Source organism: Corapipo altera, unplaced genomic scaffold (assembly GCF_003945725.1).
Source record: "Corapipo altera isolate COAL_440 unplaced genomic scaffold, ASM394572v1 48b, whole genome shotgun sequence".
Classification (NCBI taxonomy): Eukaryota; Metazoa; Chordata; class Aves; order Passeriformes; family Pipridae; genus Corapipo; species Corapipo altera.
In genome coordinates, this window is record NW_020884884.1 from 12,771,272 (window position 1) to 12,915,450 (window position 144,179).

General features: G+C 40.0%; 3 protein-coding genes across 3 annotated transcripts in view; 1 reads left to right on the forward strand and 2 right to left on the reverse strand.

Annotated features, from left to right (window-relative positions):
- The first annotated feature begins 23,696 nt into the window (after positions 1-23,696).
- SAYSD1 (SAYSVFN motif domain containing 1) lies at positions 23,697-25,080 on the forward strand. Its single transcript, XM_027641741.1, has 2 exons — positions 23,697-23,964; positions 24,043-25,080. The coding sequence occupies exons 1-2, from the start codon at positions 23,806-23,808 to the stop codon at positions 24,334-24,336; spliced, it is 453 nt and encodes a 150-aa protein (XP_027497542.1). The 5' UTR covers positions 23,697-23,805; the 3' UTR covers positions 24,337-25,080.
- Positions 25,081-29,309: 4,229 nt separating this feature from the next.
- Positions 29,310-118,013, reverse strand: GLP1R (glucagon like peptide 1 receptor). The gene is made up of 13 exons (XM_027641597.1): positions 117,912-118,013; positions 89,095-89,191; positions 87,729-87,839; positions 60,878-60,987; positions 58,177-58,283; positions 54,590-54,743; positions 52,983-53,142; positions 45,265-45,325; positions 41,157-41,226; positions 40,378-40,466; positions 36,086-36,224; positions 35,160-35,201; positions 29,310-30,142 (listed from the first exon to the last, which is right to left on the reverse strand). The coding sequence occupies exons 1-13, from the start codon at positions 117,981-117,983 to the stop codon at positions 29,975-29,977; spliced, it is 1,380 nt and encodes a 459-aa protein (XP_027497398.1). The 5' UTR covers positions 117,984-118,013; the 3' UTR covers positions 29,310-29,974.
- Positions 118,014-128,845: 10,832 nt separating this feature from the next.
- DNAH8 (dynein axonemal heavy chain 8) overlaps positions 128,846-144,179 on the reverse strand; it is a 130,326-nt gene continuing 114,992 nt past the window's right edge. The window contains 9 exon segments of the mRNA XM_027641248.1: positions 128,846-129,349; positions 129,826-129,947; positions 133,269-133,458; positions 133,552-133,704; positions 134,227-134,383; positions 138,904-139,064; positions 139,436-139,537; positions 140,639-140,755; positions 142,799-142,954. Of these exon segments, the coding sequence (XP_027497049.1) occupies positions 129,062-129,349; positions 129,826-129,947; positions 133,269-133,458; positions 133,552-133,704; positions 134,227-134,383; positions 138,904-139,064; positions 139,436-139,537; positions 140,639-140,755; positions 142,799-142,954 (1,446 nt within the window). The 3' untranslated portion in view covers positions 128,846-129,061.

The window sequence follows — 144,179 nt, forward strand, 5'->3', positions numbered from 1 at the left end:
TTGTGCACAGAATCCAGCAAGGCTATAATCACCATTAAAGAGGGTGGTTGTTTTATGTTTAGTTTGGGTTTCACTGTTTTAGGGCAGACGGGAAAAATATTTATGTTTTTTTAATTTTTTAAGGACAGGAATAATCTTTTCTGTTTACATCTGTGGAGGGAGCACAGCCAAGTCCATGCAGTGACTGGGACTCCTGTACCACAGTACACAACTATTTCTCACCTTACTTTTCTCATCTCCCATCACACTGACCAGTGGATAAGCAGGTTTTCAACTGATTGAGTAAGATGTCTAAATAGTTAGGAAGCATTGCAGTAGAAAGAAACTGTTTTTCTTCTGAGCTGCAGAAATCTAGTTCCCCCACGTCTTGCACCCTACATCCCAACTTTCTGCCAGCGAAAATAGATGAATATAATAAATTTTAAAAACCTCTCCAGAATTAACAGTTACATCTTTTCTGAGGCCTCCACCGGTAGCTTTTTTCTCTTTCACTGTTTCCTGCATTTCTGCTCCCTACATACTCACTCTCATCTTCCTCTAAGCCTCCACATGGGCAGAAGGTGGTGTGTGCGATGCCTCGTTCTGAGCAGTGTCCTCCCTGACCCGACTCAGCAGGGAGCTGCAGATTCCCTCCTCAATCAATCCATGCCTCAAATGTGGCTAAAACTGCCTGTCATATTTGGAAACCATTAGGAAATGCAAAGCTGGACAGAGGTACAGCACTACTGTATAAAGCCATTTAGTTAGCAAAGTACCCTAAGAAGGCTGGATTTCCGGTTGTAGTGTATACATATGCATTCCTACCCAGATCATATAACATTAGCTCTGAAGATGTGCTGTTACATGCATTCTGCAAATAGATAATTGGAGGGGGAGAGGAAGGATGGAGAGGGATTTTGTATCATCTCATGGCAGGTAACAGTGTCATACCACACCTGGGTGCTGCTGACTTTGTTACTCACACAAGTGCTAATGAAATATTTTGTGGTTAAGAAAAAAAAAAAGAGCTGGGAAACCCAGTATCCAAAGAGTTTCAAAACTTTATTGTATGTGCCAAATATTTCCAGCTGTTATTGCCTTCCACTTATTTCCCACAGCATCTTGGCCTGGGTTTGCTAGTGATCTTTCTTCGTTGATGGCATGAGATGTTAGCTGAGCCAATGTTTATGCTGCTCAGAAATATATTCCTCAAGCCTTACTTCATTAATGATTTTAAAGCTTGTTAACCTGTTTATCTTCAAAGGATGGAAGCTTTTAATGCTAAATAAAGTGGACAGCATTTATGAAGATTTTGATAGTGAGTACAATTGAATATCAGACTCCAGTCTGTGTTGTAAACTAGGAGCCATCATGCATAGTTCAGTTGCTTCTCACTAAGAGAAGGGAGATTAGACTGTATACATGGCTGTCTGAAGCAGCATTACATCTGCTCCCTCCAACTCACTGAGAGTTTTTAATGTACAGCTTCTTCAAAAGAAAACAGTTGCTAAGATATTCGAGAGCAGAAAATTTGGGAATGGTTTGCTATAGCTTCTGTGATCATCCATGGATTGCCTTGTGGCATAGCCTAATCTTGTGAGTGGTTTAATTTCATTAAATCTAGATCAACAAGGGATATCTTGGATATTGTGGGATCAGCTGCTTTCTATCATGAGACTTTAGAAAGTCCTCTATGTAAAGCAGTTGCGAAATCTGTTTAAATTTTCGTATATATCAGCCCTACTGTGTCTTCTGAAAGAGCTGATGTCGAGCTACTAAAGTTACTCAAAACCACAGTCTGGTTGATTGACTGCTTTTTTTTGTTGTTTTGGCTTTCAAGCATTCATTAGAATGGAAGGAAATTTTTGCTTTCATTTTCCACCATTCATATTGATGCTTCTTGCATTTTCTATTTCTTTTTTTTTGGTGACAAAAACATCCTACTTGGTTGTTAATTGTTGTAAACATTTACCTAGCACTCTGCAGCTGCTAATGAATTATTGTCTCTAATTCTGGGTAATTATTACCTGTATTTTAGAGCTCAGGCGTGCTGATGAGACATACTTAAAGCTTTAAAGTGTGTCAGTAGTGTAGATGAGGATTTAATTTGAGAACCTTACTGTGACTCACTGTAGTTAATGTGCTAGCAGTGTCAGTCTGTGGGTTTGTATATGAGCTGGGATTTGCAGTATTACAGAGATTACATCTTTCTTATTGTTCTAAAGCATTTCTTTCAGGTTGTATTCATTTTCCTTTGAGAAGAGGGTATTTTTGAAAGCTTGCTTCTGTGAAACTGAAAGGTTAGGTTTATTGGAAAGGAAGTTTCATTTACAGCTAAAGCAAACCATTAACTGTTTCAGTATCAGCTAGATTCCAAAAGGTGAAAATCCTCTCTTCTTCTCCCACTGATGGAGCAGAGAGAGACAACCTGTTCTCTTTTCCACTTGCCTGTCTGCAGGGACCTCCAAAACCAAGTTGTTTTGCTCAACCTCAGAGGTGCTCCCCTGTCTTGCACGACAGAGCTACAGGAAGCACAGCCAGGAGGAATCCCGCATCCCACCCTGTGTGTGATTAAGCAGCCTTAGAGTGAATGGACTAGGGGCTGACCAGCACAGGCAAATTCTGCCCTAAAGGTCTCTTTGAACTTCAACTCATGAAGGTATCACCCTGCTTTTTCTGGGAAGATGAGAAAAACACCCTTCCCATTATTCTATCCATGACAGAATCTTTCCACAAAGAAGGGAGAGAGAAGCTGTCCCTTTCTTTATTACCAGCAGCTCACAGCAGGTAGAACAGAGTATAAGGCACCACTAATAGCGCTGGTGCAACAGAAGGAGCAACCTATGGGGGTATAAAGTTCTTATATTTCATATTTGCATTCAACGGCTGTGTTTCTGTTATTTAAGCTTCCATACTACTGGGTCTACACTCACAGCCTAGACTGTACCACTTAAGTACGCATGACTGTGGCTATGGTTTGGCTTGGCTCTTTCCCCACCCTCAAATAACTTTATATTGCTTCATTCTCTCCTTCAGAATTCAAGGTAGAACAAAAAAATTGCTGAAATAGATACACAGGGTGGAGAGAGGGAAAAAATTTGCCAATCACACATTACTTGTTCCTCCCTTTTTCCCTCATCCCTATTTCCAGATGTGGCAAAATGAAACTTAGGGCTCAAAAATGTAGAGGTCGGGATTTATAGCGGAACACCTCGTTTAAAGACTATTTATTTGAGTGAAGTAACAATGCCAACTAGTGGTCAGATCGTTCATAGAGAAGACGCTTGGTATTCTAGCAAAGAAAAAAATGAATCAAAATACAGGCAAATCACAGTAGTTCTTGTGAGAATCTCACTAGGCATCTACGGAAAAGACTAATTATTTATTTTGTTTAATAGGGCATTTCAATTAGTAACATAACAAGTGCATCATTTGATTAATTATGTGCTGTCCTTGGACCATGAATTAATACACTGATATGCTTTTCTTTTTTTCCAGAATTAATTCATTCCACTTGTAATCCGATTGCCTGTGCTAAAGGTTCCAAAACCAAAGAAAAGAGTATATATTGCCTCCATCTTGTTTCACAATAGTATCTGGGTTCTTCTTTCCTAGAATATGGACGTCCATTTGGGCTTGAATAATCCACTCTGGCTTCTGTTTGAAAGTCCGTGGTTATTCTAATAACAGGGGATAATCTTCCAACATCACTAAAGGCTTTTTTACTTCCCCTCTTCAGTCTTAGTTTTAAATGTAAATCAACATATCAAAGTTCATGAAGTGCTGTTCCACAAGTTGCTCTTTTTTTTTTTCTCAAGGATTCCTTTTGCATCAAGATAGCTAGATTTTTGGATACATGTGTAAATATCACTGCCTATAATCTGGATGCTAATATCTGAATTAATTATCATCTTTATGGTTTAAAGAGGTAAAACTGTAAAGCAGCTATCTGGATTTCTTTTTCTTTTAGGTTTATGGGCCAGTTGGTTGCCTGTTTTTTCCCCTTTCAGAACTATGTCCTTCCCATAGTGTTCACCTAGCCCTCAATTTTTTAGAAAACTCACGGGCTGATTAACAAGGTGATTTCACTAGATGACGCAGGGAAAGGTACCAATCAGGAAAAAACTCTCTGAGTTCTACAGACTGCTTAAAATTACAGTATCTTTTTAATCTGCATCAGCTAGATATTTTCAGATTCTGCAGTATGTATGTGCTGTGTCTTCAGAACCTACATCCTGCAAATCTCTTGATGTGTCTGATGTTGGAGTGCCCTATTCTTTTAGTATTAAACTATGGGAGACATTCCTTGGAGTTTCTCCTAGAAATTGGCCTGACTACCCACCTATCTGACTTTTGAAAACTAGATTTGCATGTGTTATCAGGTATTTGTAATTATGAATTTTGCATTCATAATAATTTTGAACATCCCTATGCCATTCATCATGCTTTATGGCTTCTTCAAATAATCGTGACCATATATATTCTGTGAAGTCAGTTAGTTTGTGTATGCCTCCTATTTCTTACAAATACAAGAGTCATCTGTGTTTTATCGTATCCAAAGGCAAGCCTGATTCACAGTGTTTAGTGAACTTTCGATCAATTCCTTGATTTCATGTCTTTTGCTATGATGCTGAGATTAGAAGTTCTGATTCACTTTGAGCTGCACAAAAATGCATGTCACACTTAAAGGAAACATTTTGGGGTCTAGTTTTGATTTGTGCTAAAGCTCCAAATCCTTCTTTCCCTTCTGGCAGGCATCTCTATGTGCTGTCCTCTTTCACCAGGGAATAACAAAGATAGAAAGCCCTCTTCTTCCTGCAGCATCAGGAGTTGAAGCCTGCTGCGTCTGTGAAGCTGTCCAGTGACTACTTGTGGCACTGTTGAGTGTCAGATTTGTATGAGCATCCTTGTCCAATGTGGTCCTTCAGCTCTGCTTTCACCTCCCTGACAGACAAATACTGATCTTTGATGTCCTGTGTTTCAGAGCATCATATACTTCAAGGCAATTCTGAAGTTTCCCATGTGTTTTGGAGAAATGTGGACATGCATCCCATTCTCTGGCTTCTCTGCATCGCTACAGGGTTTCTGGGTTTTCCAGTCACTCTTCTGACTCCAGACCACAGGGTCTTGATTTTTCTCCTCCTACCTTGTTTGTTCAGTGCTGGTAAACCTAAAGAGCACACTTACAGCAGCCACAGTTTGTTCACTTATTTTTTTAATCTGTGTCTACTTTGAAGATCATTTACTAACAACCTTCACAGAAACAGCTTTCTACCATTACTGCTGAATTTGAATTTGAATGTTGCTAGTTGCTCAGCTATCTCAGAGCTCATTTTTTGCTTTTTCTCCACTTGTCTCTAAACTCCATGGTTTGCATATTGCTTTTATTCTCCACTTCAATTTTATTATTTTATTTAATTTTAGCTCAGAGACATCAAATGCTGGCTGAATTTCTGGGTATATGTATTTCCTGCTTTCTTGCCCTTTGTAGCCTGAAGGCAGTCTAAGTTCATTATTAAACTACAGGCGAGATGGGAAAAGAGAACTGTTTGTTCCATGAACTCAGCAGCATTAACCATTAACTATGTCTCTGTTAATCTATTTTTAATGAAGCAATAAGTGGAAAACTAAGAGCATCCATCTCTCACCTGTATTAATATACGGCTTTTATGGAGGTTGGAAGCTAGAAAAGGGAGAGAGAAAGTTACTACCATTGTTTTATGTCATCTTTTCCACTCTACTCCTGGAGAAAGGATTCCAGAATTTATTTCCCCCACCTCAGTTTTTGTCTCTTTCTTTCTCCCCTCTTCCCTGACCTTGCATTCCAGCAACTTTTGAAAGAAGAGGGAATAGAAAGATGAAGCAGTGTTTAATCCACCATTCTGCTCCCCATTGCGGCCCTTCCTCTTCCCTTCCTGGCAGAAGAATGCTGCTTTCTTGCTTTTGGGGTTTCTCAGTTGCTAGGAATTCAAAATATTTGTGGCTTTTTAAAAAATAATTTTGGAAATTGCGTCAGTGTTGAGGCCCTGGGGCTGAAAATGCCAAGGGTTACCTCAGTGGAATACTTGGCAGCCCAGCATGGCACTGTGTGATAGGAGATGAACCTGGGGCAAGAGGAGACAAACACTAAGGTTAGAAGGCCCCCAGCTGTTTCTGAGTCTCAGACAGGCAGAGGAGCAGTGCCCTGATTGCAGAGAGTTGGCTGCTGAACTGAGCATTTGTCCTTCACAAGAAGCAGCCCATACACAGATCTTGGTGGCAGAGAGAAACCAGAGACTAAATGGAGAGGTGAGCAAGTAAGGATCAGAAACTTTTGACTGGTAGGAAGAAATGGGTTCCTGAAGACAGACCAAAGTCGAGGGAGACCCAACTAGCCTTACCCTGTCATGCTTCCTACTTTCAAGCCTGCTGTTTGCCACAGGAGTCTGGGCAAATGCAATTACTCTTTTTCTCCCACCCTGTACAAAACTGTCCTACCTGGTGGATTCAGAAATGAATGATGAACAAAGCCAGGAAACAAGGAGGCTTGTAGTAGTCTGTGGACAAAGAGCTCCTCAGTGTAAAGTTAGTGGAAAAAACCAGAGGAGACATCTCTCCCTCATACTGGCAAACATGCAATTCTGTGGAGTAATACACAAACCAAGGGAATCCTGCCATCTCTAGGGAAGGCTTAAGATGTTAAAATTCCCGTTTTCTTTGGCATGTGAGGAAATATTGTTTGTTGTTTTAAAATGAATATTTGAGTAATGCCAGTAGAAGAATTTACAAATGTCATGTACAGTAATGAGGAGGTAGTGTCTGTGCAAGTGACATCTATGAGAAAGAATCTGGAATGTTCAGATATGTCCCATTTGCTGTAAACATATAAGTTTTTTAGTGTAATGCGCTTTACAATATATTGATCATTTGGCTGTTTTGATTCTTCTTCAGAATTTGGATGTCTGTTGTCAGTAGAAATGACCCTTCTTCAATGAAGAGGCCCTTCGTTTCTTAAGGAAAGAATTTTACATTTTCAAGAAATTCTGCTCAAGTAGAAGGGAAGCTTTTTTTTTTTTCACTTTTTTCCTATGCCCAGTTTCCTTACTAACAGCTACACTGTAGTCAGTGCAATGGTCCGACTACTTTGCTCCTCAGCACTGCCTGGTATTCAGAGAAAGTTCATCTAAATCTGCACAGGATTAGTCACTTTCAGTGTGAAAGAATGTTCAAGAATATACTCATAAATATTGCTCAGTACCATTTTGCAACAATACACATGAAGGAATTCTCCAGTTGCCATTATTATATCCTACAACTAGCACTAGGCTGCTGCAGTGCAGTTGTTCATACATAGCTCTGGGGAAATTTTTATGGCCTGTGTTGCAAACTTCTCAAAATCCAAACCAGAAATTTCCCCTGTTGGTTCAGTTAGGTCCCCCATGGTTTGCCTTGCGCTGTGTCCAAAGGTTTGGGGGGACCAGGGCTCCATTTTCTTCCGTTCAGAGATGGAGCTCAAACGTGATGCACATAGGACAGCTTGGATTGTGCTTCTCCAGATGCCTTGGAGAACACAAGTGTAATACAGACTTGAGGGCAGACTGCTCTGACTTCTACCTTTCCAGGGATTTTCTTACGGGAATGCTGACCTGGCTAATTGTTTTGTGCTCTGCTTCTTCCTCTAGGCAAATTCCCTTCTCCACTCTACTCCTGTGATGAATTAGGGACAGATACCTCGACTGCAGAGACTTCGGTTGATAAATATGACTATCCTACATCCTTTTCCTCACCTTGCTATTGTCTTTTGAAAACTATTTTGTTCTTGTTGCCATCTGGTAAGTCCAGACCGAACTTTTGAAATCCTGGAAAAAGGAGGAACTCTGATTCTTTCCTGCAAGGGGAAGACTTTATCCTGCAAGGGGAAGACTTTATCTTGCAAGGGGAAGACTTTAGCTGATCACCAACATCCAGGGAAAGAGGATGGAATATTACCAAAGCTGAGCAGGCAGAACTAAAAAACCACAATAAATTTGGTGATCTGAGGCAAGGTGGGAAAGGAGTTGCAGATAAGGGGGAGTGTGTGTATGGGGTGAGGGTGAGCTAGAGGAGAATTTGAGGGCAGGATAGAGGATTGGGGGTGAAGGGAGGAATAAGAAGATGGTGATAAGAGGCTCCAGGGTGGCTTGCGGGATCAGGACTAAGAATTTGAAACAGGAGAGGGTTTAATGAGGAGATGCTCTTGAAATGGAGAGGCAGAGGGCACTGTGGTTGACTTTTGGGACATTTGAGAAAATGGGAAGTGGGGTATTTGAAGCAGGAGTGGTGCAAAGGGATTTGGGATTGGAGGAAAGCTGGAAGGAAAGGGGGTGATGAGGACAAAGGAAGGAGTTGTAGAGTGAACACAGGTTATTTGAACTCTTAGTGGGTCACTGCAGTACAGGGAGCTGAGGAATATGACATCTGGGTCAGAAGAAGGATAGGCTAGGAGCATGATCAAGGCCACAGAGACCTCTAGCTCAGGAGGGACTGTGATTAAAATAGGGACAATTCTTGTCCCTATTCATCTACCCTTCTCACTTGGACATCTTAAAGCTGGACTCAGGCACAAAAGACTTCCAAACCTGCTTCTTTGCCTCTCCTCTCTGCTCCAGACCAGCGAAACCCTCCTGTCATCATGGCCTTCTCTCCTGCCACAGAGGTGGCACACCAAGCAATGCAGCAGAAACTCAAACTCACAGAGTTCAAAGTTCTTGGTGTTTCCAGTTCCCTGTGAGGGGAATGTTTGACCTGAGGCTGACTTAGTCTTTTAAGCAAACTTGAGCTTTGAATACATGTTCAGACATGCAGAGCATAGTTCAGAATTACAACCACGATTAAGGTTTTTTTGTTTCTAAATATAAACTAAGGGTAGTGGGAGATAAGAATAACTTCATCCAGGTTTCTGTACATTCCCACATTGTTTGACATTACTGCAGGTGCAACACTACATCAAAATCCATTACACTTCTATTTTCAGATTAAAACTTTTTATTAACAAAGTCTGAGTTTTAACGAGTCTGTTAAATGAATTCTACAGAAATTACTGAACACCATGCGAAATGCAATAATTGCAAACAGCCTACTAATTTATCATCAGATAATGTAAAAAAGTATCATCATGGCTTTGCAAAACCTATTAATTTATGATAATTCTTTTAAAATATTATATACATGTTACAACCAGAAACAAGCACTGTGCATTGTTTTAAATGAATCTGTATTCTTCTTCAGTGGGATGATTTGTTAAAAATATTTACTAAAAACTGGATAGGAAGACACATCAGTGTATATGCATGCCATGGCAAGTTGTTTTTCTCTTGTCTGGAGACTAGACAGTTCCCTTGTAGGCTGTACCTACAGACATTGCTGTGACTGTATCCTTAGGCCAGTTTTAATTTTTCTGTTTGTTTCAATATATTTCTTGTTTCAACACTGGAAATTTTAAATAGATAAATTGTAAAAGTAGAGAAATAAATTGAACAAAACATGAAATCTTTTATTTGAGAAGCTTAGCACTTGACTGTAAGCAAACAGCTGTGGAGTTGTTGATGTTGTACAAAGAGGAATACAAACTCCTGTGCAAAGTCTTGGTGAAAAAGTTACTATGTGACCTCAGCAAAGTACATCTGCAGGTAAAATAATATAAAAAATATTGCAAAATTTCTTTCCCAGGGCACAGAGCGTAAAAAACAAAGGTTTGCCTTCAGGTGCAGTCACCAGACATAGAGTAAGAAACAGCAGCCTGACGTTCAGGCTGTTGATTTTATAACATTTTCCAACAAACTGTTAAGGTTTATTTATCTATCCTCTTGACCTTGAGCGCTTGCTCTAACTGGTGCTTGGTTATATAAAATGGCATCCAGGGCTTAAAAATATTGAAGCTGGTATTGTGCTCATAACTATGACATAAAATTCAACTTCCTAAACAACTCAGGCAAGACACTACTTGTTTGTTTGTTTTAGAGGAAAAAGCAAAACCATGAATGGTATGTTGATTCAAATGGAGAATTTATCTAATGAAGTATTGAATGAAAATAAGGAAAACCAAACAACTTCACCTGTAGATGAATTTCAAGACTAATTTGTCCCTCTTCAAGGAATGTCTACTGAGGACATTCAGGCTCATGTTTTGTACTAAATTAATTCCCTGCACTAAGCCCAGTATCACTTAGGATAACAGAGTACTAACTAATCTTCTATGCCCTTTTATAGAATCTTTTAATTCCAGATCTTTGTGTTAGTGTAGCAACCTTTTGTGTTTCCAGTATCCCACAGCAAGCTGTTGCTAGAAGCCAGAACAAGAGACTGAAGCTCTTGATCCAGCTCTGTGATACTGCAAAATTACTGAATGATTATATGCAGGTATATACCCGAATGCATATTGTTCCACTTACCTTCCAAATATTTGAAAAACAACCAAGCTCAGGTTTGCAGGTAGGTGAATGCTCAAAGTCAGGACCCTGAGAGCCCCAGAAAAACACTCACTGGCTTCACAGGTTCTAATCCTCTGAGAAACACTAATCTGGAGCTTTTGGGATAGTGGATATGAGTGAAAACCTGCATCACTAAGGTAATAACTATGCTCTAGTGAGAGATGTGGATTGGGAAATACCTTCACTTCTTTTTATATTTCTATTTTTAAGTTTTTGCAAAATTCCACATAGAAAAACTTAAACTTTTGTTGCCAAATTCTGTCCCAATATGCACAAACATGACCTTTTGAAGGTGGGCTATGGACTTCACTGAATATTGAAGAGAATTGCATAGGCTTGGAGTGGGAAAGAAAAGTAACTATCAGGGACTTCAAGAAATTTATTACCAAGTCAGAAATACCTGATGAGAAAGAAATGGTCAGTTATCTCATGGTTGGGATGTGGAATAGATAAAGACACAGTAAAAAATATAAATCAGCAGGATCAACACAATATCACACAGCCAAAGAAATAGCAAAATGCTGGATAAAGGTTAACAAAACCAGAAATGTCAGGAAGGCAACAAAAGATGTGACAAAAAAGGGTTGAAGATTGTGAAGTCAAAGTAGGACATTTATAATCATGTCAGGAACAAAAGGTCTGTTAGAGAATGCTTTAGCCAAGGGGAAGTTGTTCATGGATGTGCTAGATAGTGCTGGGAAACAGACAAGTTTCTTCACCTCAGCATGCAGCAGGAAGAAAGGGGAGAAACCTGCCAGAACCAAAAAGGCCGTTTTGTAGATCAAAAAATTGAAGATTCCCGAACACTATGTCTGCCCACTGCAACTGACAGAAGAATACAGTGGTTCAACAGAGAGGTCCCAGGGTGGCTGGCATCCTCTCTTACTTCCCCAAAAAAGGCAAAGATGGGAAGCAGCAACAGGAGGACTGGCAAGAGCCAACTGCAATATCTGTATTGTCCCACTATATTGGTCAGGGCAGCCCTTTCTTCCCTGTCTCCATGCATCATACATGGTATGTATGAGTTTTGGTGGGTTTTTTTTGTTTTGTTTTGTTCTGCTTTGGTTTTGGTTTTTTAAATTTTTTTTTTTTATGTGAGTGTGTGTATGTAAAGCCTTTGGATTTAATTTTAGTCCTGCTTCTGCTTGTTCTCCTTATGGCCTCTCCTTTGTTTAGGATGTTTACTTGCTCTTACTAATGCAGCACAATGTGCTCAAAAAATGCTGAATGTTATGCTCAGACCCACCATCCCCATTTGTCTGGGTTCTGTGCTTACCCAAAAGCTCTGGGGCTCAAATAAACCAGGTGATATTGCATTTATAAATAAAACTCTGCATGACTAACTCATGTATCTGATGGCAGAAAATAAGGTGACACTTGAGGTTGCAAAGCTCACAGTCACAAAAGAACAAGGTTAATGAAATTGCATAGGCCAAGACAGTTTATTGCTACTGCCGCTCCTGGACTGTCATCCATGAAGAACATAATAACAGAATACTTCATTTAACCATGGGATAGGCAAGGTTCGGGCATGCAAAAAGGGAACTTGGTTTTTTTTCTGCTTGCATGCTAACCCTAGTTTGGAGAAAGCGCTGTTAGGTACCAGTACAGAGCAAACAGTCATTAAATGAGCAGGGGATGCTGCGCCCACTAAACCCTTCTTGCTGGCAGGAGGTAAAGTAAAGGTATTAAAGCTTCCATTAGCTTGCATATGTACAGCATGAGATTCTGGTCACAGGACTCCCTGACCCTGAAGTCTGCTAAATCTGTAAGATACTTAATTGCTTGACTTACTGAAAATGTCCACTTTATTTCATAACAGCTGGTCTAACTTTAGGTTCTGATTATTAACTCTTTGGCAAGCAAGGCCAAGTGGACTCCTATTATGCTTTATGAATATCTTTTCCCTGGAAATTAGATCAAGATCCCTCAAGTCTTGCAATCTAAAGTGCTGCTCTTTGACATTTGTTTGGCAATTGAGAAGGGCAGGATTCAAAACAGCATCCTAGAGGTGAAAGGCTACATATCCTGTTAGTGGGAAAAATCATCTATAAAAGCAATGGTATTTGTCAAGGAGCTAGAGAAGATATGACATCAGGAAAAGCCTTTGTGAAGTCTACCATAGTAACAGAAATGTATTCACCTTGATTTAAAGCATTCTTTTTACAGTGAAATCTAAAAATGGAGCAAGACTGGGTTATAACTTAAATGCAGGAACTGTGACAAATAACGATTTATATGAGGAAATGGAAGTGCCACAGGGATTGGGTTCCAATGCAAACTTGTCTTGTGAAAAGGATATGAAGTTAAGCAATGGTCAAATAAACCATGGTTCTGTTTTCAATATTACTTAAAAAAATAGTGACAAAAAGAAAAGCACAAGTACAGGACTGTCTGGCATTGAAGAAAGGCTAGCTTATGATTACTATACCAAAGAAATTGCTGAATAGTTTATCCCTGTGAAAGTATTTCTTCTAGGATGTTGTTAAGATAATGAAAAAATCTGGATTATTGATTACCTTGCCTCTGAATCAAACCTGCAGGAATGTGGGAATAAAAAGCTAATATAACTAATCCTGTTTTACATGGGACATTTTCCAAATTTTTTGCTCTTGAACCAATTAACTTTTAATAAAAAGTTACTGGTTTTGTTCTGTTTCTTTTTTTTTCCTTGCTCTGCTTTTCTCTTGCAGAACAATAAGACCTCAACTAAACTGCAGTCTGGTGAGGATTTCTCCAAAGAAATCTGAACTGTTGCAGCCTAAACAGAGGACCTGGAGAAGAGAAACAAACGTCATCTTTCCCAGTGCTACTTGGTTGGTAACAAACGACTACACAGGCATTTTGTCACCCTTTCTGTTAGGCTCCAGCAGTAGCTGGGAAGTTGTATGTGCACAAGAGGTCAAGCAGTTTGCTGAGTTTGCCTTTTTTACTCTGAAATCATGGCCCTCCTGCTTCATTGAACAAAGATGGTCAGGAGTTCCTGGAGCAATTTTCCAAATAAAAGATGCTTTTTTTGGCCAAATGTATTGCAAGAATGTTTCAGTAGAAGATGTTTCCTGTAGTGTGGTAATTCAGATTAACATGCTGGGAGAGACCTGCAAAGAAGTAGAGGCTGGGTAGACACAGACTGCATGACTGTGTCCCATGAGGTGACCTAGAGGTCACAGTCTCTGGTAAAGCCGCCCATTGAAATCAAGGCTTGCCTTAAGTCAAGCAGGGCTGGGATTTGAATGAGAGATTTTTCTTGGTTTATTTTCTTTCCTTCCCCATGTAAATGTTCTAATTATTTCAAGGAATTTCTTTTGCTCTTTTTTTTCCACCAAAAATAATGTCATCTTCCATTTAAAAAATATTCAGTGTGTCCCTATATGGAAAAGTAAAACTTCTACAAGATCAGATGCTTCATATATTTTTACTAAGCTCTAGTGCTAGCCACGTTACTGATGTGGAGCAGAAGGAGATCCATGTTTGTGTCTTCAGGCTTCCACCTGAATCTTTATCCAAACAAATAGCTTAGTTAATTTATTAATTGTAGGTAATTTTAAATGAAGCAATAATGTCATCAGCATGACATGAAGTACCTTTGCCTTGTTCCCCTCCTTGACCTCTAGTGCTTTACCCAGGGATGGCCTTATTGTATGTAGCATATCGTGATGAAATGAGCAGAACATGGAAACCTCCATGCGTGTATGGAGGAACACCAATGCACCGGAACATTCCTTTGCAGGTTTTGGGTGTGCTTTCAAGGAGAAAATTCCCAAGAATTCCCTACTTATTATTTTGTAGTTCTGAAAGAGCAAAACATTTGCGGCAACTTGCCTACCTCACATCTACCCGAAATTTGAGAAGCATTCACTCTTTATCAAGCTCACAGTTTAGGATACATACAATTGAAGTTCCTCAGAGTTTTCCCCCACCTGCCCACCCCCAGCAGCGGCCTGACTCCAGGTCTGCCCTGCAGATATCTGGGGAGAAGGATGCAGCCACCCGGGCAGAGAAGAGCCCTGCAAACCCTTCCTTTCCCAACAACGTCTTTTTGCTACCACCTAGTGGACGTAAACAGGTGTGAAAAAAAGACTTGTAGAGAGGTGGATGTCAGTAACAGGAGAAGAACGTGGAGAACTGTGTACAGAAATTTCACCTGACTTCGATTTGCTTTTCCTGGGCCCTGACCCTGCTGCTGTTGCTCTCAGTCCATGGCACAGCTTAAACAGGCCAAGACAGAGCTATGCCATGCTCTCATCTGAGATCTGCCTGCCATGATGCTACAGCTCCTTCATTTGGTGCTCCTCAGTGCCAGATGCTTGCTTTTGCTTACCTGCTTTGGGATGATGCATGCTGTAAAACTGACTGAGACTGCTACAGGGTCCCCTGCACTGTTTATACTGAAGAAGACCACAGCAGTCTTCTAACCCAGTACTGGGTTTCATCAAGACATCAAAGGAGCCTTTGCTGAATGCCCTAGACAATGATTTGAGTGCCTCATAGCAGATGTCAGTCAATAATAGCAAAACACCCCAGCAACTTATCTGAAGGCCATAGAATTGCATGTCAAGAAACCTGATTTACATGCTGTGAAAGGTGGCCTTGGCCTAAAGAGAAAACCACCTATCAAACAGAGATAATACTTTTGTCTTAGACTGCAGGTATACACCAAAACTGTAAGTACAACAAAGCATTAACAGAAAGTTATAATTAAGCACCTAAGCATTGTTAGGTGGAAGTGGCCTTGGAAGCCTTACAGCCCTGCTAAATGCTGAGGAGGGGACGGAAGGACCAAGGCTGTGACAGGCAAATATGGATTTCATTTTTCTACAGTCAGCAAAGACTGGAGAACAAGAAAACACAGGAAAACAGGAAAGGGAATCAACTTGTGAAGTGAGGCTGAGGTGACAAAAGGGCAACCAAAGAGAGACCCAAATTGTGATAGGTCTGGAGATACGGCAAAAGCTCTTTTGGCTATATAGTAAATATAACTGTAGAGCAGATGCCATTTTGTTCAATCTCCTAGGATTTTTTTCCCAGAAATAAACATAGACACTGAATTGAGCCAACCACTTAGCATCGGTCCAGAACCTTCCATGAGGAAAACTGGGCCACATGCTTGCTAATGTATGGTATGCAGTGCTAGTGATTTTTATGTACCAGCTGATGGCCACTGAGAACCTAGTCAGTTCTGTCCTATTGATTTCCCATTGGTTTTGTTGTTTAACTGCATGCTAACATATCCGGGCAATAACATGAAGCAAAAGCAGTGCTGAGATAATTATGTGTTTGTTCTCTCTTAGTAAAAAGTCTATTATTTCATGTACATTACCTGCACTTACTTTGCATTTCTCTCCTGAAAATCACTTTTGTTCAAGAACACGAATGAGTACTAATACACAATGTTTTAAAATCACTGCCAGCAGAACAACTTCTTATAAGGAATACAGAAGAATCTTTCCTAGCACTTCAATTTAAAATGTTGATATTGAGCATTTAAAAAAAGAAACAAAGAGGACAGAATACTACATTTCCTCTCAAAAGAAATAGCAGTAGTTGGAAAACCTGAAATTGAACTCTGAAATCCAGTTAATGAGACAGACACTACATATACAGCAAGACTTCATCCATTTTTGGCTTAATACCTCACATGAAGTTTCTAAAGTAAAGGATTTTCTTGGTATTGAACCAGAGCTCCATTTTCAGCATCCCAGGGTCTGGAGACACAGATGCTTTTGTGGAAATCACAATATTATAAATCCAATATATTTCACTCTGTTCATGCATGTGAGGGAATTAAAAGCAACTTGAGATCTATCAGATCAGGTCTACAGCAAGTCCACTTCCATAAATACATAAATAAAGCCTCTGTGATTTTACATTTATTTTAGAACTTCTATAAACCAGAACCACAAACATATGACCATCACAGAAGGGAAGCAGGAATTAGAGACAGAGGGAGTATATATGCATCGAATATAATGCAAATTGTACTTCAGCCCCCAGTTCTGGAAGTAAATCACTTCAGGCTTCTGTAGTCAGTCCCCAATTATGTCTGTGGGAGCTTAGTGTCAGAATCACCTGCGTCTGCATCAGGGAAAAGGGAGATGTAATCTCAACTGGTATTGTGCAACTTTCCCATGTTAGCCGTATGAATTACAGAAGTGAAGATTAAACCTGTCTGGTTCTCCATCAGAGGGTGGGATTTAGAAAACATACGTTGAAATTCAGTGTACATGTGATGAAAAACATGTTTATTGAAAGAAAAGGTATATTTCGAAGAGTGAGTGTTACCTTACATAAGCAGAAGACAGATTTAAAATTTCAGGGTTTTTTTAGATCTCAAAAGACAAACTAAACTGAATTGTGGAACATAACAGTAATTTACAAAAGAGTAAAATAGAAATAAATCACAAGGCCGTCACAGTCTTCGTAACATGAAATAAAAATTATGAACCAAAGATTCCGTCAGCTTTTTTCCCAGGCAAGATAAAACTGGTGACATTAACACAGAAATCTTTAAGGTAATCATCTAAAATGACAGCAGAGGGCGCTATCATTTCTCCTTCGGTTCACGGTGTCATGAGGGAATTCGCAGCTTTCTTACCCCTTGTGTTGCTACGCTAAACAAAATCTCAAAAAAAGTCCCAACAAATCTTGAAATTCGGTGGAAGTTTTCCAGAAGGGAGTTAGAGACCACAAATGGAGGAGGAAAATATAGACCCGTATGTCTTTAAGGCCAGAACTCAACTTCAAAACGTGAAGGCTGTGCCACAAGCACTTAGGTTGTATAAAACAAAAATGAAGAGATTTTTGCTGTTGTCTATTTATGTTTTCTCTAGAAGCATAAATGTCAGACTTTTTAATCTGTAAATATTTCTCTCTCATGATTTCATAACTTATCTGCTACATATTGTTTTCCTTGCTGGACTGCTCAAACAGAAATTTTAGGATAATATTACTAAATGTTTGCAATGTCCTGCCTATGACAGCCACTTAGTCATCCTTTGGAAGAGCTGACCAAAGAACGTATTGCATCCTTTCCTGCTCCCTGAGATAAACAAATGGTCTATAAACGGTCCTCAGTCTTTTCTGCCATCTGAAATCTGTACTTGACCAGTACATACAAAGCATGGTTTTCTTGAACTTGTTTTCCCTCCCCCCTTTCTTTCATAGCTTGATTGCTCAAAGCATGGCCTATGAGGTCCCAGTCAAGTGAAATACTGAAACTCTGGTCAAGTTTGACTGAAGAGAGAATCCTGGCAGGAGGTTACATGCTGAACTTGCTGCAATGCTGAGTGTCCCTCAGGATCAGCACAAAAATGCTAAAACATTTCTAAACCCACCAGAGCCAAGATGAACCCTCTGCATTCTCTTATTTCAGCCAGACCCAGATCTGAACTTTACTTGTCATAAATTTAGAGACTCATCTGCATGCCAGGTTGTCTTTACAATCCAGCACATAAGAAGATAATCTTGTTTAGATCCCCCTAGTGTAATTTATGTTATTTTAAAATGCATAAAGTACAAGATTTGTGAGGTATGCTTACAGTACAATAAATAGAATAAGTTGTAAGATTTTATTGTTGTGCAGTTTATTTTTAAGGGAAGTAATGCAAAGCTACTTTGCTTCAGGAGATGTCATCCCAACCCCAGTGTAGTCCCGGCAAAGTTTTCACTGACTTCGGTGGAGTCAGGTTTTCACATTGCAGGGTCTCATCACTTCAGAAAAACTGAGAATCTAGCTTGGTGCCTGTTTCTTTCAGACCCACTGGAGTGTCTCTGGCCTCACCTCTGTTGTTTTCACATCAATTCCCCTTGTTTTTCTCTCCTACCTGTGTATTCATCCAGTCCCACCTTACCGGCTTTACTGCTGAGATGTTATATCTTGATCGCTAATGAGAGGCAGCTGTTGCTGAGTCTCTGCTTGATATGGTGTTTGATATGTGTTTTTTCTGGGCTCACAGTCAGACTCAAGCCATGGAAATAACTTCAAGACAAAGTGGCAGCTAGTAGAAGACAGGATTTTCCACTTTTTGAGGATGTCAGAGGTAGGTTTCTGCATTATGCACTGTATTTTGGAGTACTGAATAGATTTTTTTGCAAGTCAGGGTTGGCAATGTGTTTAAATTGAAGAGTTATTAACCTGTTTCAATAGGCCAAGTTGCCTTTTACTAGGTTTCAGCTGTTAGCAAATGCTGTCTTTCTGCAAGTCTTTTGTAGATTCAAGACTTTCTAATATCTTGCTTTTCTTTTCTCATACTGCTTTATATAAGCTTTTCTTCCAGATCTTTGTTCCATTTATTAAAACAAATCTTGACATGAAAAATACTCTGTCTATGAACTATTAAATGTAACTTAAAAAAGCAAGGAACTCTGATTACTAAAGAGTTCTGTACCACCACTGCACCTTTTACTCTGGTTGTACCCTTTTGGATTCCTGTGTTTTCTTTACAATCATGAGGACAAATTTCTTGGTAGTTTCTTAATTCATCATTTGGAGGGTAAAATCCAAAATAGCACGTAATTACCTAGAGCAAGGCTGAAATTTAATTAGACCCTTACACACTGATCAGTTGCAGTCTGGACTGTGACTTGATCCAAAATGCCAATTATTAGATGTAAGATAATAGAGCAGGTGCAGCCAACTAAACAGGGGTGAGGGACTTGGACAATCCAAGACAGCCATGCACAAAATCTTTGCCCTGGGGATTAGACACTCTTTATTCAGAAAGCTTTCTTGGGTGCTTCTGTGTCTACAGAAGTGGTGTCATATTAAGTGAGCAGAGCACCCTCATGTCCTATTTTCTATAAAATTAATTTGTGATTCTCAAACCACTCATCCCTAGGGATGGTAAATTGTTCTGGTACATGGCTGAGATATCTGATAGCTCTGGATTCAAGTCAGAGCATTAAAAAATAATCATCAGTTCCATTAGAAAATGAATGAGTGCTTGGGGAACTTTGTAGCTGTGGTGATGCCCCTACTTTGTACGATGTATCACAGTTTGACCATTTCCCCACTGAACACTGGATTTTTCACAGCTGATTCTGATGATGCCCCAGCCTGGACTCATTGCATTGGTGGAACATAAAGCTTTTTGCTCCTGCCTTCCTCCCAGGGTTCACAAACCCATAAAAATTCCTTCCAAAACTGAAAGATGAATTTAGGGATTAAGTTCATTTTTCACTTGTGTGAAAAATTTTTCACTTTTGTGTGCCATCCACTAACTTTCATTGGTGGACCCCTACACAACCTTTGTGTATTACTGAAGGCAGTTTAGAGCTCAAAGCTTCTGGTGCAATGATGATCAGCTACTTGCGCTATCCTGTAGCAGAGTTTGGAACAAAGTACTTGGTATATCATATGTTTAAATACCTATTTGGAAAAGAGTCTTCCTAGGTCATGCTGAAAGGCTCATTCTCTTGGTGGACTGCCTAGTTTATTCCTATTTTTGAAAGCATTAGGGAAGGCTTTAGTCCTAACCTTTAGCTGTGATCTGACTGAGCAGTTTCACTTCCAGTGGTAAACATCATAAATATTCCAAAATCTAGCACAGGTGTTGGGCCTAAGAGGTGATTATGATAAGGAGAAATTGTCAAAAAGAGTAAACAGATAATATTTTCATACAATGCAACAGCTTGTCAGAACTAATAGTTTGGACTTCTGTCCTTACATGAAGATACACATATTCAACTATTTTGTTTTAGGTAAGCTAATTTCTTTCATGTAGAGCCAAGGAGGAATAGGAATGCCATGTCTCCCTCATTCATAATTTGTTCTTTTCCTCAAATGGAAGTTTCCTATGAAATGATAAGGAACAGTTCAAAATTGTGACAGAAACATTAATAACTCTACACTGCCCAATTTTAAATGTGTTTAAATATAGAGCATTTCAGTATATAAAGCAGGAACATAAGTGTTAGCATCTCAGAAACTTTTAGTATGCACTGCTGAATATACAAACGTATGTTTCAAAACCACACAGACATGAAAACTTGCAATTCTAAACTAGTTCAATAAAAAGAATAAAATAAAATATTTCTTTCTGTCTAATGGCAAAATACCCCGATGCTGCTATTTTACAAAGGAAAATTAATGACCGTTTTTTAAAAAGGAAGCAGCTCTTCTCTGTAGTTTAGAACTGATTAGTAAATGGATATGCAGGAAGCTCTTTGCAGAATTAGACAAATATGAGTCTGTGCACTTCAATTTATTTTATACATGTTCTGCAAGACCTCAACAACTAGAGCTAATGCTCCCTCAGCTCCATTGAACTAATTAAGCTAGGTCATTATATTAATAATGGGTTGCCCTTCTGTCTGCATTTATGACACTTAGCAAGTCAGTGCTAGAGTGAATGCTTATCTCAAGAAGGAGAGAGCTCCTGAATTAGATAATTCCATCAAGATAATTAATGTGACTTGATTACTGAAAAATCTAGCATACACAAACAGGTATCTGCAGTCGTAGGATGCAATCAACAACACTCCAAAATACTGAGCAAGGCCCTGAGCCTGTACTATTGAATAAAGAGGTGGCTGACACTAAGACATGGTGACAGGCTGCTGATGTGGTACATGCAAAGGGTGCCACAGGATCTGAATGTTGCTATCAATGCTTAGGTTAACTCAGCTGAATTGATATTTTGCTACAAACAGCTCTAATGCTATTTGTCATATAAAAATACCTCATTGAATTAGTTTCAGTTCTCTTCTTTAAGAGGCATGGAAGAGCAAAGATACTTGATAACTAGTTAAGAAAAACTCTGCAGTCACCGCCCCAAAAATATAAAATCGACTGCACTTTGGGTATGGCTTTGACAGCTTTCTTGTTTTGCCAATTCTTTCAGCAGGTACTTTACCTCCTTCAGTTCACTTGCTGATAGAGTGCCATAGACAAAGTTCCTAATGGCTTGGAACATTAGTCCCTTAGCTGGTGATAATTGGCTGAGAGTAGAATGCAATAATTCTTCTGTATCATAAATACTAAAATATAATGAAAAGTTCATAGCTGGGATAAGGGAAAAGGTTTCAAAATTCCTCAAGTGGAAATTTATAAAGAGCAAAGGTTTTCTTCTAGGCAGAGAGAAATACACGTGAGCTTTTATGTAGTACGATCTATTACAAAACAAATGAAAAAAAAATCCTAAGTTTTTTAAGTGATCTTAAATGCTGCCTCCTAAAAGTTGATAGGTAGTTTCAGGATTTTTGTTATCAAGAATGCAGGTTTAGAGATTTATCAATTAATCATTGGCTGCACCAAAGGGGAGAACCCGTTGGCTCAGTCTCAGACCTACAGACTCACTATATTCAATTTGTTTCTCTCATAAATAGTGAGAAAGACATGAAGTGATTCAAGTCCCACAGAAGTGTTCTTCAGCCTCTCCATGTCCCCTCTGCACTCCCAATCACAGGCTGAGGATCCAAAGATTAGGACTGGTGAACTGCCAAGGATCTTTGTAGGCACTGGAGTAGGAAACAAATTGTCCATATGGTTTGTTAAACAAACAAACAAAACTATCTATTCAATTAAGCTGTTTGTTTAAAACAAGATATATTGAAGTAATTTAAGACTTTATGAGTACAAATTTGTACAGGTATTTGTCTGCAGTGAAACCCTCATTTACAGTTGAGGATAGTGGAGTGCTCTTAGGCCTCAAAGGCCTGATTCATGGCACTATTCTATGTGTTTCCTAACAATACATGGCAATATAGGTAGCTCAACATAGCCATAAAATAGCTATTTGGATGCATAATAGCAAATACATAGTAAAACCAGAAAATTTTGAATTAAATTTAACAGCATGGGAATCACTGGGTGCAGCTTGCAAAGGAGGTATTAAGCTCAGGTACTAGTGTGACTAATCATGTACACAGAACAAGGAGCTATTCCAATGAACAGTAGAACAAGAGGAAGAAAAAAAAATCAAATTAAAATGATGCCCTGTGCAGGCTATCTTAAAACATTTTTGACTGTTATTTCAAAATCAAATTTCCACAAATAAAGAGAAAAATGTTATTCATTGCAGCACTTTTTGTAAAGTCAGAAGGTTAAAAGAAAATAATTTTGTAACCAAGCATAAAATAGGCATTTGAAAAATGATTTAGCTGGGAAAAAACACAATTTTTTCCACATTAAGATAACTTAAGAACACCCAAATTGATTTTTATTAGACTTCTCATAATCACTTCTGAGCTGACACATGCATGAGACATTCAGCCCCAAAGGTCACTTCTGAGAAGGCTATAAGTAACTGGAAACAGCACTGCAGGATGAAATGATGTCTCACTGCTGACTATTACTGCTGGAGAGTGATAAATATTTTACTCCTGAGGCTAGGAGACAGATCCTGTAAATAAATTTTCATTTCTCGGCAGTGCTGATAGCCAAAATGTGATGTGATAGAGCTGGTTTTCCCAATCTTAGTTTTTTATTTAAAGAGAGGTGAGATGGATGCTGGCAAGGCCTATGGGCCTATGTTGGAGGGAGCTCACCACACGCTTTTCTCCATGGCCAGCAGCGGGTGGCACACGGCGAGCCCTGGTTCCTCACATGGTGAGTGGCCATGGCCATGGCGGTGCTCTCCTTCTCCTTCTCCTCCTCCTCCTCCTCCACACTGCCCCAGCCTGGGCTGCTCAACACTCTTCTAAAACGTCGGCTCAAATGCCCGATGCAAATGTTGCTGGTCAGCCTGGCTGTGAACACTTCATTCACCTTCCCCAGGATTTGGTCTCCCCACACTTTATTGTCTCCTTCCCCTCTTCATTTTGGTGCCAACACTGGTCACTAAGGTTGTTGAGCCTGGAGGAGGCTCAGGGGAGACCTTATCACTGTCTGCAACTCCTTGAACGGAAGTTGTAGCCAGATGGGAGTAGGCCTCTTCTCCGAGGCAATTAGTGAAAAGGACAAGAGGACACAGTCCCAAGCTATGCCAGAGGAGGTTCAGATTGGACATTAGAAGGAATTTGTTCACAAAAAAAGGTGATCAGATATTGGAATGGACTGCCCAGGAAGGTGGTGGAGTCACTGTCCCTGGAGGTGCTTAAGGAAAGACTGGACATGGCACTTAGTGCCATGGTTTAATTGACATGGTGGTGTTCCGTCATGGGTTGGACTCGAGGTCTCTTCCAACCTGATAGATTCTGATTCTGTGAAAACAAAACACAAGAGGAGGCCTCTGGTGAACTACAGCTTTTCACCAGAGCCGGTTGGCCGGCTCTGCTATCCACACAGGGCAGCGACGCGAGCACCAGCTCGCTGCTTGTGGCTGCCTGTGGCTCCCTACAGTAGGGAATCCAGCTCTTCCCCTTCTCCGTTTTTTTCTGTTTCCACCGGCCCCGCCTCCTCACGGAGCCGTCACGGCCCTGGCGCAGGCGCGGCTCGGCCATGTCGGCGGCCGTGGAGCGGCGCCTGGCCGAGTTTCGCGCCGCCCGCGGTAGCGCTGCGGCCGCTCCGCGTCCCACGGACCCGCCGGGAGTGTCCGCGGCTCCGGAGCCCGCCGAGGGACCGCGGGCCGCAGTGGGCCCGGGCGGCGGCGCCGCTCAGGTGAGCGCCGAGGCGGGCGGGTCGGGGATGCGGCGGCCCGTCGGTGCCTGACGCCGCGTCTCGCTGCCGCTTCCGCAGGTGCATCCCGCCCCGGCGCCGGCGGCTCCGGTGTGGGCGCGCCCGCTGCTGCTGAAGGTGCTTCTCTGGGCCGTGCTGCTGGCGCTGTTCGCGGAGCTGGAGCTGGGGCTGCCCTACTTCGTCCTCTCCTTGCTCTACTGGATGTACGCCGGCACCCGCGGCCCCGCCGAGCGGCGGCCCGGCGAGCTCAGCGCCTACTCCGTGTTCAACCCCGGCTGCGCCGCCATCGCCGGCACGCTGACGGCCGAGCAGCTGGAGCGGGAGCTGCACTACCGGCCCGCCGCGGGCAGGTAGCGGAGGCCCGGCGGGGACAGCCGCTGTGCTGGGCCGGCCCCGCCGCCGCTGCCGTCCCAAGGAACCGAGGAAGGGCCGACGGGGGAGGAGACGGGGGTTGTTTCTATGCAAAACGCCTTCTTGAGCCTTACTGCTGGCCCCGAGTCCCCCGGTGCCGTCCGGTCCCGAATAAAGCCGTAGCAAAGCCCGCGCTCTGGTCTGGTTTCCTGGGCGCCGGGCAGCTGTTGCGGCCGCTGTCGGGCGGCCCCGAGAGGCACTGCCTTATCACAGCTGCGGCTGCCAGCGTGTCAGCTGGTGCATTTCAGCTCCATAGGAGTTTTGCCGCAGCTTTGACTACACCTTCACTAGAATGGTCCAACTGCTGCTCTTCCCAGTACTGGCTGGAAGCCTCTTTCTGAAGAAAAGACCTGAAGAAGTGCTATCCATTTATCTAAAACACACTGCTGTTTCAGTTTGCACTCGTGTCTTTGATCTAACACAAACATCTGAAGCAAAGTCTGTTTGCTTCATATTAGTTCTCATAATTTGTAACATAAGCAAAAAAAATACTTATGCCTGGCAGGTGTACTTGTATGATCCACCACTATTTTTAATATACAGATCATTGCATTAAACCAGATCTGCCCAGCAAAGTGGTAGAGTCACCATCCCTGGAAGTGTTCAGAAAACAGGGGGATGTGGCACTTGAGAACATGTTTTAGTGGTGATTGTTCTGGTGGTGCTAGGTAGACAGTCGCACTTGATCTTAAAGGTCTTTTCCAACCTTAACGATTATGTGATTCAATGAAATCATTAAGTCATAGCGAAGAGCAGCTGCTAGAACTTGTGCCTCTAAGGACAAAGTTGAGAAAAAAACCCACAAATTGGTCCTTCAAATCCTGCTTTGTTATGCCTTGTCTAATTTAACTGTTAAACACAGTGTTCAGGCTTGAGTTACCCCAAGTTTTATCATTGGTTGTGGAAACAAAAGGAAGTGGTGTTTTGAATTTAACTGGACTGGAAAGAGATTAATAGATTAAAGCATACATAATATGTTAACACTGTTAAGCATCACTCAGTAGTTAAACATCTCTCAGTAGCTCTCCACAGCACTCTCACAGCTTCTTAGGCTTTTGTATAATTTCCAAATGCCGCTATTTAAAGCCAACCCTAGAATTTTGTGATTTGCACATAATCAACCATCCTCTGGTAAAAATCCCTCAGAGTTCTCACTATTATTGCACATTCCTCTTGACTGTACAAATCACAGAAGCACAGAGTATGGTGAGTTGGAAGGGACCCATAAGGATCACAGAGTCCAACTCCTGGCCCTGCACAGGACCATTCCCAAGAGTCACACCATGTCCCTGAAAGTATCATCCAAACACTTGAACTCTGTCAGGCTTGATGCTGTGACCACTTCCTTGGGGAGCCTGTTCCAGTGCCTAACCACCCTCTGGGTGAAAAACCTTATATCCAACCTACACCTCCCCTGACACAACTTCAGGCCCTTCCCTCGGGTCCTGTCACTGGTCACCACAGAAGAGATCAGTGTCTGCCCCTCCTCTTCCCCTCATGAGGAAGTTGTGAACTGCAATGGTGTCTCCTCAGTCTCTTCTCCAGGCTGAACAGACCAAGTGCCCTCAGCCACTCCTCACATGGATTCCCCTCAAGGTCCTTCACCATCTTCACTGCCTTCCTTTGGACGCTGTCTAATAGCTTAATATCTTTCTTATACTGTGGTGCCCAAAACTGCACACAGTATTCAAGGTGAGGCTGCTTCAGTGCAGAGCAGAGTGGGACAATCCCCTCCTCCCTTGACTGGCTGGCGATGCTTTGCCTGATGCTTCCCAGGACGTTTGGCCCTCCTGGCAGCCAAGGTGCTGCTGACTCATATTCAACTTGCCATGAACCAGGACCCCCAGGTTCCTTTCCATGGCACTGTTTTCCAGCATCTCATTCCCCAGTCTGTACGTACATCCGAGGTTGCCCCATCCCAGGTGCAGAATCTGGCACTTCCCTTTGTTAAACTTCATACAGTTGGTGATTGCCCAGTCCTCTAATTTGTCAAGGCCTCTCTGCAGGGCCTCCTTGCCTTCAAGTGAGTCAACAGCTCCTCCCATTTTGTGACATCTGCAAAATTGCTTAATGTCCCTTCCAGTCCTGTGTCCAAGTCATTTATGAAGAGGCTGAAGAGGACAGGGCCTAAGATGGAGCCCTGCAGAACCCCGCTAGTGATGATGCATTTTGGTTTTGATTAACATAGGCTCTGCAGGTTCAAAGGCCTCTTTGTAGTGGTCACAGAGTAGCAAATATAAATATTTGTTTCCTCAGAAGAACCATGAACTGTGAACCTGTCCATTCTTAAAAACTATTCTAATTATAGGTCAAGAAGTAGTCAGATGATACTCAAAACACCTGTAAACAATGGAATTTTGTGAGTTGAAACTTTATTCACAATGATAAAAATAAACATCAGCATAGTGTTTATGGGGAATTGATAATCTGACATCCTGTACAGTTCGATTCTGTGGGTGTTTTTTAAAACAAGGAAATACATGCAAATAAATATTAAATATAAGGTAAGATTCGGGAAATTATAAAACTTCATAGCAGCAATGCTGGAAATAAAGTTTTCACTTGCTATAAACTCTAGCTGCATTATGTCCAGATGGATTTATAGACTCTTGTATTTAATGCTTCATGAAACAAGTTACCACAATAAGTGAGCAATGCTGGAAGGCACAAGAAATAAAAACCGACACAGTTCATCTGTTCCAGTGCTTTGTGTTGGTTCGCCTATTTCATGCTACCCAAATAAATGTACATTACACGTTTTGAAATAGAGATGACATGAATAACAAAGGCTTGTAAAAGGTTTTACTGAAGTAGATAAAGAATGATGGAGAAATTGGCATTGAGGCCTTGCACTGTCTCTAAATACATGAATACTGTAATTCTGCTTTAGTGGTAATAACTTTCACTGAGTTATTCTTAGAGGGGATTTAAAAAAGTTTGAAGAAGTGAGAGCTTAATCAGAGAGGAAAAAAAATTCCTCCACAACCCTCTGCTTGGCTAAGACCTCACTTTGTTACCTAATTTTTCTCTTGTATTCTAACAAGGCAAAAGTTACCAAGGTAAGTTTGACATCTGGTGCTGGAGCTATTCTTGTGGGCCCAAAGCCCTCACTTCTCAAATGACTAGGAGGGACAAGAAGAGCCTACTAACTCAAAAGCATGTCAAGCTGTTGAAAGAACCTTGTGACAGCAACTAAGTACAGGTTTGTTACCACACATGGAAATGCTCTCTATTCCTATGACTTGCATCTTTCATTTGTTACATACATGTTTTTTCCCAGCACAGTAGTGACTTAAAACACTTCTGTAACTTCCTGTTGTCATAACAAAATTATCATCTTGCTAACAGCTGCGCAAGCAGCAGAAACTTTTTTTCCCAGGTTTGCACGCAACTAAGCAGGGCCCTGGAAAACTAGTATCCACTCTTGAATATTAATGAGTGAAATTATTCCCTCCAGAGTGCATTATCCTACAGCTGCAAATTTCATCTGTCATCACGCTGCCTTTTCACCTACCAGTGACTATCATTTTTTTCCTGTTCAAAGCACATCAGAGTACATGGTAGATAGAAATATCAAGCATACTCTCTACGTATAGGAAGCTAATTAATTATATTTTAGGACAGCAGTTAACATCTGCATGTGGTAGTCAAGTATTGTATTGACGGTCACACAACACAGAAGCTAGTTATTAAATTTACAGAAGAACCTGAGGTGCTTCATTCCAAAGTTAGCTCTGCAACTGATGTTAGGGAGGGAAGGCCTGGGAATGGCCTACATAGAAGCCAGCATGCTAAACATATATAAGCCAGCCTGAGAACTGTGGTGGATTTCTACAAACGTGTCTCACTTTCTCCCTGGAGCTCTATTACAAGTATTATAGCAGAAGAAGGTAACACATCCTCTCTTAATTCAATTCAAACCTGTTGATTGCAAAACTAATCCACACTGTTGGCAATTCGGATTCTAATACAATGATTAAATAATACCATGGAAAGCAATCTAGCTTCAGGCAGGAAAGATGCTGAATTACATCCCAAAATATCCAGTCCATTTTCTTGGTAATGGGGGCTGTGAGTGCAAGTGCAAAGAGACTTGAAAATTGGAGGGCGGTAGTGGTGGTGGTGTGTTATTTCTGCTCAGTATTTCTTAACTGCTATGCCATGCAAGTTACTTACTAAAAAGTCTCTGAACAGGGAGATGGAGATTCTCAGGACTAGTCTTTGGCATTTGGCCTCTTTGTTGTAAAGGGAGCCCGAGTAACAGCTGAGTAAAGATATGTAAAGCTTGCTATTGAGTGATGCAATGGATTACATCCTGCTTGTAAAGGTACCTCTGTTTTTCCCCAGCAACTCTTGTAAACATCAGGGAGGGAAACACTGTGCAGTGCAAATACAGTCACTGCACAAGCCCTCACTGTTTTAAACTCACAAAAGCTCGTGTAGTTCAGGATAGTGGGTTTGGGGATTTTTTTTTTGGAATCCCACTCATGGGAAGCAGGCAGATTCTGGAGGAGGATGGCAGCCCACCTGAGCGGGAGCTCTCCTTGGTCCTGAACCTGTGCCCTATGCAAGGGCTGCCTTCCTGCCCTCAAGTGCGGGTACCTCGTCTCTGGAGAAAAGGACCAAGGCTGAAGGAGAAACCAAAGTGAGCCCACAATGCCAACTAGTGAATCTTTTCAATACCATGAGATGTGTTAAGACCAGCAGTGGCCACTAGCTGACTTCTGTGTGCTTGCACCCACACGAAACAGAGTAAAGCTTAGACAGAAAACATTCTCTCGAAGCAGAAGTCATTATCCCATCTATAATGGAAGGGCTGTGCATTTAGGGGACACTTCCATCCAAGTCAACAGAGATAATGTGTACCTAATTCTGTAATTCTAGCAGATGAGGCCCCTAACAGATACTGAGTTTGGTTCTTTTTTTTTTTTTTTTTTTTTTTGCAAGTGAAGCTTAAAAAGAGCATTCAGAAGTGTTCAAGTGTTCACCAAACTACCTGCTGTAAATTGATAAACCTTCAGGATGCTGTCCTTCACCTACACAGAAAAAAAGATTAGCACATTTTCAACTTTAACTTTGGGAAACTCCTACTACAAAACTGGTTCTTCCCTAAAACATGAGTTGTGTCTCACTAAATTTTTTTTTTCTATAAATGGTGACCTTATCCTGTCCCCATAAAAGTCTAAATGTATTTTTTGGCAATAATCATATTCTGTATCCTTGTAATTTAATCAGTCAATCACTCAGCTCGCCCACTCAACAGTAATAAGCCATTGACCCTGTGGTTTCAGACTGGATCAATGCTGTGCTTAAGTTTTGGACACCTGGAGGCCTTGTGTGCAAATAGGAGGAAACTCTTTTAACTTACTTTAGACGTGATCAATTTTTCCTCTGATGTGTTGATTACATTAGCAGATTGCTTTCGCTAGAAACCTTTGTCCAACAGCCTGCAGGCAATGAGCAGCATATGCTTAAGTTTCTTGCTGGAGATGGCATACTTAAGCCACTTGCTTGGGTATTTAAGGGTTTTCAGGAATATCATACAGTTCATTGTTCTCAGTCTGATTCACCTGCAGAAATCTCAGCTGAATGTGGCCTGACAAGTGGCAGCATAGACACTACTGCCTACCGTGCCTCCGCTACTGATGCTGTTGGCTGGACATTTCAGAGGTTTCATACTGCTGTCTCTCTGGACATACAAATGTTCTAATCTCCAGCGCTCCCAGCTTTTACGAAACTCCATCTGAACCTAACAGAAGCAAAGAAGAAAACAAAAGGAATTAATGTAAAGCTAATCCGCTCTTTAAATGACTCCATTTGCATAAGAAAAGAGCAAGGGAAAAAAGAGAAAAAAAAAAAGATACCACACTGCTGAGAAAAGCTAAAACCTGCAATATTATTGCTTCAAATTATCCAATTATCTTGTTAGTCCATTGTAGGGTATTTCACATTTGAAATAATGACATTCCTGTTTACTTGTAGAAATAAAGCTCTTTTATGCACCAGAAAATCTTAGCTTCATTATTTTACTCTAAATTGTATTCACCTGCAATACTGATTGTACTCTGTGCCCTACCGATACTAACAATTAAGCTGATTTTGCTTATCAGCCATGAAATGTCTGAAAAGATTGGCTTTGTGCTTAATACTGTCACCACAGGTATTCTTAAGAGTTCTGTTCTAACTTCTGGTTTGATTTAAACATTATTATGTCCTAGATTATTTTTGTTCTTTGAATATTTATGTAAGTTTTTTTATTCCATACAAAAATGAAGATTTATTCAGAATTCAAAACAACAATTAAGCAGGTTAAAGACTGTACTTGCTCCCCCTGTTCAAACAGCAATTCCAATATCTTTTTCCAGATACTAACTCTTTTTTAAAGCTACAAAATATACTGATCTAGTTGCAGGTTCTGGGTTGAACTGTGTAACCTCCGTACTCATTTGGAAGCTTATCCAGGGTCTTTTCACTGCTACACAAGACCAGAATTTAGATCTCCCAGTTCCATAGGCAAAGTTCTTGCCACTTGACCAAAGTAAGAACCTCCATTAGCTTTTAACACATAAGGCAGAGGACAGAAAATTGAACACTCAGTACTCTAGATAGGAAGGCAGGAATGCAACTACAGTAATCAATTCATTATGGCATGTACTTCAGCCTGGAAATAAGTTCACTGTAGGTGGGTCACTCAAGTAAGCCTTCTCTGGAGAGATGCTTTTTGTTTCCTTTTAGGGTCTGGTACTGACCACCAAGAAACTAAACAGGTTGATAGCAGTTTCAGCATAGACTTGTCATCATTCCTGGGCTGCTGAAACCTTCATACTCTGAAGGAAACTTCCTAGGGAACCAGCTGCTGTATGTCTGTCTCCTCTGCTTGTTCCCTGTGAAATACTGAATCTGGGAGGCAGCCCTAAAAAAAGAAGCAAAGCCTTATGTAACTAATTGTCTTTCCTTGTTGGGTACCTCTAGCAGTGCTTATCAGCTCTGGGCTACAGCCCTTGTATTGAATATTGTCCCAATGGGAACCAGCCGCATCTCTGTGTTTCTGACAATAGAATCTGTCCCTCCAGTATCACAACCAAATGGGTCAGAAGAAAAGATGCTAAGACGGAAGCTTGCGTTGTACCATGGTAACGGGGAGTTGTTGTGTTAAAAGGTGCACAAAGACACCAGAGAAAGACAGTGTGTCTGGGATAGCTTGGCATTGAAGAATGAGGGAGAATGGCCAGATAAAGACAGAAATGCAGGAACCATACTGTCTGCAGAAGAATTGGCCATATTACCACCCCTTGGCATCTTTTGTGGGCATGGAAAACAACAAGCAGCACTGGGAAAAAGCTGTTGTAGAGATTTACAGGCAAACCCTGAACAAAAGCATGAATGTACTGACTGACAGAATAAGTCAATGAGCAATAGAAATAGGTACCTTCAAGTCAGTCAAAGGGAGGACATAACAGGCTATAGCTATGATACAAATAGCCTGCAAGATTGAGATAAAGTGAATGGAAGACTGGAATAAAAGACTGTAGGAAAGGATTTATCTTAGGAATGGATCTGTATGACAGAATATAAATTTTCTTTCAAAAGGTTAGGAAAAGGATAGGAAGCAGCTCTGCTGTCTGTGCTGAATTGAGCTTTTGCCTAGATGGCTGTGAATGTATAACCAAGAGAACAGCTTAAGATTTATTTTGCAAAGAGGCAGTTCTCTAGCACAGAAGTAGACCTACAGATCTTTCAGCAAAATAATTATCCTAGTAACTTCCATGTGTCAATAAGATTCCACAGAAATAAGCTCCACAGGGAAAAGGAAACCAAGAACAAACCTCCCGTGATATGCTGATTTTGTCTGGGTAGGGTTAATTTTCTTCATAGTAGCTGGTATGGGGCTGTGTTTTGGATTTGTGCTGAAAACAGTGTTGATAATACAGAGATGCTTTTTTTATTGCCGAGAAATGCTTACACAGTGCCAAGGCATTTTCTGCTTCTCATCCCACCCTGAGATCGAGTAGGCTGGGCATGCACAAGAAGTTGGGAGGACACCTGCCTGACAATGGGAATTAGTCAATGAATTCCATGTTTTGCTTTGCGTGCACAACTTTTGCTTTACCCATTAAACTGTCTTTATCTCAACCCATGAGTTTTCTCACTTTTACTCTTTCAATTCTCTTCCCCATCCCACCAAGGGGGAGTTAGCGAGTGGCTGCGTGGGCTTAGTTGCCAGGGTTAAACCATGACACATGAGAAAGGGGAAGAAGAAAAATGTTTACGTAGCGTATTTTGAAAGGGAAGAGGTAGGAGACTTTGAAAAAAGATGGTGATGGAGGGTTAAAGTGGAGAAGACTTCTCATAGAGACCAGCTGATTGAGTTTAATGCAGCTAATGGGGAAAGATGTTGAGAGTGTGGCAATGAATGTGGAATCTGATTACAAAATAGTTAAATTCTGGCAAAGAAAAAAATCTCAACAAACCACAGTGAAAGGAGAGTAGGTCTGAAATGGGATGGAATGGAGCTGATGGAAGTTTAATGAGTTTTCTATATGAAGAATGAAAAGAAATTACAAGAAAAAGGGAGAATTGGGCAGTAATTCAAGAGTCCTGGCATCAGGATTCTTTAAAGTAGACGAGAGTGAAGTGTACTTCCATAGTGACAGGAAAGAGGCAAAAAGGAGAACCAAGACTACAGAGAATTAAACCTGAACCATCTTAAACTAACTGTTGGAAAAAGGCAGCATCTCTGTGGTTTAAAATATTTCTTATAGAAAGCAGTATTAACTGCAGAAAAACTGGTCATATTAACCCCAGCTCATTTTGCAAAGAACAACGGTGTTAACAGGCAATCTCATGAGACCCTGCTGTTGGCTTCAGAACAAGTTCAGAGAAAATCCAGAATCTTTCAGGTGAAGTAAGACTTAAATATGAACATATTCTAGTGTTTTTTCAGAAGTAGATACTAGAAAAGGATAACAATAGCACTTCTAGCTAAATTTCTACTCTCGATCTGGGCACTAGGACTTGCAAAGATCTTTCATTCTGTATAGTTAAGGAAAAAGAAAAGGAGTCAATGAGTCACGGACAAAAATAAAATATAGACCACATTGCAAACAAGGATATTCTTTGGACACATATAGTGTGTCAGAAGACAAACAGTTTCTCATTTAGTTTAGGAAAAAATTTCTCATATAGAAAAAAAGTAGAAGAGACTTTATTTAATCAAACTCTTTACATGGATTTATTTTATGGATGCTGATGACTGGGCTTGACAAAATCCTACTCCCTTTTTTTAACAAGAGCTGGAACAAGCAGAATAATTCATCCTAGATTGTCTGTCAGTGAAGCTGAGCACGCTGTGGTTAGATTTTATGAACTATATTACAAAGGCAAGAGAATTATAGTAATAAGAGATTTGAAGGATCTCTTAGAAACATAGATAGGCTATTACACAGTAAGCCCCCTAAAATGAAACAAGCCTACCTGTTTCAGGTTTATAATAGAGTCTGGGTTATGATGTAACTTTGCCCTCATATCATGTGAAGGAAATTACTGGACATTACTCAGGAGAGGCCTGGCTGCAGCTGCACAGGGGATGTATGAGCAAATGCCAAAGTGAATCAAAAGAAATACAGGATGCACCATCAGACAGTGCTGCATTTCACGATTAAAGTACACCTGTAAAGCTGTACAAGGAATTTGAAACAAACATTCTCTAATTAATATTTGAATAAAGCCTGCTGCTACCTACCTTTGAGTTTCACAAGCAGTACAACTAACAGATTTACTTAAACAAAATCTTACTCACAAGCTACAAAAGTAAACATTCTCCTGCAAGGCTTAGTTCAGGATGCCTGCTGCTTTTCTATTGACTCCAGCTTGGCCATAATGACACAAGTAGCACATTTTTCCACCAATTCCAATTCCTTGATGAGGCCTGTCTCTCAATAGGTGACCTTGAATTACGATGTCATGGTTAAAAGTAGATTTAGTGCGAGTGTAAAACACATTAATGCGCATTTAATTTAATAATGTACTGCCAAATTGGAAGTGTTTGTTTTCCTTGAAAATCTGGCTGCTGAATGAATGAATGAATGCATGATAATAATCAGTTAGAAGGTAACATGAGGAATTCCTGCAATATGGAAACAGAATTATACCCTTTCACCCAACAAGGCTGGGATTCAGCAGAATCCACAGGAGATGTTATTTGCAATCAATTACTCAAAACCAAAGATACATTTCTTCTGGGCCTGTGGGAGAGCTCACCACTTTGTGAAGTTCAGTTTCTTAATGAGAGAGTGATTATGTCTTCAAGAGCTGGGCCACAGGGAAACCAAATGAAACCACACTATACCAGCAATAGCCATGAGGATTCTCCAGCTTCAACAGTCAGTTGAGTTGAGTTCACAGAATAAAAAGGGCTCCACTCCCACATTCACCAAAACAAGCAAAAAAGAAGCACCATGAGACAGATTAAGAAGAGCAGCTATAATTCTTAAAAAAAGATTCCAGCAGTACAAACTGTACAATTGTGAGCAAGACAATTTGTGAGATTCCACATCTACAAATAGTGACCCTAAATTATACTGCCTGAATTCCTTCCAACAACATTTGTCTCTTGAGTTATCCTGCGCAGCTGTGCAGGGAAGGATCTGTAAAAAAAAGTGAAATTTCTGAAAAAGGACAATTTAGCAGTTCAAGACCATTTTCAATTTCCTTTTCCTACAGTGTATGCTGATAAGGCAAATTGGAACAAATGATGTCTCTCTTACCTCATTATTGATGAAACAGTAAAGAATTGCAACCATCAGCCCCTGAAACCAACAAAAACCAGAAGAATAGTCAGCAGAGCAGTTTCCTTGCTTTGTCAAACAAAACTGCAGAGGTCTGTCTAGAGGCTCCACACTGGCATGTCCATGATAAGACTGAAAGGTGGAGACAGTCTTTGGCAGAGCTCTCATGGCAGAGGAGAGGTTTGACCAAACTATATCTCAAAACACATGATCTTAGGAAAAATGAGTTACTGTTTTCTTCAACCTGTTATTTTTGTTAAATGATTCCTTTCCCCTTCTTTTTCCTTACCCGGTTTCAAGTCATAAACACTTCATAAGTGAGCAATTCACAGTTGTCTTAAATACATCTCTGTGCTTGATAAACAGGGGATTAGTGAGTGTGCAGGGAAACTAAAGGAATAATTAATGATTTCTTTAAGGAGACTCTTTCAAAATAGCCTTTACCTAAGGCAACAGTTAAATAAAAGTCACAATAAGCCTACATCCTCTTCACATGCAGTTACAGCTGTAGACCTCTCACAGCACAGATTTTCCAAGGAGTATCAAAAACACTGGAGAAAGCACAAAATTTGCTTTCAGCAATGCCATTATACAATCACATGAAATCACAGACACTTTTGTTATTTCCTTGAGGTGAACCACAGGAAGTAAATATTAACCTATAGACAGGCATACCAGTTTACTGCAGTAAATTTAAGACACTGAAAATAAGAGTATGTGACACTAACATCTAAGCTGGCTATTAAAACCTAGTCCTTATACTTTCACTGTCATAATCCTGTAACATTCAGTGCTAAACTAACAAATATAAGGAACAGGGAACATGCAGTGAACTAGAGAGAAAGCAGGTCCCCAAATAGCAGCTAAAAAGTATCTTATGCACATGTGCACACTGTGAGTGCTACCTGGAATGAAGCAAAGGAGAGTTCAGTAAAAAGCTTCACAAAGCGCAGCATCCCTCTGGCATGCTCATCCGTAATAAAGGCAAAGATGACCTCATGGGTCCCCAGTAGTGGGATCAGAGTCAACGTAGACTTGGCCAGCCTAAGACCAACAAAGAAAGAAAAAAACACAGTGCCACTGAATAGATCATTGTTGATCCAAATGATCACTGAGAGTCACTGTTTCTGCATTCTGCTTCTGACACACTGTCAGCTTTGGTAAGCCACTGTACCACTTTGTGATGCAAAGTCCTCCACCAGAGGCAGCAGGAAAAAAAGAAATCCTCAAAATAACCTTAGTAAGTTTCCATATGATTTAACCGCCCCTACCCCTTCACTGCAAACCATTTCTTGGTGAGAGCTACTCTCTGTATCCAGCTGTATTTAACCTGGAAAATCTTCCAAACTCAGAAGGAGGCCATGTGCTTTCTTGTACCTGTGATGTCTTCCTGCGTATCTTTTTCTCCACCTGTAATTCGGGAAAGATGACTAAAACCTACTTTGTTGATGGCCTGAAAGAAATAATCTATCAAGAATTCGAATATTTTAAAAGTATTTTGGCAAAGGGAGGCGTGCTTGCTATTCCACCCTGTGATGTGTTAAATCTTCATTGTTAACTATCTGTAACTGTGGAACACTTTGTCAAAGCAATTAAGCTGTGTTAAAGTGAGTGATGGCTCCATGATTTAAACAGCAAGTTCAAAGACACAGCTAGCAAAGGAAAGAAGACAAACCAAACTGGAATAAAACATTTTTCACATGTGAGAGAGTACTGCTCAAGAAATATAAACACAAGAAAAAATTCAAAAGAATGATCTTTAACTCTCTTTTGATAGATAACACCCAACAGGATAATGAAAGATGCCTTAGCATCACATGGGAGCTTCCTGGGCCACAGAACATATCAAGATCTCACAACAACTCAGTAGATAAGAAATCACTCATCTAGCAGGGCTGTTAGTACTTAGCAGATCTTGTGTGCCTGTGGGCTACTGGCTGCTATTCTGATTCATGTAATCATTCAGGTTGGAAGGAACCTCTGGAAGTCTCTTGTTGAACTCCAGTTCACAGCAGGTTACTCCAGGCTGTGTCCAGCAAAGTTCTGAATATCATCAAGGTCCTCCACACCCCCTTTGGGCCTCTCTTCCAGTATCAGATCACTCTGACTGTGAATTTATTTTCACCTGAGCTGCAATTGGAATTTCTCTTGCTATAACTTGTGACCTCTGCCCTTGTCCTTTCACTGTGACCCTCTGAAAATACTCCAGCTCCATTTTCTGTATAACCCACACTAGCTGAAGACTGCACTTAAATCATTGCTTACTCTTCTGTTCTGTGGACTGAATAAACCCATTTTGCAGCACCTCCTCCTGTGTCACCTGGTCCAGCCCCTGAACTGGTTTGGTGCAAAATTGATGCAAGACCCATGAGGCTGGAGGCAAGGGACACATTGCCTTTCTTATACTGGGAAGCCTCAAGGTGGACACCAGAAGCAGTCTCATAAGTGCTGAATGGAGGGGATCAGTCACTTCCCTTGACCTTCTGGCTCTGCCCTTGGTTGTGCAGCCCAGTGTGCAGTCACCCTACACTGCCACAAGGGCACACTGCTGAACCACATTCAACCTATTTTCCTCCAGCCTCCCTGGGTCTTCTGTAAAGCAGTGTTCTCCTCAGTAAGTGTGCATCCTGTACTGCTGCATGAGGTTATCACAAAGCAAGTGCAAGGTTCCTGCCAGCCCACCCACTGGCCTGCCAATGTCCCTGATACACAAGGACCAAAGGAGGATGAATCAAAGCAGCTATTGAAATTAAACAGGTTTACACATATAGATAAGCAGAAATGTAGCTCTTAGTAGACCCAGGCACACCACTGCTTTGGGGGATAGGCAGCCTGTTTAAACAAGCAGCTTACCAGCAAGCCTTGCAATGAAGGCTGTGCTCCACCATCACCTGCCTGAGATAGAGAAGTGGGAGCCTGAAGCTGAATTGGCCCTGGGTAAAAATAAGGAGTTGTGTAGGTGTACAGCAATTTCCTTGCTTATTTAATCAAAGTTAATTGCTCTAGATGGGATACCCAGAGAGTTCTGCCTTAAACAGGAAGCCATGCAAAGTCCTATGAAAAGGATTCCTGGGTAAGCAAAATCCCCCTGAGCAAGGGGAGAAGTTCCTCCACTACTCCAGTCCTTCTGTAGAGAAAACAGGTTTGCTGCCATACTGAACAGTGAGCTTGCTGTGGGCAAGTGGGCAACAGGAGAGAGCTGAGAGACAGACTGGCCTGAAAGCAAAACATTTTTCTCCTTTCTATACATATCAAAACTAGTGACCTTCTAGGGCACCTAGACTAGTCCTTGTTTAAAATAACCCATTCCAGCACAGCAGTTCTGTCTTTCCTCTGCCCAACATCTCTTCCAGTGATTGAGTGGAAGAGAAGGGGGAAAAGAAGTCTGATACAGGAATCTCTGATTACTGCTCTTGTTATCATCAGAGGCACACTGAACTCTTTTCAGTAAAAGACTTCTCCAAAACTTCTACTTACAACCACCGACCTCCAGACAGGCCACCAAATCTAGAGTCTTCAAGAATGAAGAAGAAGGCTCTGTTGCTGGATAAATTCCTTCCTGATAAAACCCTTCTGTTCGCACAGAAGATTTTTGAACACGTAAAATGAAGACATGTATGAACATGCACCTCTGAGATGATGGCTCACCTGCATCAAACCTTCCTGCCACTCGCACAAGTCATGAGGGCAAAGGCTTTCTCCCTTGACAGGGTAAATTTACAGTCAGACTTTTAAATGGATTCAAGCCACAAGGACTGGAAAATCCCCCCCTTACATCACCACAAATTTTATCCTGGCAAATAAAACCCACATATATTCAAATAAAAAAAAAAAAAGAAAAAAAAGGAGGCTTGAAAACAAAGCTCATTAAAACAAGTCGTTTTCTCTGCTTTGAGTTCTAAAGATGCATTAGGATTTCTAAAATTTCATGTGAGGTCAAGCAGGTAGGTAACATACAAAGCAACTCTATACTGTGATGAGAATGTACCAAAATACATGCTTTGTCTAGCTTAGACGGCTGCAGCACTGAAATACCCAATTTCAAAGTCACTAAGTCCAGCACCAGTAGCAGTCCAGCTGCCACAGCATGTAGCTCCACACTGGAAAATTCAATAGCTAAGCTGTTATTCCTACATTGTTTTTCAGACTGCAATACAAAAGTATTCTTCAAGATGCAGAAATGAAGGATGCAACCATGAATCTTAGCAAGGTGATTAAATAACAGGAAGAATAGAGACACAGATAGGGTGAAGCTTGAAAAACAAAAACATTTCTGTGATAACCCTAACATTTCTCTTGAAACATCTCATGCATTCAAGATTGAAAGTTTGTCCCAATAACAACTGGCATGAAGAACAAGGAGCAAAACTCAAAATGACCCATCTTACCTTTCTCAAAGTGAAACCTTTTATTTCCAGCACTCTTTTTTTATTTTTTTTTCAAAATTGAATAGGATAGGATATTTTCTTTGGGAGAAACCTACAATGACCAAGTAGTCCAAATGTCTAACTACTTCAGGGCTGTTCAAAATGTAAAGCATGTTACTAAGGGCATTGTGCAAATGCCCCTTAAACAGTGACAGTCATGTATATCGACCACCTCTCTAGGAAGCCTGTTCCAGTGTTTGACCACCCTTGCTGTAAGGAAATGCTTCCTAATGTCCAGTTTATACCTCCCCTGGTGCAGCTTCAAACCATTCTTATACATCCTATCACTGGATACCAGGGAGAAGAGCTCAGTTCCACCCTCTCCACATTCCCTCCTCAGGGAGCTGTAGAGACCAATGACAAGTCAAAAGTTCTCAGCCACTCCGTACAGGACATTCCTACCAACCCTTGCACCAGTTTTGTTGCCCTTCTCTGGACACTTTCGATGACTTTAAAATCTAGTACTTGCATGTGCTGCATGTATTTTAAAAATATCTGTTTAATTAACATTCATCCAGTCTAATGGAAGACTGTAAAGTGACAGACATCAAGCCTTTGTTTATCTGTAACACAAGTATAATACCTGCCCTGGCTTCACTGAGGCTTTTCTGGGGACTGACTAAGCAGCTATACCAATGTGTGACACCACATCTGTGCATTACTCAAGGGCTGTGATTTTTAACCCTTTGTCAATCCAGTCATGTCGTGTACCTTCTTGTCTACTTCTATTTTGATGGGCATGGAAAGTGCCAGACCACCATAAGACATACCTGCATTTTATGTCAGTTTTGCACATCAAATTAGCCTGTAGTTTGGAGATGATGATGCATATAACTCTGATAAAGATGAGGAAATTTACCTGGAGAAATGAAAGAAGGATTTATATTGTCGTCATCATCATCATCACCATCAATAAACACGTACTCAAGAAAGCTGGTTTGTGTATGCACACATAGGTCTCTGCATTCTGCTACTCTGCAGCTGCAGAATTTGCTACGTAACTCAACTCCTTGCTAAGGAGTTGTGCTCTAAATGCATATTATGAATGCACAAGTCGTCTTTGAAAACACAGGCGCTTCATTAAACAAAGCAGGGAAGCCTACCTACTCTCTGGGAAGTGAGACACTATGAAAATGTGACACAGTATTGTGGCTGCAGAACATGGCATTTCTACACAATACCACACATTTGTGGCTCTTTTGCAGTCCAGTACCTAAAATACTGTCTCCACCCTCCCTGTACTACCTGCCATAGCTTTCTGTTCACTGGGGAATTAACCGGATTGCTGCAGCATGCTGTTTTGTTATCATTTCCTGCCACTACAACATGACAGCATGTGGCCAAATTAAACAAACAAAAGGCTAGTCTGGAATTCCAGTGATAGAAACCAATTTGGTTTCATAAAATCACATTTCTGAATGAAAATGACAATAGCCTCAAAGGTTATTAGCCTTTGGACATGCACAAGGGCCATGTGTGCATCTTTGTACTATGTCATGTCCTGTTCTCATAGAAATCTGCCAGCTCGCAGCATATGCTTCATACTCACCCCAATGGCAATGAGAATGGGCAGTCTGATGATCAACCAGTAATTCATGTTATAGTTTCTAGTCCAGCAACTAGGAAGATGACAAAAAGGAGACAAGAAGGAAAAGTTTCAGTACATTACTAAAATCTCCTGCTTTTCATTCTGTCACAGCAATGCAGATGGAAAACAATATTAAGGACTAGATACTAGGAAAGTACATCATGCTGACATGGAAACAGAGGCAATTGCTTCTCAGAAACACTGAATGCTTTGTACTATTGAAGCTATCATAAACCAACTGGATACTACTCACTGGCCTTTCTTGCCCACTAATGGCTAGCTCTCCTCCACAATTTGCTATAAATTATCATCCATTAATCGTGAAGATTTATTCCATTAAAACCAAGGTCAAATTTGTCATGTGGCTGAAAGGAGAAGCGGGAGGAGGGGGGTCTGTTTGAGTCAGATCTTTCCTATGTGGTTCCTAGCCTCCTCTTTCTGCACTACTTTTATTTGTCCTTATTTTCATAAAGGACCTACTAATTTCAGCCCAGAGAAAGCAACTGAGGCAGCAAACTCCAGTTCATTCAGTGCATATGCACAGTGTTTCTGGCCCAAAGGGAGTTTTAAAAATTATAAACAAGTAAAATCAAAGATGGGAGTAATAGTTCCTAACTTTTTGTTGACCTGAGCCCTCTGCCAAGTAAGCAGCATGCTGCAGGCAATATAATCCTTAATTTCTCCCATGAGTCTCATTTTAGCTTTTTAAATTCCTGTCTCCTTGTGCAATATTGGAGAACAATGACAAGAAAAGTGATGCCTGACAGCCACAGTTCGGGATTGCTGGTTTGAAGTGAACCTTACTTGGAGGGGTTTGTACATCTAGTCCTTTTTGGTTCTGCTCTGGCCACAGCCAGCGACCACCACCAACTGTCTGATGGGCCATGTCTGTGCACAATGGTGGCCCAGGTGCTAGGGCAGTGCTCACTTGTTTCTGCAATGACAGCATTCCTGCCATATGGCTCAGCATTACTCAAAAGCAACAGTCACCAGTAAAGTAAGCAAGTTTCTGAGCTACACAGGCTGTGAAACACAAACTAGAAAACAGCACTACAGAAAACATAGGTTCCTTCACAAAACAAGTTTCTCTTCCTCTCCAAGCTTCATCTCTCATCAAAAGATACATATGCAAAATTTTCCTTAAGATTTCTTAACAGACCTAGGAAACTTCAGCTTGGGTGATGGTGGTGGAGATGAAACCCTCCCAGCCTTGAAGTGGGACAGTCTAAGTGGAAAGCAAAAAGAGCAAACCATGCAGTATGTGGGAGCAATCCATGCTACAACCACATGGCCACATGTGCCCACAGACTAGAGAGGAAAGCGTACCAGCTTGGCTGTGGCAATTCCACATTCCCTTGCAGGTAATGCAAGTCCGAGAAGGTCCCAGGATTTCATTTTTCTTTCCATTTCAGTTTAACGCGTATAACAAGTGTATTATTGCCACCACCAGCTCTACAACCTACAGCTCAATCGTATTTTAGATATTGGAGAAAACAGGTGTACAGACTGTGTGCAGTCAGCATACCTGAGCTGGAATCTGAGTAACAGAAGAACTTAATTGGTACGTGTGACTGGGAGCCAGCTTCATGGAGCCTTTGAAATTAATTTTATTTGAACCCCTCAAAACCGATGGGATAACAGGCATGGCTGAGAGTGGAGTTCTACTTTTCTCACTAGCTGCAATAGATGCAAAGGCAATTTAAAAATTTCTTTATAATAACATACACCGAGAAACAATTCTTTACATTAACTTTGCTACATTTCTGTGTGTGTTAATTTGCTTCCTGTGGCACACAGCAGTTTTAGCTAATTTTAAATTTAAACAAATGTGTGCAACAAAAATACCACTACAGGTCAATTAAAGTGTCATGGCTATTAAAGTGTCCAGAAAATAAAATTGGTATATCTGTACATGATTTCTTGCCCATTTGTGCTTTTCTGTGATTTTCACACTGATAAATACACCAACATCTATTGTGTTTGGGATCTATCCCTGCAGTTTGCTCAGCACCACTCAGAAGATGCTTGGCAACTAATAGCCTCAGAGCCACGAGTGGAGAATTTGTCCAGTGAAACAAATGCTACTGGGAAGCTTCTGCCTTTGCTTACCAATCCTGTATTCTTTCTCTAAAAGTGAAAACACTAAATTTTTACCTTGAAGAGCTAGAGCTGAATGGCTCCATTTTTAAAAAAGGATTGTAGGCTGGCTGTTTTCCTCCCATACTTTATTGCAGACAGGAACAAAAATGTGTAAGTATCAGCTTTTTAGGGACGGTCTAATAACAGCAGCTTGCTTTTAAATTTACTTCTAAACTAGATAAAGTATTTTTCAGTAGCTCACTTTTAAAACACAATTGCTTTCTAAAGGAGCTTATACCTGCACAAGTAAGGAAAGAAGAAGCCAGTGTGCAAGTAAGTCTTGCAGGCTCTGGTCCTTCATTCAAATGGCTACGTTCACAGGACTGCCTCAAACTCACAGCCCTGACCACATTTACTTCCAGTTATTCTTCATAGCCAGGGAAATAGTTAAATCACAAATGAAATTTACAGCCCGCTGCACATCCACAGCGACAGAGCTATGGCAAACAGCATGAAGGATATCCCTGGCTGCTCCAACAGCCCAAGGCACAGAAATCTTGCCTTTCAGAGCAGCTGCTGCACATGGTTATTTATCGCTGTATTTTACAAATATTTAGACAAGATTTAGAAAATTCAATAAGGTGCAAGATTGCCCCTTTTAAGGTCCGCTGAGGGCAGTGAGTGACAGTTTTCCCTAATAGAAAACATAAATCAGCTCTGAGCACCGCATAATGTAGGAGGCTCAGTATGGGCACTTTGAATACATTTTCTACATCAATGGGAAGATATGTCCATGGAATGCTGCCTGCTCAGAGACTGCATGGTCTCTATACCTATTCTGATAATTTCAATAAAACTTGCAATATATCAGTACAGCCACAATCTTGCCACAGAATATTGTCAAGTCAACCTTGAAAAGGAAAGTCAGAAAATCCTAGCATTGCTTAAGCCAGAAAAAGCAGCTTTGACTGAACTGGTTCAGAACTAAAAAAAGCGCTGGTTCTTAATACTAACAAACACCACAAAAATGTCTGACTACATTGAATTTTCACATTGCAGCATCCCTCCAGTAAGGATTATGTCTGGGGGAAAAAAGAAAAAAAAAGAGGAAAAAAAAGAAAAATAAGGGGGGAAAAAAAGAGACCTTCTACAAAAGTTTGTCTGGGTAGTTTGGAAACTAAGTAAGAATAAAACTCATTAAATAGTAAATTTATAACAGAAATTAAATACCATACGCTTATTTATTTCATCACAAAGAAAGCTACCCAAATACTTCCAGGCAGCCACTGCCACTAAAAAGAGGAAGCCACTTTCCTCCCTTTTATTTAATTTTTTATTTTTAAAAACCCCAACAAATTGCCTACAATGCGATTTGGTACAGAAAGCATATACAAAGGTAGTTTTTTCAGAACAGCCACTATGGTAAAAACAGATGAAAAGTATTTTGTGTTTTACAGCAGTCTTGTGCATGACATAGTTGACTTCAGCAAGACTAACGTAAGCTGACAGAGAATGTGCATTTGTTTTAAGAATATCTAAGTAATGGAAGCTTAAACAAGAGCAGGCAATCACATCTCTGCTGCTAGGCATAAGCTAACCACTACAAATCGCAGGCAGAATCCTGTGGGAGGTTGTTGCCTCCCTCTGAAGCATAACTGTAAAGGCTACTGCCAAAGGCACAGCATCAGGAGTGGTCTTGGTTGGTAGGATGACTTCTACTGTTGATATTGTAACTACAGAAAAACAAAACATACCTTTCCTTGACCTGCAAAAGGATAGATTCATTCAGACATGCAGAAAATTTTGATCAGAAAAAAACATATGCTCCTTTCTGAAATGTTATGCAAGACCTTCAGACAAAACAGAAGCAATTATGTGAGGTTTCAGCACATTGCCAAAGCAAACCACACCGAACAGAAAGCAAACAATGACCTGCTGGTGCACACATACAGCACAAATGAGATAGCTAGAAAAATCAGAACAAACAAACCCTTCATCTTCATAAAGGTACTTGACAGTTCCCCAGAGGATAACAAACAGCATCGGCACACCTGGGAAGAGAGAAGACAAGGTTGACACTGACATTGAGACTGGGAAAAGCAGAGAGGAGGACAACCCACCCCTCCACATACAAACACCATAATGACGAGCAACATAATTAACTGGTGGCAGGGTTGCAGCTCCTATCCAGCACAGATGGCCATCAACAGTGGGAGGAGGCATTTAACTTACAAGTAACTAATAGATATAACTCATTTTTTCCTGGGCTCCTACCTAGTTCCCAACAGGCATGAAAAATGGAAAACAGAAATGCCCCCATACTTGGCATATACCGCTTCTTCCATGCAACATTTTACGGAGGGGCCAAGGGAATTAAATTTTTGGAAGCTCTACTAGTCTCTGTACTCACATGAGAGAGGAGTGTGCTCTGACCCTGACCTTTGCCTCCAAATTTCTGCCTGTGGGTCACCTACCCTTCATTCAGGCAGCACCAAGCTCAGGCTGTCAATTTGCGTTGGGGCTGGAGCACACCCAGCCCATATTCCCCCAATGGCAGGAGTGTGGGCACACCTAGCAAGTGTGCTCAGGCCTCCCCCACAGAGAAGTCCCACGTTTGGGCTGCAATACTGGCATGGACTTGAGTGGCTGCAGCAAATACAGCAGATGCACCTTGCTTTGAGAAGAGGCTTGGTCCTACCCTTACCTCTGACAGTGCATGTGCCACAGTTGGTCAATTTATCTGGGGTGTAAAGGGAAGAGAGACAAGCCAAACAAACTCACAGACATTACCTGCTTTATAGTGTCAAAGGCTCTCAATTTCTTTCATTTATGAAATGCCTATGTCATGAAAAATAATTTGACAGTGCATCTACCAACCAATACTCAGTACACAGAATGCCAAAAAAAGCACACAGGGAAGGAAAGCAGGTTAAGACTTAAAGAGCAGGATGAGGAATTTCTGCCTAGGGATGGATCAAGATGGACTAATTTCACCGAGTACCTCCTTGGTAAGTATTTGATGATGCATGTACATTATATAGAAAGGGCAACTCATTGTACTTAAAAACACTGGGGTAGAGCCGTAAGCGCTGTACAGGGCAAATACACAGTTCCTGGCAACAAAAGCCACATAGAAATTGATCATCTCCTGCAGTCTGAATATCTCAAGCAGTTTTCTGTAGTGGGTATTATCAGTAAAAAAACTTCTCTCTTGTACTGCAGACTGTTTCTGTTATCAGAACAGCTAAATACTACCAACACAGAAGAACAATATTCTCCTTAATCAGTTAAAAAAAAAAGAGAGAGAATAAAGAACAGCAAGAAAAAAAATTACCAATAATTAGAATAACAGCAAAGATAGTGAATTGAGTAGAGATTATTTGGGCAAGTGGTTGAACACGTTCCATGAATGTACCTGATACTGAGAATACACAATATTTTGGGAGCAAACTTTCTAAGAATTCTATGCTACTTTCACAGTGACATAAGGAGACTAAGAACAGGCTCGTTGCAAATCAGCTCCAAACCAAATGATCTTGTGATTCATAGAAACAAATTATAGATTGAATTATTCCTTTCTTGACTTTGTTGAGAATTAAGACATTTTAATATAGAAGTTACAGGATAAGATACAAACACTGAGAGCACAAGGGCTGTATGTCAGTGGATATATCATTTGACATATCAAGTGATAACAATAATGATTTGTGGATATCTCCATCTTCTGGATATCCCCTGACACCTACCAAATTCACAAAACCTTTCCTTGAGAAATGGGTGGCTCTGAAAACCATCTAGGACACACTCTCAGAAGATGGGAATGCATCCAGTTTTCCAAAGTCCTCGTGAAGATCTAAAGAGGAGAACTGCCTCGAGAACATTCCCTTACTCACTTTAAGCCTGTAGAAGTCTTTCATAACAGCAAAAGGGCAAGTCTAAAGCATCTCTGCAATAGTTGTAGTATGCAAGGAGCACTGAGACTCTACAAAGATTAATTAACAATTTTGACACCTAATTACCCTGCATTAACTGTCACAAGTGCAAATATTATTCTGGTTACATCACGCAGTCAAGATAATTCTGTCTGGTTTGAGCAGGCAGTGGAAGTAAACTGCATACAACTCTTTGAATAAATACTACAGATGACTATATTTCATTAACAGAATCAGTGGTGTATTCCACTGGGCTCTCAACATGCAGGTCTTTTGGGGCATTTGAGTTTCAGTCCTACATTTCTTTCTCTTGCTGCTGCTATTCAAAGAATATCAGATACCCGAGAAAAAACTGCACTCATTTATAGGATGCACTTTTTCAAGATATAGGCTGAACTCTTTCTGGTTTTGCTTTTTATCACACAGAAAGCTCTGAGATTGATCGTTTCCTAGATTAACTGACCATAGAAAGGTCTCTGAATTCTGGAAATGGTAATGTCTACTTTTTTCTGTACTGCATCATTGCTGAAGATGCCAGAAATTACAAAAGCCTGCTCATAATAGCTTCTGCAATGTTAATTCTTGCAGGCTGATAGCTGACCCAAAATCTTTGAACACTACACGGTGATTATGAAATCTGTCAAGTGTACTAGGAAATAAGCCTGCTGACAGTTCAGCTAATAAAGTTCGACTTCAAATGACTGGGCATCTGAATTATAGGCTGCAATAATAATATATATTATGGATGATGAGAAAGTAATGGAACTGCCAAATCAACACCTTAACACCCTACTGCACAAATAAGCAGCACAACTTTCCTAGTTTCACTCTAGCTTATATATTCTACACCTGGTCAGGTGTCTGCATAGTAAGAAAAAAAGTTGGAAAACTAAGCATGTTCCGCTATGACAAAAGGATGGGGTAGGTAAGAAAAGAAAATTGTAAGAAAATCTGCACAGGTTGACATTTTCAGAATGCTCCACTGTCCTGAATGAGCAGAGTGGCAAGAAACTCGTGGAGCTGCTAATGGAAGTTGCTATGTCCTGATCACAGCATGTAGTAATCAGTCTCTTCATTTAATGGGTCTAAGATATTTTGGTAACCGAATAGAAAAGCTCAGCTTTGTTCTGGAATGCACAAAGTCCCAGTTACCATGAAAGGTGTCACCAGGTGGTGCTATTCCATACCATCTTCTTTCCCTTACCTCCACGTGCAAGCAAGTTTCCATTCTTACAGACACACTGTATTTTTGGCTTTGCCTTGTACCCACTTTCCGTAAAGGCAATTTCAGGGAAGATATATGAGGAGCAAGAGAGGCTCCCCTCATCCTCATGTGCTGAGTAGAAATTCTTCCTGAAGTGAATTTGTAGGACCAGAGCACTGCCATCCTGCTGAGACCCTTAAATGAGGACATATTCTGAATATAGCATTTTAGAACTGTATTCAGTATTTCAGCTGTAAACTGACATCACTGGTTTCCATGTGTGATAAGTTCAACCTCCAAACAATAAAGCACACAAAACAGAAGGACACTCCTGCTGTCAGAACAATTTCAGTCCTCTTTCTCTCAGAAAGCATCTAGGGTGCTCTGACTTGATCAGCTGCTTTATGTATGAATGCATGAACAATGTGATGAGGAACTGAAAGAATTGATAAATACATATGAGTAGATGTAGAAAGAGTAAAAGCGCTGAAGATGTGAGAAGAAAAGATGAAACATTTTTTATTTCTAAGAAAGGAAAAGAACGAAAGACTTCAATCTAGAAGATAAAGAGTGAAGAGAATTAAAAGGAACTCCTGACATGCATTTCCTACCAAGATCAGTCTGGATACCAAACCTACTTTCACATCCTTGTCTGAAACACCATTTTCTTTTGAAAACAGAAGAGAAGTGGTCAGTGCAATGAATGCATGCTGTTGCTACAGTGAGTTCATACTGGGCTTCTGAAGGAAGGTTTCTTACTGCCTCTGTTCCAGTCAGATCTCCCTTGCAATGAGGATGTAGATTTTGATGCCCCAGCCAGGCTTCCTGCTTTTGATAACTTCATTCCCTAAAGTATTCTTCCTTAGAGCAAGTTTGGATTGCCAAGGCTTGAAAGGAAATAGATTATTTATTTTTTATGGCAATTTCCCTGCTGCAAGAGCAGCTGGGTGTAAAATTGCCATAGAAGCTCAGAGAATATTTAGCTTTTCATTAACATTTTCTTCTTAGCCTTTAGTGCTGAAAATGGTCTCCTGTTGTTCTTCCTGCTGGATGTCACACAGAGTCACCGTGTGATATTTCTGTTGTTCCCCATTCTTCCCTCCTTGCTATTCCTAAATGTGAACAGGTCCTTTTCCCACTAAAAGCTTCTGATACAGCAGTGTTATAGTATAAACTGCTCTTCTCCAGAGACTACTGTTAGTTTGAAGTCAATGTCAGGCTCAGCAGCTCTTCACTTGGGCTCAGATGCGATGAACGCCATGTTGGTGTCCTGGACACTCTGATTCAGAGCATTCTGCACATCCCAGCAAAGAATAATTACTCATTTGAACTGATAATAAATGGACTACTGCCTAATAACTGACTTAAGAACTTACCTGAAATGATCATATAGCAAAAACGTATTTGGGATATCTTGGAACAACTGGTCTACTGTGGACTGATGGTGTACATCAGATAGAGAATGGAAAGAGAATCTAAGTCATAGGCTCGCCAAGCTGGTGAAGAGGACTTTAAAGTTGCTGGGGAAGGGGATCCTCAATCCATCCGACTCCCACCGACTGGATGCCAGTGCCAGCAATAGATAATGCCAGGCCCAGAGCCTGAAGGAATCAGAGGTTAGCAGGAAAGTACCTGAAGAGCAGCATGAAGGAATATCAGCCACTCCTGACATCAACTCCAAGTCATCAGGGACACAACTAAAATGCCTCTATGCAAACACACATAGCATGAGGCACAAACAGGAGGAATTAGAGATGTGTGCACACCTGCAGGGCTATGATCTTACTGGCATCACAGAGCCATGGTGGGATGGCTCCTGACTGGAGTGTTGGAACAGAATGACACAAGCTCCTAAGGCAGACCAGGCAGGGCAGACCAGGAGGGCATGTTGCCATCTATGTCAGTGAGAGCTGGAGTGTATGGAGCTCCACCAGGGGATGGATAAGGACCTGACTGAGATATTTCGGGTCAGGATGAAAGCGAGGGCATGGGCAGGTGACATAATGGGGGTCTGCTGCCAGCCACCAACCAGGAAGTCCAAGCAGATGAAGCCCTCTATAGACAGACAGGAGCAGCCTCACATTCTCAAGCCCTTCAACCACCCCCATATCTGTTGGACGGACAACATACTAGGGCATAAGCAATCCAGGAGGTTCCTGGCATGTGTTGATGATAATTTCCTTCTCCAAGTGACAAAGGAGCCAATGAGGAAAGGTGCCATGCTGGACATTGTTCTCACCAACAAGGAAGAGCTGGTGGGAAATGTGAAGCTGAAGGGCAGTCTTGGCTTCAGTGACCATAAAATGCGGGATTCAAGATCCTCAGGGAAGTGAGGAGGGTGCACATCAAGCCCAGTACCCTGTACTTCAGAGAAGAGATTTTGGTATGGTCTGAGAGTGATCACAAACTTCAGTTATAATTAGAAGAAATAACAACATGAAGTGACTAACACCCACTGTGTTTTTGAACAATACACACATGAGATTTGTATACATAAATATTCACCAAATGATGAATAATGAACAAGTTAAAAAATTACCCTGTAAGAGGACAATTCATTAATGGGAAGAAGGGTCAGGGTATCAAATCAGCTCTGACAATCAAATATTTATTTTTTTGTTCCAGCTTTATTTTTATAATTGATAAACTACTTCAAAGAGAAGGACATACAGCTCAAACAGGAATCTACTGTCTCTCTGAAGCCTCAGCATGAGTCTATCATGCTGCTAAAAAAAAAATTAAATAAAAGTCTTCTGAGCAATGCATACAGCCAAAAGTCACCCAGTGAGGGACTTGAGCACCCAAAAAATGTAATCATCAGTGAAGAAGCAGAAAGAGGGGGAAAAATCTTCATCTCTTTCCCTTGGTTAGAGATGAAACTGTTATCTAGTATAACTAATTTGGGAGCACTGAAACAGCAGATGCTTCTGCATTTGAAGGTGGAGAATCATTGGCAAGGTTTGTACATGCAGACACATCTGGAATAGCAAGAAATTGTACAGATGAGGATTGAATGGCACAGACAGACCTTTCTAGGAAGCTTGGATGAAGCCCATATATCTATCCAGTGCCAAGTTCTGACATTGCCGCTCATTTCCACAAACTCATCCAGAAATTCAATATACAGTAGCAGAACTGCCATTGTAAAGGAAGAACAAAACCAAAATAACATCTTCTGTTTCTGCCTTCTGCTTTTGCAGGAGACAAACTCTAAACAGAAGTGATTCAGACCAAAACCAGCCTATCTCTTTCTTATAAAACACCACAATCCCCTCGGGATTTGACTAGATATAATTTTGTTCTAATTTCTTTTCCATTTCCTTTCATGACCTCAGTCAGTGCTTCGGGATAGCTCCCCCCACCTTTTTTTTAATTAAGTTGAGGGTATGATTAAAACATACATAGTTCAAATGTTATACAAATTGGTGTTACTTTTGCTGCATGCCCTATACAAAAGAATATGGAAGATACAGAAATTCAACTAAAACTCTCCAACAGGAGACTCCTATTATTCGCATTTATTTATTCCCATCAATATGCCAGAAAGCCTTTGCTCCTCATATATCACTGTTCAGCAAAATTGGGTAATTCACAATAAGCCATTTATATGCATTTTACTAGGGAATTAATTTGTTAAAATATTCACAGTTGAAATCCATGGAGAGAAAAGAAGAGTCAAAGCAATTTAAATGTTCAAACTAGCATCTGTGAAAGCACTTGCAGTATTTACTTGGATTTACTCTCAGTTTTCCAAAAGTGGCCTGATTCCACCAAAAGGGAAGGGTAGAGAAGAGGAAGGGAGAAAATGCAATAAAAATCCATAAAAGATCATTCCAAAAATAGGATGAATCCTGAACTTTAATGTATTTTCAGGTGAACTGGACAGTGAAAGAATCAAAGCATTAGCATTTCTACACAAGGTGGCCCTTGCTCAACCAACTGATTTCAAGGTATCACAATTCTTGATTTCAAGCACACACATGCCCATGGCACATATGCCCTAACCGTTTTTTTTTCCCCAACAATCCCTATTAGACCTGCTCTGCCCACTTAATCACCCTGAAAATTCATGGTTAGCAGCTCCTTGTTCATTGGTCCCTTTGCATCCAACTGCTCACACTGCCACCATTTCTCTACTGCTATCCTCACCCAGATGCAAGGCATCATTGCTCTTTTGCTCCACAAGTAGTTAACACATCTGTAAATGCAATGGAAAACTTCAAGGAGATGAAGCAGGGCAGGTGAGAAAAGTTCACACCTGTATGGAACCACTGACATGTAATTTGTACTGGGAAGCTGATGACTTGCAGGAAAAGTACCATGTGCCTGCCACTGGTCTGTGGAGTTTCTGTGATGTCACACAGCCCCTGCGTTCTGAACCCACAGCTTCTACTCCATTAGCATCCAGGAGCTGTGACAGCCCAGCACTCTCCAGCTCAAACAAGGTAAGGGACTGGGAACAAAACGGGAATGCAGAGTGTAGGACTTGAACTGGGCAGCACTAGGGTAGACACACAATTTTTCCTGTTATACCATGTGCCAGTGCAGCCACAAACAGAAAAATCAACTTACCCCAGCCAATGCAGAGATAAAGCCGAAAAATCCTTTGCTCAGAGAAGACCGAAAGTACGAGCAGCGTGTAAAGGTACATGCCTTCCACCAGCAACCAGTAGTAGTTTGCAGCCACACAATACTGCATCATCACAAAGACCAAACGGCAGCTGAGTGATTCCTGTGAGGGAAGAAAGCATAGCCCAAGGGGCCAAGAATAAAAGGATACTAACACGAATGACTGGTTCTCTCTCCTACTCTTGTACCTCAAAAAAATGCCTGCTAAACTAATCACATTTGAGTACTGAAGGGACAGAAGCCGGTTCTATATGCAGCAGACAGATGCTTTTAACAACATTCCTCCTTTAAAAAATAAAAAGTACACATTCTGCATTTAGAATAATAAGCAATAGACTGTATGTCAATAAGCAATAGATTACAGCTTGAAAAGTATGACACAAAAATGAAAAGAACAAGTGGAAGGTACTATATCAAATGCTGTCAGTGAATCTTTACATTTCCCCAGATACTCTAATCTGCAGCTGAGAATTTCTCTATTAAAGAGCAAACAGTGGATGCCATAATGTTGACTATTTTCCAAAGCAAAGATTTTTAACAGAATAGCAATATTGCCCAGTGCACCACATTTAAGAGCAAAATCTCTCATAGTTGGCAAATTACAGAGGTGGTCAGCAGGGCTTTACATAAGTATGAAACCTGATTACTTAATTAATATATCCATCAGAGCTGATGAAACCACTATTTGAATAAGTGTCTGTAAAAGAATAAAGCCTAGGCTTTTTGGAAGAGGAAATGACTGACAATCCTATATGAACATTTCCAAACCATTTAAGATGTGTATTACAATGTCATTTTCTGGCAACTGATACACTGCAGATGAGAAAAAAAATCAACTATCATATGAAATTCACTATATGGTATTAGCGCTTAAGCCTTAGGCAGTGTCAGAAAAGAATGGGTACTAAGGATGCATCAGAAGACTTACCCTTTACAACCCCAACCCTGTATAGCAGCAGTAAATGCTGTACCCATGTTTTAGAACCAGAAGAGCTATACAGATAATAAAAATACCTTTCTTTGAGGATTCAAGTACATTTTGTATTCCAAATCCAAATGGGGAAAGGGACACTTTCATCGTATTTACAAAAGAGCTGTATATCCTCTCCCAAGAGTTAGAAGTACTTAATTATCCTGTTCCTCCAAAGCTTTTCTAAATACTTTCAAATTTGCATTTTAATCAGATGCTTCCTTTTTTTCCTGTCATCAAGAGATTAAAGATCTCTAAGAACAACCAACTAATTTGGTCATTACACAAGGCGGACAGTCCTATCACAAAAGGTGCTGGCTTATGGAAATGAAAGCCCTCCTGTCACTGCTAGAAAGAAACGAACCTGCAGCATGGGAAGAAGATATGGGCATTTGTACATATACATATATATACACATAAAGCAATGTCTTTGTGTTTCCTCTGTCCATTGGGGGCAAAGTTCTCACAGGTAGAGAAACATGCCACACCATCAACTAAAGAATTAAATTACCTGATCTCATGCAGACACACACAGTGATGACTTCAATATCCTAAGAACCACCACAGTGTCTGACCTTACCTGGAAGGCAATAAGTCCTTCCCACTGGTGCTCTTGTGTGGCTGTGCTGTACATCCACTTCACCACTGAATCTTTAATGAAAACAGATATAGCTCGGAGGATGAAAGAGGTGAAGAGGTTCAGGTGAATGTAATTCCTCGTGCAATGCAGATGTCTGTGAAAAAAACAAACTAGTCATGATCCACTACCTATGTAAAAGCTGCAACATCACACATAGGACTGAGAGAGGGAATAATAAGCCCTGTAGGGAATCAGAAGGTACCAGAGGAAATCCTATAACTTGAGAATCGCTGTAGGGATTTCAAACTGTCTTTGAAAAGAAATCACTACCAAGGAAAAGACATTCAAAACTTCAAGCCTAAGACTGAATATTTGGGAAAAGAAAGGAGACCAGTGTGTTAAGGAAAAAAAATTTAAAAGATTAAATAGTGTAAAAATTAAGTCATTTTCAGAAGACATATCTGAAAGGACTGAAAAAGTCAAGTTGCACATAATGCTGAAGCTAATTGCTTTGAATTGACCCCAGTGTCACTGCACAGGTTTACTTTGGCAAAGCTCAGGAACTGGTGCGGTGCAGCTTCTGGCTGTGCTCAAACCCACAATGAAAAAACATTCACCTGTAAATTACCACTTTGACAACAAAAGAAAAATCTGCATTCAAATTGCCTCCTGGGGGAATTGTAAATATTCTCGGTAAAAGTAAAAGGAACAGACTTTTCATCTCTGCATTCAGAATGGAAAACAAACAAACAAACAAAAAAACAAAGAAAAAAATCCTCTTGAATTTCAGCAGCCAGCTGCAAAGACAATAAAACTGCTACTTGTCAAAAAAGAGCATGTTAAGGGATAGCAAAAGAAACTGCAGTCATGTAAATGGCATTCAACTGCAGAGTGCTGCCAATGTTTTACCAGCCTTATCCACAAACACTTCCAGCTCTGCAAGGGTACACACTTTGCCCCGAAGTTATACTGGGTAAGACTCTTTTTAAATGCTAAAAGATAGAGGTAACATATAGTAATCAGCAATTATTCCAGCAAGAGTTTCAGCGAACTTACACTTTAAATGTCTGTTTTTTACTGCTTTATAAATTTTGGTAGAAAAATTGACTTGGTCTAAAAGTAAGAGATTTTGCACTGAAGAAGAAGAGCTATTTTTTTCATAGTTCTAATGAAATATTTTAATCACTTTTAAATCACAGCTTCGTTCAAAACTTACCTATTATTAATATTTATTTTCCTTTAACTCAAAATTCATTTGTTTCTACCCTTCAGAACTGCTACACATTTCAATTTGATTGAAAAAATTATGTAAAATAGGCAATTGAAGAAAATAGGTTGCAAATAGTTACTGAGTATTTCTGCTACAGGCAAAGCAAATTATTCAAATTGTTTCAGTCATAAAGTTATGGGCCTAATTCAGCTTATACCACTGAAATTACAGATTTTTCTTCCATTTCTTTCGGAAGATGCAAAATAGGACTCGAGAGAGATAGTTTCCTCTGCTGTATCATCATTAAAGACAATTATGAAGGTTATTTTGTAGTCTAAGAACTTAAAAAGGCCCATCAACGTTCAGGTGTGACTGAATTAGATTTCAATCCGCATTTGTTGAGGCTGCACAGCTCCAGGGAGAGGCCACAGGAGGAGATTCCAGTCAGAATAATTCACATAGGAGCAAGTCTCATGTATTTCATGTGATCCAGGACCAAGTTGTCTCCTGATAGACAATTTAGAAAGGAAAGCACAAAATGGATTGATGGCATAGTATTAACAAGACTCTTGGCCCCTTTAACATCTCTGGAACCTCATTTTCAGAACAAGAATCACACACTCCTGTACACTTCTCCAGTCCCTGCTTCACAGCTGAAGGAAAAATTGATAAAGCATCACCCCACAAAAGTGAGGACATCAAAATTCCCTCTCTCCTACCAGTCCTTGGTGACAAACTTGCTCTTTGCTCCCTGCCAGAAAACATGCGCATCCTTTCTTCCTTCCTTCAAAAAGTATATGGTTGTGGTCTGTGACCTTTACATTTGGGGTGCTAAGATTACTCAAAAAGTGTCATTGATAGGTGAAATGAGAAGAAAACACTTATCCTGGGAGACATTTGGAGACTTGAAGACCATCTGGTGTTTTGTCAGATGGGTCCCAAAGTTGCACAGGTAGAACACGTACAATTCATAATTATCACATGGCATTCACAGAAGGTGAGCATGTCTCTCTGCACTTCTGCAGTCATTTTAAAACTTCTTTGAGATTGCTTGCCTATGGTTCTCCACTGCAAGGAGGATGGCAGTGGAGATATTGCTAAAAGGATACATTGCTAAAAGGTGTGATACAATGTTAGAAGGTTTGCATCATTTTAGTTTTGGAAATTAGAAGTTAAAAGGTGTGACTGACCTTTTTAAATACATAAGGGGTATAAACACATAGGAGGGAGGAAAGGAAAGGGAGTGCCTTCGTAAAAGTGGAGTGCAGGCTCCAGAGCAAATGATCAATAACTGGAAATGGTAATTCTTTAGTCAGAAAAAAAAGTTTCTTAAGGATCGGAGCACTGAAGGTTCCTGAACTGATTTCAAATAAGAGTAGCAGGAGACGGAAAACTCTACTTTTTAGGAGAGGCAGCCTCATCAGTACATAAGATGGGTGACGGGACCTGGCTATATACAGCAGCAAGGAGCAGGGTTTTGTGGCAGAGGGACTTCATTCCCACAACAGGGCAGGATCACAAGTTTGTGTTTTCTAAATACCAGTCTCCTATGCTCAGCATCCCCAAACCACAGGACAGTCTGGCTGGAATCAAGATGTCTCTTGCATTTACAGAGGAAAAAAAGAGATCTCTCTTGGAGTCCAAAGTTGTGTTTTGGTTCGTTTGGGTTTTTTTTCTTTATTTTTTTAACCAAACATACACAGTGTATCTTTGGTATGTGCAACCAAGAGTCTCTCAATGCACTCCATGGAATTTGTAGGTGCAAACCTGGATGAACTCAATACATAAATACAGCCAGGTGACAGCAGTTTATTTCACATAAACTTTTCAAGTTTCAAAATGAGGTTCTCTTTTATACTGCAAAAGAATTTCTAAAAGTTCTCCAAAAACAAAAATTGTTTAAAAAATCCCTGTCTGCACACCTTGCATGTGAGGGCTGGGAAATAGGCCAAACTGAGATTTATGCTGTGTGTAACTCCAAGTAAGACAAGACGAAAATTTCTCTCCTAAATGTCTTTGTCCATCTCAGACTTGTGCCTCATCTACAAGGTGACACCACAAAGGAATGCTGGCATCTCTTTCTTTTACCACCTCTTCCAGTGGAAATTTCATTGAAATAAAAATTGTCACAAAAAAATATTCCAATTGACAAAAAGTATATGTTCCACATATTCATACAGGAAACTGCAAAAATGTGGCAATTTTACTTGCATTTTGAGAAGAAATTATTTTTGGAAGGAACACAGAAGTGACAAAAGATAAAGAAATGATGAGGAAGGAAAGAAAAAATAATCAAAAATTTCTGTCAAAGTCTGACACGTTCATACAGAAAAACATAAAACCTTTACTCCACTCTCTTCAAAGCTTCGCCAGTTACCTGAATCCAAGAAGAATGGCAGTTGCTATTACAAGGGCAGAGAAGGAAAGAGCATATCCAATGGTGTATATGATGGACAAATTCAGGAGCTGTTCTTCTGGTGCATCCTGAGAGCATATAAACGAGAAAAGAAAAACAAGAAAGGGGAGGGGGAAAAGACAGAGCTCGTGGGCTTCAGTTCTTTTCTCCCAGTTGCTTTCTAACTTTTCTTAATGATAACCAGAAATCATTCTCCTACTTTTAAGTTTAAATGCACATATCAAATCAGTCTTCCACTTTCCATATGCTCTAAAGAAATAAAAATTTAATCTTAATTCCTCAGCTGTTCCCAGGTGTTCACTCTAACAGTTGGGTTTTGCAGCTAGGCTAGAAAAATAGATAATGTGACATTATTTCATAATAAAGCTGGAGAGGCGTGAATTACCACACAAGCAAGTCTTAAAATAAGTGGCAAGAAGCACAGACACAACTCAGTCCTGCAGTAAAAACAGTAAAGCTGATTTTTTCAGACTTGAACACTTCAAGCAAGTCTCCTTACTGCGGTAACAAGCAGGGTCCTTTTGGTTACATCAATATTCAGAAATAAAACAAACCAGATTCCGTTTGTTGATGTTGAGGCAAAGCATGACTGGCATTCACACAGTCAAACTTTTTTTCTGCCCCCAAATAGTCTCTCTTCTGCCTCAACTATGCAAACTCCTGGTAACAAACCACAGCCCAACAGCATCTCATGACCTCGGTGTCACAGCACTGCTTGGGATGGAGTGACCCTGGTGTGGACCAGAGCAGTGGGGATTCTTGTACCACCTGCAGTCCTGAGCACGGATTCTCTTCAGATTCACTGCTGAAGACATGATAACTGGGACCCTTGTTTGAAAATTCTGGCCAAAATGCTTACAGAAGTTCTTGAAAAGGTACAGGCAGGTCTGAATTATAACAGAGGCTTATTGCTCAACCTGTGAGGTACATTCATATTCACTTCTCTGGTTCATTTCTATGTGTGTATCTTTGTCTAAATAGACTCAGGTATTTTACTTCCCTTCTTCAAGCTGTTAATTCTGCAACTGACTCATGAGACCTGTGCTGTACAAAGGAATATATTCCTTGCACTTCAGAAATTAAGTATAGTTATTCAGATGTACTTTGCACAGCCAGGAGGATTTAAGGTGAACAGGCTGTTCCTCAGGGATTTGCTAGGTTAATGCTTTAAAGGGAATGATGTGAGAGCTAGCTTATGAAAAGAAAAATCTCTTCGGTATCAAAGCTTAGGAAAACTACTGAAACCCAACAGTTTAAAACACCTACACAGATCAAAATTACATTGCACACATAGAGAAAACAATGTTATTTTATAAAGATTCACTCACATCCCCTCTAGAATTTGTTTAAGTAACAACCGTAACATAACACATAGCAAACTTATAAAAAACAAGCTCTTGTTCTTATGTGCCAGATGCATAAAACAAAGTTATTAGGGGGCTCTATATACATTAGCTGGGAAATGAAACATGGCTGTTCACATTTCAGGGAGTGACACTATGTACACAGGGTTTCAGAATCCAGATCATTTCAAGGAAATCTGGGGGCAGGTGCCAAATGACTAAGTGTTACCATTAGGTATCTCGCTCCTTAGCATGTTCCTACACAGCTCTAGAAGAAACCATAATGGCAAAGAAGGAAAAGTCAAATGACTAAGCTTACAGGTTACTTTATGAAAGTGCACTCTGCTGGGATTCCCCAGAAGATGAAAGGGACAAGGAATAAGGCTGCAAATTAGAGGAAAAGGTTAAATTTTACAAAATTGGAGAACAGAAACTATCTCTACTTCCATCTCCTCCTACTCTGCAGCCATTATTCCCTCTGAAGAATGAGGCACTGAGCAATGGGAACTACAGAGGGCAGAGATCCCACAGCACTTGGGACTTTCATGAACTTGAACTGTTTAGACTAGATAATGTACTAGTGCCTAGTACTCTGGGATAGAGAGAGTGCACTCAGTTTCTGTGAGGAAAAGCATCGCCCTTGGAGATTCACAGTAGTAGTGGTATCACGTGTCATGGGAATGCACACAGTGTGCTAGCTGACGCCAATGGCTGTCAAAAATCCTCTGGAAATCCCTATGCTCTCCTTCATTTGGTGCCAGGTGTCTCAGCTCCCTGCAGAGTATAAAGCACTAGGGCAAGAAAATAACACCAACAAGCCTAATTCCATCGCCCACAGAAAATTAAGGTAAAAAGACAAAAAAAAAAAAAAGGCAGGGACTGCCCCCTGCCCAAAGGTGAAAAGCAAATATTCTTCAGTTCAGTTCATCTTAATCACTTTAATAGCTGTTAACAAGACAGAGAGAGCAAGTGGTCACTATTACAATGACGTGACAATGGGAAAAAAAGAAAAGAATAACATTAGGTCACTCCTGCGGGTGGGGTGAGCTGCAGTTGAGCTCTTGTGCTGCACCACAGCTGGGATGATCTGATTCACTTCTCTTGGCTCTCTCATATACACTTAAACCTACTCTAGTATATGCTCCGTGTTCCCTTTGTTGAAGGGGAGAGACCTGACATCTCTTACCATCAGGCTCACTGAAGCGAGACAGGAAAGATTACTTTGACCGGACAAAACCGCATGGGCACCAAAGACTATTATCCTCCTCTCTTCTGCTTTGCCCTAAACAACAGCATCAAGAGGGGTGAAAAACTCTTACCTGGTCAGAGGACTCACATTCAGACAGGTTCCTCCAGGGCAGGGTTGAATTCTCCTTCAGCAGCCATGTCCCCTCCAAGGTGCAGAACCGGTACACCTGCCCATGCAGCACTGCCAGGAGAAAACGAGCCACAGGGTTAACGGGAGGAGAGCCTGCTTCATTGAGGGGCAAGGCACACAGAGCACTTTGAGCCTCCATAAAACCCTCCTTCCTCACCTATCACTCTCCTGGATGGAGGGGGAAGCTGCAGCATGGCAGAGGTAGAGCTTCACCCACTCCCTGCCTGCGGCTGACACTCTGCTACTTGTCCTTGGAGAGGCTTGGAAGGATACGCGGCCACCAAGGGATCAGATGGCACATGCTCCAGGACAACTGCTGACCATTCAGCAGCAACAATAGCCTGAAATAGTTGCCATTATCTTTGTGTGAATTTCACAACATCCATAATTTCCAGCTCGCTGAAATGTTAGATTTTGAGACACACAAATTCTGGGAAAGTTAAGCCTCAGCTACAAAATCCACATGGAAAAGAAGGTGTACAAAGACTAAATGTGCTTTTTCTTTTCCGAGAGAATACAGACTCAGAGAAACCCCAGAAGAGATATGCTAACACAGGCTTTCCAACATGTAAATGCTTATACAGACATCTGTGCTACAAAATGAAGCCATAAATCTTTGCCTAAACTACCCATGTGCTCTTTTTATTCCTTCTGTCTACGTGTCTGAATAACGAAATCAACAATAAATTAAACACCTTTCTGAAGCAGTTAGTTGCTCGATCTTGTAAAAGTAGGTATGTTGAAATGGCTCATAATACAATTACATCAGATTGAAGCACCAAAATAAAAGTGCAAAGGAAAAGGAGCACTCAGCCATAGCATATGAAAACAAATCCCCTCTCTAGTGTATGGAGAATTGGGGAAGTCTAACAACTTTTACAGCTGTATACATAAGCAATGTAGAGTTGTCCTTATACAGTATATATACAGTATATAGAGTTGTACAGTAATAGTGTCAGATGCTTTGCAAAGAAAGTTTCTTACTAATCACATTTCTGACCCAGTACACAGACCTATTCTGTATTACAAAGCTACCCCTCAAAAAGCTGAGTCAATCCTTCAACCAGGATTAGCATATACCTAATGTTTGGAAATATACAATGTTTTGAGGTAGAAGCTCAGTTAGGAGGATTCAGTCCTACAAGTGCATCCAAAGTGCTTCTCAATTACAGCTTTCTCTCAAACCCATCCTTGCCTGCTGCAACCTCATCCTGTTGTCAGCTCCCTCATTACTGCAAAATAGAACTTGTTAGAATTTGGCATTTCTGTTCAATAGGAAAATTTTAAAACTTATTTGAAATTGTAACAATCCAGTAGGCTCTTTGCATATTAGTTGGCAACTGGTAATCTGTTTGATAACTGTCAGCAGCAGACTTGCATTAGGTACTCTAAGTTAACAGTGATGCTTGAAAAAACAATATAGACATTAATATTCTAATAAGCCATTTTTAATGAGTATGCTAACTGGTGACTGATAATGGTTCTGGTAGGCATAGCCTATTTGCCTTTGTAATTAGTATACAGAATATACCAGCGCGAAATAATATAAAGTTGATATAAAAATTAACTTATGATCGATGAAGTTTTTTTCTTACTATTAAGGATATCTATTTGTGTATGTTTACATAAAACCAGAAAGAGATATTCGGTAACCACCTGCAACACATACCTTCACAGAAACTAACTGCTATGAACATTTTTCATCTGCTCTCATTATCTACTGCCAGTGACAACCACTTCCTTAGGCTAGGATATTGCTACAATGTTGCTCACAGGTAATGAAAACAGCCTCTTCAGGTACACCAACAATAAAAGAAAGACTAGGAAAATGTGGGTCCTCTCAGGAAGGATATGGGTGACCTGGCAACCCAGGACATGGAGAAGGCTGTGAGGTATTTAACAAATTTTTTGCCAGTCTTCCCCAGCAAGTGTTCCAGCCACATCTTCCTCTCAGTCTCCTCCTCTCCACATTTAACAGACCAAGTGACCTCAGCCACTTCTCATACAGCTTCCCCTCAAGGCCCTTCACCATCTTCATTGCCCTCCTTTGGATGTTCTCTAACAGCTTAATGTCTTCTTTACTTTGTGGTGCCCAAAACTGCACGCAATACTCAAGGTGAGGCTGCCCCAGTGCAGAGCAGAGCAGGACAATCCCCTCCCTCAACCAGCTGGCGATGCTTTGCCTGATGCCCCCCAGGACATGGTTGGCCCTCCTGGCTGCCAGGGCACTGCTGACTCATATTCAACTTGCCACCGACCAGGACTCCCAGGTTCCTTTCTGTGGCACTGCTTTCCAGCATCTCATTCCTCAGGCTGCCCGTACATCCAGGGTTGCCCCATCCCAAGGGCACTTCCCCTTGTTGAACTTCATATGGTTGGTGATTGCCCAGTCCTCTGATTTGTAGAGGTCACTCTGCAGGGCCTCCCTGCAGGGGAGTCAACAGCTCCTCCAGTTTTGTATTGTCTGCAGACTTGTTTAGTGTCCCTTCCAATCCTGTGTCCAAGTCATTTATGAGGATATTGAAGAGCACAGGGCCTAAGATGGAGCCCGCAGAACCCCACTAGTGACAGGTCGCCAGTTTGATGTCATTATCATCCTCCGTGCTTGACCCGTAAGCCAATTGCTCACCTACCACATGGTGTGTTTATCCAGCTCTGTGCTGGTCATTTTATCCAGAAGGATCCTGTGAGAGACAGTATCAAAAGCTTTACTGAAATCCATCTCCTGGCTTCCCTTGATCAGCTAGGTGAGTTACCTTGTCATGAAAGGAAATCAGGTTTGATAAGCAGGACTTTCCTCTCAGGAAGCCGTGCTGGCTGTGACCAATGACTGCATTGTCTTTCAGATGTTCTTCAGTACTTCTCAGAATAACCTTCTCCATAATTTTACGAGGCACTGAAGTGAGACTGACAGGCCTGTAGTTTCCAGGGTCCTCCTTTTTGCCCTTCTTGAAAATCAAGACAACGTTTGCCAGCTTCCAGTTAGCTGGGATCTCTCCAGAATCCCAAGACCGCTCAAAAATTATCAAGAGGCTGTGCAACGACATCAGCTAGCTCTTTGAGGATTCTTGGATGAATCCCATCATGGCCCACACTTTTGCAGGGATCCAGCTGGAGCAGCAGATCCTGCACAATTTCAGGGTTGACTGGGTATTGGTAGCTTTCGCAGTCATGGTCCAACAGCTCAGGGCATTGAGACCCTCTCGGTCTTGGTCCATAATCCGTGTTGAAGATAGAGGCAAAGAAAGTGTTAAACATCTCTGCCTTATTTCTGCCCCTGGCTGGGAGGTGACCATCCTCATCCTGTAACAGGCTGACAATATTTCTATACTGCCTGTTGCCATTAATGTATTTGAAAAACATCTTTTTATTGTCCCCCACATTTCTGCCCAGCTTCAACTCCAGTTGAGTTTTAGCTGCGTGAGTTCTCTCCCTACAATGGCAAGCAGCATCTCTGAATTCTTCCCGTCACTTGACCTTGCTTCCACTGGGCATACACCTTCCTTCTTTGCCTTATTTCCAAGAGAAGATTCCTGGTAGCCAAGCTGGCCTTCTGCCTCACCTGCTTGACTTCTGATACTTGGGCATTGCCTGCTTCTGTGCCCTTAGGAGGTGATGTTGGAAAAGTGACCATCACTGCTGGACCCCAGCACCTGCAAAAATTTTCCCTGGGGACCTTGCTTACTAATTCCCTGAGCAGCCTGAAGTCTGCTCTCCTCACATCCAGAATTAAGGTTTTGCTGGTACTTCTCCTGTCAACAGAGATTTTAACCACTTTGTGGTTGCTGTGGCCAAGACAGCCACCAATCTCCACTTCGCTCACGAGATCCACTCTGTTTGACAAGCAAGAGATCAAGGAGAGCATCTTTCCAAGTCCCTTAGTCCCTTAGGACCCATTCCATAAAATTGGCTCCAGGTTTTTTAGGAATCTTCTGGCCTGGGTTTTACCAGCTGTGTGGTGCTCCCAGTTAATTTCTGGCAAGTTGAAGTCCCCTATAAGGACAAGGGCAGTTGATTTTGAAGTGTCTCTTAGTTCCTCAATGAATAATTCACTGGCATCATCAACCTGGCTAGGAGGTCTATAGTAGACCCCTGCAATGACATCCACATTATTTGTTTGTCCCTTGATTCTTATCTAGAGGCTCTCAACTGTGCCATAGCCAACTGTGAGCTCCATACATTCTAACATTTCTATTACACGCAGTGCCATTCCTTCACCTCTTCTGCCCTGCCTATCCCTCCTGAAGGGCCTGTAACTGTCCAGTCAGGCACTCCAGTCACAGGTTTCATCCCACCAGATTTCACTTATGCCAATGATATCAAATCTCTGGGACTGGGTCAAAGCTTCTAACTCTTCTTGTTTGTTCCTCATGCTGTGTGCATTGGTGTAGAAACATTTCAGGAGTGGTAGACTGTAGCCAACATCTCGTGAAGCAGATTGAGGGACTGAGTTAGTGCTCGTTTCCTCAAACTCTGGCACACCCTCCCAGTGTTCATCATTGGCAAGCCTAGTTTTGTCCCTTTCATCCTTATAAGCCAAATTTAAAGCTCTGTCAACAAGCCCTGCTAGCTCCTGTGCTAGAATACTTTTTCCCATGTGACATAGGTGCATCCCCTAGGTGTAGTAGACCAGGTGTTAAGTGGATCATCCCATAGTCAAAAAACCCAAAAGTTTTCCCATTACGCCAACCTCAGAACCACTCATTGACCTGATAGACCTGCCTATTTCTACCAATCTTTGTTACTGGAAGAATTGAGGAAATATCTACTTGTGTTCCCAATCCCTCTACCAATTATCCCAGGGCCCTGAAGTCTCTTTTGGTTGTCCTCAGACTTCACTTTGTTGTTTCATTGCTGCCAGTTTGAAAAACCAACAGCAGATAGTAATCAGAGTGCCTGACTAGACTGGAGAGTTTTCCAGTAATGTTCCTTACCCAAGCTCTTGGGAGACGGTTTTTGGAGGTCCCACTATCCCAGAAGGACCTTTGTTCACCTCATCAGTTGTCTGGCCTTCTAGTTCCAGAGCCTCATACCTGTTGTAGAAGATGCCAATCCTACCCGTCAAATTCTGAGCAGGAAGAGGAACCTTCCTCCTGTTACATGCTGTGACCTGCTTCCAGACTTCATCTTTAACAGACTCTTGACTAACATGCCTTTTATTAATTACCCTGCAGGGTCCTGAGTCCATCTGCTTCTCCACTACAATGGAGGACTGAGACTCCCAAGAGTCCTGAGGCTGTAATGCCTCTAAAAATAACCTGCCTATCTCTTGCTTGTTCGCTCAAATACTGTGTAGCCTGTTCACTTCTTCCTGTAGCTCCTTACCATGGTGACACAGCTTCAAGAGACTGACAAGATACATCTGCGGGTCCTGAGGGAAGTGGACAAGGAAGTCGCTAAGCCACTACTCACCATATTTGAGAAGTCCAGTGAAGCTCCCACTGACTGGAAAAGGTGAATATAACCCCCATTTTTTAAAAGGGAAATAAGAAAGACCCAGGGAATTACAGACTGGTCAGTCTCACTTCAGTGTCTGGCAAGATCATGGAGCAGATCCTCCTGGAAACTATGCTAAGGCACATGGAAAATAAGGAGATGACTGGTGACAGCCAATATGGCTTCACTAAGGGTGAATCACAACTCACAAATTTGGTGGCCTCCTACAATGGTGTCACAGCATTGGTGGATGAGGGAAGGGCAACAGACATCATCTACTTGGACTTGTGCAAAGCATTTCACACTCTCCTGCACAACATCCTTGTCTTTCAACTGGAGAGATGTGGATTTGATGGACGGACCACTTGGTGGATAAAAAACTGGCTGGATGGTCACACTCGAAGAGTTGTGGTGAACTGCTCAAAGTCCAAGTGGAAAGCAGTGCAGAGTGACAGTCCTCAGTAGTCAGTATTGGGACCAGCACTGTTTAATGTCTTTGTCAGCAACACAAACAGTGGGATCGAGTGCACCCTCAGCAAGTTTGCTGACAACACCGAGCTGTGTGGTGTTGTCAACCTGCTGGAGGAAAGGGATGCCATCCAGAGGAACATTGACAGGCTTGAGAGGTGGGCCTGTGTGAACACTATAAAGTTCAACAAGGCCAAGTGCAAGGTCCTGTGCACAGGACAATCCCAAGCACAGGTAGAGGTTGGGTAGAGAATGGAAGAAAAAGAATTTGGAGGTGGTGGTTGATGAGAAGTTCAACATGACCCAGCAATGTGCTCTTGCAGCCCAGAAAGCCACCCCTGTCCTGGGCTGCATCAAAAGCAGTGTGGCCAGCAGGTGGAGAGAGGTGATTCTGCCTCTCTACTCCACTCTTGTGAGACTCCACCCAGAGTTCTGCCTCCTGCTCTGAGGCCCCCAAAACAAGAAAGATTTTGGAACAAGTCCAGAGGAGGGCCACTAAGTTAATCAGAGGGCTGGAGCAACCCTCCTGTGAAGACAGGTTGAGAAAGCTGGAGCCATTAAGTCTGCAGAAGAACAGGCTCTGGGGAAACCCTATAGCATGTTACAGTACATAAAGGGGGCTTCAAGAGAGCTGGGAAGGGACTTTTCACAAGAGCATGTAGTGATCGGACAAGGGGGAATGGGCTTAAGCTGAAGGAGGGTAGGCTTAGATTAGATATTGGAAAGAAATTCTTTACTACAAAGGTGGTGGGGAACTCAAACAGGTGCAGAGAGGTTGAGGATGCCACCTCCCTGGAAAAGTTCATGACCAGGCTAAATGGGGCTTTGAGGAACCTAGTCTAGTGGAAGGTGTCCCAGCCCAGGACAGGAGGGTTGGAATTAGATCATCTTTAAGGTCCCTTCCAACCTGACCACTCTGTGCTTCTTCTATGACAATATTACGGATCTCACACCTGATGGAGGGTAGCATAAGTTTTTCACCCCTCAGGATTAGTGGACAGCATATTGAAGTAAGCCATTCAAAACACCTATGCAAAAGCAGCCTTAGGAATTGGGAATCAGTAAATATTATATATTTGAAGCCAATGAAGGTGAAATCCTGGAGGTTTAAGTCCAGAGGATCACAGGACTCAGTCTGACTGACATTGTTTCTTCGAATAATCTTATCTTGTAATATATGGTTACAGCTTATACAATCTCACACAAAAAGAAGTTCCACTATATTTCTGGAAAAAAAAGGAAAGAAAAATAATTGCTAAAGGAGAATTAATTAAAAAACAACCAAACGAACAAAAAAACCCAAATCCCAACATTATTTCACATTCTCTGAAACACTTTGTGAATTCCACCCTGTCAGTATTTTCTAGTGGCAAGGTCTAATTCAGATGAATGCTTAGCCTCAGTGTATTTATTTTATCTTCAAATCACCATGATGTATTTTAATTCTCTATTACTTAAAAAGAAATGTTATCAATAAAAAAGAGGAAAATCTATTGTATGCTGAAGCTTGGCATATATTAGAGAATCAAAGTGTTTACAATAGACGAAACATGAAATTTGCCATCAGACAGAAAGACAAGGCCATCTATTTAAAAATGAAGAAAAAAAATAACGTAATGCTATTACACTGGACAGGAACATTCCTGCCACATCTACAAGTCACAAATACTTTTATGGACTTCTGGGTAGCCGCATGCTGGCTGTGTCAGGTTACCATAGCCTCACTGCTTGCCAAAACTGATCAGCGCAGGACTCAAAGGAACTGAAAGACTAACTGTGCTGCCTGTACCCAGAAAGAGCCTTAAGAAGTAAAAAAATTAATCAAACCAAAAATCAAAATAGAAGAGACTGCATATGAGAATGTGAGAGTGTATACATCTGGTCTAAGGAATAATTTATTAGCCGAAATGCTTATGAGATAGAAAAGTTAAAAAATGTTGACAGGTACTTTAAGGCAGCATTGAGATTCCGGTTGATAAATACAGAGATGCTTATGAAAGATTTGAGAGATTGCACAAACCAGGACATGAAAAGAGCACAGGGCTGATGCCCTGCAGGCAGCAAGTTACTCTCAGAAATCTGAAAACAAGTTTCACCGTTGTGGAAATAAATTATATTCAACCATACATCAAACACCACAGTACCCACATAACATCACTGTGTGGAGCCATGAACAGACCAGTAATGGATATACACCACACACACAAAACCCCTGATCCCCTGCAGCTGGGCACACCCAGTCCCAGCACCACGTAGGACCTGTGAGGCAAACCCAGTCCAGGATCAAACATCTTTGAACATTGTGTGATCAGTTGTAGAAGTCCCCCAGAAGACACTGCCCAGTGCCACAGTCCCAAGAGTCCCAAATTTCACACAGCATGATATATATATATATATATATATATATATAAAGATGGATGAGATCTTCAATGTCCTAAAACAGATAAATGGAGATGGTATATCTACACATTCTGTCTTTGCTATGGGTTTGATCCACAGCTCACCAGGAACCTCATTTCCTTCAGCTTTCACATGATGCCATTGCTGAAAAAAATTCAGTTACTAATACACACAGAGGCAAACTAACAATGACATGCTTGGAGGTGGCCTGTGAGCCAAGATAGAAGGAAGGCACGCACATGGCTTCCTCTGCAACTGCTAAGCAATTTCAGCTTCTTGCTTGCAGGTGGTTTAGTCAGAGGTGATTCACATTTGTCCATGCCTGAATCCTTCACAGTGACTCAGGCCCTCTTACCTTTAATGCAGTGAAAATACCAAGCATACAACAATCGGCTTCTGTTCTAGTAGATCAGCATGATGAACAAACTTTTCTGAAGGTTTGAGTGGTTCCTGCCTCCTCGCTATCCTGCAATACCATTTTCCTGTCTTGTAATGTTTTTTGTTACCATAAAGTCAATGTTTCCAATCATTCTATTGCATTCTAGAATTGGCTATCATCCCCTGCAAACAAACAAATATATCTACAGCTGGTGCACAGGGAATCCAATTTTATTTAACCTTTAAGTTAAATGCACTCACAAACTTGCACAACCTTTGGAACAGCAGCTTAATGAGACCAGTTTATTTGAACAGTGTCAATCACACATCTCATTAGAATTACGTTAAAACATGGACTGATGCCCAAAACTCAGACTCTGTAAGCTGACAAAAGATAGAGTTAGCACTGGTGTTAATAATATCTATCTAGTGAACTTGTAAATCAAATTAAATCAAATCTTATAAGTATTTGAATACTTTTACATATGGAGAACATGGGGAAGAGGCTCACAAACATTTATTTATTAGTCTCTTTTTGCTAGAAATAAAACCAAACTGAGTGACTTCTGTTTAAAACAGCCAACCTGATCTGCATTTAACAACATCAGGGTGTCAAGGTCAGTGTGAGATTACTCACCCAACTGTTCCTGAGGATAAACTGGAACATTATTCATTGTAAAAATAAATTACAGCATGTCCTAGCCAATCAATTCTATTCAGGCAGAGAGATGAGAGAATGAGAAGAACAAGAGACTGCGGTTTTGTCTGTCTACTCTGTGTCAAGTACTCTGTTAATATCCATTCTCTATTTCCAGCAGGGGAATTGTTTTGGAAAAGGTAACAATTTTCTCCATAAAACAAGGACCTCTGCAGCATGAGAGCATCACAACAGTCTTCAATGCAGACTGGTTTGTTCCTGAAATAAGCAACCTGCCCTTTGATGGGGACAACAATTTATCAGAATTTAGGAGGTTGTGCCCCCATCAGCAGCCTTTGTTCAGCTATCACTTGGTGTGACTTGGGCAATGCTCTCCTGAAAGGAATGACTCTTGGCTGTAAAAGCTGCTGCTAACTGTCACTCAGTCCCAACCCTGGTGCTGCTTACTGCAAAGACATCCTAAACCCAGGACTCATGCAGCTGAAAACACAACAGTAGGGAGCAGCCTGATCCTGAAGCCTCCAGGAAGTCAGAGGAGCCCCAGCCCGCAGTACTGCCCAATAATCACATTTAACAAAATGCTCCTTTGTGCTGGGCTCACTGCCCAAAATTATATTACCTCAACAGGTAGTTTAACTATAGGTACTTAATTTAGTACTCCTGTCCACTATTTCTCTTCCCTCGTAGTCTGTTAGTCATTTCAACTCCTTTTCTTTATTAATGACAAGAAAAAAGCCTGTGCTTGCTTAGCTGGATCTTCCCTTGCACTGTGTAAAGGTATCTGTTAGGTCTGTGTAAGTTCATGTCCGTCCCTCGGTAGGAGTGTGGATGCATTGATTTTTTTTTAGCTCCTCTTGTTGCTCCTCTTTGCAGTACTATTGTTTTTTATTGGAAGAGATTGGAGGGATTCTTGGATCTTTCAAGCTAGGCCCTAGTGATGGCAGTCTTTGAATTTCTTTCCCCACCTCTTACCCAAACCATATAACATTACTTAAAATTATTCTCTTCCTGCAGCAAGAACTTGCACTGACCACCTGATGTGAGCTTGTGCAGACCTTTACACGGAGCAAGGCAAGATCCAATTAAGCAATCACTGGCCATGCAACAGGCTGCACATCCCACCCTGTATGCAGTGGAAATGCTCAGAGCCTGAATCCTGTGCTGTGCTATCAAAAGCACAGTCTTTGCAGATGGAGACAATGCTGATTGCCATCACCCAAGGGATACTGTCTGCGTATAAATACTTATTTAAAAATATTCCTTTTGAAAGTACATTAACACAACAACACTAAAGATTCCTGAATTAGGTAGTGTTAAGCTCAAGCTACTTATATGGATTTTAGTTCCTTCCAATAATACCATTTCTACATACACAGCCATACATTTTTTCCAACAGAATCCACTGTTTTATTCAGGACACAGAATAGAGGAAGATAATTTATTGCGAAATTATTCATCCTTACTACTGTGAAATGTCAAATCATATTTAAGCAGACTGAATCAAGTCTATATCAAATACAGCATTTTCTGATTTGTATGGTCCATTCAAAGACTACCAACAATTCAGCTCCCCAGTGAACACTAAGGGCTATTATCCTGTATGTGTACAGAGATGCCCCAAAAAATAAAGAGCATATTTTAGTCACATAAGAAAAGTCAGATTTATACAATAAAGATAATTATGCAGCCCCAAAATTTGTTCTGCATGAGCATACTCAGTTCATCTAGTGCAGAGATCATCCTTGTCAGCTCTGCAATATCTTGCTTCACTCAGAACAAACTTCCTCAGTTAATGGAGCAATGATCCTGCAGAGAAGAACCCCCTTTACTACATATCTCACAAGTAAACCCATTCTTCATAGTGAAGGAATAAAATCTGCAAAAAAAAAAAATACACAGAGACTATAGCTTCATCATTAAAAACTACTCACATAATGGTGGCCAATAAAGGTTGTGTGAGGAAACAGAACTATGCCAAACCATAAAACATTCATTAAGTTGCGAAGTTATACATCATTAGGTAGGACTTGATATCCTGTAAAATTTAAAATAGCTTTCTGAAAAACAATACTGTTTTTTAAATACAGAGCATTACCCTAGAAGGAGTTATACCCTCCAAGCAATTAATTAGAGTAACTATGAGGCTGCATTACCTATGTTAGACCACACAAACACCTAACAATTTTTTGAAATACACTTAAAAAAAAAAAATGCATGCATGTATGTGTGCATCAGGTTTTCAATAAAGAGTGTTTATGAACTATAAAAGATACGTGAATTAAATGCAATAAAGGAAGGCAGTTTATGAAAAACATGTATTTATGATAATGGTACAGATTTGTCAAGGTTTGGTATTGTACCAAAAAGCACCATTAAAAGTTTTGTTCAGAATAAATACAATAAATTTATTGCAACAAACATGACTTGTAGCTTAATGTAAAATACACTTGGAAAAACAGCGCTAAGAGGTTTTGTATTTTAAAGTTATTGGATTGGTTAATGTAGTTAATAAAAGCCATTTTAGAGATATTAAAATGAAGCAACAAAGTTATGCAATAAAAAGTTTACTTAAAAGGATGCAAGCGACACAACTAAAGTCTTCCCAGAGCAGAGGAAGGGATCTGTTTTACCATGCCCATGCCCTAAGGCCTTATAAAAATAAACAAAACCCACTCCTAAATAAACAAACAAACATGCAGACAGTGAAAGGAAAAAACAAGCTAAAAGGAAAGGAAACAACTAGACAAATCCTTAGCATAATGCTTGCTGAGCTAAAGCTAGGAAAAACAACTTTGAGAAAAACCAACATACAACTAGTATGTTAAATATGCGTAGCTAGGAGGGAGAGGGAAGTAAACATGCAAATAAACACCAGTTGGTTGATGCTGCTTCTGTGCAAAAGAAGCAGCTCCAGAACGTGAAGGCTAAAACAAATGCCAGGTGCTGCAAACAAACAGCCAATCTTTGGCAAGAAGGAAATTAGTAGTATTTAGTTATCCTCAAGAACAATGGTATACAGAACTAATGATTCAATAATCCTAAATTTATCATGGCTCACAGATAAAGATATATATATAGATATATATATCTTATAAAGATAGTCCAAAAAAATCCTAAAGAATGGCACGCTTTCAGCACAGACCCCTGCAAAACATATCATAAAAAGGAACTCAAACCATCCAACTTCATTTAGAGCTGACTATAATTCCACAAGTATCACCCACTACCTACAGAAGGTAAAGAATGTGGATACTTCAAGAAGCAGAACAAATACAACGAAGCATCTCATGCATTTCAAAGACTGAAGAGAGATGTTTTTATTGAGCAAGCTGTGCACTCTGGTATTGGTTAAAAGCTTATTACCTCTGCATACATGCTAAAGCATCTGAAGCTCTAAAGAGAAATTGTATCAACTGCTAAAGGAGTTCCTCAAACATCACTCTTACACTCTCTGCAGACCTTGTGTTACAGATATAAGCTGCATCCTCATAGAATCATAGAATGTTAAGGGGTTGGAACGGACCTTAAAGATCACTTAGTTCCAACTCTTCCTGGCATGGGCAAGGACACCTCCCATCAGACTAGGTTGGTCAAGGCCTTATTCAACCTGGCTTTGAACACCACCACAGTTGAGGCATCCACAATGCCCCGGGCAACCTGTTCCAGTGTCTAAACACTCTCACAGTAAAAAATTTCTTCCTAATATCTAACCTAAATTTCCCCTCTTTTAATTTGTACCCATTATTCCTTGTCCTATCACTGCAGTTCCTGATGAAGAGCCCTTCTCTGGCTTCCCTGTAGACCCCCTTCAGATACTGGAAGTTTGCTATATGGTCTCCATGTAACCTTCTGTTCTCCAGGTTGAATAGCCCCAACTTTCTCAGCCTCTCTTCATAGGGCAGGTGCTCCAATCCTCTCATCAACTTCATGGCACTCCTCTGGACTTGCTCCGACCGTTCCACTTTCTTCTGATATTGGGGGCACTGGAACTGTACGCAGTATTCCATGTGGGATCTTCTCAAGAGCAGAGTAGAAGGGGAGAATCACCTCCTTCAACCTGCTGGCCATGCTCCTTTTGGTGCAGCCTAGGACATGGTTGGCTTTCTGGGCTGTGAATTCACATTGCTGGCTCATGTTGAGTTTTTCCATCAACCATCGACCTCAAGTCTTTCTCTACAGGGCTCCTCTCATTCATGTCTCTACCCTGTACGTAGTATTATGCAATAAAACCCCAAACCCACCAAGCTCAAATATAAAAAGAAATACAGTTCTTACTTCTATCACTCAGGACACTGCCCTGGGCCACATCAAGATATCCCCAAGCTTGGCCAATGGATTTCTCTACTATACAACAAGGGAAAACTGATAATTGAATTTCAAGCTCTGTTACGTTTCTCTTCCATCCTGTCCTGAACTGTTCCTCTTTTCTCTGACTCTTTTGCCCCACTCCTTTCAGCTACTGTCACACCATTCTTCTCTCCCCTAATTCCATTCCCCTCCTTGGTTCTCCTCTTCAGCTAATTTCTCCAGCCCTTCCCGTTGCTGCAATGCTTACTTCTATGCTGTATTACAATGTATGAAAGCATTACACACTTTCCTATTTCTCTCTCAGCTCCTACTCGGGCTTGCCTTTCTCCAAAAACACCATAATTAAAATTGCAACTTCACTCCGGCCTCTCACATCTCCTTTCTCACCAGTCTGTTCCTCAGCCTTCCTCATCGCACCTCAGCACCATCTCCTCCTCCAGCCAAGCAGTGAGGTGGGGTGAAGTCAATTAAGAGCTTCTGCTCTCAGATCTGGAGTCTACTGCAGCTGACAAGAGCACAAGAAGTCCTGCTCAGCCCATGCACCAAAAGCACCTCTGGCCCCAACAGTCACACAATATTTAAAGAGAAAGGAACACTGCTCCACACTGATGTAGCCTCTGGAGACATTAGGTACAAACTCAAGGAAGTCCACGGAGCACATATAAGGAATTCATCCCCACGAGCAGCAAGAGTCATATCACCAATAGCACAGGAGCCATAGTACTCTTCCTCATCCACACGCTGAAATACAGAATAATGTTTTGAAAAAAAAGTTCTTGAAAAACATCAGCCTTAAAACAGAGTTTGATTTTGTTGAATCTCATCAAGCAGAGTTCTACAAACCCGTAAGCTACTAAATATAAGCTCTTACAAATAATGAAGAAAGCACCAAGTCATTTTTATTATGAAAAACACCATCTTTTCTGTCAATAGTGACTGGAGGCCACTAAAGCTGCAGGTAGGTCTGGATTTACCTTTCCATTACAAAGCCAATCTTTACATTAATCTCACTGATTCTTACCCTCCAACCCAAAGTTGGGACCTACCCAACCCAAAATTGGGATCTCTTACACTATTTTATTGGTAATCTTCCCCAAGTTCTCCACTCATTTTTTTTCCCCACTCAATTTTCATTGCTTGAAAGGTACTTGGACGGACATAAAATCCTTTTGACTTAAACTTTGCTTTTCCTGCCAAGGCACAATCCTTTCCTTGAATATCCACTGCCAACGCTACCTCACATTTTTAAAAGATTAGAGGCCCACTATCATTCATCAGCCACACCAACATATTTTCCAAATTTTACCCATGCTTTCATTCTGCTTAAAGGAAATTGTTGGTGCCCTGCTTCAGGGCTTAAGCTCCAGGACAATTATCAGCCAGGTTTTGTGTGTGAAAGCCAATTTTTTACCTTCAGAGGAAATATGCTGATGAACACTTGATCCTTTTCTTGCCTAACTCATTTCTGCTATTCCAATTGTCAAAAAGTAAATTAGAACCAGAAGGATCAGATGACTCTGCCCAGGCACCAACCATCATTATTATTGTCAAACTAATCATGTACCCAGGTTCTCTCATAAACATATTGCCCAGAAAAACTGTTCTTATTCAAAGGAAAAAGAAAGTGTTGCATGGGAATCCTGACAGTTACCATTTGGAGCATGTTTGAGGAGGATTAGACAAACTTTCAAAATTCATAGCAGGGTCCTAGGTCTCTCAGGGGAAAAATCTAGTGTATGACAGAAAACTGTCAAGGCAAAAGTTACCAACAAAACACAGAAATGGGAAAGGATAATACTGCTAAACAAATAAAACCAGGTGCATGATTAGGAAGTGCAGTCATTGTATAGGTTAGCACATTTTCACATTAAAGCTGCATTTGTGAAACGGCATGAAAGGGAGGATGTTCTATAATTGGACTACTTACATGCAGACACCTATTAAGGCAGTACAAATTTTTTACATGACTACTCTGTCAAATGAAAATACTATTAAAAATTCAAAGAGAGTTAATAACACTTACTTTTATATAAAACTATAAGTAGACTAAGTTGTTTCTTCACCATAATTTAACTGAGGGTATTGGGAAAAAGAAGTGCCAGGGATTCCTGAAAAAGGGAGGAAGAAGTGAGTTGCAGGCCATATGGCTCTTGAAGCAAGTTGCTCTCCACCTATGCTGTTTTAAGTTCAGGCAATCATATTTTATCCTATCTTTTGGGACTTTGAGGAGGGAGGGGAGGAGAAAAATCAGTAATTTACTAATTAGCAACATTTAAGTAAGCCCGATAGTTAATAAGCTGCTTTCAGCAAGGCATTTAATTATGTAGCACACACAAGCGCTATGTTTATCTAGGTCGTTAATTAGTTCAGTTTACTCCTTGTCCACTGCAATTAAAAACTGTAAGTTCTGAAGCGTAAGTAATGTGAAGAAAGGTTTGAGGTTCCTCCATTTAAGAATATACTGGTACTGCAAACAAATAAAAGTGAGTAGATAATATATACTTCAGTTACGCAAGTGTGTACTGAGAGCATAGATGAAGCCTAAAGTAATTGGTAAGCTCAAACATGTCTAGCTACCTGCTCAACTAGCATGGGCAAGGCATAGAGACAGACCAGTAACTTCCTTGCAGCTGGATCTAATGGTGTTCATTTCTCATATCCTATTCATGGTCAGATCAGCTGAGGGAAATTTCTCAAGCAGTCGCAGGATGAGGCTCAGCTAAGTCTCTGCTGAGGTGTGCCTTGACATCCTTGACAGTACTTCTCAAGGAACTACTTTAAAAGAAACAAAAATATGATACAGTTATACCTGAAAAATTGCTGGAAAACATGAAGTCCTGCCATCTGCTCTAAATATCACAGCAAGCTGATATCCTACAGCAAGGCTGTCCAGCATTAATACTATGTGCAGCAATACAGAAAACTTAATTCTTCCTAGTAGGCCTCAGGTGACCAGATGAACCTGACACGAACAACATGCAGTTGCTCCCATCACCCACTCACGCACTTCAGTGTCTGGTCACATGCAAAGTCTCCTTGTGTTCTATAACACATCTGATGTATTTTGATTGCAGCAGAAGAGAAATCAGTAGATAGCTTTTCACTGTCCCTAAAGAACAGTCACATCTCAGCCCAGCTGAAAGGTCATAAACCATTGCTCTATTGCATGTAGCTCAATCTGAAGTTCACCAGCAATTTATTTAAAAATATATTTCATTTGCTTAAAGAAAATTGATAAAATGGAGAATGGCATTGCCACATGGCCCAAAATAAATGCATGTTAATAATATCTATCTGTTAATTACTTCAAAAATTATTTCTGCCAACAGTCCCTACATCTACCCTTGAGATGAACAACATATGTTAGAGTTCTCTGGTGTACTACCAGATGGAGACTGGCAAACACAGGCAGAGGTGAACTTGAAAGGCTAAGATTTTATTATTACTTTAAGCAAACTGAAATTGCCAATTAGCTTGAGACAGCTTATAGTGCAAGGAAGTATAAATTTTGAATTGCTTATGGGTTAGCAAATGCAAAGCAACATCTTTTTCACTGAAAAAAAGGTCACACCCTTTTTCAGCATTATGGAGAGCTTTCTGGAAGCTTAGTTTTAATAATACAAAGAATGGAAGAAGTTTAATAAATGTCTAATCATCTTCACCGTATCCAATATTTGAAGTGAAATTTATTTTCTTGCACGTAAAAAGACAAGCAGGTACTTTAACTATTCGCTCACGTAGCCATCTGCTACCTTGGTTTTTAGACCATCTCAAACTGTGAAACTGGATGATTAAACAAAAAATGAGAGAGATTAAACCAGACAAGGTCTAACTTGGTACCTTGAACAAAATGTTCCTGCCACGCGCATACTTCAAAAACAGTCTGAAAGAAATCTCACACAAATGTCTGCTTCCTTGCCTATAGGACTTTCCATAAACCCCTCTAGAAAACAACATATATTGTTTCCTTCGGTCTGCCTTTCACAGGCAACAGTAGAGTTTAACCACTGCAGCATCACTACCCATAGGAGGTCTCACGAGCAAAAGCAAGCATCTTTTTGTTTGTTTGTTTTTGCTGGCACTCTGTCCCCAAACTGCCTCCCCCTCTGAGTTTGAGCAGTGCCCAAACACAGGTAACTCAGGGAAAAGGAAGAGGACCAGGAGAGTGGATTTAATCCTGCAACACAGCAGATGCCCCAGGAGTGCAGCAGCTTGAAGATCAACCCTCAGTAACCACATTTGATAGCAAGGGGATGTGGGGAGCACTAAACCACATTTAGGAAAAGGTTAGCTGCAGAAGCTTTTCCAGTGGCCCACATATGGTGTGCCTAGGACACCAGTGGCACCACACTGCTCATGGGACAACATTTGAGCAAGACATACAGATGAAGTCAGTTATATTACACTTCCAACTCCAAACTAGTGCTTACCACCAGCCTTCTCTCCACCATGCTGCCACCTGCCCAGCCCGGAGCACTCTGCTGTGGGGAGGGCATTGTGATACTGGCCACCCCATCTACAGTCAATAACAAAATCCCTGCTGAGGCACAAGTTTACTTGCAAATTTCTCTCACTTGGGTCATGGTTGAGCATGCAATAGACACAAAGCACTTGTGGTAACACCTTGACAAACACAACAAGGTTCTGTTTCCTTTCTCAGCCCTTCTCCTTGGTGGGCACAACAATCACAGATTAAACTATCTGATCCCAAACAAAATCCATTTCAACACTTACATTTTGGCTGCTTGTATAGCAGGGAATAGGATCTGCAATATGATATGATTACAATTGTGTAAATCTATCATTACAGCTTTTGGGTAGAGGAAGACACCACACAAGAAGGAAAGTATTAGTTTACAATCTAAACAACAGCCAGGACTAAGCTAGAGACTAATGCTGGGTGGGGACTGTGCAAACAATTTCCATCATCTCTGCTGCACCACAAGGTTTGTCTATCTCATAGCCCTAGAGAAATTGCTTTAAAAAAGCATAAAATCCTCAGGGGCAAACTGCTAACCTCTGGCACTTTGGAGTTCCAAGGTAATGCCCCACTTCCACCCGAAGCCTCATGCAGCGTCCACACCTACCTAAAGACACTTCAGGTAAAGAAGTTCTGCCAGAGAGCAAACGGGGAGTGCTGGAAAGAGGATCTCAAATGTAGATTACAGCAGGGGAAAGTGAGAAGAAGCTGACCTGGATGTATCCTTGCAACTAAAGGTACTCTGAAGCAGCAACCTGGTCTCTGATCTCTGCATTACCACAGCCCCACACGAAGCTTGATTCATGCTCTGTGACCAGGTAAAATTATTGTGTGAAGTATAGCTGTGGTACCAGACCTCCACTATTTCATCAGACTGACTGCACCTCTAGTAGCCAGAGGCAGCCACAAGGTTACTATCAGAGATCATCTGATATTACCGCTGGGTTATTCTCCCACCAGAGAGACTTTCAGGTCTTTCACGTCACAGGCTGAACAGCAATGTTGTTTCCAGGGGTCCCCAGGCTGTACTTTGCCTGATGATCTGGGAGAACAAAGGAGCAGGCATCAGTATTGTAACACAAAATGTAGTGAAAAGAGGATAATACAGATAATAAAGTGAATTATAGGAGACAAGTGATTCCAGCAAAGCTGAATGACAACAGAAGTTATTAGTTAAACAAAGAAAAGGATTTCAAACTAGGAGAAAAGTGAATCTAGAGAACATAAGGAATCACAAAGCATTGAAGCTTCATGGACAACATCATTTAAAGGCGTACAAGCCACCTGGCCCTTTACCTGGCACAAGAAACATTCACGATTTAATAAGAGTTTGGTAGTTCAGAAGTCCTCCAATGACCCATGTATGGTCATACTGGAAGACTTCATAGTAGTACAGACAAATCATTAGGTCCTGGACTGAAAAGAATCCAATGCACTCCTGGGGCACAGCTTCTGGTTTCATTTACTCCAAAGAAACAGACACCAAAACTGTTCAAACTAACTCAGTCACACCAAGCAAGACAATTAGGATGCTGCTTTAAAATTCACTACAGTGCCATAACATGATGCCAATAAAGATACAGATCAGCAGTCAAGCCAATTCAGGTGTCAGACACCTCAAAACTATAGACAGGCCCTAAGCTGAGAAAAAAGCATTCAAAGATTTTAGAAGATTTTGAGTGGAGATCCCAGTAACATCCACATCTGGGTTGATGCAAGTCTGCAGCCAGACTCTGTGCAGCTCAGTGCATATAGGAGCAACTGATGTGGCTACTGTTCACATAACTCTTGTCTGAAACTACTACCTCTGGAAGGTTTTTTAATTAAAAAGGATTTAGTGCTATTAAACAATAAAATATCAGAACCCCAAAGGAGGCATAATTGCAAGATGAATTGTGCAGCTCCACAGTTTCCAAATCCACATGGTGCTACTGGCAGCCAGCCTTCAATTATAAGAAGGTAACAAGAAAAAGCACACAGCCAGTGACAGTGAGGCAAGGTGCCCACCATCCCTTAAAGGAATACTGCTCCCCTTGGAGTTTCTGCACTGACTGAACTTTGAGACATCTGCGTCTCTAGAACTTGCCATAATCTCACTGGTTACAATGTGGATAGCAAGGTGTGCCAACTTTACCTGGTGTAACTTCAATGCTACTATAACCTAAGTAGGCTTCACATACGGGAGCAAAAGCTTCAACTCTGTCAGCCACAAGTAAGTGGCATTTGCCTTCAACAAGTTTTGGTTGTAGCCCAAGATGTGTGCTGGCAACTTTGCAGAACAATTCATTTAACAATAACCTCCCTCCTGCTACTCAGTATCTCCCTGTAAAGACCTGCCCACAGTAGGAGTTGCATAAGAACAAATGAAAGACAAAGAGAACTGGAGTAAAATTGCTCATATGGGTTAGAAACTTCTGTAGTTTGCTATTTCAAAGATTTATAAGCAAAACCTTTGCTTTGGTTTTGGGGGCTTTTGGGGGGTAAGGAAGCAAAGCAGGGCATAAGTCAAGCATGTGCATGTTCTGACAGTCCAGACATTTCGCTTCATATTTTCAAAGCGTTTCAAAACAATATTTCAAAAACCAAGAAGTCTTCCAAAGAGAAAACTTAAGAATTTCACTGCAGAGCCCTGATCAGAATGCTTTGTTTGACCAGAATTAGATTCCCTTCCACCTTCCATTTGCCCCAACGACACTGCTTCTCACTGTCCCAAATGGCTTCCTCACTACAGGCATAAAGGTATTTTATATGGCAAGGGACACAGGTTACTTTATGAACTCTTATTCTTAGTTGTGAATTCTTATTTCATAATTTCCTGTTAAGAAAATACTATAACCACCAATACACTTGAAGCACATGAATACTAATACAGCTACAATCACACCAATCAGAAAACTGATCCGCATGAGAGAAAAAAAGAGACAAGACTCAAAGGAATGAGGAGAAAAACCCACATTTCAGCTGGATGAAATTCCTGATCTAGTTTGCTGCACAACTAGAGACAGAAAAAAGACAGCAGTGCAGTGCCACTGAAGAAACACATAATAACCCAACCCTCAGGTCACATCTCAAAGGCGCACCCACAAATGAATACCAAGTATTTCAGTGCAACCTATAAACCAAAAATTCCTCTAAAAATTCAGGCTTAATTTACTTGCCTGTCACAAGCAGTACAGGGATACATGGTTTCAAGCATAACATCTGGGTCTAATGTTATGATCTTTCTTCTATTCAATTATCACGAACACATTCCCAGCCCTTGGAGTCCATCCTTGCAGACAGTACACCAATACTGAGTCTGGCAGGGATGCTGATACACCTGCTATACAATACTACAACAAAAAGAAGTCTCAGTCTCAGCGTTTCTAAAGAGATCTGACAAGAGTAGGACAGTATTGATGGTCTCTGCTGTACTTTATAGGTTGCCTTAGCAAGCAGCACTTTCAAAAAGGACAGAGGATGAATGTTGCAATCATAAGGCAAGTGGTCCTGTAAAAAAAAAAAAAAACCTTACAAGTGCACACACTGCTCAGCACAGAAGACCTGCAGGGCCATCCTCCATGGATTTGTCTTGTGAAAGGCTGGTTTTGAGTGTCTGTATACACACAAGCCTGAACAGGCATACAGCACCGAACACCAGTTTAACTCCCAAGTTTTTCAGTGAACAGTTCCCCATCTCCCTGCAATTGCTCTTGTACCTGGAGATAAATGAGCAATTCAAAGACCTGGAGAAAGCATTACTGCTGAACTGTGCCCACAACGCAGGCAGGGATTCAGAAGCTGCCCCATTAAATGAGCAAGAAGAAAGTTACACCTCGGCGAGCACCTCTGTGGCAGCAAGTAGAAACAAGAACCTACTAACGTCATGTGCAGTTGGACTAGTGACACAGCACATACCTGCTCAGCAGGTAAAAAGTTCTTCACATTTTCAGCTTGCCCCTTTGCTACGCAACATGCTGAGCCACATCTGCTGTTGAGATGTGCAGAAGGGCAGGCTCAAGACTGACAGCCACTAGGACAAGAGCGGTACACAGAGTAAGAGATATTAAAGCATCGAGTTTGCAAAACCTGTAATTCACCAAAAAACACTCCAGCTTTTCAAACATTTAGCATACAAATATTCTTTTCCTCATCTCATATTCTAGCTGACACATAGAGAAATTTGTAACTCCTGACAGTAACTAGTTACCAAGAGTTAATATATTTTTTTAATAAGATGTAAAGAGACAAGCACAAAATAGACAACAGACAGGGACTCCGGAGATTTCCTAATACAATACCCTGCTCAAAGCAGGATGAACGAGGGCAAGTTGCTCACATCCATGTCCAGTCAGACTGTTATCTTCTTCAAGGACAGACTCCAAAACCTCTCCAGATCACCTGTCTGAGGTGTTTGACCAACCTCACAGTAAAATAATTATCTTAAAAGGAAATTTCCTGTATTTCGGTTTGTAAACATACACCTTGACAAGATTTTCCCTGAGGCTTCTCCTCTCCACGAGGAAGAATACCAGCTCCCAAAGCCTCATCTCATAAGAGAGACACTCCCATCCCTTACTAATCTTCATGATCATTTGCTGGACTTGCTGCAGTATGCCCATGTCTCTCTTACACTGGGGAGCCCGGAACTGGACAAAGCACTCCAGATGTGTCATGTCCTACAGAGTAGACAGGAAGGATCATCCTCTTGAGCTGCTAGGGATGCTCTTCCTATACAACTACTACCAAGCCGTGGGGTACACCACTAGGGTACTGATTTCCAACTAGACTTTGTTCTGCTGACCACAACCCCGTATGGCCATCAGCTCAGGCAGTTTTCAGTTCATCTCATTGTTCTTTTGTCTAACCCAAACTTCATCAGTTTAGCCATGAGGATGTTATGGGAGCCTGTGTCAAAAGCCTTATTAAAGTCAAGATAAACACATCCATTGCTCTTCCCTTATATACCAGTCTAGTCATCTCATCAGGTTCATCAAGCATGATTTCACCTTCATAAATCCATGCTGACTACTCCCAGTCACCTTCTTGTCCTCTATGTGCTTGCAAACAGTTTCCAGGATTATTTGCTCCATTAACCTGCCTGGGGACTGACAAAAGGCAAATCTTCCATAGGTGCACAGACTTGTCTCCTTGCACTTTTTGAAGAGACTGGTGATAATTGCAGGAATCTCTCTCAATTGCTATGATATTTCCAAGATAATAAAGAGTGGCCTCACATTGGCATCAATCAGCTCATTCAGCACTTGTTAGTATATCTCACCAAGTGCTGTGGACATGTGTATGTCCTGTTAAAGTATTCCATATTCTAAGCCTCATCCAGTAAGGCTGACTTCACCACTGACTGCTCCTGACTTCACCACTGGTCTCAGTGACCTGGGTTTGCTGAAGGCAAGTTTTACTGGTAAGGTAATGATAAAGAAGGCAGTGAATACTTCAGTCATTTCCCCAACCTTTGCCACAAGATCCTCCTGCCCCACTCAGGAGTGGATTCAAATTTTCTCTCATATCTGTTTAGAAGCCCTTCTTGTTGCTCTTCACATCACTTGTCAGATTCTGGGTGGGCTATGGCTTTCCTAATGCTATCTTCGAACGATCACTGTCTCTATATGCTTCCCAGGTCACCTTTCCCTGCTTCCAGCTCTTCTACACTTTTTTTACAGAAGTGGTCAGATCATAGGGACTTGCACTCAATGCTTCCTCCATTTCAGTACCCCATCATAAACAGCATTCAGTTTCAAGTCACTCAATTCAATCCTCAGAGGACTTCTGGGGATATGACATGAAGTCCCCCGGCAAGGCTTTTATGAAAACCTGACTCTTAATCAAAGGAACAGTCTTAAATGAGTACACTTGGCCAAAGCACTTCATACTTAATGGTGACCTTCACTGAACAGGTTTTGAAGGTGCTACCCAAACAAGGTCTCATCTTTTCATTTTCTCTGTTTTCATTAGGTGATGATATGGAAACTCTGCAGTGGTAGAATCTATTTCAAATTCCAAGTCGGGGGCTAAGCAAGAACAAGTAATAAGCATGCTTTAGTGGCCACTTTAAAGCACAGGGTGTTCAATTTCCTCTTGCTCTAGATCTTCCATTATAAAGACATTACCTCTTCATCATGGCAGCTCATTAGCATTCACTTCAAACACAACTCCACAATATGTCACAGAATACTATCAGGTAATTCAGGTTCCTAAATTGCATAGCTGGCACCAATACAAACTTCTTGTTTTATATTAGACAATGAAAGGCCTCCTTGTTCCATTCTTATTTCTCGCTGATAAAACAGAGGTTGAGGTTTATGCACAATACACACAACAAGGGAACACATCCATAAGTTGAATGAATTTCTGAAGTATTTCACAATCCTCCCTAGCAAGGAGTTTACAAAATGATGCTATTCTTTTCACTGAAATAAACACTGTTTTCAGGATAATTAAATTTAAAAAAAAAAATCTTATTTCCAAAAGTATGAAAGATATTGCACATTCCAATAATTTATTAATCTGCAGTACTGTGTTAAACCTTGGTTCTTTCCAGTAGTGATGTTTCAAGAGCAGCTGGAAGTCAAAAAACTGTGTCCAGGGTCTTAAAAATTGAAAGTAAACAGGTTAAAAGGAAAGTTAAATTCTGTGAAGAGTTTTAGGTATCCAGAAAGAACAGCACTATTGGAAAGAAATTCTGCAGCATCCAATCACTTTATGTTAATGAATTATAAGGTAAATATTAATTTAATACATTTGTAAAAGCTTGTTTACCCATTTTAAAAGCATAACATCTTTAATAGTAATCTGAAGAGGATTACCAAACAGCATTTTAACTTCCGAGGTCACTTAGAAAGCAGGCAAGGCTGAAGAGGTAATTGAGGGTAGCCTCTGCAAGGAGAGGCTGGAGCTGTCCCATGCTGGACGTGACTGGTTCCAAAGACCCACTGCAGGGCACGGCTGAGCGCCTCAGCCACGATGATACCACCTCAGGGAAAACATATGCAAGGAAGAGCCAAACACTGCCTGGCAGTGAGGGGTGAGAAAAGAAGTGTGAGAAACAGCCCTACAAGCACTGGTCAGAAGGCGGAAGTGAGGAGATGCTGCAGGCACCAGAGCAGAGATTTCTTCACAGTTCCTGGAGCTACTATGGTGGAAACAATGAATTTACTTTGGTTGGCTACCAAACACCCATCCAGCCGCTTTTCCTCCTCAACAGGATGGGGGAGAAAGTAAGACAGAAAAATCTTATTGGTCAAGATAAATAAGTAACTGGGAAAGGTAGTGGAAAAAGCTGAGACTGGATGTTGCCACATTCTCCTCTATGGAGAATCTTTCATGGTTAGCAGTGAAAGGATAAGGGGTGCAGTATTACTGTGTGTATAAACTTTTAACTTTTGTTGTGATGATATTCTCATATTAGTGTGGGGACTTCCACCTGCACATATCACCAACCCTTTAGCAAAACAAGGAATTTATTCACTGCTTCCCATCAGCAGGCAGATGTCCAGCTGCTTCTTGAAAAGCAGGGCCTCAGCATGTAAAACCATTACTTGGGAAGACAAAACACCACCATGAATGCCTTTACCCTTTTCTTCCCCCTCTCCTTGAGTTTTTATTGCCAAGCACAATATCCTGTGGTAGGGAATATCCCTTTGGTCAGATGAGGGTTCAGCAACAGCCATAGGTGCATTATCAACACTTCCAGCTGTAAGATGGGCTGCTGCAAAGGAAGTTGCCTTCAATACAGCCAGACCCAAAACAATCTCCACCCCTTATTTCATACCACTTGTATTACGTCCAGGTACCACATTACCCAACACATCTAAGTAATCTCTGACTAGACCATCCCATCCCTTTTCTTTGTCATTCCTGAGGTTCTTTTATACCAACTTACATGTTCTCCACACTTACACCATCTTTATGTCCATCAGTCAGATTTATACATACTCATTAACCAATATCCTCTGTCCAAAGCCAATTCTCCTCACCAAGGTAGCTAGCTAAAAAAACTGTTTCATTTAGGCTTCAAAACATGGAAGGGTGCTTACAAAGAAGAAGCTATACAAGTCACTGGTTTCAAAGACAGAATGCTAGACAAAGTAATATAGTACACATTGCCTTTAAGTATACATGTACATAAGGGTGTAAAATCCAAAGGCAACATTCAGTCTTTCATAGAGAAAATGTCTTTGCAACCACTGACAGTGCCTTCATCTCGCAGCATTCTGAGAAATAAGTTTGTGCTCAGGAAGTAGCATAAAACACTTTAGACCTGTTTGTCTGTATCTACTACAGGATGACCTACCAGTTAGCTTTGTTACTTTTATCTCGGTTTTCCATTTCCATCTCAGCCATTATCATGGTGAGATAACCTTCAACAAGCACCACAGAGCTATTTTATTAATAGCTACTATTAATAAAATACTATTCAAGCAGCAAAACCAGATGAGAGCAAAAAAAAAAAAAAAAATCCAAATTAAATGTAACCTTTAAGAACCACCTCTTCTCTCATTTTCATTTTTTCTGGTTAAACAGGGATAGAGTGTATTATACTAATCCCCATTCCTACTTTTATGTTACAGAAAACTCACAGCCATTTAAGCCAGTCTTATCCCTGCTAAGACTGTGCAAGGAAAACAGTGTTAGTTTAAAGCTCTGCCTAAAAGGAAAGGTTCTTACCTGCATTAGCCCAGGGGAGATACCAGGGGCAGCTGACATTCACATAGGTGCCAGGCAGTCCATCTGGCCAACAGGCATAGTCATCAAATGTTCTGTTGCAAAACTTGCCTTCTGCAGAGAAAGAGAAGGGAGGGTTGTGCCACTGACTTGTATTAATACTGCAAGAAGGAAAAGACTAAAGAGCAGAGTATAAAAGAAAATACAGACACATGCATTTAAGCCATAACAGCATTATGAATTTAAGCTTTGATGTGCAATTAAATGACATTTAGTTTTCTGAGAGTTTATTCCCACACAGGAAATAAGAGCAGATTAGGGTCTTAGTCTAAATCAATAGGCAAGAAAGATAAATTAATACTAATCCATTACCATCTTTTCTCTTTTACACACTTATGTGTCTCAGTTTAATTAAAATAATTTTTGCTATGAACACTAAATAAATTCCTCAGAATGGTTCACAGTTGTGCAGTTGGAAAGTCTAGCCTAATATATAGATCCATCAACAAAATACACACACACAACCATAAATTTGCACTACAGCTTAATCAACATAATATTTCAACTTCAGATTTATTAAACTGTCATTCTTAGAGGGCAGCACTCAACTGCTCAACAGGATAATGGAGCAGAGGGAGATGAATGTGTCCCTGCCATTGCTGTCATCACCTCCTGCTCTTATTCTGCCATAATAATATAGTTAAGACAAGGAATATTGACAGTTTTTAAGTAATTCTTTACAGACACAACTTTAGACCCATCTTATCTTTCTTGAGTGTGTCACAAATGCACTGAAGCATAAGAGGGGCTGCATAGCATCCAGTTGTATCACTGACAAGGCACCAGTGTCCTCTAAACACCATGATGCTGGCACATCACAGATGTTCTCAGCACATTATAGCAGCCCAAACACTACGACAAGCTACATTCTCATTTTCTTAAGTCACTTGTTTTTTTCCAAACCCATTTCAGCATTTTACAGCGCTCAAAATAATTTATACCAGCTTAACAACCCACAAACTCCTAGTTCAATAGGAACAGCAGGGTTCCAGATTTTCTAATACCTCAACCCCCATAAAAGTTACAGGGGTATTACATTAGTGGGCTCTTGATGTGCTACAGCCACCACCTGCCACTGGAAAACACTCTGGACCTAAGGACAAACATCTTTACAATGAAATTTTTCTGTGAAATGCTTCCTCAGCAGAGGGAAGAGTCCCACAGAGAGCAGGCAGAAGCAAATGGGATAAAGAAGCAATGGACCAGAAAGTAAGCTCAAGAAGTATTTTCAAGCTCATAATCACTACCTTGCTACTGTTAACATGCATTTTAAAAACTAATATATCCTATCCTGACCAAATTAGCTTACCTGCCACAATAGGCGGCGTCTCATATAAGTATTTTTGGCATTGGAGCTGATACTCCTTCCACTTCTGCATAACTTCAGACAGAGACCCATCTGAACTCTGAAAGAAAAACCATGAGTCTCAGACATTGCAGGAATTTAAACCATATGGCTTTTCATGTAGACTGAGTAGGTGAGTGTGAAAATGACTACAAAAAGACAAAACAGCATTGTTTCTCATCCCTTTCTATTTGTATAGAAATCCCTTTCTATTTGTACCACAAGGAACTGAAAAACCCACAAACTATATCTTCATGTATCTATATCCTTGCTGAAACCCAAACTGAGCTAGCCTTGCTCTCTTGAACATGCCCCAACTGTGTCATTTATTATCTCAAGAAAAGACAAGGGCAGCAGTAAGCCCTTTATTAGTAGACATTTTCTTTCCAACAGCAGTATTTCTGCTTTCCCATAAATTAAACCAAATTAGTTCACTGTATTCAGCGGATATTCCTCAAGTATTCTTCCAGAATACGGATGAAAGCTTTTCCAACTCATCTTTTCTTCCATGAACAGTTTTTCCCTGCATCCAGCATATTTTTCCTGAAACTGGAGAGAGAACAGGGACCTCCTTTCCCCCCATTTTAACAGGCTGCAGGTTTCACCATCAGCTAAACCAAATAGTGAGGGGGCAGGGGAAAAGTATGTACAAACTTCCTCTGAGGACAAAGGAAATAAGCTGTTATTAGAATGAGCAGCTAACTCAGCGCTGGCTGCTCACTCAACCCTAGCAGATGTCCCACCTGCCTCACAGAGATCCAGCTTACTCACTGCATTTAAGTAGAAACATCAGTCCTTCTCTCCTCTCTTCACATTCGTATAAACTGAATTACAAATGTAATGTACAGGATTAGCAGGCTGTAAGTGATTAACAGTGCAGCTAACTCAGCCTTTTTTTCCAGAGAAATGCCCAGCATGGATGTCTCAGACATACAATCAGCAGCATGAACGTAGTGGTACAACACACTAACACTGAGTGAGGGTACATTCATTTAATCCCAGATGTCCATCAGTTTATTTAGTGAAGCACAAGAGTAAATAATCCTTGCAGTTTTACCCTCTCAGCTTCAACAGCTAATTTTTATTTTCCACTTGTGCTTCTAAACCTTTCTCAGATGGCTAGAATAAAACCAGGGTGCAGGAAGAATTATTTTTAAATGAAGAAGTAATTTTAAAACTATATTGCACTTCAGGAAAGCTAAACCAAATGCTGTCCTCTACAACCAATGTGACCAAAATTTAGCTACTACTGGAATCATCTTGGTATAAAAGAACAGAAGTAGAACTGATATTTTTGGACTACAGCCACCTCAAGTCCTCTTAATTTATATCCTTCCAATTAAAAAAGTGTTATAAAAGAAAAAAACGAACACCATATGCATAATGCTTTTGCCTGGATTAAGCCACCACATTTACTTACAATATGCTCTTGTACATGTGATAAATAAAACACTTAGTAGATATCTGTGTTGTGCTTCAAGAATAACTGCCTTCAACTTACCTGTAGCTAGGGCCTCATGGCCATAATTTAGAATTTAGCCAGTTCTCCCTGAAGTCAAAACAAGTACAAATCTGTGGATCTTGGAAACTCTGACCCTGTGTGCCTGATTTCAATGATCTGATCTATGCCAATAAATGCTGCAAAGTCTGTCTGGGCTAAAGTCCGTATCATAAAATGAACCGATTCCACTGAATTTTAACTCCATGTGCCTATGGAAACACAAATCTCTAATGTAGTGATCTATGTTCAACATACTGAAGGGGAAAGAAAACATCACCTAAGTTAGGTCAACAGGTGTGTATAGAGAAACAAATAATCAGTAACTAAAACTAAAATGCCATTTACAGATCCACATAGGCTGAAAAAGGATAAATGACCAGAGTACAGGGAGAAGAACAGCTTTCAAAGTGTAGTTTCTCTCAGGCAGTCTTTAAAAAGTGACTTTCAGGTTATACGTAATTTAGAACCATAGAATCATTTAATGGTCTTCATCTTACAAAGGTGGTTATCGAAGTTACACAGGACTGTTTCACTATCCTCTCATCACCAGGTTAACACTAATAAAGGAATCAGAAGGACATTTTCTGGATGAACTCTTAAATTACGATTCAGAATAATTTCAGAAGTCACTAAATGTCACACATCTTCCCAAAAAGTAACTATTGATCAAGCATGTTGATGACTACTACATCAAGTTAATCCAAACCCAGCTTTTAAAATCATTACAAGATAAAGATGCATACAGAATTTCATTTAGAAACGAGACTATCTTTTCAATACCCTAAAACTGCTTGCATTAAGAAAATTTGCCCTTTTGGAGTCAGCAAGCCTTAAAGTATCTTTTGCTAAATCAAGCTTTCATCTATTGCCTTCACAAATGCAGGAATAACCAGTTTTAATTACAGTTGAGGAAAAAGCAAGCCTCTATCCCTTCATTTAATGAAAAAGTAAAAACATTCTACTTATATTGGTTTTTCATAATGTGAGAAGAAACTCTAACAGGAAGATTAGCAAACTATAAGAGTAAAATAATTAGACATGCCTTTCTGTGGATAAGACGAATTTGGTAGACAGTTTTCTGTTATCTACAGCTGCAATAAGACAATCAAATATAAATTCCAAGACCACATAATTTGTTCTCTCTATGCAACAGTTTGCTCTGGTTCAGCTAAATACCATGCTTTCTTACCAGACAAATTGACTTCAACTTGCTTTTAATATACACTAATCTCTATTTCCAAGGGCTTTTGGCCCACATGAATGAGAATCACAAGTTACACAGTACCACAGATTTACCATGTGAGTAGTTACTCAAATAAGAGATACTGTATTTTCTTGAAAAGTTATTTAATTCCTTCCACAACAAAGCATTTAAGGAACATATAAAAGCCAAAGGTTGATCAGTCAGCACCCAAAACTTGGAGCAAATGGAAAAAACATAGCTTTGTTAAACTCAGGACTATATTTTTGTTGCTAAAAGCATGTAGTTGTGGCTTTGGGGATTTTCTCCTAGTCATACTCAACCACAGGAGGAAAAACAGCAGTAGTTTTGCTGTGGTGAAAACATATCACAGAAGGATAGTGGAGGAAAAGATAGAAGCACGGCTGATTGGTTAAGGTGGAAGAGTCAAAAGGCATGAATGGGTGAAGGACATTAGGGAGGTGAGTAATGGTGCAGCCAAAGGAGCTTAAAACAGACTGAGAAATATTAGGATGGGCAAGAAGAGAGAGACTGGGAGTCTCTCAGTGTATGTATACAATTAAGTGTAATTTATCTCTAGAGAGAACAATCTAAATTAGCACATTGAACAGTCTGAAGATAGAATACCCTACAAACCCCTAAAAACTTCATAGGAAAGCCCCTTTCCATAGCCATCATTTGTCTTCATAGCACCTACTGTAAAACAAAGCATTTTAATCACTTTTCAACATCTTTGAAACGATTCCTGCTGAAACAAAAACAACATCCATACAGAACCAAGGTGCTCAATGCCACAAAAGCAATATTCTAAGACAGTGAAATCTGAGCACACAGAATATAAACCTGCAGGAAAAATACACCACGAAATGGCATCAAAGTGGAAGGAGGAGTTCTCAGAGCTTCATAAGTAGCTGGTGACTCCTGGGGTTATCTTCTTTCCTCTTCTCCCATCATCACATACAAGGTCTCACATGCAATAGAATGAGAAATTCCTCCTTACATTTGTATTTCTTTTGCCTTTGTTTGTTTTTAAATGGGAACACTTATGTTACAGTATTTTCATGCTTCTAATATTTCAGAATAACAAGCAAGATTTCACCTTGCCATTAAAGGCTCACATCAAGTTGAATATGAGTCAGCAGTGCCCTGGCAGCCAGGAGGGCCAACCATGTCCTGGGGGGCATCAGACAAAGCATCACCAGCCAGTCGAGGGAGGGGATTGTCCTGCTCTGCTCTGCACTGGGGCAGCCTCACCTTGGATACTGAGTGCAGTTTTGGGCACCACAATACAAGAAAGATATTAAGTTCTTAGTGAGCATCCAAAGGAGGACAGCAAAGATGGTGAAGGGCATTGAGGGGAAGCCGTACGAGGAGCAGCTGAGGTCACTTGGTCTGTTCAGCTTGGAGGAGACTGAGGGGAGACCTCATTGCAGTCTGCAACTTCCTCATGAGTGGAACAGGAGGGGCAGGCACTGATCTCTTCTCTGTGGTGACCAGTGACAGGATCTGAGGGAATGGCTTGAAGTTGTGTCAGGAGAGGTTTGGGCTGGATATAAGAAAGAGGTTTTTCACCCAGAGGGTGGCTGGGCACTGAACAGGCTCCCCAGGGAAGTGGTCAAAGCATCAAGCCTAACAGAGTTCAAGAAGCATTTGGACAATGCTCTCAGGCACAAGGTGTGACTCTTGGGGATGGTCCTGTGCAGGGCCAGGAGTTGGACTTGATGATCCTTGTGGGTCCCTTCCAACTCAGCATATTCTGCAATGTAATCTTAGAACCACTGCAACCTCCAAATTGCTAATCATAGTATTCAAAACCAAAAGATAACTAACTTGGCACTGAATAACTTTGGCATGGCCTTGGTATTCTTCCCTTGGATAGTAACTATGACATACCTACCTTGTGAGAAGAGGATTCAGATTATATTTCCTGCCTTTTATCTCAGAGGCACCAGCAAGTTTCTTTTAAATTTCACTGCCCTTTTTGAGAAGTCCAATGCAACATTATTTCAAGGCTATTCTGCTCAGGATCAGCACAGCAACTAAGTTCAAGATAGGTGAAGATTACACATTACCAGATTTATGCTCATTCCGACTTAACATTCTTTCCTGTATAAGATAGATCTTTTAAATCATCTGTTATGTAACATAATATAGGTTTCCATCAATAAAAGCCAACATAGCAGTGAGCTAAATGAATTGTTTATTCAATTCATAGCATGGACATAAGCTGGAATTTACAGTTTTGTCCTCAAATCACAGCCCAATTGGGGCAAAACACAATACGGTTACCCCACAACAATCTGCTGGGACCCAATAGCATCTTTCTTTTATTGGGATGAGATTCCTCCTGTCCAAGAAAGAATTATTTTCAGGTTTCAAACTTAAATAAATTAATTTGTGTGGGGCTTAAATACAGTCACCCTCCTGATAGTGCTTTCCCACCTAACAAGATGTTTCAGCTTGCCACAACAGCCCTCTATAAGCAGAAGTTTAAAAACAGGGGCTGTAGCACAGCACAACACTGCAACAGGACTAGCTGTTCACAGAAACAAATTCACCTTCCCCTGGAATTAGTCATCACATTTATCCACTTCTAACTTGAAGTAAATATGAAAGCATATGACTGGCAAGATGCTACTACTACCTCCCCGAGCCCATCAGCCAAGATCCAATTTCTCTAGAGTTACTACAAAATCGTAAAAAAATTTCTACAAATGTTGTTGCTACAATCACCAGTTTGTAGGGTTGGTTACATTTCCTTAATTGCTGCAGAAAAAAACACAAACTCAACACTAAGCCAAAATACCCAATGCCAGCTGACACTAACAGAGTCCTTTGACCCACTGTTTACCACATGACAAAGCAATCCTACTGAAGATTAACCCTTCAAGTACAATGCTTTCTGAAAACCAAAAGAGGTTCTAGAAATACATTAGTATGGAAGCAGATTTTACTGATCAGCCCTCACTCTAATCCAAGAGAAGATCTTCAACCCAGTATTATAACTGCTTAGTTCAACTTCTGTGTAATAAATGAACCTAAACCCATTATAGGCAACATCTGACAGTCCAGTTACTCTCCTTTATGTACTGCAGGTATGCCAAAGGAGAAGGAGGTACATTAAAAATTACACTGCTGTCTCTATTATAGATAGTTCAAAAGACATCATTAAACATACCCAAGTTATACCTTTTCCAGAGATCATAAAATAAGATCACACTTTAGGACATCTGACATTCCCCAGATTTCTGTATTTATCAAATTCTCTTCCCATATTATGCTGCCCAGTATTGAGTTTAATATAGTTATCTGACATTACACAGCACTAAGTGACCATCTGAGGTAAAGTCATTATTCTTGGTCCCTTCTGTAGGGCTGCTTGACTGATCAGATGATATAATATTAATTTTGCTTCCCAAGTCATATTTTACAAGATACTTCATCAGCAGGTGGATCACTCTGCACAAATTCCTCACCCTTCATGAAAAACAAACAGGATCAAAACAACTTTTCTTTCAGAGGGAAGGCTATTGCCAGCTTCTACCAGTTTTTCCTGTAAATGCTTTTGCTCCTTGGTTACTAATGGCTTCAGCAGCTCAAGAGCACCAGAAAAAGAAACTTTTCAGCGTCCTTCCCGATAGGGAAACGGCAACAAATGAGCTCCCTCAAAAGTAGCTACCAGATTCAGGGAGAAACTCCCCGATCACACCTGCCAGCTGTTCTTTCTCTTAGGCTGCAGCAGTTTAGTACTTTACAATAAATCCTTCAAGATAAACAAAAAGTCTCAGGACTTTGATAAAGGCAAATCTTGAGAACAGTATTCCACCAGCTGTCTATGCATGAATACCCTTCTATTCTGCAACTGCTTCAAGTTTCATGATATCAACCTTCTGAACTCAAAGCTGCAAGAGCAAGCTCTCATCAGACACCTACATTTGATCAATGCACAGGAGAGACACTCCTCTCCCTCACTCATCAGAGCCTCTCAGCTCAGACTGATGGCAGACTTCCAGTACTGAACAGTAACATCGGGCTTTCAATAACTTCCCAAGACACACAGTATTTCCCTCACTGCAGTTCATCCTCTGGCTGAGCAGCTTCAAAACAGTATTTCAGATAATTTAGAGAGCATGCTGAAATAGCAAACACCACTGCTGTCAAAGACAAAAGTACGTATAAAAATACCTGGGTGGAGCTTGATTTCTTTCTTCTTGATTATTTTTCTTTTGGTGGTGTTTGTTGCTGTTGTTCTTTCTGTTTGTTTTAAACCAGAGGCTGAATGTCAGCATTCCTCTCTCTCTCAGCTGAAAATAACCACTGGACCACATGGTCCATCATCCTGGCCTGCCTGCCCTCATGCATTTTTCTTTCTCTTCTACACACCTGCACAGTTTCAAAAGGAAGATTTGGCTGGGCTCAGTCCCATGGCAGCCTATAACAGCACAGGGCACTTATCACTGCCATCACCCCTCCTCCACTCTTAAAACGTATTCTTTCTGGATTGAGGACGAGAATAAGTATATGCACCTCCTAAAGGTTTGAAAATGCAGAATGCTTCTGCCCAGAGTCTCAGATAAGGCATTTTAAAGAACAAACTCAAAACTGATTTAAGGCACATTCCTGTTTCTCAGTACTTCTGCGCAGGCAGCTCCACTTCAGCTGACTTACTGCTTCAAAAATCATTCCAAATATGTAAACTGTCTGAGCAGGCAGGAGAATTCAGCTGTGACCACAAGGGTTTCCACTCCAGGACCAAACACACCAGCTCTGTCCTGGGATCCTTCATTGGTGCTTTGAAAATAACCAGTTTTCTGAACACTGAAATTTTTGTTTTTACAAGGTGCATTTCAACGAGAAAAATTTCCTTTGGCCCCTATAATTTTCTGGATCAAGACAAAGTATTTGGCATTCAGAAACAGATTTCAAAGCAAGCTTTTTTAAGACATAAATCAACTTGCATGGTATACAGTCCCAAAATAAAGGGAATAAAGTAAAGCCTAACATTTCAGCATACTACAGAATTTAGCATTATCTTTTAGAGACATAAATAAATAAAATCAAACTCCTGTAGTTAAGTAAGATAGTCTGAAAATGTGGTGCAAACCTGTGTTCATGCGGTACAAGGTTCTAATGTTTCTGCGTTCAGTGGTGGACAGACCTGGGACAAGAACCTGCAGAGTTTTTCTGTCCCATGAAGGACTCTCCCAGCCCAGAAAGATGTTTCCTCTTTGATGTCTGTAGGACTCATGAATACTTATGCTTACAGTTGAAGCAGATACACATTTAGATTGGCAGCTGCTGTTACCAGAAAATGTTATTTTCATTACAATGTCTTTCATCTGTTCTGGTAAATGTTCCTGTCAAGGATGTATTACACGAGTCACTCAAAAATGCCAGAAGAAACTACAAGCAACTACACAGAGGCACAGAAAAAAAACAACCAACCAAACAGCAAAATTCAAAAGCAACTATAACTCACAAACTCTCGGAGAAGATCAGAATCCAAGAATTTTAATGGGAGACAGAGTGCAGCACTCATGAGAATTACGTTATCATACAAGCAGATTTTACTGTGCATTGCAAATCTAGACATATACTTTGTGAAGTGCTCTTTAGAAGAGGACTTTTATTGATGTAGTCATACAACAGAGCAGGCAAAAGAACAGAATAGCTTAAACGCATTTTTAGGCAGATAAGCAAGGCATAGCTCTAGAAACATTATGAAAGGAACAAAGGCAAAGTTCAGGAACATTGTGGGAGCAGGGAAAGCTAAAAAGCTGAAGATGAGAAGAGCACTACACATCTAGCAACAAAATATGGTCTATGCTATTGGAACAGAAACTCAGCATTTCATTAAAAATGTTGTAATAATATAGAATCATTGAATGGTTTGAGTTGGAAAAGACTTCTAAGAATCATCTAGTTCTAATACCACTGCTGTGGGCAGAGACATCTTTTACTTAGATCAGGTTGCTCACAGCCCCATCTAACCCGGCTTTGAACACTTCTGGGGATGGACATCTGCAACTACTCTGAGCAACCTCAGTGGCTCACCACTGCCATACTAATTCTCATACTAAATAGTTTCTTCCTTCTATCTAATATAATTCTGCCCTCCTTAAGTTTAAAACCATTACCCCTTGTCCTATTACACTACAAGGCCTGGTAAAAAGTCTCTCTCCACCTTTCTTATGTCTCCTTCAATTACTGAAGGGCCACAACAAGGTCTCTCCAGAACCTTCTCTCCTCTAGGCTGAACTGCATCTGAGTGCTCTCAGCCTTTCTTTGCAGGAGAGGTCATCCAGCTCCCAAGTCACTTTTGCAGCGCTCTTCCTGACCCAGTCTAACAGGTTCGTTTCTTCCTTGTACTGCGGGCCCCAGAGCTGGATGGTGGGATCTCATGAGAACAGAGTAGGGGGCAGAATCACCTCCCTCAACCTGCTGGCCATTCTGCCTTTAATGCAGCCCAGGATACAGTTGGTTTCTGGGCTGCAAGTGCACATTGTCAGCTCATATCCAGTCTTCCATCCACTAGAATCCCTAAGTCCTTATCTGCAAGGCTGCTCCTGATCTATTCTCCACCCAGCCTGTACTGATACTGATGATTTCCCTGATTCAGGTGTCAGACCTTACACTCAACCCTGCTGTACTTCATGAAGTTCACACAGGCTCACTTCTCAAGCCTGTTGAGGTTCCTCTGGGTGGCACTCCTCCCCTCCACTGAATCAACTGTACCACTCAGCATCACCTGCAAACTGTCTATGTCTATTAATAAAGATATTTATTAATAAATAAATTGTAATTGGGACATTGTAATCATGTACTATCAAATGGAGTAGAGAAGCAGTGAGGGATATATAGGGCTGAAAAAAGCAAAGGAGATTGAGGGTGGAATTCAGATGCCTAATCACAGGTACCTACACTTCCCCTCACCACAGACAAATTCTGTGTTTTGTCTCCTGCCACAGCTACAGAGAGGTGAAGGATTCCCCTAGATCCTGCATCATACCCATTGGTCCCATATAGGGTCTTGAATACTGAGAAGTTTTGAGCAGCACTAGATGCCTACATTTGGGCAACTGACTTATCATCATCTCTGAGCTGCTGAAGCAAAACAAAGCAAAGAACATCTGTCAAAGCCGGACTTCTGGCTCCTCTTTCTGAGGTTTAAAATGCAATTAGTCAAGCTGGTTCTTGAGGACATACTAAGCCAAGCACATTTAAAAGGATCTTTATTTTATGCTTATAACTGACTTGTTTCTCTGCACCAGCCAGCAATTGTCCAGTCCCAGATTTGGCTGAGCAGAGGGGCAGACCGAGCTGGCAGTTCCACCGAGTCATGGAATTGCAACATTCAAGTTTCCAAGTTAAAAAAAAAAAACTTTTCACAAAAAAATCCAAAAGTAATCTTCACCACAACCTCAGGGACTGAATGAGCAACACTTCATTGTAAATAACCTGTATTTTCACTAGGCAGGAAAAACTCTAAATCTTTTCACTTTCCATACCAAAACAACCCAAGGGAGTTAAGCTCCCCCCAACTTTTGAAAGGACTATTTAACAGTCCTTCTTCTTAAAGAGCTGTAGTGCAAGGTGCAGACAGCTCACAAATCCTGTAGCAACTTAACCAGTTTGTTACCCCATCACTACAATCCCTGCAATAAGCTCAACAACAAGAAAAAAACGAACAAATAAATCACACACATTAACCTTCACAAACCTTGAATGAATGCATTCCCATTTACACTTTAATTTGTAAACAAACTTAGTTCTCTAGCTAAAAAATTTATTTGATAGAAAAGCAATCACCACAAAGCTATTTAAAAAACACCATCACACACAAACTCCAAAACTTCAGTATACAATTTCATGGGTTCTGCATCTACTATCGTTTAGAGATTGCTAGGGAAGAATGCAATCAAATCTGTATTGCTTTTGCAGTTCTAGTTGAGGGCAGTAGTTTATTTTGGTTTTAACAAATGCAAATTAACTCCCTCAGCATCTCAAGGTCCACTGTCCCATTATCTGCCATATTGCCTTGTCCCTGCCAAGGCAGTTATATGTAGCACCTTTGCAAACTGCTAGTGTTTCCATCAACAGTTACGACACATTTGAGAACAGAGCATACAAGAGAAGTTCCGCCAGCGAAGCTCATTCTCCAGACATCATCTGTTTGCCTTCCAAATCCTAAATAAAAGGATTTGGAGGTACATGCAGAGGTACACCTTGGCATTACACAACGACAGGACAGAACCTCTAAAACAATATCCTTGCAGTATCATATCATACATAGTAGAGTTCACATTTACGTGGTTGGATGCAGTGTGGTGTTTTACAGCCTGCATATAATCTTATACTTTCCAGCATTCAACCCAGAAGCCTGCCAAGTGTTATATTCCAAGGGCTTGATTTGTCAAAACCAAGACAGGAACAATGTTGCATAAAGACTACAGTCTTAACTCAGTCCAACATGGAGAAATATTTAAATGAACAAAAAAAAGTAGTAAGACAAATGAAAATGGTGTATCAAGATGCTACCCAGGGACTGCAGTCTGATCATGTGAAACACCAAGGTAACACAGGTTGACAAAAAAGGACAAAATCAGCATGCCTGAAGTTAAACTTACATTGAATAATCATATTTTTCTATTCAAAGTTTGGGGAGAAGATCTTGCAGTTTCTTGACATCAAAATCGGAGGGCACAAGCTAGAAGAAAAAAATCTGGCACCACAATCAGTAGCAGCATCCTCAGAGCTGTGTTCTCAGGTAGAGTGGGCCAGACAACATTACCACCTCCAGAGGCTACCCAAACATGGAACTTGTATTCCCACCACCATCCCACTGCCCATGTCCTTCCTGTCCTTTTCCTTCTTTTAAAACAGAAGAGTTAGCTCCCTGGTGGGTTTTTGTTGTTGTTGTTGTTTGGTTTTGGGGTTTTTTGTTTGTTTGTTTTTTGGCTATGCTCCTGAAAGCCTCTCAGCAGAAAGGTTCTTTAAAGCATCATCTTAACTTGACAACAGCCTACTGTATTTGTGAGGTCTTGGTAGCTAAGGCTGCATGATCATCTTTACCCAGAAGTGATGGCACAAGAGTCAACAGCACATACGAATGCACTACAGTGTTTGCTTTCACTTCTGCACAGTTCTACATTAGCTTTTATTTGCAGAGGCCAAATCAGCTTTCTTGAAGGTAGAAATAAAACAGCTCAAAACTGAAACCTAAATTTTCTGATTTCTCATTTTCTGAGGACAGTCATCACCATCTTCTACAATATTTAAAATTACAATCAAGCAGAAGCCATTTAGTTGTTGGACACACAAATGAAAGCCATTAAAACTAGAAGCTTTCATTAATACATTAATTGCCATTAGCTTTTTCTTCTTTTGTGTTTTGGGTTTTTTTGGTTGGTTGGTTTTGGTATCTGTAAAGTAGGGCTGAAGCTTTCAGAGGTTTGGGCTGAATACTTGGAAATCAAGGAATTCCAAACAAATATTAACTGCTTGGTGTTTCACTCTGCTACCACCTTGGACTCAAATGATTTGGAAGGTAGATAACACCTTCCCCTCCTCCACCTCTACACTTGTAAAAGTACTTGACAAACTTATCCAGAATAGATTTACTTTCCAGTTTTCTTGCAATCCTTCTCAGCCAGAGAAGCCGACTACAGACACAGAGGCAAGTCAAGTTGAATCACAAACTTCGCTTACTCTAGGACTGCAAAGCAACTTACGAACCACACTATCACTACAAGAATCAGATCAGTTTTTTCTTCAAATCTGAATTAATCTACTCCAATGCCTCTTTCAAGAAGATGACCATAGTTCCTACATTTCAGAAACACAGCAGAGTGAAAATATGAGAGGCCAAGTGTGACAGCAAGCAAACGGATGACCAAAACCATGCAGACTCTGGGAGTTTTCTGTCTGTCTTCTAGTTCCCCAAAGAGATAATAGTTAGTACACAACACCAGCATGTGTAGATGAGACAGTAGTAAAATCAAAAATCCTTCTATACGCTTAATCCTGAGACCTTGCCTTAGTATACCATTTCCTTCAGCTTAGAGATTTCGTAGTGTAAGAGTTTTAATAAAAAAACAATCCTTGAACATTTCTTTCTGTAGTCAATATTGGGCCAGTTTATCAGTATTATTCTACACTGCAAGTCTCTCAAACACACGGACTAGTAATTTTCCCCAATTCTCTCTCCAAGTATTTTAATTAGGTAAGAAATAAAATGAGTGAGCAAGCTCCAATCCATTTCAGGACCATGTTCACAGCAGCTCGCTGTTCTCCCCATACCTCTACATTCTTACTTCTGCTGCATTAACCTTGTGTACATAATATTCAGATACTTGGTCCCCCTTGTGCCCAGAGATTCTGGCACTGACTGCGCAAGTTGAATCAGTAACAAAGGATCTATGCATTAGTTCTGCAAGGCAATCCCACATGCTACCATGCTTCTGCCCCCAAACAGTAGCAAAAGAGAGGAACTCAAATGCAAGATTTACTTTTCCAAAAGTTTATCCCTACCCCATCCTCAGGCCACTTCTAGCAGACTTTGATCTTCATCACTGGAATCTCACAACATCATTTTCCACTATGTGGGAAATCTGTTTATTTTCTTCATTCAGAATCCATACCAGCTCCAGGACTGGATCTTACTTCTTTACTTCAGTCAGGTAGCACAGCCTTCAGCCCTGCAGGTCTGCTATGGTAACAGCTAGTCTGAAAGACAGTCATAACTCTCCACAGAAATCAGCCTGCCTCCTCCTCAGCCCTTCTTTTCTTTCCATACTCTCACAGAGGTATATGTAGCTAAAGAGGTTTGTGGTTTAAGCTACAGAATTGAATGTGATTGTGCTGATGTTAAAGCTGAGGGGACTTCCACTTTTCCCCACTCTTCCTTAGTGGCACCTTCAAAAGAAAGGGGAAACTGAGCAAGAGGAAGACTGCTGTTCAGGCAGCAAGTACACTGGTTTTCAGAAAGCAAGAGATAGGATAAAGAACTTCATAAGCCAAGCAAAGAAAAACATGCAGAGAGCTTCAAGTAAGTTGTCTAGGCTAGACAAATGGAAACATGGAAGAGAGAGCTGCCTCTCCAGTCAAGTCCCCAAATTATTCATTTTGAGGAAGGTCAAGTTGTGCACAAAGCTTCCCCTCCCTCAGCTCCAATTGTAAAAGCACGGAAGGAAGCAGTGACCATGCAGTAATAAAGCTGAGAATGGACAGGTCACTTAAAGGAATTAAACTCATTCCATGTTAGTAGTTTCACAGCTACATATTTCCATTTCTGACATTTACTTTAAATCAAGCAACACTTGTAGGAACAGAATAGATTCACAGAGAAGATGCTAGAGAAAAAAAGACAGGAACTTAAGTAGCACAGGCTTGACATGTTCCCTTTTCAGAGGAAAAATCTGTTCTCTAAGCTAACCTGCTCTGCAAAGGACTTATGTTTTACATCTTAGTTCATCTTTAGGATGTACTTCTGGAGCACTGAGTCATCTTACAGCATAACTATTTGCATTTAAAGCAGCATAAACCAGCACTACTGTTGAAAGCAGTGGTTTATCTGTCCCCAGAGAAAGGTGATTTTTCTCCCCCACATTTCACTCCCCTCTTCTCCTTATGCCACCATAAGCACTCATAACATCAACACCGTAAGCCAGACAACCAAACTCTCCAAAGAAAAATTAAACTGGAAAAAAAAATGTTTGAGAGAATAAGAGTTGCTGTGAACCAGAGACAAATGCAGCACAGTTCACAGCAAAGCATAAGAATAATCTTAATTATCCACCACATTAGAAATAAGAGGAGCTTGAAGTAAAGTCCTCATAGCATATAAAATGAACTACCTGTATAAAAATGTTAAGCTAGGAGTTGAATGTATTACTCAAAGAAGCAAAGATTTGAGGACTTCAGCAACTGGTGAAATAGCCTTTAAGTTTTCCTCATCTATGCTCCCACTGTGCAGGTCGTGATTTTTCACCTTTTGCAACCATGGTGACCATGATAACAAACCCATCGATTTCCCCCATAGTGCCTTCTAGAACCTCACAGTAACTGCCTCATCTCTCACACACACTAGCTTAACCAGAAGATACCATTCAGAAACAGTTCTAATCTTGAACTTGAAGACTCCGAGTGATGGAGAATCCACTGCACCCTTAGGTAAGCTGCTACTGTGGTTGATCACCCTCAGTATTGAATTCTCCACTTATTACTAGTCTGAGTTGAAACTCCCAAGCAAATAACTTTCCTTAAAAGCAACAACCTTGCAAAACATGAAGAATGGCACAATAGTTTTAATTAATAAGATAGAAATGACGTAATTACATTATACCTGACTGAATTTTCTTTAGATAATAGGTTCGTTAATATTTATGAAGTTAGATAATTTTTCAGTTTTTTCACAACACTGTTGAATGAGTATCAGATTAAACAGTTAACAGTTACTAGTGAAAGCAAACACAAATTGAATTTTTCCTAGATTGCAGGGCTCTAGAGCAGAGTGTTAGCATGGTACTGAACGGTAGCAAAGAAGAGTCTGGGCTCCTCCACCCCACCATTATGACTGAATTGGTTTCTGACAAAGGAGCCAGTTGTCCTTTAGGCCCAGAGCCACAGACTTGTCACATATTTTAACCTTCATTAGTATTTTTGAAATGGTTGGTTTGTACTTGTTGCCACCAGCTTCCTTACCTTTTTGTTATATATAATTGCGGGAGTAATTTTAGCCCGCACTTGAATTTCTTACAAGAATGGTTTAAGTTATTACAGAAGACAACTACACAGCTGGAGGTACTGGGGACACTATCAGCATCACTATCACCTCAGAGTTACAAGTATTTGTGCTTTTATATGATAATATTTTCTTTTCACGTAATTTTCACTCTTTCAGTTTTACAGCTGAAGATGGAAACTTACATTTTTTTTCCTGCTTTTTCAATTAGGAGGAATGAATTGGGTAAACAAGCCAAAATCTGTAGATGAAATTCTGCAGTATCAGCGCTGTAGATCACATCTGCTTCTAGAGATTGGTAAAAGCTTTCATGCCTGACTACCTTGCCCAAAAAAGTAAGTCTGTTCCTCACAGCCACCAAAAGTAGCACACTGTTATACTACAGACAACAGTCCCTCTTCTGCCTCAAGTCTTTTTCTTTCTTTTTCAGTGTAGATTTTGAGGGCAGAAAGTTCACTGAAACATTTAGGTTTAAAATCGGTAAATAAGCCACTGTATGTGAAATTTCTGCTCAAACATTACCCCAGTCACACATGCCTGTGTGCATATACACTCCCCACTCCCCTTCCAAAGCACATAGAAAATAATCATTACATGTCCCATTGCCTTTTTCCTCTTATTGTCTCCTTCTCTCCCTCTTACAGAGTGCATGTGGAGTCAAGGAAGATATGACTCAAAGCACAGGACCTTCAGAGGATTCACAGTATAAAACAATAATAGTCTCTATTCACTTTCTGACTTTAATTACTGCCTACATTTCTCAGCTGTCTTGTCCTCCTTTCTTACACATACACCCACATATAATACTCAGATTTATTTTTACATTATATCTTGCAGAAACGCAGCAAATCTCAATCTAAGATTAATATCTCCAAAGCTGTTGAGATGCTCTTGCACTTTAGTTAGAAGAGCACATTTTAAAAGAAACTCACTACACGTTTTCTCTCTCCACATCTTATTAAGCTTTCACCTAGCTCTCAACAGGCTGAAAGCAATCATCAATACTCCTTAAAAATAATTACAAAAAAGATAAAATAAAAACTAAACTACAAAATAAACCAAGTTATTCTTCGGCACTAAGTAATAAAATCATAAATTTTAAAACCATATGAAGAACTAGTTAGGAGATCAGACAGACTTTTAAGATTGACATGGTATGTAAACACCACAGAATATGCTGCAATTAAGATTTTACCAAGTGAGCAAAATATTCTTATTACCCACGTAGAATTAAACGTACTAAGTGGAAAAGAAAGGAAAGGTCAATTCTGATCATGTTTTTAAAGCCCATAGCCAAAACCAGGCTAGAAATGGCAGGTACATGAAAAATCCTGTGTTCCAACAACTTGCAGGAACAGCTTCTGTTCAGGTCACTGTAAGATGCACCCTCCTCCTTTACGGCAATCATAATTTATTTAGATTCAGTAAGTAAGCGTTTGTGCATGCAAATCTTCCACAAAATCCTTTATTCATCAGTCTCCGACTATTAAAATGAGCAAGTCACAAATTCTTTAAGTTACATCCTTTACAATTCCTATCTCCAAAATGAAGGCTCATTTAGCTACACAGTGTTTAAAAAAGGAGCAGGAAAATAGAAAAAAAGGACATTTTCATTAGCTTTTCAAAAGAAAAAAAAATACAAATGCTCTTCACTACAACTTCATGAGACTCCAGCTGAGTCCAGAATCTCTCTAGGCTGATCACTATATAAACAAGTGTTGGGCTTTTTTTTCTTTTTTTGGGGGGGGGGGGAATAAAAATCCTAAAAATCTTGGTCTTAACTGGAGTTGTTCAGAAGCATCGACTTCATGGAATTCAAGGGAGGAAACAACACAACCAAAAAAGGCAGTAACTCACTACATGGAAGACAGGAAGACAACACTGGCCAGAGCTGGGACATGCTCCCTGGAGAAGCCCATTAGACGAGCAGCTTGGGCAACCGCACAAACACACAGCAGACAGGACAGCTTGTCTGCTTTGTTTCTACCACAACTTTTAATGGAAAGGACACTAACCCACAGAACATCTCTCGTCAGATTACTTGGACCAGAAATAGTCAAAAACTTAAGAAGGCGCCAGGGTGGAGGAAGAGATAGATGAGAGGGAAAAGAAGGTTAAAGAGAAAATGATTTAGTCAAAACCAAAGTAAGCTGACACTTTCCATTCCCTACTGTTCAAATAGTTTCTTTTCCACTTTGGATCATAAAACTAAATAAAAGATAAGCATTGCAAAATAAGTGCAAAGGAGTTAGATCACAATGGTAGTGGAAGTTGAACGTTTCCACGTCTGCTGCTTGTCATCCTGTACTTGACAGTGTTCCAAGCTTGTTACAAATTTGCTATGAAACTATCTTCTTCTTTCCCAATGACATAGTCTGCTGTCCACGCTGTCTTTCCCAAAATACTTTTCTTCTGTGCTGATCACAGCTGTCCATTGAGCAGGATACAGATACTTTGAATAATGTAATAAATCTGGTTTTTACCAGAATTTGATTTTGCTCCAAATATTTCCAGTATGACAAAACTAGGCGAAAGAGGGAAGAACAGCTATAAATTAAAAACAAACCAAAAAACTCCAGAAACCATAAAGCAGCATCAACATAAAGATCAGCATCTCAGATGTAATTTGGGGACAAGAGAAAATATTTGGAATTCAGGATTTTTATACAAGTACTTTCTAGCACACTAATTGGAAATTCAGTTTCTCCTTGATCAGTCAGTAAAGGCTCTCTCTTCTTCCCCTTCTTTAAGTACAGGCATATTCATTAATTACTTGAGCATGTGAATCTTCTTTAAACCTTTACTTAAGCATTACGCCAAGCAGCTCAGATTGAATAGCAAAGCCAAGATTAAAGAAGACTGTAAGTCTTTTGGTTGAATAAAAACTGTTGAGTATTTTCAAAGAAAACAGGAGACACCACCCAGCAATGACTAAAGCCAGGCTGTGAAACAAGCTGCTGAACCTGAGAACTCTACATGCAAGGGGCAATACAAAAGACAGATATGAAGGAAACTAATCATTGAAAGCTTAAGCAAGTAGAAAGTTAACCTCATGAACTATAAATGATGTTTACATTAGCTTCATTCTCCCAATATTACAGCCTATAAGTTCCCTAAATAGGATGTGTAGCACCAACAGCTTAGTTTGTTATGAAGTGACTCGTTCTAAAGAATATACTGCTTAACAGTACAAATAGTCTCAATGAAGATGTCTACTGTGCAGCTCTAGCCCCTCCTCCCCCAGCAATCAATTATACAGGAACTGAGAACATCTTCAGACAAACAGTCCTTCAAGCCCAGCTCAATATAAAAAGCGATTCATACTCCACTTTCATACTTATATATTACTTTCTTTAGCTATTAGGTATTTCCAAGGTACCCATCATATTAGTATGCAAGCACACAGATTTGGTGAATTAAGTGCACATAGAAAAAAGCACTACCAGTCCTTCCCCATAATAGGTATTTGGAAGGGGTCTTTTTACTCACTGCATTATAGCAACATGCACATGTGGTCATCCTATTTTATTATTAAAAGCAAGAGTGACAACAGCTCCTACTTTCTATGCAAAATGGAGGACAACACAGTAAACCATTTCCCTATTCAAAAATTAAAACATAAAACCATAGGAATGTTACTCACCTGACTCAATCTCCACAAAATGAAGAGAATAATATATTAAAAGTCTGCAACTTTAAATATTTCTGTGTCAGACAGTCAAAGAAAAAAAGCAAACACCCCCCCTAAGCCCAAACCTCGACTTTTTTGTCATCTATCAGCCACAAGATGTTCCACCAGTCTTGCATGGAGGCCACAGAGACACATTTAAACACAGATCTTGAGACACCTCTGTTTCTTTCCTCACCTGACTATTCCATTTGCTATTTCTGGAAGAAAACCTTTGTCTGCAAGTGCAGGCACCATATAAGAGATTTATTAGACCTTTACACCTTGAAAAAAAGCTTTGATTGGTGAAATAGTACATGCAAATTCAGTTTATAGTTAATTAAGAAAGATGAACAGTGGCAGAGGGCAAAAGAAGGCAGGAGTGAGGAGCAAGATGAAAGCTTCCTTCAACCATTAGAGGATGTCCCAACACTCATTTACTCTAAGAAGCAAGTAGCAAAACAGATTAGGAAATACACGAGTAAATAACTAGGAGGCCCTGCTTGAGCAAGAAGGTTGAACCAGTTTACCTCCAGAGGTTCCTTCCAACCTCAGCCATTCTATGGTTCCAGCTCTGAGACACCAATATTATTTAAACATAAAAACAAGGGGGAGGATGCAGCTTTCAACTCCAGCTTTGTTTCCTGCAGCAAGGCCATTAAGTGAAGAGTTCAAACTATTAAACTGGCATTCCTTTATCTTAAATCTCATTAGTAATAAAATCAGTTTTATTCTACAAAGCTTTAATAGCCTCATTCATTACAACCAGGTGTCTTAATCCCCAAAGACCAATGAACAAATACAGAGCATACTGAATAGTTACAGAATAATTATTCTAAACAGTTACAGAATAATTATTCTAAATAGTTACAGAATAATTATTTTAAAGTTATCTTCTAATGCAAGTTTATCCTTTAACTAAGTTAGTTAAAAGATAAAATTGCTGCCTCTTGGATGCCCATAGAGAGCAAAGCTGAGTGCAACTGAACACAGGTTTTTGAAGTTTCCAGTGTCATCTTTTAGCTCAATTCAACTAATAAACAGAATTGCCAAGATGAAGACTTAAAGCACATCTATCACAACAACGAATGTGTTGGAATTTAGTTTTCTGAAATACCATTCAAACAGGATATTTGTCACCATCTTTATATCTGAAAGACATCCATGCCATCTCTGTGATGCTCCGTGTTTCCTTTAGAGAAAGGAACATATTAATATATAAACATAATAAACATAAATATTAAGAATTTAGGGCTTTTTGAAAGAGGTCCACTACAAACACATCTTAATTTACTTGATGTGCAATTCATAACTACACAGTGTCAACTGTAAACAGAACATAATGTCTTGTCTTTTTTTCCAGAGAGTACTCTGCCTGCAGCGCCACCAAGTTTAAAGGGAGTGGTATCTTTTTGTTATTCTTACAGTGACGCATTTCAAATGGCACTTAATGAATTTGTCTTCATTAAGAAACAGTAACGGAAAGAGCAGTATATTACAGGGCATCACAGCATCTGACAAAAGCAAAGACCAATTGCTATTTCAAATAATTTGGACTAAATACTACACGTTTAATTTTCCCATTTCAAGGAATAAAAACTAAAAGCTTCATTCATTCTGCATGACTAGGTTTTTACAGCAGAACATTTTTATTTGGCAGGAATGGGACCGAAGAAGGCAGATGCAGATTCACCTAGCTGAGTATCATTGATCCAGCGATACACAGTTGTAAATCTTATTTGTAACCCAATATCCACAAAACGTTTAGAGGTGACTTAGGTGAAAGTGTAGGTGTTTTTACAGGGTCTGGCTCCTTCCAAAACAGCAGTAGCAACTCTAGTGATACTAGGGCACATGAGGCAAGTTGTTACCTTCCTAGATGTTGGGGTTTCCCCCACACTTTTCACATACTGAGAGAGAGGGAAAAATTCAAGCACTGATGTCTAGTCTTTCACCCTCTTTGAAAGGCACAAAATTTGGATTTCTATGTACAGAACATCCCAGCACAATGATCAGTCTGTAGAGAAGTCACAGCCAGCCATAAAGGCAACAGGTTTCTGTATTTTGCAAACTTGACAGGTACTTTGCTCTGACACTCTATTCTAGCTTTCAAGGTGCTCACTCAGTCTGAACAACACAAAGGTCACACTGCGATGAGTAAATCAGTAATTTCGTAAAGTAGTACTTAAATACAGCATTCTCTAACCTATAAACCAAGATTTTTGAGTTTCCTGGTTTCCCCCTCCAATTAGGTGTAAAGACATCTGATATTTGTCAATGCTTCTCTACACCCAACCCTTTCTGCATATCAAAATGAATTACAGCAACTCTTCAGTAGCCTTTGTACAACACTCTAGACATGTCAAAGGAGCAAACAAACTTATCAATTTCCATCTTGAAGAAAACCTATGAAGAGTCTACTGCATTGCCAGGAGTCTGTGCATATCAGGAAATTAATCTTATGACAGAAGCCTGCAGATATCAGCCATGTCAGTCTCTCCCAGAAGGCTCACAAGGCAACAATTACTACTTTTTCACACTGCAGTGTAATAGTTACATTAACTCCATACTTCAGAATTTCTTCCAAGCAGCTGCAGAAGGAGAAAACTAGACCAGAAACACCACCCGAAGGGAGCAAGTTTTCTGCAATTACTTTATCTGCCATAGTTCAGAGTTAGTCTCTTTTATAGGAGGGGGCAAAAAAAAATCTGCTGTGTTGCTGACAACACACATGGCACACTGTGCCTAGGATTTATCTTCCACTCAACAAAAAGCTAAGAAAGAGCCAAATATCACAGAAGGGTGCTAGTCAAAAGTCAAGACGAAGTTAGTCTAATGACTGCAACCCTTTCCCAGAGATAGGGCTTTAGAGATGATTGGCAGCACAGAATACAAGATTTAGCCATGTCTACCACGGCTCCTGCTAACACAGACATCAAATGCTTTCTTGTATGCATTGTGCATACATGGCCTTGAATCTAACAACTAGGTTAGAAACAGTCTCCCCATGTAACTCAGCACAAACCCTTCACCCTTTCTTCTCTCCAATAAAAGCTGACTATGTCATCTCGAAAAAAAACTAAAGACTTGGTCATAAGATCCCTGCAATTGCAGGGACATACCATATCACCTCACCTATTGTCCTCCTAATGCCTTATACAGTGACAGGAAACATCAAAGTAAAAAAATGTTCTAGAATGCTTTTGAAGTTCAGTTCTGTTTTAGGGTGGGTTTCTGGTTTTTTGGTTGGTTGGTTGGTTTTGGGTTTTTTTTGTTGTTGTTGCTTTGTTTTTTGGTTTTTGGGTTTTTTTAAGGTGGTCACAGGTCTTGACACCTACCAAGGTAATAAGGTAATCCTCTGATTAATTTGCTCTAAGAGGTTCTTAGAGGACTGGGTCCCCCTTGCTGCAGTTGACAAGTCACCTACTTGTCATCTGTACTTTATATTCCCCAATTGCACTCTATATTGTCATGCAGTCCAATTACACTCATTATACTCAGGGCTCTTTCAGATGTCAAGAAAGACTGAGTTGATAAAAGACACGAGACATCCAAAACTTGACTCAGTCTGGTCACATGAAAAACTCTTTGAAACTCAGTTGCAAAAAAGTTGAGCTGCAATGAAACAATTGGAATATGCTTTAAACAAACAAACAAAAATTTCAGTTTTCATAATTAAATAATACATAAGGATGAATTGCATCCAGGTGATGTTGGCCAGCACCATGAGCAGTGAGTGCTGTTAACTATGGAGCAGAAAGGGATCTGGGGATCCTGGTCAATGGTAAGTTGAATATGAGTCAGCAGTGCCCTGGTAGCCAGGAGGGCCAACTGTGTCCTGGGGGGGCATCAGGCAAAGCATAACCAGTCGGTCAAGGGAGGTGATTGTCCCGTTCTGCTCTTCACTGGGGCGGCCTCGCCTTGAATATTGTGTGCAGTTTTGAGCACTACAATATAAGAAGGACAATGAGAAAGCACAATGAGAAAGCAGGTTCATTTTCCTAAACTTCTCCCACAGTGCAGCAGAGAACACATAAGAGCAGCAACAGAGCAACGGAAAGGGCAGCAACAAACAACAGCTAAAACCACACTTCAAGACTAGAATGAAAGTTTCAAAAATTGTCCTGAAGGCAAAGAAGGCACTGGAAGACTAGCAGGGCATGTGAGTAAGCAGGACAAGGCAAGATCAGAACAGGTGAATGCAGTGAGCTCAAGGGACAGACGAGCATAAGACAAAAATACGGTAATTGGAAATGCCAGCATAAAACAATTGAGGAAAAAGATGGCAAGAGGGTGAAGTAACAATGAAATGCAATCAATTTCAAGAAAAATAGCAGTCAATACCAGACTGCAATAAGGCAGCAATCCATTAACAATCAATTATGGTGAAACAGCAATAAAATGTAGTCAGTAAAATGACCATCTGAAGGAACTATTCTTTTCCACATGTATAAACTACAATTTCCCCTACCCAGTTACCACTTTTTCGATTGTTCATTCGATTAAATTAAACCCATGTCTTTTCTATACATAACTGCAGTATTTAAGAAGATATACTTGAAGCCCCTGTGGGGGCTGCTCACAAAGTTTCATGTAAGCATTTGGGAAAGAGCTGTTTATGTTATCACTGTACTGATTCATTCACAAGCATCAGAGGGCAGCGGGAGTTGCTTGTCTCTTTAAGACAGTAAGACCATAAAGATTAAGAGGAAGACAACTGGTGCAAATCCACTCATTCTCCACAAAGATGGGCCACACTGTACCCCAGAAGCACTGGCAGGCATACTGAAGTCCCAGTAAAACTGCAGGGAGTTCTTCTTTGCATGGATCCATATCCATAGCAGTTAAGAGTACAGTCATCTACTCTCCTCCAGCAGTGGAAGAGGTGGGGTTTCCATTTCTATGCTTACAAACCACAGATTCTTATGATGCTGCAACTTTGCCTGGAGATTCTCCTCATGCCTGTGAAGATCAACATGCATTTCATAAATATTCACCGCAAAGGATCACCGCAATGCAGCGATCACAGGCCCACAGGCCAGTGTGGTTGAAATTTATAAATACCAGTTTCCAACACTGAAAAAAAAGAGGCATCAAAGAGCAGTATTCAGCCACCAACAGCAAACTTTCTTCACCCATTATAAGTTACTGCATATAAAACTATACATTTGAAGGGGTTACCTTCCATTTGACAAGCTAGAGAACCCTAGCTACTGTTTTCCCTATTCCTCTTCTAATGGGAAGCATTGGATAGAAGCAATAAACTTGGTCTTTTTTTTTTTTTTTTTTTTGGTAGCTAAGTTAGGAAGATTTATTTATTTAAAGGAGTTCCTGTCTGATGTTTTAATTCAGGTTCACAAGAAAACAATATTGTAGAACTTAAATAAAAGGTCTCTTATCTATTGAGCTGACAACTTTTTTTCCAGAAACAGAGACATCCCTGCAATTGTGTACACTTACTTTTGTTAAGACACAAACTAATAGAACTGATGTACTGCACCAAGAAAACGTCAGCAGTCAGCCTTGGCGGCAGTACCTACACTGGTTTACCACAGAGAAAGAAATACAAAAGCCTTTATTGAAAGAAGCCAAACAAAAACATAACAGCTTTCATTTCCCTACAGCATCACAGAAGGAAACAATCAGTTTTGAAAAGGACTTTTCCAAGTTATAAACTAGCAAAGGCCCTGTGATTTCAGAGATAACAGCTCCTCCTGGTGTGTCCTCTCAAGTAACTGGCAATCAATCAATGCAGCAAATTAAAGCCCTATTTAGTCTGACAGACTAACAGAAACAGGATATGATACAATACCTTGAAAAATCTGTTTGACAGCCAGCAGACAACTGTTTATGCTTTGTATATCAGGTCCAGTTTCACTAAACTTTATCCCAGCTATAGAGCTACAACTTTTGGAGGGCAGGAGTTTTAGTTTTGCAAATCTCTATCACTTCCATCACTTTGAGAATACAAGTTTTCTTCTCACAGAAGACAGCTACATGCACTTGTACAGCCATGAAACATGTCCTTCCGTGCCCAGATGTATCTACCTGCACTTTACCTCAAATACTTTCGTCCAAACTCTTTCAGATTGCTGCCTAGTCTGGGCAGGAGGCAGGATGGTGCGTGTGGAGTGGTGCTGGTGCAGTAATGGCAAGAGAATTATGGGGAAGGTGGCAGGATTTAAAAGCTGTTTCACAAACTTAAATTTTCCTGGAAAAGACATCAGAGCTTTAAAACAATGCCAAGGGCCAAGTCATTTTGCTGTGTGAAATACAGTCCATTCCTTTGGCCTGGGTTGGAAGAGACCTTAAAGATGATTTAATTCCAAACCCTCTGCCATGGGCAGGGATGCCACACACTATACCAGGTTGCTCCGAGCTCCATCCAATCTGGTTTTGAACACTGCCAGGGATGGGGCATCCACAGCTTCTCTGAGCAACCCACCCCAGTGCCTCACCACACTCACATTTCCCTAATATCCTATCCTCTTTCAGTTTGGAACCAATCCCCTTGTCCTGTCACTACATGCTCTTGTCCTAGGCTCCTTAAGCCTGAAATGTCATATGCCATCCCTGGTCCTCCCCAATGTAGTTATGTTTGGGATATTATAACAAGTAAGTATCTCCTTTTTAGCTTGTATAACCAGATTTGCTATGTTAGGCCATCTGTCTTTGTAGCAAACACAGTCACTAGCTTTATAAAATTACAGTTGTTTCTAAAAAAAAAAAAAAAAAGGTAAAAGCAAACAACAACCCCCCCACACATATTGTTTTATGAATACATACAGGTTTTAGTCATGTGGGATAGCAATTTAATCTGTATTGAATTACTTAATAGGACAATCATCTAATTTAAGTTTTACACCATACTAATATAGGCATGAATTTAAGTAGCCTACAAATATTAAGTTTTTAAGAATCTGGCCATACTCCTGGGAAAGAAGCCCATTACCTAGAAACCAGCCAAGTATCCTTGAATAATTACTACAACAAGGTAGCCCAGTGTCAGACCTTGTCTGTTAATCCTTTCCTCCACTGCTTTCTATACTTCTGTCAGTACATGCTGCTGAGACTGGTCTGGCACATTTTGATTTGCAGAGAGCAGGCAACAGCTTTATGCAAGCTTTTGGGAAAGAAAAGGAGTAACTCAGAACTTCCAGCCAACCTAAGTATGAAGGGGGTTTATCCTATTAATAAAGATGTAGTTCAACTCCCCATCCTTGCTTCTGAAAGGAGTTGTTAGCTTCCACGTCACTTTTCTGTTTGTAACATCCACGTACCCTTACACTCTAATTAATGTTGATATTGATGTGAGTGCTCTTCTATTCCCATACCAGAGCACTTCAGAAATAAGAGGTGAGGAGATCAAAAGATGTGTAACCTTTCCACTGAATTCATCTGTACTTCCACTCAGGTGCCTGTATTACTCACGTTTAGGCTCTGGAACAGAAGCACCAGGGTAGTCTGAAGAACAGAACCCCCAGCTAAGAATTGTGGCATAGCTCCTTTCTGCTCTTCACTGACATTTAAACTACTTTCTTCAAGATTATCTTATCAAACCTTTGAGCGTAAGTACTACATAGAAAACCAGGATGTGAAATCCAAATCCAACAGAGAAGTGGATGGTAGGGAACCAGTGGCCAGCTGTGTGTCAGCTCTCTCAGCATCAGGGCATCGCTCTTCAAGGCCAAGCAGGTAAAGGACACAGGCTAGTCATTAGTAGTAAGTTTCTGCAATGCAGCCATGTGCTACCAGATCTCAGTCATTTTATTATCCTCAATGCTGTAAGGAAGATCTAGACACTTATTAAGGAATTTCCAGTCACCTTGCATTTAAGATAATGGCATGTAAGCAGCACAAGCTCAGATTTTTTTCTTCCTTCTACAAACATTCTCAGCTTACTCTTCTTCCCTTTCTCACTTTTTTGAGGAGTTGATGGGAGAGATAGGGAAGGCCAAAGTAAAACAGCAGTCATAGCACCAATAAAATACTTCTTCCCCCAACTCTGTATTAAGTTATTCTACCTTCCTCTCACATCTGTCTTGTGTATTTAAACCAGAAGACCTCGCAACTGACTGTTTTTTAACCAAGATTTTACTACCCACTACTGGGTTTCAGTTTCCCTTAAATATTACCTCTAACGCTATTCTAAGTGGAATTAGAACAAAGAATCTGGATAACCAAGATCTCATGCTTTCATACAGTTAGGATTGAGCAGAGTACTTTGTACAATTTCTCAGAATACAAGCACTACTACTCTAGAGAAGTTGTCAGATAAGACCCTCTAGTGTCAGAAAAAGCTATAAAAGTACACATATTATTGCATGATTGAAGTCATAGTGTTGAGGGCAGAGAAGACTCTTTCTTCTCACCTGCCCCCAGTTCTGCATCCAGCTAAAGGAGACCCCTTTGCTAGAAAAGGTACTTCACTTTGATTCTCTACCACTGCTATCCCTACCATTAGTTTACTCTGTGGTACAAGCTCAGGTTGCTCAGTGCCTTATCCTGTCAAATACCAAACACCTCCCCAGGTGGAGTCTCCCTGGGCCTCTCTGGGCTCCCGTTTCAATCTGATCATCTTCATGATGAAGATATTTCCCTAACTAGAATCTTCTCTCATGCAAATTGTGCCTGTTGCTCCTTTAAGGGCCTGAAGTAGATAGCAAGGAAAACAAACCCACCAAAAAAAGAAACAAAACACAACCCAGAAGCCAATAAGTAAGACAACCCTACAGACTTAGATCTAGTTGGGTATTAAACAGATCCTTAGAGCTGTTCTGTGTAAATCTGTAACCTCAAAAACTTTTAGCAACTGAAAAGGAACCGCATAGGCAGTACATTTGGTTTATCATCAGCTACACTGTCCTTTCCTTCACCTCTGGAGCCCACAACCTCCACTTCGAGCCTGTCCTTGTTCTCCCTATAGCAGTAGCCTCCTGCTGCTACCTCCAACGCTGTAAGCTCCATCCATCCCCACCAGTCTCTTGCCTCTCTCTGTCCCCAATCCACCAAATCGCAGTCAGCTTTCTCCGTTCATCACCCCTTCCTTCATTCTCTCCCTCTTCCCCATCACCTCCCCTTGCTCTTCACACAGATTCTATTTTGTTTTCCCAGCCTCGCGCTGTGTCACAGCCGACCCTACGATCGCCCGCCACGACCCTGCTCTGGTTTTCCCACGGCACTACATCTGTTTGACAAAACAGACACGCGTGTTATTTCCTGTCGGTAACGGGGGGAGCGTTACCTCGAGGGCAATGCCCTCGCAGCAGCAGCATCTCCTCTTCTTTCCTCACTCCGTTCGCCTTAAACTCAAACTCGCCTCCCTCCCATCCCCGATCCCCCGGGACCCGCGCAGGGACCCACGCGCGGAGAAGTCCCCGCGCTCCAGCGCCCGCTCGTTGTGCCGCAGTTGTTGGCGCGGGAACCCAAAAAGTAACGCGTTTAAACTTCCCACTTCTCTTCCAGGTGCGCCCGGACCCGCGGCCACGTCCCGCAGCTCTCCCGCCGCTCCCGCGTTCCGCTCCACGGGGCGGAGCGCAGCCCCCGGCCCAGCACCGACAGGGGGCGCGGGATCCCCTCGGGGCTCCGGGCCGGGCAGGGGCAGCGCCCCCCGGGCAGGGGCAGGAGCAGGGGACCGGTGCCCCCGCCGCTCAGCGCGGCACTCACTCACCCGCCGCGCCGGGAGGGACCTTCCCGCGGCCGCCAGCAGCAGGAGAGCGAAGCCGAGCGGCGAGAAGGGCATGTCCGGGGCGGCCCCCCATGCGCGGGGGCCCGGCGAGGCTCCGCTGCGGGCACGGTGGCGACGGCGGCCGCTTTTGTAGCGGCGGCGGAGGCGGGGAGGGGCCGGCCCAGGTACGGCCCGGCCCGGCCCGGCGCCGCCCGGCGGGGATGGGGAGCCGCGGCCGCCGCCGCCGTGGGGGGGTCGCTCCGCGGGGCTCGGGCGGGTGTCAGGAGTCGGCAGCGCAAAGGGCTGTTTCGGCGAGGGGAAGGGAAGGGAAAGGAAAGAGAAAAGCCGAGGAAGCGCCTTTGCGACGACGCCACCCCCCCCCCCCCCCGGCTTCGCAACTTCTTATTTTCTTTTATTTGACTCTGAATCTTTTCACGCTTGTGCATCTTGGTGACCTTCATGCTGTTCGTGACGTCCGAGTTTTATTAGGTTTTAATAATAGTAAATGCAATTACCCATTTATAACATGAATTTGCGGAGCTGCACGTCAGATCAGAGCTTGATTTTTAAGCTGAGGACGGGGCACAGGTCAGTCCTGGCAGAAGTGTGATGTGTAAATTTGCAGGATTTAGAATACTTACTTGCCAAGCTCTGCATCTGCTTTTTGCTAGATTCGTATTATTGCTCTTATTTATTCACTTTGCACTGACTCGTAAAACTAAACTTCCACTAAATCACCTATATTTTATGAAATTATACACCAGAATCCAGAAGAAGAAAGCATACAGAGCCATCAGAGTTAGAAGTAAAGCTCAGAATTGAACCAGGAAGTGGGGAAAATATTTCATATTGGTCTGTTAGATGCTGCGGGAATATAAAAAAGTTAATAGCTTAAATATTAATGATGTGTATTAATTTCAAATACAACACAGCATCAGGCTGGGGGTGTAACTAGTCAGAGCGTCAGTGCTGTGAGATCATGAAATCATGACATTGTCCAGAGTGTGAATTGCCAGGGGAATTACATCTCAACAGCTAACTCCAGAAGAAAGAGTTTCTCATGGTAGTTTGGTTGACAGAAGACTGAAAAGATATTTCTTTCAACTTTTCTAAAGTGAGAGAAAAAAAAGATTGAAGGAAAAAAATTATTACTACCTTCAGGCCAGGCGATGGACACCTTTAAGTAAAGGGAAAGAGACCTCTTCTACCTGGATGGCACTGTCAGCCTTAACAGGGTACACCTATTTCACATGGAAATCTTTACTGCTCTCTGTTGTTTCTGCACCAGGCTTATTAATTAAGTTTTTCAATTAGGATTTCTGCTCCCAAGACGACTCCCAGCATCTGTGCATAGCAGAGGTCCAGCTGCTTTTGCAAGACCTTACTAGGCTCACCTCTCCGTTGAAAAGCCTTATCAGGGCTACAAGGGTGACACATATCAGGTTGGAAGCAGAGGTTTTACTTTGAAATAATTCTGTTTTCCAGAAATAATCAAAGTAACTCTTCAGGGATGATGACATCATAACATGGGATAATGACCAAGGAACCAAGCAATAGTTAAGGCTTACTACCTGCAGCCTACACTGTGTACCCTCTATGTTATATTTGTGGGGGGTAGTCTGCATGGCTGATGTCAAGAAAGGATGAGCTGGCTGAAGGAGGAAGTCCTGTGCAGATAGGATGGTCCTTTTTAGACAAACAGCACAGGACAGAACAAAGTCATATTACCAAAATGTTGAAGGACGCCATGGCCAAAAGAGAAACTTTCCTAATTAAGGTGCACTTAAATATTAAAATGAAAACTCAGTATATGCTAATAAGTTCAATGAAGTACATGCTACCACATATATGACTGTGTTACTCAATTCTCCCCTTAGATCATGCTATACGTAAGCAGAAGGGAAAGTATAAGACTGGGCTAAGCAGGGTAGAAATATCACCTAGTTAGGGGGAAGACCCAAAAGGACCTTGGAGACAGACCCTGGAGACAGACTCTTCTCTCCTGTTCCTCCTCCCAAGCAGGGATGCCTTCTTGGCAAGCTTCTGCATACAATTATTACCTGGGTTATCATAATAGTAGTATTATTGGAGTTCAGTTGCAGCAAATGCAATTCCAAATCTGTATTTCTGTTGGTTCACTAAACCACACTAGTTGTGAATCTGTGATTGCACAAGTTCCAGTGAACACGGCCAGACCTACCATGTTGAAACCAGTATTTGTGAAATCTGTGCTTGTGGAAGTTCCTATTGAACGAGACCAGACTTACAGTGCCAAATTGGCTATAACTAGAAATTAAACCCCGCCACACCCAGCCCCTCTGATCTCTGAGGAGCAGCTGGAGCACAAGGGGGTTTATTTTCGTGCTAAATTTTTATACTCTTAACACAACAATACACTAGTGTTATATCTACATGACAGGAGGAAAAAATCGAAATTGATTGGAGTAAACTGAACATGCACATTTTCACTGTGCCCAGTAAGAAGCTGTTAGTAAATTTCAGAAGACTGAGCAAGTCCTTTTGACCTAAATCACTGTATTAAAAGACAGATCGTTTTCCTAGACATGTAAAGATATTTATTCAATGTATTCAATTTTTTTTTTTTTTGGAAATGCTGTTGAAATTTGTCTCTCAAACCTGAGTCTGCTAGATTTTTGTTATATTTATTAATTATTTTATTTATACTAAAATTTAACTTGATATTTCATTAGTGTTTATGAAAGAAAAGAACAGTTTGAAAATAGCCAAGTGAAGCATTAAAATGACACAACTCAAATTTGAAATTCGAAAAGAACCTGGAGTCCTTTCAGTTTGAAAAATAAAATGCAATGAGTTGACAAAGCTTTGTTCAACTTCAGAATTTTGTTTGTTTAGGCAAGCACTTTTGCTGTAGCTGAGACTGTGGATATTATTTAAAATGCAGAACTTTGTAATTTTTCTCTTCTTCCTTTACCTGCAGACTGGACCACAGCTCTCATGTATTAAGGAGGCTCCCATCTATTAAGGAGGAGCTGCCTTGCAGTTACACTGCAACACAGGCATTATTGTATGCCTATAACCAAAAAGCATTATTAATGCTGTTTACTTTTCATAGAGGGCAAAACTGCATTTTGAAAAAAGCTCAGTGTCTCTTTTACTAATCTCCCCTGATAATCCCTTTCTATGGAGGCTGCATAACCAGTCACTTGCCATGGGAGGTTTCTGCAGGCAAGTGACAAAGCCTTCACAAGGGTTCAGGTGCTCTGCTACCTAAAAAGTGTCACCACTGCACTCTTATATGCAGCAAGTAACACCCTGTCCCACGAGAGACTGAATGCTTTGTCTCTGAAATTTTCTAAAGAGAAAAATCCGTTATGGAGAAACAGCATGTTTCTGCTTTGACATTTGCAGGGTAACAGACATCTTCCTAAGCTGCCATAGGCAGTATCATAAGGAATGTTGTCCGTTTTCACTGCAAGTCATCCACTTTGTGCTTCTCTGTGACCAGTAATTACTATCTTCTATAAACATCCTCTTTTATAGCAACTTTTTTTGGGACGGAGACATACAACTCTCGGAAACAACCTCAGTGCAAATAGATCTAAACTCTTAGTTAAATTTTATTCCTTTCTGTCTTGTACATGTGTATTTAAAGTTGCAGGGTACACAGCGGCTGAGATTTGGAGAATTTTACTGAGACTCAGGATTTAGATGAAAACTGGAGGGAGTGGCTGCCCCGCACAGGGGTTGTGTAAGTGTTGCCCATGTGCCTTAAAGTCTGTTAACCATTTGCTCTTGTGTTTTGTACCTGAAGTGTGCTGCAGCAGTGAATATGGTTTGGCTCGTTTTTTTCTTTACAAACCTAAGAGGAACTGTCAGTAAAGATCTTTCCAAGCTCAACAGAAACTAAGATGTCTGAGCTGAGGACTAGCACCTATGATGGTGTTCAAACAAATCCCTCAGACATTTGAAATATGTGCTTAGGAAAGGAAGCGGAAGAATGTTAGTGTTGAATCATTGAATTTAAATGGTGTTTGGAGAATTGTAATTCATATTGATACCTATTTAACTGAAATAAAAGTTTATCTAAGCTGAATCCTTCTGTAGGCCTCTTAGGGAAAAAAAAAAGGTATCTCTGAGCAGGATTATGCAAGTGAGAGTTACAAACATATAAGCCACAACTGTGATTACAAGCACCTATTGGTGTTTAGAAAGGACATCATCTTGCCTTGTAGCTATATATACTCCTACATATTTGGAGAAACTAAATCATATAAATTACACTTTGAAACTTGAACTTTTGGTAAAACTCAATGATCTTAGAGTATTCTGAATCAGAACATGACTACAGCAAATAGTTATGTGACAGATCCATGTACAAAACTTTTCAATGTTTTAAAAGAGCATTAGGAAGCAGGAGCATTTCTTCTGGTTACTGGCCATAAGTACACATTTTGCATTGAATCTCATTATTTTTAATTTAGTGCTTATAAGCATTTATTATTCTTGTTACTTAAGTTATGTGCCCACATGTGGGACCCTGTGCTCAGTACATGAAATGTCTCGTGGTGGCTGCACAGGGCTGGAATGTGTGGGTTGAAATTACCCACCCTTCCGTAATTGTAGATGCAGACTCAGAATGAATGAACATAAAGAGTTGCTAGATTGCAGTTCCAGACATAAGAGACTGGGTTTATGTAATTATATGAGAACAGTGCTTGATCGAAATGGACAGCTCCATTTTTCAACTGTCAGATCATATGGCTTGTACACTTTGGGCTATATATTTCTTGATGACAACAAAGAAATGAGTGCAAATATAATTTTTTTTAAACTAAAGTTTTGTAAACTATATAATGAACTGAAATAGTTGTACCTACTTTTGGAACCCAGTTGCCTTCTGGAATTTATTCTGTGTAATGATTTTATGGAGGCAATGATTTAGATAGGTATTTAATTTCAATACAAAGCTTAGATTCTCTGTCTTATAAAGAAGAAATTGATTTCAATCTTTTCCATAAAGTGTTGTTGAAAAATTTGTATGTCTCTGTGTCTGAATGTGACCCAACATTCCTATATTTAGCATTCTTAGAAGTATAGAAGTGTCAAGGCTATTTGCAGTCATGTAATATAATAGAAAATAACTTTATTACAGTTTGAATTTTCTACCAAAATCCCCAACTCCTAATTAAAATTTCCTGATTAAAAATCCTGTGTTCAAAAAGGTTTGTTAAGAATTGTATTTTGGACTACAGAAGACTGCTAGGATGAACTAATGAAAAGATGCTAGCACAAAGGAAATGATTGTAAGAAATTCTCTCTTCATTTTTCACAAGAAAGTAGGAAGCTATGAATCACAGAACGAAGGAGGAAAAGAGAAGTCAAATTATTCTTTATTAAGTAAAACTGACAGAAGTATTACTTTCCCGTCTCCTTTTTGTAGTGGTAACTTTTTCCTGTGGGGAAGTTATTTGGAAATCACTCCATTCAATATTTTCCCACCAAGGGAAACATCAATACAGAAAAGGAAAACTTCCTTGTACAGCTTGATATGCATCTTTTGCAGTGATCATAATATTGGCCTTTTCCAAAGAAAGAGATATAACTTATGTCTACTGTGCTGCTAGATTCCTAGTAGGTAGGACCTGTATCCCCTTGGTAAAATGCTTCCCAAATGCTGAGACAAGCATTTAGTTGCTCGTCTGCAGTATCTGATAGATTTTTGAGAAAAATAACATTTGAAGAGGGACAGGATGTGTCTCTTGAGAAACAAAACTTCATAGTCTAGCATTGCGTTTCAAAATATTCCCCAGACGAATGAGTGAGATTGGGAACCTGTTTCTTGTGTTTCCCACGTGCTATCGTGGCTATGACTAAAAAGAGAGAGAAGGGTACTGTTTGGATTAAATTCTGTAGACCGTAAATACGCAGGTTTAATAGTTTTTATTTACGTTTATATGGCTATTTACATTTAAGTAATTTTACTTTTTGTACTCATGTGCCCAGTGAGGAGATCACAAACTGCTAATCACGGTGTCTTTGAGGCTTTAGCTTGTCACATCATAAATATCTCCCCAAAAAGAGAGGGTGACCCTAGCCATCATTCATTTCCATTGCTATACAGCAGCCTGCTCGTAAGTCATCTGAAGCTGCAAGGATGAAGGGCAGTTATCTGTAATTACTGTGTCTGTAAGGCAAATAATCATTCTACCTTTGACCGTCCAGTCACAGAAATCCTGCTTTGCCATTTTGCCAAAGACTTTGAGAAAATAATATTAGGAGTTTTAATTAGCTAACCTTTTGAGCAACCACTTGACTAATCTGAATATCAGGGTAGGGGGAATTACTGATTAGTGAATATATACAAGAAGCTGCAGACAGTTTACCTGTTAAGACATGCTGCCATGATTGCTTTGGAAAACGAAGCATAAGGTGAATTGAAGGAGACAGCCTGTTGATATTGTAAGACATTTGAAGTTGCAGATACACAAGGAAAGTCCAGGAGCTGGGACACAAATGGGGGGAAAGGCAAGGAGTTAGAGAGGAAATTCTTTAACTTCAGGTGCATCATTTTGTCCTGGAAAGAATAAAAGGTAGTGTTTTCCTAATCTCCAGAGAGTGGAATGACATACCTGGAGCTGAATGAGACCTAGGAAGAAAATACGGATAACTATATGTTAATTAAGGTAAATGTTGGCACTGACATTGAGCATGAATTTTGGATGAGAAATCAGTATTTGTGAGTAATTACAAAATAATTTTGATAAAGATTGAACATCACAAGAAGGCTGGGAAGAGTATCTTCTTTAATAATAAAGGATACAAAAACATAAGGCAAATTTTCAGATCTATCAGCAAGGTAAGAATTAAATTAAATTTCCAAAACTAGAGTTTTTAACTGGCAGAACACAACTACTAGTCCTTTTTGACGTCTGGGAATGTGAAGATAGTCAGAATTGGTTAACTGGGTTTTATATTTCTGGATATTCCTTAATTGCTAGTCATCAAACTACCAAATACCTTGGTTGAGTCATTCCTTTGTTAAATAGTCAATGCAGTAAGTCAGAGACTGTTCAGATGTCCCCAGTGACATTATTAGCATATATTTATATTGAATAAATTAGAAATTGTAATGGAAATGAAGAGGCATAGAAGTAAGTCATACATGTTAGCAGTGCCTTATTTCCCATCATAATATTTCCTACGTAAGAATTATGTGGTATTTCTATTTCCGAAGTCTGTTTCTTGATTTGACCTTTATCATGGACTGTTGCTAAGTTAAAAAAAAAATTTCCTGGATGTCTAAGAGTTAATGTATGCATGCCTCTTTGTGCTCTGAATGCAGTGTTAATCATTAGAAGAGGCATGAGGGTTTGGCTTTTATACAACTGGACCTGCCTCAGAAATACCCTGCTTGTGTGGTGCATATACAGGCACCAGTCTTATGATGTTTGATTTAGTATTTGTGATATCTGCACTAGGAGTATAAATAATACCAGTGGCTTCCAAAGAAATATGAATGAGAGACTGGTCATAGCTATGCAATTACACTCAAGTATTTAAAAAATCAGCAAAAATATTTCCATACATTTGATATTTGCGTTGACAGAAATACACTTATATACTGCTGACAGATGTTTTTCCAGACTATCAAAATACAATGAACTAGTTTAAATATTAAGCATAGATATGATCAATGAATGAGATTACTGATTAAGAAAATGGTAGGTTTTTCCGTAAATTGTGAATATTCTCAACAAATTTTAGTTACAACTGACCAGAATCTAGAGGCAGAAACAGGGGCTGTAGATGAAGAAAACGATTCTATGGAATTAACAAACCTTTTAGGTTAAAGCTTAGCTGAAATGTTACCTTCTTGGAACAAGCTCATTCCAATCAGTGGTTTTATGAGATTTAGAAACATGAATAGAAGACAAATCCCCCCTCCCTCCATTTGCCAGCTCTTTTCCATATGTTTTATTAATTCTTAACCATTTTTACATAAGACCTTATCACACAGCCATGCTCCAGGCTTTTTATGAATCATCACCCAAGAACAAACACTTCTGTTAAAAGTGAGTATCCTGACATACCAGCAGATCAATGACTCCCAATTAATGTGTCCACTCTAAAGCAGCAGGAAAGAGTGTGCCTTCTCTTGTCTCACACCTGCTTGAACTTACCTCTGAAAATCAGAGGAAAGTCCTTCTGTGTGACAGTTCCACCAAGGGGGGAAAGAAAAATATACACTGTGGATGCTAGTTCTGGACATGTTCTTTACATTCTCAAACACAGATCTTCCTGAGTTAGGTTCTCTCTCAAAGAGACTAGTTAAATATCATATTTCAAGTATTTGTGGTTTTTTATCATCTTAAATATTTGTGTTTTGCTGAGGTGGTATTCCTGTCTTTGTCAATTCAGGCAGCACAATATTGTCTCACAACTTGAACAGCAGTAACTTGAATGGCAAATGAGCATAAAAAAGTTCAGAAAGTTAACTTGTTTAGTTACTTGCAAAAACCCCCCTGTGTTAGAGTAATTTAGGAATTTGAATGCTTATTACAACATCCTGAAGGTATAGAGAATTCCTGGGAGTGAAGTCTTGACTGGAGGTCTTTAATTCCTATGGATAATGACAACTGGAAAGAATGACTTGTGGAGATTCAACTAATTAACTGCACCTCGCTAAATGTTTGAAGAGCTGGTTGTAAACAAATTAAGTGTAAGAATACTATCCCACATATAACCAGCATATGAAAATACTTCATATATATTCTTAAAGCATGCAGAAAAAAAAAAAGTCTTCTAATACATAGTAGTAGATTGTGTTGTCACAAAACACAGATTATTTCCATAAATTAACTGCAAAGCTATATGGAAATTAATATTCACTGTAACCTGAGAGTAGTGAGCTACTACATGGTATTGAGGAAAGAGAATGGAACAAGCCCCTAGACAGGCTCAGAAAAGATGGGAAGAGGTGATTGGACTCTGACAAACAGAAGAAAGAGATGCTCTCAAGAATCTGCTGCTATATATGATATAGCTGAGATAACAATTCATCTCTATTCTCGATACTATATTAGATGGAGAATAAAATCGTCTTCTGTGTAAATTGTATAACGTCAGCACATTAATTAGCACTTTCCCTGCTGTTTTCCTCTACAGACTTTCACTTGTAGATCTGACAGTGCACATCCTCCACGTGTCCTTCACAGGGTTTCCCCATTGTAATTAAGCTCAAAGGCTAGACCAGGAAAAAACTTTAGGCATGAATAGATTATAGTTGTTGTGCTGGTTTTGGGATGTGAACTTTTTCCCCCTCAGCCCCCACAGTGATTAGACTGGGAATGTGCAAGAATATGGGAGAGGAAACAGCCAGAGCAACTGACCCAAACTGTCCAAAGGGATATTTCATACAATTTGATGCCATGTTCAGCATCAGAGACTTGGGGAAGGGAGAAGGTTGGGAGATACACTTGTTCTTATTGAATCTGTCTTACCAAGTAACCATTATGTCTGCAGAGGTTCTTCCCAGAAAGTGGCTAAATATCTGCTGCCAGTGGGAAGCAGTAAATAAATTCCTTATTTTGATTTGCTTGTGTGTGCAGCTTTCCCTCACTTATTAAACTGTCTTCATCTTGACCCCCATGTTTTCAGCTTCTGCTCTTGCAATTCTTTCCCCAGTCCTCTGGGGCAGGACAGCAAGGGGCAAGAAACTGGGCAGGTACTTAGCTGCTGGTCAACTCACCACAAGTACTGTCATCAATATTTTGATTACTTGGAGCAAAATCTCTTGCAGTTGCAAACTTAGATTTTTTTTTTTCCTTCTTTGCAGGTGTAGTTCTGTGGTACAACTTTTAAAAATACAAAGAAATCGTAAAAGTTATCTAACACCTTAGCTGGTTTCTTGTATTTGGGCCTAAGTCTAGAGAGAAGAAATTATTGACTTAATTGCATTTGGAGATCTTCCTTTTTCTTACTCTGCTCATGATTTTATGTCTGTGTATTGTAATTTTCTGTATGCCACAGACTTTCTGCAAGCGGATATCCTGGGATGGTGACCTCTAGCAGAAAGCCACAGGATTCTAAATTGAGGAAGAAACTTTTACCATCCCACCAGATAACCAGGAATTCAAGTAGTAGCTGCACTTTGCCACAGCAGATGCATTTGAACACTCTTGAACAGCAAAAGGAGTCATGGGGTGTAAGTGAAAAACCATATTGGCAAATAAAGCTGTCTGAAGGAGGAAACTTTTCTCAGAATTATTAAAGAGATAGTGTAGACTGCGTATCTTGTTAAGTATTAGATAAGTAGAATTAGTTTATTACTAACTATGTCTGGAAAATTCATGGTTAGGATCATCACAGAATAATGCTGTGATAGCCATTTCAAGGACTGCAACCTGTATTTTATAGCTAAAATGAAATGCAGACAAAATTGTATATAATCTGGTTCTCTATTTTAATTTTAAAAAATCCATGTTAAGTAGTTGGAACTGTTCTACTTTTGTAGCTGTTCCCACACAGCTAAACTTGACAGAGAACATACTGGTGGTCTCTGTCAGATATTCCAGGCACAAACATTTCTAGTGTAATTTTGCTTAATATAGATAGTGTAACAAGAACAAGTAAGCCCTGAGAAAGCCCAAGTGAAAAATATGGATCAAATATATTTTTCTGTCCTAAAGTTTCCTCAAGGCTCAAAGAAAATAATGTGTGTATCATGCAGAATCCAGGAATTTAAATTTGCATCTAGGAGATTTTAAATTTTGTTATGTTCTATTGTCTTCTGTTGTCATCATATGTCACTGAAACACAAGCTAAAAGCTGTATATGTGAAAGAATGTGAAAAATCAAAGTTTTTCTTTTTTAAGGTTTAGCACCATTTTATTTGACATTAATTGTATTACTTCCTTTTTAAGTAATACAATAGAAATATCAAAGACTACGATCAGTGAACTTATTTGGAAAACTTTACTTTAAGACTTTCAACAAATAGCCAAGGCAAACTGAATTTACAGAAAGCAGAGAAAAAAATCGGTAAGCCAAGACTGAAATGAAATTTCTAGTATAATGACAAATAGCCTCCAAAACAAAGCAGTAGAAGAATTACACATATAATTTGTGACCTGTGTCATATATTCCATTTCTGTTCTGGTATGAAGAACAGCTTACTTGATGTCACACAGAAGAGCCACTCCTCTCAATATCCAGTGGTCTGGAGACTTTACTGTCTTTAAATAGACCTCTGTAATATAGTTCAAATCTGTTCTCATGGGCTTTTTGTAAAGAGGACAAACATAGAGCCTGGGATCCCTAGGTTTGGTTGAATCAACAGCAAACATATGCAGCACAGGCAGCTGGACAAAAAGAACCTTTGGTGTAGATTCAACAAGAATGCTTCTTCGTTTCTCCCAGCCTGCACCTTCCAAGTAGAGCCCATAGATGTATACTCCTTCCTGTGTGAAGGGTAAGCAGATACACCACATGAAATAAAACATCTGTTTTCTAAAATGAGGTATTGTCTTAAACCATTAAAAGGAATATATATTTTATAGTAAAAAATATCTAACATTGAATCTTTTCTAACTACTTAATCTTAAACTATAGTATCATCCTTTTTCAGAAAATAATGCTGCTGAAATGGATGGCAATAAAAGTTGTTTAATAAAGTCTATATCCTACAAAATTTCATCTAAAGCTTAATATAAAGAAAAAAATTAACAAGTGGTACAATTAGATAGTTGTTTTAAAAAAATATTTTTCTAGCTTAAGAAAATAAAATCTTCATACTTAGTATTTTTCTTCTATGCAAAACCAGCAAGGTGAAGGCAAGAGTAACTTTGTCCTCTATCAATCCAAAACGACTCAATGATGCATAATATAAACTAAATACCAAAATTAATACTGAAACATCTTTGCATGGCATACATACAGGAGGAGGTGCTGTGATTTCTTCTCTGGTTTGCTTTAGCACCTCATTATGTACTGCAACTTTATCTAAAGCCCAGTCTTTATGTGCTCGAGTTGCCTCTTGTTTCATTGCTGTCAGGAATCCTTGAGAAATTAAGCCAGAGATTTAGTATTTATCTCACATGACCAAAAAAAAAAATTATCTTGTTTGTTTACAAGCATGGTTCTGCACTGAACTTATAATCAGAGTTCTGTTGAAAAAAAGCACCCTGGTTAAGATAGAAATATTGCTTTGGGACCAAAATAGGAACAAATTACAAAAGTGGTATAGAATGCATTACACCAAGAAAAAGATTTTTAAATGGCACATACATTTGTGGGGGTTTTTCCCCTTTTTTAAAATTAAATTAGTCTTTAGAGGTAAAGGGCTGAATAATTTAAGCACAAGATGACAAAAAACTGAGCAGCAAAGAGGTTTGGGTGTGTTATAAAAGAAAAAGCTACAAAAATAGAAACACTAGCAGCAAATACCCGGTTGTTTCTATGTGTGTCAGAAGATGTCAATGGAGTCACTAAAAACTCAGTAGCTGCTATTTTATGTTACCAGATGAAGAACTACTTGGAATTGTCGTAAAGAGATTGAGACAAAGAAAGAGAAGTTAAAATAGAGAACTGCACACTTTAGAGTGAATTTCCTGGTGAGCAGTATTATGATTACAATAACTATATTTACTTCAACCCTAGCCATAGCACACCTTTTGCACTTAGCAGACCTCTCTCCAGCTGCAGGACTACTCTTTTTTTTGAACACAGATGTTGAAGCAATAGTAAAATTCGAGACTGTGTCTCAGGTTTGTTGGCTATTAGGCTAAATGTTTCCTTTGGTCAAAAGAATTTGGTTATCTTACAGCATGAGTGCTGCTCTCGAATCACCAGAGATCAGTGTGCTTACCAGCTGTGCCATTTATGATACAAATGGAGTGATGTTTTGACTGGCATCTCAATACCATCTTTTAATGATAATTTGGATGTGCTCCAGGCACCTCAACTGTTTATGAGCGTGACTCTAAAAAAAACTTTGATATTAATACTTTCTACAGTCCTGGTCACAGGAAGCCTGGTGGGAACAAAAGCATCACAAAGCAAAGGTAACTCATAAAATATTCAAGAATTTCAGAGTTTAATCCTAATTAAAAAACCAACTCATAGCTGTTACACAGAAGTTTCTCACAAGAATTTTGTTTAGACAGTTGTGTAGGATAAATGAGATTCTTCTATGAATTACCTAATAAAGTAGTGGGTTTTTTTACTCATGGAGATGGTTAAAATTTATTTTTCTTCCTCCTTCCTCTAAATGATAAATATATCAAGCTATAACAGATAATGACAGATAATGTTTACTTGTACTTTGCAGCATATCTTTGATGAATTTGAACAAACTACTCATTAAATAACCTGTGAAATGGGAACATTGAAAACTACATTTTGCTTATTCCCTGTGGAAGATAGATAACTGCTATAAATGCTGGTACTGTTGCACATTCATAGAATCACAGAACAGTCCACGTCGAGAGACCACCTGGTCCAACCTTTCACAGGAAAGGGAGACTAGATAAGATTATCTAGCACTCTGTCCAATTACATCTTGAGAACGTTCAGCAATGGGGATTCGACCGTGTCCCTGATGAGGTTGTTTGTTGTTCCTGTGCTCTTACTGTACTGTAAAAAGTCATTTTGTTGCTACTGTAACATCTTGTTCTAGATTAAAGCTCTTGCAACTTACAGTTTGGAATAAGTTAAACAGTTTGAAACACAAATAATATTTTCTTTAAAAGCTGGAAAATTATCACAGAATCAAAGAGTCACTGAATATTCTGAGTTGGAAGGGACCCACAAGGATCATCAAGTCCAACTCCTTATCATTAAGTATACTTTCTTTAGAAGCTGTATATCATGACATAATGTCAACAAGATAAATTATTTTATTTATTAATTACATATTTTCCTTCTTGTAATATAAAACCTGCATTTATGGGTCTGAATCATATAGCATGGTTTGGGTTGAAAGGCACTTTAAAGATCATCAAGTTCCAACTCCTCTGCCAAGGGCAGAGCCACCAAAAAAAACCCCCAAACAAACAAACAAAACCCAAAAAAAACCCCCCAAAAGACAAAACCACAAACAAACAAAACACAAACAAACAAAAAAACCAAACAGACAAAATCCAGAATTCCTCTAGACCAGGTCCCATCCAACCTGGCCTTGAATACTGCCAGGAATGGGGCATCCACACTTCTCTGGGAAATCTGTTTCAGTGTCTCCCCCCATCACAGTAAAGAATTTTGTCATATCTATTCTAAACTTACCATTTTTCAGTTTAAATCAGTTCCCCCTTGTCCTATCACTAAATGTAGTTGTGAAAAGTCCCTTTCCATCTCTCTTGTAGCCCCATTTAGGTACTGGAAGGTGCTATAAAGGTTGCCCCCAGAGCCTTCTCCTCCAAGCTGAATGGCCCCAACTCTCTTAGCCTCCAGCCCTCTGATCATCTTTGTGGCTCTCCTCTGGACTTGCTCCAACAGGTCCACATCCTTTCTATGTTGGGGCCCCTACAGCTGGATGCAGCACTCTAGGTGGGGATTCACAAGAGTGGAGTCGAGGAGCAGAATCACCTCCCTTGATCTGCTGGCCATGTTTATTTTGATGCAGCCCAGGACATGGTTGGCCTTCTGGGCTGCAAGTGCACATTGCCAAGTCATGTTGAACTCATCAACTAACACCCTGAAGTCCATTTCCTCAGGGTTGGTCTCAATACCTTCTCCACCCAGCCTATACTTGTGCTTGTGCTTGCCCCAACCTTGCACTTGGCCTTGTTAACCTCACAGTGTTCACACAGGCCCACCTCTCCAGCCTGTCCAGGTCCCTCTGACTGGCATCCCTTCCCTCCAGCATGTCAACTGCATCACAGAGCTTGGTGTTGTCAGCAAACTTGCTGAGGGTGCACTCAATCTCATGTCCGTGTTGCTGACAAAGATGTTAGCACCAGTCCCAATTCTAACCCCAGAGGAATGCCACTGTCACTGCTCTCCACTTGGAGACCACTTGTACAAGCATTCTGTCTCTGACACTACACAAAGGCAGATGCTTAGTGAAATAATATTACATCAGGCAAAATGACACATAAATCCTTTCTCTTCTATGTTCTTCCAGATTCTGCCAATCTGGAGCTTAGGGACCTCACAACTCAAAGATGAAGTCTGGACAATCATGTGTATGGCTACCATTGGACCTGTTTCCTGGGACTTTATCTAATCTCTTTTCTGAACCTATTTGTCATTTGGTTTCTATGACATATTCTGGCAGCAATGAAAATATCTTTTCTACATGTAATATTAAATGAGATATGTAGTATAATCATTAAATTATTATTACATACATCACTATTCAAGTCCTTTCAGTACCCTTACCTTGTGGATTAAAGAATCCAGTTATCCAAAACACATTTGGTCTTCCTTGAAATATCCAAGTAGACAATTGAGCATTTCTTTCCAAAAGTTCAGTAAACCAGAAGCCAAGTGTGGAAGAATCCCAAGATACTCTTTTCCATACTTGAGGAATTCGAGCATCATACATGTTGTCAAGTGCATCTCTTAAATTCTAAAGCAATGAAATAATAATATCCAAAGTAAAGCAATCAAGGTAATAGTTTAAAACACAATATTCCATATGTAGTAAATATGCTTTACTTGCCTCACTCATAACAATAGTTCCTTCTATGGCTAATTTCAGATCATTCAAACTGTTGCGGACAATGGTGATCACTTTCTGCATGCGGTCAATTTCTTGACGTAGAAAAATATTCATAGAGTTAAGGTGCCCCATTTTAACCAAACGAGCTTTTACCTAAAATATAAAAGCACAGAAGGAATTTAGTTAAGTCTAAATTGTTGAAATGCTGTTGTCGTATAAAACATCCTAACTTTCAGTGTGTTCAGAAAAATAAATATTAGATCTGTATATTATTCAATTAAAATTTATCCCCTGTTAAAACTGTTGCAGTTTTTATTTTTTGTCCGATACTACCGAATCACACATGATTTTGCTAGAATAGGACTTCACCCAGAAGGCCCAGGGGACTGCTGCACAAAAAGCGCAGACTGATTTTTTCCTATGTTTTCACAAGTAGATTTGGAAGTCCAAGCATAGTATCCATGACATATTTGCATGACCAATTGTTAGATGCCTTGATTTTAAATAGCAAAGCCTCATACCAATTCATACTGACAGAAATAATGTTGTTGGTTCCTTACTTGAATCTGCTACTAGCTATATGACCTTTCGTTAGAGTTCAGTGTTTCTTTTTTGGAATGTCTTATGTGAAAACTCAACAGAGAGAACAGTAAGACAAAACTAAAATTAGCTTGCCTCATGAGGTATGTAATCTGGAGGAAGTTTCTCTAGCATGTCTTCAGCTAAACGATAAACAACTGATTCACGAGTTTCTCCAGATCCTGCACCACTTTCTTTAGGCTGAATGTTGGTAATAGTATCTAAAACATCAGCTGATGTATTTCTTTGGTATCTGAGAGGATAAGAAATGTGTTATAAATTACATAGGTTTTTTTAATAGTTAGTCATAACTTTGTAGAACACACAACCTGCAAGTCGAGAAAAAACATAGAGTGTCTTAAAGTCAAATCAAAACTCACACAAAATTGTTTTCCTTGGCATTCTGCAACAAGTTTAACACACTAATCATGAACAATATTTGGTTTTCCATGGCTGTAAATGGTATGAGCTTCCCTCCATACACCCTGTTATACAGTTGATGTTTTTCTAATTGAGGGATAAGAAGGAGATCTGCAAACTAAGTTTGTGAGGTGGCAGAAAAACCTATCACAGCATTTCTAGAGATTCTGAGGGAAGGGAAGAAAATGGCATGTTTCTGATAAAAACTTCTAAATAGCTATTTGTTGGGAAGAAGCAACAAAAATTTCATAAAAAGAAACAATATTTCCCTTAGCTAGTTCTTAAAAGTGAAATACAGAAGAAGGAAAAGGTGGAGGTATAACTCTGCAAGCTGCCCCTTTATTAATTAGTAAATTCATTCTGCTTTGAAGTATTTCCAGATTAATGATAAGAGTTGCTAGATTTACAGCACTGTGGGTTGAAACGTTGTGTTCCATAATGAAGCTTGGGCAGTGCTAATGTAAATTTATGTTCTGAATCAGTACAAAAAAAGTGAACTAAATTTGTGTGGCATTGGATGATAAAAAATAGTAGATCATGTCAATCCTTCAATACAAGCGGAATTATAGGAGTATTTTTGTTACAGTGCTTTCCAGTGTTGTAGACCAATGAGAGGCAATAACAAAGAAAACAGATACTGGAGTACTAGCAATACCTACTTTTACCTTATGGAATCAGGTACACAAGAAACATACATCCTGAGTCTGACGTAGGACATAAATTTACACTGATTCAAAGCATAGTTTTGCATGTCAGTTTTACTTTTCAACTTTCATGCAACACCCATTCCTTCTATTACTTTTTCATACCTAATTATATAAGACATGAAACCAAGGATAGAACATGTGAACTTCTAAAGCATCTAAGCTTTGGAGATAGTATCACAAAACTAAAGAAGCTACATACCACAGTAGTTAAACTAAATTTTTTTGTGAATGCAATTATAAAAACTATAAATCAGAAATACAGATGAAATACTACCGGGAGTTTGCTTCTCAGAGAATATAATTTCCACTTCTAAATGTAGGAATGGTAGGGCTTTAACGATTTTTAACAACTCTTGACTTTAGACTCAAAACTCTCAATCTTTTTTTCAATTTATGGCCCCATTTAAAGAATGAAAGATTTATTCAAGACCACATATGAGCAGAAAAGATAAAATAAAATTTCTCTCGGACTTGTGACTTCATTGCTAATTTGGATGACATACTGGTGGCTGTAACCTTTGTCTGTGTCTTGCTTATTTAACAAGTAGTGATAAGAGAGATGTGCGCCTTCCTCTTCACATTGTGAGTACTGTTCTTCCAATACTGCTATTAGACTATTTTATGTAGAAGGAATAGGTTCCCCAATTATTACATCAATTAAATTATAATATATTACAGAATTATAAAAATAGTCTTTCCCTCAGTCTAAACAAAAATAGAAACAATTTTAAAAAGAAAAACTTTGGGGAAAAGGAGAGAACAGTTTTTGAAAAATAACATTAAATTAACAGAATCAAAGGTTAGCAATATTTCTTTCTGGAATGACACAAGGTAAGAATCTTCTGAAGAGGAGAAATTATATGAATATTGTAAAAATAATAATTACAGTTTGAAGAAGAAGAATTTTTTTGTAAATAAAAATAGAAAAGACAAAAAGAAGTATCTCAATGTGAACATAATTAAAAGTAATGTTCCAGTGTGAAAGTGAGATTAAAATAAAAAGAAGAAAATTCATTCACATACCACTGGGGCACATTCAACATAAAAACCACTCTGAAACAAAATTTTTCTGGGCTTTGGAAAACCGTTAGAAACTTTCCTTTAGATTGCAAATAAAATGTTGAAATATAGATGCAAACAATAATGAAAAAAAACAACCATCTCATAGGTTTGTAGAGGAAGTACCATGTTCCTGAGAAGAAAATCAGTTATACATCATGAGGTGACCCTCATCACATGTAGACATGTAAGTGTAGATGCTTACAAAACAGATTTTGTCTAGATAGCCCAGTTCAGGTAATGTATTTTAGATGTCTGTTTTGTGACCAGAGAAATTGCACTTTACAAGGATTTATTTTTCTCTGTTACAGTAAAGGAAGTCTTCGGTAACCATGAATGAAGCTACAGCAACATTAAGTTAATCTCATTTATAGTGTCAGTGTTGTCTAAAAGTAGGTATGTAAGATGAAGCACTCAATTCCTGTTTATATTGTTTTTCCCTGAAATAGTATTGTAAAGCAAATTGTGTCATAAGAAGAAAAAAAGAATTAATTTTCTATGAATTTTGATTTACTCCAAAAAGCATTATTAAGAATATTTTTCTAAGAGTTTGGATGTGAAAACCTAGCACAGTTAGATAGTTGGAGTCAGTGCCATCAGGAATTTTCTGTACTGGAAGTTAAAATTGAGAAAAAATGCAGTGTGACAGGAACATTGCCTCAGCTTTGTGTAGAAAACAGCAATATCTATTGTAGCAGGGTGTTCAAAACCTTACATTCACCAAGGGACAATGGGAGATTCTTCTCTATCTTCAGTTGGTTAATAGCAGCTTGCAGTATCTTTACAAAAATTCAGTTACATTTAAGGCTTCAGTAGAGAAGCAACTGGGACAGGGTTTTCACAGAAGACTGTCAGAATATTCCTTTCCCACTCAGATACCTGTTAATGATGTTGTTTTCGCAGAGCCTATGATTCACATAGCAAGTTAAAATCATTCTCTGACTTCAGGTGTTAATCCTAAGTGAAAGCATTGAAATTCAGTGAGGCTTTACAGTTAGAACCAACAGATCGAGTTTTTGGCTGAACTGTAAAACTGTCACAGTAAATTGGTGAGAGATAACGTCTTGTCCTCAGGAATAGGAACTTGGAGAGGTCCTGGTTCTCTCAGGGTTCCAGTTCTAGCAGTTAGCCTTTTGCATACAATGAGATGACTTGATAGGATATAGGAGAATTTAAACTTTTTATATTGTATGGGATGCCTATCCATTTGGTTTGTATCAAAAATGAAATTCAGACACAGTATCTGTGCATAGTTGCCTATAACAGATTAAATGTGATTAAAAGTGGAAAAAAAAGCATGAAACTCTTGAACATTTTCTCCAAATTCTAAAAAAATACCTATAAAGGAAAATTTTTAAAAAAATAATAAAAGAACTAAAGTAGCAGGAATACGCTGAGGTACCAAATGGAAGAAAGAAAAACTCAGTAGTAAAGAGAAATCAAAGCGCTGTTTCTATTTACAAAAGCTCCCCCAACAGTGTTAGTCCCAAGTTTCCTCCCATAAATTAGCTCTCCTACAAGCCTAATTTTGGATCTAAAGCAGGTGTCTCTTCAAGACTTTGTTTAGTTCTCTGTTAAATCTTGGCTCTTCTTTAATCAATTCTGCAAGGGAGGTCTTGCAAGTATCAGAGAATGACTTGAAACAGAATCTACTCTTAGATTCTTTTCTTCACAAGTATATATTAACAATGGTACTAGGCAGAGCTGACAATAAAACTGTGTACTGTTCTCATAGCATGCTTAGAATACTAGGCTCTTGATATGGCATCAGCCTCTCAACTTTGAGGCTGAAAAATTGTGGGAAATTATTGTTTTGTCCAAAAATGTTATATTAGGTTTTCACAGCAGCTCTGCATTTGAATAACATTTGTTTTGTTTAAAGTACAAAAAAAGCTATGTTAAGAAACAGTGAATGTGGACATAATGAAAATGCAATAATTCATTGCAGAATTATTGTGAACTTCAGTGAAAAAAGTATGATGATGCTCATATCCTTTCACAGGGCATGTAATATTAAAAGGAAATAAAATTTAAGCTGTTACACAGATTATTTGGAATGAAAGTGAATCAAGTCGAAGTTTAAATGGAGTTAGTAGTTGGTGCAGTTGAAAAGTCTTCTTTAAATAATGGAAATGGCAGGACTGACGACAACAATAATTCGTAGTTGCATCCAAAGACGTGTTTGTAAAGCAAATGACAATCCAAAGAACCATTTAACAAGTGCACACAGAAAAATAATATACTACTTTGGAACAGAAGGCAAATATTAGAAACTTTCTCTAATTGAACCGTATAGAACTTTGTATCATATGTTCATTATAATTATTTCAATTTTTAAAAAATTGTAAAACCATGAAGAATAAGTAGTAAAAATTCCAACTGCTTCAAAACAACTTGAAAAATGTAGCTGAAGATACTGCATTCATAACCACGTGCATACACAGAAAGTGTTCCACTTCAGTAGTGAAATTCACATGAATCCTAAGTTTCCTATGAAAAATACACTTTACTTGAACATTTCATAGGGACTTGTTTCCAAACACTAAAAGAAAGGTTCTCTTTTTTCAATATGTTGAGACATACTTACGTAATATCAGCATTAGGATGGAGACCAAAGACCTCTGGGCTGTCCATGGCAGGGAGTAACTGGATGTATTCAAAGTACTGTTCCAGGGTTTTGCATACTGGAATTTTATATCCAGTGTAAAAACAGAAATCACTCTCAAACATATTTTCATTAAACCATACCTGTGAAAAATCCAGGGGAGAAAAAAAACCCAACAGTTACTTTGCTACTTACAGGGGTTTTTTAATTTCATTTTTGTTCTTGGGCAATTAGGGTTCTTATTTCAGCTACTACATCTAATTTTACTTGAATACAGAAGTAAAACATTAAGAATTCTGTCTGCTAAGTTTGAATTCCCACTAAGTCTTTTTAAGTTTCTGCTCCTCACTAAGGAGGAACCTCACTGCCAAAGAATGATGTTTTGAAAAATTCATTTTACTTTGAACAGTCCTATAAACTGGTGAAATGCATATTCAGCAGAAAGAAGGTATTTTGATTTCTGTATTGCAACTGTTAATAAAAATGACAAATAACTATTTCCAAGGTCTCCTACCCTTGCAAAGCAATTAAGAAGACGCTTATCATAGTCATCTGTGACTCGGCCTCCATATTGTACTTCTCCAATCATGTAGCGTACTGTGTTCCATGATATCCCCTGGATGAAAGTAAAGTAAATGAAAGACTGTAGGTATAATATGTAAGAAGAAGGTGTCCAGTAATTTCAATATCATCCGAAGCTCATAAGGCTCTGAAATGCAACCTGAAAAGATCATATGAAAATAATATTTTCCAACGTATTTTTTGAACTCAACTCTGTAATTTAATAGAAGAGTTGGGCTTGATCCTGCTAATATAAATATATAATCACAGAATCATTTAGGTTGGAAAAGACCTCTAAGATCATCTAGTCCAACCTTTGACCAAACACCAACTTGTCAACTAGACCACAGCATTAAGTGCCATGTCCAGTCATTTCTTTAACACCTTCAGGAATGGTGATTCGACCAACTCCCTGGGCAGCCCATTCCAATGCCTAACTACCCCTCCTATGAAGACATTCCTCCTGGTGTCCAACCTGAACCTCCCCTGATGCAGTTTGGGGCTATGTCCTCTCATCCTGTCTCTAGTTCCCTGAGAGAAGAGGCCAACCCCATCTGGCTACAACCTCCTTTAGGTAGTTGTAGAGAGTGATGAGGTCTCCCCTGAGCCTCCTCTTTTCCAGGCTGAACAAACCCAGCTCCTTCAGCCTCTCCTCGTAGGGCTTACTGTCTAGAAGTGATATGTCATTACATATCTAAAATATATATAATTTATTTCATTATTTCTTGTGTGACCTGAAACCACTCTCAGTTGCTATTGCCTCTCCCCTTTCTCCCCATGTTCTTCCTATTTCTTATCTTTCTCTATTAGCCAAGTGCTGCTTTGCAAGGAATGGCTATTCCTTGCTAAGTAGAAAACCAAATGGTAGCCCTTTCCAAAACAGATAATGTATAGACTTGGTAATTTTAGATATAGGAGTGAGAAAAAACAATATCAAATTCTTAAGTTCTTAAAAGCTATGTAGTTTTACACGGATAACAGCACACAAAATATTTAAGCTTGATTGTCTTGCAAAGAACTTGAAACTTTGATCATTTGAAGTTGCACTGAAAGGATAGCAATGAATAAACTACGACAAATAGTAACATGAGGAAAAAACAATTGCTGATGCCATACAAAGCAATTAAATATACTGTATGCAAATTTTAGTACATACCTTCCTGATGTCACATTTTTTTAGGTGATTTTGTATAAACTGAACACTGGCTGTAAAGTCTGCTGAGTTAAATTCATAGGGAATATTCCAACCCAGAGGCCCAAACTTGCGTCGCTCCTTAGGAATAAAATTAAAACCAAGTATATTTATGAAACAACTAATAATTCTTTTTCCTTATTAAAGTGCAATAATAATAGTAACAGCAGAGTAAAGATTTGAACTGGTGAAGAAAGGTAGCATAGGAAATGGTTTTCATACATGTCAATAATACAGTTAATATTAAGTTACACCATAAGAGATAAATAATTATAGAAAAAGCAACAAAATAATTTATTGCTAGCTTTACTAATCAATGTATCAGTCATAGGTTTGCAATGTCTCGTGTCTATTTGGATGATGAGCTTTATATATTAAGTAATTAATTAATTCTGAATTTTACAGTTTTTAACTTCTTTTTACATATATGTCTACTAATGATAGGTTCAAATTTTCAAGCTCCTGTATTTATGTTCAGTCATCCAAAGGCTTCTAGGTTGCTTCTTATGTTGTATTGTTTCAATGTATGGTTTCAAAATTCCACCACTTTATTATAAGGCTGCCACCATTACATTACTTAAATTTATTATTTCATATCTCTTTGAAAATAAAATTATAACAGTTGTGGTAACAGAAAAATAGTTGACTATAAAAGTAAGAGAATATGTTCTGTAGCCCAAACATTTTAAACATTCAACACTATTAGATTTCTCACAACTTTGTTACAGTCACTTCAGTTAAATCGCTCAATGATTTTTTCTCAGAAGGTAGAACAAATTAATCCAAGAATTTAAGAACTAAATTGCTGAATAGTGCTGACATTTATTAAATGCATAAATGACATTTTAAAATTAACTAAGTGATAACATAATTATCAGAGTTTATATTACCAGGTCACCAGTGACTGACAGTCTTTGACATCTGAAGTAACATTTAAGTACCCTAGCTACAATATTTAAAAAGATCTAGAACTGGAAAAAAAAAGCTCTTTTCTTTTTCAAAATCAAATATCGCTTATAAGCAGATGAGACAGCATTAACAATAATACCCTGCAGAAAGATAAAATGATTTTCTGCCAAATTTTGTGAATTACTTCTTAAGCTATATTTATCATAATGATCTTGTCACCAAAGGATACTAAGAATCGGTCAGTTTAAAGGCAGAACACTGTATATTTTGCTTATTGATTGGTAATTCATAAATAAAATTTCTTAACAGATGAATAGCTGTCATAGTTTTAAAAATACTGATGGGTTGAAGAAGCCTAGATCTTCTGGTTCCAAAAGAACAGTATAATCCTGAGGCAGTACACAGAACAAATTTTTCACTGTTTAAAAGGTAGAAGGAGGAAAATAATGCAGAATACCGTATCTTAATAGGAAACATCAACAAATTGTCCTTCTCTCACCATCTCCCTATACTGAAAATACGAGCTGCTCAATGAAGCCTAAGGCTCAAATAGTGGTTTATAACTATTTTGAGATCCTTGATGAAAAGAAGGTGCATTCAAAGAGCTCAGATTTTTGGTATGTATTATGAACTCAAAACTTATATATCTTTAAAATACAAAGTATAGATATTATTGTTCTCACATTGGAATTAATGTAGAAAACACGTTGACACAGATAAGATAAAAACTAGATGCAGAGGGAAAGAATTTTATTTAAATTTAACCATCTAGAAAGTAGACAGCTACTCTAAGCTAGGCATCTGGATTGCCCTTCAAATCAGTGGACAGAAAGAGTGATACACCTCTAGAAAAATATTCACTCTTAGGGAAAGACAGCTGCGAGAGATCAGCTAATTTTCTATTTCAGAGGGCTTATCTATTTCTATTGACTACAGAAAGAGAAATTTTTCCCTTACGCCAAATGACTAACTTTTGGTCAGACAAAGTTAGATGAAAAAAACCAAATTCTAAATGCTCGTAGTATGAAAATTGTTTAAAATTTAAAAATAAAAAATAAAAAGAGAATAAGGAACCTTGAAATATAGATTATAGAAATTAAAGCTTCAGCCCTGCAGCATGATACTACAATAAATATCAGAATGTGTTTTTTCAGGAACCTCTATTAAAGTGACTCCATGTACTATAACACTATTTGCAAACTTTTTAAGAAATACCTGAACAGTAGAATGCAGGAAAGCTACAGTGTAAAGCAAAGGTTTCCACATAGGCAGGTTGCTTGCATTTAACAGATCCTGACTAATTCCAGAAAATGTTCTTTTCAATCCGGCACGCATACCTTGGGGAGGTTCATTTGTGAACTTTATAGCAATCTGTCATGTGAAAAAGATAAAGGATTTGGGTTTGTTTACTGAAACACAAGTAGCAATGCATGAAAATGTCAAAACTATTAGTTATAAATAAAATGTAAATAGCTGAAGCATTGCAGAGATAAAGTAGATATGTAGCTATAAACTGCATAAAATGAGTACACAGAATCATAGAACAGTTTGAGTTGGAAAGGTCCTTTTAAGGGGAGGCCATCTGATCTGAACCCCCTGCAGTGACATCTTCAACTAGATCAGGTCAGTTAGAGCCCTGTCCAACCTGACCTTGAATGTTTCCTTTCTGGGTAACCTGCCTTACTGACCCCATTGTAAATAACTTCTTTCTTATATCTAATTTAAATTAAACCTTCTTCAGTTTAAAACCAGAACCCTTTGTCCTATTGCAACAGGCCCTGCTAAAATGTCTGTTCTCATCTTCTTTAAAGGCCCTGTTGAGTACTGGAAGGCCACAATAAGGTCTTTCCAGAGCCTTCTCTTCTCCAGTCATACCAGATTAGGCCACAAAAGGTTTTGAACATAGACCTTTAACTTATGTTGGTCAGAACCATCACTGACACTTGGCCATGGATCTGAGAATTTTCATCAATGACCTGGAAGCAGTCCCCATGTTTTTCAGAAGGAAAAGGTTCTCTATCCCTAATTCAATGACTGAATGATGGAGGAGAACTATCCAGCATGTATGACAAAAACCACGTTGTATTTCTGATCCCAGAACTTCACAGTAAGTACTAAGAAACCTCACCTTTTCTCAGATTAGATCTTTGTATTCCAGCGGCTACTCTGGACTCTGTGGCTATGTCTACAGCAGTAAATTAGATTTACCAGAGAATATTCCCAAGGACTCTGGTCAGCAGGCATTGAATCCCCGTTTGTGATACTAGATTGCCACAGCCCCTTAGTTTCATTCAAACTGCCTAATGGGAATAGTGGCTACAAAATTTTAATCATCAAACTGTACCTGGAAATTATTTGGAAGAGTGCTAGTAAGCAGAGGTTTTCATGTCAAATAATGTTGTAACTACTTACCCCTATGTGCTATGGCATTCCAGTGCTGGATAATGTTCATGGGACACACTTCAATCTATTAGTTCAGAGACAGACTGGCCTTACCAGAACCTCTGTTCCTTGAGACACTAACAAATGCTGGAGGAACCAAATAAAAACTAAGAATTTTTTTGCTCCGACAGTATGTACTTTTCTGTCTGGCTTG

What these genes read in the sequence shown, in the direction of transcription:
- SAYSD1 (XM_027641741.1), top strand. Translation starts at nt 23,806, where the DNA reads ATGTCGGCGGCCGTGGAGCGGCGCCTGGCCGAGTTTCGCGCCGCCCGC. An exon ending in CGGGCGGCGGCGCCGCTCAG is followed by an intron (nt 23,965 to 24,042) that starts GTGAGCGCCGAG and finishes CCGCTTCCGCAG; the next exon opens with GTGCATCCCGCCCCGGCGCC.
- GLP1R (XM_027641597.1), bottom strand. Translation starts at nt 117,983, where the DNA reads ATGCCCTTCTCGCCGCTCGGCTTCGCTCTCCTGCTGCTGGCGGCCGCG. An exon ending in TCTCCCCTGGGCTAATGCAG is followed by an intron (nt 60,988 to 87,728) that starts GTAAGAACCTTT and finishes TTCTCCTGGCAG; the next exon opens with TGCTGCATGGGCAGGTGTAC. An exon ending in TTATCTCTGCATTGGCTGGG is followed by an intron (nt 45,326 to 52,982) that starts GTAAGTTGATTT and finishes CTCTCTTCCCAG; the next exon opens with GTGTGCCGATGCTGTTTGTT.